This window comes from Zea mays, chromosome 1 (assembly GCF_902167145.1).
Source record: "Zea mays cultivar B73 chromosome 1, Zm-B73-REFERENCE-NAM-5.0, whole genome shotgun sequence".
NCBI lineage: Eukaryota > Viridiplantae > Streptophyta > Magnoliopsida > Poales > Poaceae > Zea > Zea mays.
Window position 1 is genome coordinate 303,515,861 of NC_050096.1, and position 143,867 is coordinate 303,659,727.

At 50.0% G+C, this 143,867-nt stretch overlaps 4 protein-coding genes and 1 non-coding gene across 6 annotated transcripts; 2 read left to right on the forward strand and 3 right to left on the reverse strand.

Moving 5' to 3' along the window:
* Window positions 1-36,578: 36,578 nt before the first annotated feature.
* On the reverse strand, window positions 36,579-39,595 carry LOC100276339 (Transmembrane and coiled-coil domain-containing protein 5B). The gene is given in 8 exon segments (NM_001150149.1): window positions 36,579-36,849; window positions 37,127-37,218; window positions 37,291-37,350; window positions 37,878-37,971; window positions 38,062-38,101; window positions 38,299-38,358; window positions 39,043-39,132; window positions 39,392-39,595. Coding segments are annotated over 8 exon segments (669 nt in total). The 5' UTR covers window positions 39,535-39,595; the 3' UTR covers window positions 36,579-36,759.
* Window positions 39,596-73,467: 33,872 nt separating this feature from the next.
* LOC103645724 (uncharacterized) lies at window positions 73,468-81,935 on the forward strand. Of its 2 annotated transcripts, none has more exons than XM_020547042.3 (10): window positions 73,468-74,055; window positions 74,164-74,284; window positions 74,563-74,648; window positions 78,355-78,757; window positions 78,850-78,950; window positions 79,036-79,102; window positions 79,367-79,594; window positions 80,206-80,652; window positions 80,886-80,958; window positions 81,115-81,935. In XM_020547042.3, exons 1-10 carry the CDS (start codon window positions 73,676-73,678, stop codon window positions 81,357-81,359), a joined length of 2,151 nt encoding a protein of 716 aa, XP_020402631.1. In that variant the 5' UTR covers window positions 73,468-73,675; the 3' UTR covers window positions 81,360-81,935. The 2 variants fall into 2 exon arrangements, with proteins under 2 accessions (XP_020402631.1, XP_020402630.1); XM_020547041.3 differs by having other exon boundaries at window positions 73,477-74,055; window positions 78,352-78,757.
* Window positions 81,936-82,051: 116 nt separating this feature from the next.
* Window positions 82,052-82,123, reverse strand: TRNAQ-UUG (transfer RNA glutamine (anticodon UUG)). The gene has a single exon. It is a non-coding gene; the product is annotated as a tRNA-Gln (tRNA).
* Window positions 82,124-83,232: 1,109 nt separating this feature from the next.
* LOC103644303 (G-type lectin S-receptor-like serine/threonine-protein kinase At1g34300) lies at window positions 83,233-86,932 on the reverse strand. The gene has a single exon (XM_008667509.4). The coding sequence runs from the start codon at window positions 86,168-86,170 to the stop codon at window positions 83,612-83,614; it is 2,559 nt and encodes an 852-aa protein (XP_008665731.1). The 5' UTR covers window positions 86,171-86,932; the 3' UTR covers window positions 83,233-83,611.
* A 41,015-nt stretch (window positions 86,933-127,947) lies between these two features.
* On the forward strand, window positions 127,948-130,408 carry LOC123653338 (ammonium transporter 3). Its single transcript, NM_001398734.1, has 3 exons — window positions 127,948-128,703; window positions 128,795-129,080; window positions 129,733-130,408. Exons 1-3 carry the CDS (start codon window positions 128,047-128,049, stop codon window positions 130,233-130,235), a joined length of 1,446 nt encoding a protein of 481 aa, NP_001385663.1. The 5' UTR covers window positions 127,948-128,046; the 3' UTR covers window positions 130,236-130,408.
* Window positions 130,409-143,867: the final 13,459 nt, after the last annotated feature.

Genomic DNA, 143,867 nt, shown 5'->3' on the forward strand with positions numbered 1-143,867 from the left:
AGGGAATGCAGAGCTTACAGCGAAAAGTCAACGCTGATACCGCCTAAGTAAAAGGCGAAGAAGCTCCAAAGTCGTTCCTAAGGGAATGCAGAGCTTACAGCGAAAAGTCAACGCTGATTCCGCTGAAGTAAAAGGCGAAGAAGCTCCTAAGGGAGGCTTATAGCGAAAAGTCAACGCTGATTCACAAAATATGCGTGTACCTTCGGAATATCACCTTACATAGCATAACATTATCACATCATTTTTTGCATAACATAAGCATCATACATCATACTGCATGTGGCATAAGAAAGAGATATGATACCAATCTTCGGGAAAACGCTTTGAAAAAGGGGCAAATCATGCCAAGTCACAAGGAGAAATAATATTGATCTCTGAAGTATAGCCTTGAAGAATGTTTCTACGAAGCTTCAACACTTTTCAGGATACTTCGGATATTGTTGTGATAAATGGTAATTCTTCTTCACGAAGCATGAAAAGAAGGGAAGATGTTTTTTCGCCAGACTCAAAAACGGTACGTATGTAAAGTTTCATGCATCGTAAAGAATTGAACCATAAAGAAAAATAAAACAAATATATTACATACAGGATTACAAGATATTACACATGTTACATTTAAAATGTTTTTACAATAGCATTTAGTCTTCCCTAAGTACCACTTCTGCAGCTTCGTTCAACAGTCGATCGACAACTTCATCCATAATAGCTTCAGCCATCTTTTTAATCTCATCGTCACCCCTAGGCCGTGCACCCGGAGATACTTCAGTAGGATCTGAGGAAGGACAGGACACGGCTGCATTGCTATTACAAATCGCAAACAAATTTTAAAGCCTAAGATTACAACACGATAAAAACTATTATTTAATACCTAATTGATCTTTGGCCCCTGCGCTCTTTTCAGCAGCCTCAGCTACTTCTCTAGCATCGTGAATACCCTTTTCACTTCTTCGAATAATTTCTCCGGCCATTTCTCGGCCACCATTATCCCAGATATCAGTAAAAAACTTTCCACCAATTATGCTAGCTTCGGCCGAAGGATCTCTTGTATCTTCAAAGGATAAGGCAGCTTCGGACTGTGCTAAAATTTTTACATGTTCGCAGCCCTTCTTCTCTAAGATGGTGGCAATCCCTCTGGCGCCAGAGAAGGCACATATATCTCCTCGGCTATTTAAAATTTCTTCGAAGGCTTCAGCTTCGTGGCCAATCCATTCGATAACACCTTCGGGATTGCCTCTCGAAAAGTTTTCCTCACTTGAGAACGCGCCAACCTTGGCGAAGCTAGCCTTTAATTTCTTAACACAATCTATAGATTTGTTGTAGCATCTCTTTTTGGACGAACGAAGCTCTTCAACAGTCACTTCTAAGTGATCTGCCCATTGATCGCTGAGTTCACGCTTTGTTTCTTCAAGTATGCGTTCTTCCTTGGCTCTGGCCAGTTGTTTCCGAAGGTCTTCAATTTCGCGTTTCTGAATTTCAGCTTGACTTTTAAAAGCAGCTTCGTCTTCCTTTATTTTATTTATCAATGAGTATAATATTTTATCTTTTTCGAGACCTTCGTTCCTCAGTTCAATTACTTCGGAACGAAGGTTGCTCAGGGCTATAGTACATCCTTCGTCCTCAGCATCTTTCTGTGCCCTGAGGGCATTGCTGAGTATCAGGCCCTGCAAAGAGGAATATGTCTGTGTCAATAGGTTTAAACAAACGAAAAAATTTTGAACTCAACAAAAAATACAAGAATTTCATTTGTCGCACCTTTAAGCTGTTGTAAGCTAGGCTGTCAGCCAGATCGTTCTTTGACAGCACCGAAAGTCCGTCTTCTAAAGTTGGGAATCCGAAGCTCCTGCTCATCTCCCGACAGACAGAAATTTCCTTGCTGTCGGGGAGACAATACAAGAAGTCTTCTTCTCCACTGCCATTGAATATTAATGCCCCCTTTGGATATTTCAGTTTTTGGGCATAGTGCTGGGCCTCTTGTTCTTCTTTTTCTGATAGTTTTTTCCCCGAAGCATGACGAACAATATAATCACGAACTTTGGAGGATACTTCGGGGGCAATAACACCGGTTTCTTCAACAAGAGTTGGCTTTGTTATTTTTTCTGTCTCACTTTCCAAGGGTTTTATCTTTGCGGGCTCTGAGGGCCCAGCTTCGGCTTCAGTCTCTTGCTCTGGAGCTTTAGAAACAGAAGTTTCAACTGTTGTTTCAGGAGTGACAGCAGCCTTCTTCGGAGGTGTGCTTGAAGACTTGATCGTTTCCAGTACATCTAGCACATTAGCCATTCTCTTTCTTTTCGGAGTGACGGCTGGCACTTTTTCATTTTTTACTGTCCCAATGATTGCTGCAGGACTCAAAACTTCTGATGTTTTGGAGCCCTCAGTTGCTTCCTTTACCTTTTCCATTTTTTCTGTGGATGGCGCTTCGGTCTTCTCTTTCGTTTCTGGTAACAAAATCTTTGATTGCTCCAATTTTGTCTTTTTTGGCACTTCGGCCGTTTCTGCGACTTCTGGCAGCACAGTTGGCTCGGTTGGTTGTTCAGCTTCGGTGGCCGAAGGAGTTTCTCCGGCAAACTCAGGCACCGAAGCTGGTTCAATATAACGCGGCCGATGCGTAAGAACCTTTATCTTCTTCCTTTTCGGTTCTGGCTCGCTAGGAGCAGCTACAGCTTCTTCTTTAGCAGAGGTTGTGTTTTTTCTCTTCTGCCTTCGGACGGGATAGCAATAGTCAGGGTAGACAAGCCCGATGGCATCAAATACCCGATTCAGCCTTTTCTTTTTTCGGCCTCCGAAGGCTGCTGACATTGCAGTATCTTCGGCCTTCGAATAAGCCCCAAGCAGTTCATCGCTTAAATTTTCAATACTTTTCAACCAGTCATCATCTGGCTCAACGAATTTATCTCTAAATTTAAAAGTGTACTTCAACCTGATAAGCCCACCTTCGTCGGTTTCTTTTACGGTTTCTTGTGGCATTTCCCATTTTTCCGCAAGTGGCCATACCCTGAAGGCAATATGCTCTTGAACTAAGTCTCTTGTTCCAATGAAAGAGCACACTGCGCCGAAGGCCCTCTGGCATTCTTCGGCAGCTTCATTCATTTCAACCTTCGGCCTCCGAAGGCCGAAGCTTTGCCAAATAGGGCGCATGATTATACCCTTGATATCTTCTCGTATTGTCAGATCATTCTTCACATAGAACCATTCTGTCATCCAGTCTCCGGGCCATCTCTTCCGAAAGGTTGGCACGAGGCAGCTTGACCCGGACCGAGAAACAAAACTGTAGCAGCCAAAATTGTTGTGATACTGTTCCTTACCCCAAGGTTTTGTTTCATATGATAATTCATGTATATTGCAGAAGCTTTTTGCGTCAGGTTTCAGACCTTGGCTTCTCACGGCCCATACGAAGATATTTAGCCTTATAATTGCCTCGGGGGTAAGTTGATGGAGATAGACTTCGAATATTTTCAGTACCTCCACAACGAAGCTGCTCAAAGGAAATCGCAGTCCAGCTTTCAAAAAGCTTCGGTACACTACGACCTCATTTTCTTCAGGGTGTGGGCAAGTTTTTTCCCCTTCGTCGGCCCTCACAATGGACAAATCCCGGAAATACCTCCCTCTCATGTTGACAAGATGATTCTCTTTGATAGTTGATTTACCATAAACTGAATGGCTTGGTCGCCATGGACGATCTTCGGAGTCCTCGCCACCACTGTCCACATCATAGCTGTCGCTGTCACCAGTATCTTCGGACAAACCTTCCAGAATCTCCTTGGTAATCTTTTCCGTGTTGGTCTTTGACATCGCTATAAGAAACCCCAAATTTTTCTCTTCGTCGAGGCTCAGCTTCGTCTCAGCAGCAGTCTTCTTATCCTCGGACATCTTCGGAAACACTAAAAAACTGTTTCCAAATCCGAAGCTTCAAAGCTAAAAAAGCTTAGCAAATCACAGTGCACAAGAGCTAAAAATTGAGTGAGCGGGAGTGGTTGGCCAGAGAGCGTGCTAAATGAGTTTGCGGTATGGCCGTATTTATACGCTCGGTGCGTTGAAAATTCAAAGACCCCGCTTGTCAGTGAATGTTGCTATTCTAGCAAAGGGAAGGTGTTTTTTCGGACCTTCGGCGTAAAGCCTTCGTCCAGGTCGCAATCTGAATTCGTTATTATAAACAAATTAATATTGCGAGGGGCTACTGTTGGGGACCTTCGGCATCCGAAGGTCCTCAAAAACAGGATTTAACAGTATTTCTGGAGTACAATGTGTGAACAGGTATCCTCTGACTAAAGTCGGCATTGCTGTAGACCGGAATAATACGAAGGTTGATACAGAGCCGAAGGTGCGAGCAGGAAAGCTTCGGCGTGACAGCAAATAGTGGAACCGACTTAAAGATGAAAAGGCTATTCAGACCTCGATAGACTACTATAGAATTATTATCAAATGTAAAGGGCATGAATGTAATTTTGTAAGGGCTGTGTCCCGTGCCTATAAATAGGTGAACAGTATCCCCGTACTGTTCACGCTGATTTGGCATTCACTTTTTGCGTCACGCTTGTATTGTCATCTTCTCTCGATTGAAGGTACACTTGTAATTCAATAATATTTCTGTTTATGCCTGATAATAATATATAATCGTTCATATTGTCTTTTATATCCTTTACATTATCGCCTTCGTCATCGTTTAATGAGTTTACGAAGGTACGTCCTTCATAACCTTCGTCCGTAAACCATTATATCCTAAGGGAAATAATGCTTCGGAGGACGAAGGACTATAACGATTAACATTTTCTGTGTTGCCTTGTTCTTAACTTTTAGCACTTGAGAACAAGTCTCCAACAGTCGGTGCGGCGATTTAGTCAGGGTTGCTTCTTAGCGAAGGCAAGGCCTCGGGCGAGCCGGAGATGTGTCCGCCGTTGGAGGGGGGCCTCGGGCGAGACAGAAATCCCTCGGGGTCGGCTGCCCTTGTCCGAGGCTAGGCTCGGGCGAGGCATGATCGAGTCGCTCGTATGGACTGATCCCTGACTTATTCGCACTCATCAGGCCTTTGCAGCTTTATGCTGATGGGGGTTACCAGCTGAGAATTAGGAGTCTTGAGGGTACCCCTAATTATGGTCCCCGACAGTAGCCCCCGAGCCTCGAAGGGAGTGTTAGCACTCGCTTGGAGGCTTTCGTCGCACTTTTTTGCAAGGGGACCAGCCTTTCTCGGTTGCATTTTGTTCCGGTGGGTGCGCGCGAGCGCACCCGCCGGGTGTAGCCCACGAGGCCTCGGAGGAGTGATTTCACTCCTTCGAGGTCTTAATGCCTTGCGTAATGCTTCGGCTGGTCTGGTTGTTCCCTCATGCGAACTGGCCGTAGCCTGGGTGTACGGTCGGGGCCCAAGTTCTCGGGCTGGTATGTTGACGCTGTCAACGGTTCGGCCGGAGCCGGGTTTGCGAGAGCAGCCCCCGAGCCTCCGCACAGGGCGAGAGGACGATCAGGGACAGACTCGGCTTTTTTACATACGCCCCTGCGTCGCCTTTCCGCAAGGAGGAGGGGGGGGAAAGCGCCATGTTACCCTCGATGGGCGCCGAACATGGTGTCTCCGGTGAGCTGCAAGCGGGTAATCCGAGTGGACGTCCGTGCCCCGTTCGTTAGGGGTCGGCTAGGGGCCCAGAGGCACGCCCAAAAGTACCTGCGGGTGATCTGCCGGACCCGGTCCCCTGGCGACGGGGTCCGAGGGCTCGATGCCTCCCTCCGATGGGATTCCGTTACAAGATCGCTCCCGCTGGTCTCGGAAATGTCCTAGGGTACCTCGGGAGCACAACCCGAGCCTTGGTTATGTATCGAACGTACCCCTGGTCATCCCTCGCTCGGCGTCTGAGGCGACTGTGAACCCTTCGGGGGCCAGCCTTCGAACCCCTGATCAGTAATGGGCGCGGAGCCCGAGTAGCCTGAGGCGGCCGTGGAACCCTTCGGGGGGCCGGCCTTCGAACCTCTGACCAGTAGTGGGTGTAGGGCCCACGCGATCTGAGGCGGCTGTTGAAACCCTTCGGGGGGCCAGCCTTCGAACCTCTGATCAGTAAGGAGGCTCGGAGCCTGGTTCCTTCACGGGGAAGGATCCTTTTCGGGGTATCCCCCTTTCCCGGTCCCTGTTGCAAGAGATAGAGAAAGAGGAAAAAAGGAAAAGGATACGAATTCGAACGGCGTGGCGTACCTTTTTTGGCGCGGTTATTACGGCGAAGGCGAAGCGTCGTCCGCTTCTCCTGCCAGAAGCGCCGCCTGTCCTGCCGCGGAGTTAATGCGACGGGGCGAGTGGTTGGCGGGGCGGCCGTTGCGCGTGCGCGAGCCGTTCGAGGAACGGCTGTTTTCGCTTCGCGTTTTTTGAATCTCGCATCCGGTCCGGGCGGAACGCTGGAAACGGTCTCGCCTTGGTCTTTATATACCCGGGAGAGGGTCTGGTGACGGTTCTTCGCTCCGCTTCCTGCCTCCTCCTTTAGGTTTTCGCAACCCGAGAGACTTTAGCCAGAGAAGAGGAAACCGCCCTTCCTGCCCCTTGCGCCGCCATCCCTTCCGTTTTGGTGATGGCTGACCGGGTGACCATCATCTCGCCGCGCGATCCATGGTCCTTTTCCATGGTGACGGCGAGCGATCTGGAGGAGCTGGTCGGCGAGGGTTTGCTTCGCCCTCTCACCGATGAGCAGCGACCAGAATGGATTCCTCCCGTGGGCGGAGCCGCTCCATCCCCACCGCCGGGGTACGTCGTGAGCTTCGTCTCCTTCCACGAGCGGGGATTCGGTGTGCCGGCGGGCCGCTTTATGCGGGCGATCCTGTACCACTATGGGGTGGAGTTGCACAACCTCACCCCCAACTCCATCTCGCAGGCCGCTATCTTCGTAGCGGTGTGCGAAGGGTATCTGGGGATCGCCCCCCATTGGAATTTGTGGACCCATCTCTTTTTCGTCGAGCTTTTTGCCTCGCCGACGGGGGAGAGGAAGGTCCGTGCAGCGGTGCGGGCCGGCGGCTGCACCCTCCTGCTGAGGCAGTCGCGGGCGTCGCAGTATATTCCTGCCATCCTCGCATCCTCGAACAAGGGGTGGCAGCGCCGGTGGTTCTACCTCCGGAATGACGGTGAGTTGCTCCCGCCGTTCTCCCAGCGAGTAGTCACCGCCGCCACCGACGCCTGGCGTCACGGGACCCCGCACGAAAGACAGAAGAACCTCGGACCCCTTCTCCAGGCCTTGAAGGCATTGCGGGATGGGGGACTCACCGTTGCGGGAGTGATTGCCGCCATCCACCGTCGGAGGGTGCTTCCCTTGGCGGAGCGACGGCTGTCGCTTTGGGAGATGACCCCGGAGGCTGACTGGGAGGGCTCACGGATGTCCCCTGATCCTCTTCCCTTCGACGCCCTCCAATGGCGGGTGTCGGCTGCGATGGGGAAGCCGGACCCCCACGCCTTCTCCCAGCTTCGGATGCGCCCCGACCAGGGGTGCGTGACTCTGGTGAGTGTTCGCTCCTTCCTTCTTCATACATTGGGTTGCTCCTGGTTCTTACGATCGGGCTTCTTTCCCCCCTTTCTTCAGGAGGTGGGGTGGCACAAGCCTTCCCGGCCACGGGTCCCGGAGGATGCGGTGGACCGAGCAGCGCGGCGGGTCGCCGCGGAGGAGGAGAAGAAGAAGAAGGACGCGGAGAAGGCCCGGGCCCGTGAGCGGAGGCGGGCTCGGGACGCCTTGGAAAAGCGCCGTCGCCAGCAGGAGAGGGAGGGACTCCCGAGGGAGCCGTCGCCGGAGACGCCCGACGACGACGACGATGACGATGATGAGGAGGAGGACGACATGGCCGCCCGTCTCGGCCTCAGCCCCGGCTTGGGGTGTGGCCAGGAGCCGTCGAGCCAGCCCCAGAGCGGGCCGACGCCGTCAGTCCCCGGAGTCGGGGCGTCGGGGTCCCGGCCCGAGGCACGGGGGCAACCCGAGAGGGCACCTGACCCCTCGGCCGGAGGAGCTGAGGCGACTCCGGGGGGCCAGGTCAGGGCGTCTGCTCCCCAAGAGCCGCCGCTCGTACCGGCAGCGCATGGAGGTGACCCTCAAGTCATCGTGACAGTGCCCGGGCAATCTGCTCCCCGGGTGTCCAAAGCAAGGGTGGCGCCGAAGTTGCCGGCGAAGCGGACCTCGGCGGTTGTTCCGGGAGCCGGGATCCAAGAAACTTCCCCCCAGGCGCGGTGGATCATGGCCCGGAGCGGGTAAGTATCTCGGAATGTCTTTGTCTTGGCTTTCCATTCATATGTCTCGGCCGTGATTTTCCTTTTTCCCTCAGCAAGCAAAGCCATGGCCAGACCGACCTGGCACCCCGGAAGGCCCTTAAGACGACGCCGGCCTGTGCGGCCAGCGCCGCTCCGGGCCTTATCGTTCAGCCGACCCTTTCGCAGGGCGTTTCTCCGCACGGGGCTCGGGCGGCACCTGTCGCTGGGGAGCAGGTTCCCGAGGCTGGCTCTTCTGCCGAGGCGGCCATCGTGATAGGGGAGGCGGCTGACGCCGACGTGGTCCCGAGCCCGCCTGTCGTGCCGGCCATGCTGGCGCCTGCCGCTACCGAAGTCGCCGTCGTCCCAGTCGGAGAGCGATCGGTTGCTGCCGGCGTCGAGACGGCTGATGCGTCGGCGCCCAGTGCCTCGGAAGAGGTGGGCGCGGAGGCGCGATCCGTCCAGCCGGGCAGCAGCCTCATCGCTGTGCGGCGGAGCCCCGGGGCCCGGCGCCAGTTGCTCCGGTTTCGGACCCGCGAGGCCTCGGACCCTGTCTTCATTCTTGACGATGAACAGGAGGACCAGTCCTGGGATGAGCTCCGCGAGTGTGCTGAAGCAACGGTGGGGTCGCTCCGGTCGTCGCTGGAGGTTTTCTGCAGGGACGTCCCCAAAATCCTCCAGGTAACGGTTTCAGGCATACCTTTTCTTTTCTGCGAACGAGGCGTTCTTCGTGACGCCCTGTATCCTTCCCCCAGGATCTTACGGATCAGAGCGCCGCCAAGTCGTCGTTCATCCGCCGCGAGGTCGATGTCTGGGGCTCGCTGCGATCCCTGAGGACCTCGCTCGCCGGGGCTACTGCGCGCCTTTCTTAGCAGGGTGCCAAGGTAGCGGACCTCCAGTTGCTCTGCACTGACCTCAGAGCCGAGGCGGCAGCAGCGCGCGCGGAGGCGGCAGCGGCGCGTGCAGAGGCGCAACGGCAGCAGTCGGAGTTCGTCCAGGTCGTCGAGGAGCGGGACCAATCTCGGGGTCGGGCTGCCGAGGCCGAAAGCCGGGCTGAAACCCTCGCAGCCGACTTAGCCGCAGTCCAGGTCGCGGCCTCGGAGCAGCGTGCTCGAGCCGGAGGTACGCCTTGGCCGTCCCTGGTTCTTGTTCTTGTCTGTTTCCTCTGCTCGTGTTTGAGATCTTTCTTCTGGCTGCTCGCAGAGCTCGAGTCCGCCCTTGACGAGTCCGCCAAGGCGCTTGCCGAGGCGCTTGCCGGAGCTGCCGAGCAGAGGGAGGCTGACCTCGCGGCCATGTCCGAGGCCGTCACGGACGTTTATCGGATCCTTGGCTCCGGCGACGTCCCTTCAGGAAGCTCCCCTCAAAGCCGCCTTCAAGCCTTGGGTGATCACGCGCGCGGCAGAGTCCGCGAGGCGCTACACCACGACGTCAGGCGGGCCTTCGCCGTGCTCGCTTCCCACTATGTTGTGGACCTGGAGCGGGTTAGTGAGGGGTATTGTCTTCCTGACGAAGACGAAGCTGCCCTGGCAGAAGTTCAGCGGCTCGACACGGTCGCCGCGGGTCCGAGCATAGTGCTGGCGACCACCTTTGAGGCGGAGATCCTTCCCCCTGCGCCGTCGCCGGAAGCTGAGATGGACCTTACCGAAGGCGGGGACGGAGCTGAAGGCGCGGCTCCTTCCCAAGGCGGCGCCTAACTCTTGTTGGAACAGTTTCTGTTGAATGTGCGTGCGTCTTACTGCGGCCGCTGAGGCCTGAACACTTTGTTTTCGTTGCATGAAGTCGTACTCTTCTTCCTTTTATTTTGCGTGTCCGGCTTAGCCTGTCAATAATAGGGTGGCTTCCCGAGTTGGGTCATTTTTCGTGGCGGGTGATGAGTGAGGTGTCCCTAACCCGGAGGCATAGGAGTTCCTCGGCTCAGTCGGCCTCGCCACTTACATGTACCCACGTTCGCTCCTCGGGGCCCTGCTTCTGACATAGCCGGGAGAACGCAAAAGCCTTTTTTGATCGAAAATTTTGGATGCGGAGAGGTACACCCAATCTTGACGCAGAGGGGTCCCCCTTTTTAGCCCCCGAGGGAGGGTCGGGCTCTGCCGAGGCGAGGCCGACCCTTCCTTGACGACTGAGACTTGTGTGGGAGCGAGGTATACGAACAGCTTGAAAACATCTTAAGGGCAGAAGCAACGTAGCTGTCGGACGTTCCAAGCGTTGTCGTAGACCTCGCCTTGACCGCCGGCCAGCTTGTACGTTCCGGGCTCCAGAACGTTGGCGGTGACAAGCGGCCTTTCCCGGGGGTGCGTGCAGCCCCCGGGTACCCCCAGCAAGGGCTCGAGGTGCTGTGCGATGGTCGGGGTCTTCTCCTGGTTGGCTTCGATGCCCCGTTTGGAGATAATGAACTCCAAGACCATGCCCTGGGGCACCCCGAGGACCCACCTTTCAGGGTTGAGCTTGACGCTTTTCGCTTCCTTTAGCTTGTGGATCTCCTCGCCTATCGTTCTGCGCTTCTCCTCGTCGAATCGGCGCAGAGGCTGCTTGACGGCTCGGGCTCCGGCCCGAATGTCCAGCGAGTGCTCGGCGACATCCCTTGGTATGCCGGGCATGTCCGAGGGGCCCCACGCGAAGACGTCGGCGTTTGCGCGGAGGAAGTCGATGAGCACTGCTTCCTATTTGGGGTCGAGCCCGGAACCGATCCGGATCTGCTTGGAGGCGTCGCCACCGGGGTCGAGGGGGACGGCCTTAACCGTCTCCACTGGCTCGAAGTTGCCGGCATGACGCTTCACGTCTGGCACCTCTTTGGAGAGGCTTTCCAGGTCGGCGATGAGGGCCTCGGACTCGGCGATGGCCTCGGCGTACTCCACGCACTCCACGTCGCATTCGAACGCGTGTTTGTACGTGGGGCCGACGGTGATGACCCCGTTGGGGCCCGGCATCTTGAGCTTCAGGTAGGTGTAGTTGGGGACGGCCATAAACTTCGCGTAGCATGGCCTCCCCAATACCGCGTGGTAGGTTCCTCAGAACCCGACCACCTCGAACGTCAGAGTCTCCCTTCGAAAGTTGGAGGGCGTTCCGAAGCAGACGTGAAGGTCGAGTCGTCCGAGGGGCTGGACGCGCTTCCCGGGAATGATCCCGTGGAAGGGCGCAGCACTTGCTCGGACGGAGGACAGATCGACGCGCAGGAGCCTGAGGGTCTCGGCGTAGATGATGTTGAGGCTGCTGCCCCCGTCCATAAGGACCTTGGTGAGCCTGACGTCGCCGACGATGGGGTCGACGACGAGCGGGTATTTCCCCGGGCTCGGCACATGGTCGGGGTGGTCAGCTTGGTCGAAGGTGATGGGCTTGTCGGACCAGTCTAGGTAGACTGGCGCCGCCACCTTCACCGAGCAGACCTCCCGGCGCTCTTGCTTGCGATGCCGAGCCGAGGCATTCGCCGCATGCCCACAGTAGATCATGAAGCAGTCGCGGACCTCGGGGAACTCTCCTGCTTGGTGATCTTCCTTCTTGTCGTCGTCGCGGGCCCTGCCACCCTCTGCGGGTGGCCCGGCCCTGTGGAAGTGGCGCCGAAGCATGACGCACTCCTCGAGGGTGTGCTTGACGGGCCCCTGATGATAGGGGCACGACTCTTTGAGCATCTTGTCGAAGAGGTTGGCACCTCTGGGGGGCTTCCGAGGGTTCTTGTACTCGGCGGCGGCGACAAGGTCCGCGTCAGCGGCGTCGCGTTTCGCTTGTGACTTCTTCTTGCCTTTCTTCTTGGCGCCGCGCGGAGTAGACGCCTCGGGAGTATCTTCCGATGGGCGGCCCTGGGGCTGCTTGTCCTTTCGGAAGATAGCCTCGACCGCCTCCTGGCCAGAGGCGAACTTGGTGGCGATGTCCATCAGCTCGCTCGCCCTAGTGGGGGTCTTGCGACCCAACTTGCTCACCAGGTCGCGGCAGGTGGTGCCGGCAAGGAACGCGCCGATGACATCCGAGTCGGTGATGTTGGGCAGCTCGGTGCGTTGCTTCGAGAATCGCCGGATGTAGTCCCGGAGAGACTCTCCCGGCTGCTGCCGGCAGCTTCGGAGGTCCCAGGAATTCCCGGGGCGCACGTACGTGCCCTGGAAATTGCCGGCGAAGGCTTGGACCAGGTCATCCCAGTTGGAGATCTGCCCCGGAGGCAGGTGCTCCAACCAGGCGCGAGCGGTGTCGGAGAGGAATAGGGGGAGGTTGCGGATGATGAGGTTGTCGTCGTCTGTTCCACCCAGTTGGCAGGCCAGGTGGTAGTCCGCGAGCCACAGCTCCGGTCTCGTTTCCCCCGAGTACTTTGTGATGGTAGTCGGGGGTCGGAACCGGGTCGGGAACGGCGCCCGTCGGATGGCCCGGCTGAAGGCCTGTGGACCGGGTGGTTCGGGCGAGGGACTCCGATCCTCCCCGCTGTCGTAGCGTCCCCCACTCCTGGGGTGGTAACCTCGGCGCACCCTCTCGTCGAGGTGGGCCCGACGGTCGCGATGATGGCGCTCGTTGCCGAGGTGACCCAGGGCCGCGGGCGCAGTGTTGCGCGTGCGCCCAGTGTAAACCGAGGCTTCCCGCATGAATCGGGAAGTCGCGACATGAGGTTCCGAGGGGTATCCCTGCCTTCGGGAGGCAGAGCTCTCGGCCCATCGGACCGCAGCGCCTTCTAGGAGATTCTTGAGCTCTCCCTGGATTCGCCGACCCTCGGTGGTTGATGGCTCCGGCATCGCGCGGAGAAGCATCGCTGCTGCAGCCAGGTTCTGACCGACCCCACTGGATGCGGGCGGCGGCCTGACCCTGGCGTCATTGGCGATGTGGTGCTGGAAACCCTGGGGCAGGTGACGTATTTCTCCGGCCGGGGGTTGGCCCGCCCATGCCTGCCCGACGTCCCGGCGGATCGGCTCAAGCGCTCCTGTTCCCGCGTCGAGCCTGGCCTACGCCCCGCGGACTTGCTCGAGCTGTGGGTCGTGACCCCCGCCGGAACGGGGACCACAGCTAGCTCCCGCGGGATGTCAGCGCGAGGCACCGGCCTAGGGAGATCACCGTCCTCCGGCATGCCGAGATGATTTCCTTCGGAGGGATCCCCTAACTCGACGTGGAAACATTCGCGACTTGGGCCGCAGTCCTCGTCGTCGAGGCTGCGGCTACCGTCGGAACAGTCGGAGAGGCAGTAGTCACATGCAGTCATGAAGTCCTGCATGGCACTGGGGTTGCCAAATCCAGAGAAATCCCAACAGACGTTGGGGTCATCATCTTCCTCGGACCCAGAGGGCCCGTAGGTCGAGACGTCCGTCAGCCGGTCCCAAGGCGACCGCATGCGAAACCCCAGAGGGGTTGCACTCGCCTCTACGAGAGCGCCCGCCAAAGCAAAGTCGCTAGGCGGGTTGAGGCTGAGTCCAAATGACGGAGGATGGGAATCGGTCGGTACCTTTCGGTCGACGAGCAGCGACATAGTCATGTCGGGGACTGATTGCACCGCCGTCTCAGGTACGAGGGCGACGTCCTGCAAGCTCTCCGCGAGCGCACTGGCGTCGTCCACTTGCTCGGGGTTGGCGTGTCGCGGGGAGATGTCGCTCGCCTTCATCTCAAACGCGGGGTCGACGCCCGACGCGCCTCCCGTTGGGGCGCTGGGGACGTCGACTCGCTCGACAGCCAACGAGGCGCGGCCTCCCGCTTGGCCTTGGTTGCCCCGCCTCCTCCTCCGTTGGCGGGGGAGAGGACGGGGTGAGCTCGAATGTTGTTCTTCCACCACGAGGGGAAGATGTCGTCGATTCCGCCGCCGGCGGGCGGGCTGTCGGCCGCCATTGCCGTTGTCGCGCGGCGGTGGAAGGAGTATCATGTCGTAGCTGCCGTCGAAGGACATGAACTCAAGACTCCCGAAACGGAGCACCGTCCTGGGCCGGAGAGGTTGCTGGAGACTGCCCATCTGGAGCTTGACGGGAAGCTGTTCGTCAACACGCAGCAGGCCCCTACCTGGCGCGCCAACTGTCGGCGTTTCGAGACCGGAGGGTCCCTAAGCCGACGAGTGAAAGTGCCGCGTGCCCCAGCCCAGATGGGTCGAGCGCGTGGGCGAGCGCGAAGGGGGGAAGCGAGGTGGCCGGAGATGGGCGTGAGAGAGGTGGAAATCCCGCGGCCTTCGTGTTCGTCCCGCGCCCAGGTCGGGTGCGCTTGCAGTAGGGGGTTACAAGCGTCCACGCAGGAGAGGGAGCGAGCGGCCCCAAGAGAGCGCCTGTCTCGTCCTCGTCCCCGCGCGGCCAACCCCCTCTAAGAGGGCCCTGGTCCTTCCTTTTATAGGCGTAAGGAGAGGATCCAGGTGTACAATGGGGGTGCAGCAGAGTGCTACGTGTCTAGCGGGGGAGAGCTAGCGCCCTAAGTACATGCCGATGTGGCAGCCGGAGAGATCTTGGCACCCAGCTGGTGTGATGTCGTGGCCGTCGGAGGAGCGGCGGAGCCTGATGGAGGGACAGCTGTCGGAGCGGTTGAGTCCTTGCTGACGTCCTCCTGCTTCCGTAAGAGAGCTGAGAGCCGCCATCGTCACAGAGCATGTGGGGCACCATCATTGCCTATCTGGCGGAGCTAGCCAGATAGGACACCGGTCTTGTTCTCTGCGGCCCGAGTCAGCTCGGGGTAGGGTGATGATGGCGCTTCCTGTTGACGTGGCTGGCCCGCGCCCTAGGCTGGGCGATGTGGAGGCTCCTCCAAAGCCGAGGTCGAGTCTGTCTTCCATGGCCGAGGCCGAGTCCGAGCCCCTGGGTCGGGCGAGGCGGAGGTCGTTCGGCAGAGGCCAGGGCGGAGTCCAAGCCCTGGGGTCGGGCGAAGCGGAGTTCGTCGTCTTCTGGGGCTGAGCCCGAGTCCGAGCCCTGGGTCGGGCGGAGCGGAGTTCGCCGTCTTCCGGGACTTAGCCCGAGTCCGAGCCCTGGGTCGGGCGGAGCGGAGTTCGCCGTCTTCCGGGACTTAGCCCGAGTCCGAGCCCTGGGTCGGGCGGAGCGGAGCTTCCCATGGTGCCTTTGGCAGGGCCTGACTGCCCGTCAGTCTCACTCTGCCAAGTGGCACTGCAGTCGGAGTGACGCAGGCGGCGCTGTCCCTTTGTCAGGCCGGTCAGTGGAGCGGCGAAGTGACGGCGATCACTTCGGCTCTGCCGGGGGGCGCGTGTCAGGATAAAGGTGTCAAGCCACCTTTGCATTAAATGCTCCTGCGATTCGGTCGGTCGGTGCGGCGATTTAGTCAGGGTTGCTTCTTAGCGAAGGCAAGGCCTCGGGCGAGCCGAAGATGTGTCCGCCGTTGGAGGGGGGCCTCGGGCGAGACGGAAATCCCTCGGGGTCGGCTGCCCTTGTCCGAGGCTAGGCTCGGGCGAGGCATGATCGAGTCGCTCGTATGGACTGATCCCTGACTTATTCGCACCCATCAGGCCTTTGCAGCTTTATGCTGATGGGGGTTACCAGCTGAGAATTAGGAGTCTTGAGGGTACCCCTAATTATGGTCCCCGACAGCTGGCGCGCAATTAATGCGCTGCAGGTAGCCGTTGGCGTCGAATTAGCCGTTGCTTCGATGGCACACCGGACAGTCCGGTGTACACCGGACATGTCCGGTGAATTATAGCGGACTAGCCGTTGCGAATTCCCGAAGCTGGCGAGTTCCTGAGGCGCCGTTCGTTGGAGCACCGGACACTGTCCGGTGTTGAATTATAGCGGAGTCGCCTCTGGATTTTTCCGAAGGTGACGAGTTTGAGTTGGAGTCCTCTGGTGCACCGGACACTGTCCGGTGCGCCAGACCAGAGATGCCTTCGGTTGCCCCTTTGCTCTTTTGTTGAACCCAATACTTGGTCTTTTTATTGGCTAAGTGTGAACCTTTGGCACCTATATAGCTTATACACTAGAGCAAACTAGTTAGTCCAATTATTTGTGTTGGGCAATTCAACCACCAAAATTATTTAGGAACTAGGTGTAAGCCTAATTCCCTTTCAATCTCCCCCTTTTTGGTGATTGATGCCAACACAAACCAAAGCAAATATGGAAGTACATAATTGAACTAGCTTGCATAATGTAAGTGCAAAGGTTGCTTGAAATTGAGCCAATATAAATACTTACAAGATATGCATGGATTGTTTTAGGAGCAAATTTAGATTTTCTACCTCTTTTGATAAGAATAAAACATTTGCTACCAAAAACTCTAAAATATGAAATATTGGGCCTTTTACCGGTTAGGAGTTCATACGATGTCTTCTTGAGGATTCGGTGAAGATATAACCGGTTGATGGCGTAGCAAGCGGTGTTGACTGCCTCCGCCCAAAACCGATCCGAAGTCTTGTATTCATCAAGCATGGTTCTTGCCATGTCCAATAGAGTTCTATTCTTCCTTTCCACTACACCATTTTGTTGTGGCGTGTAGGGAGAGGAGAACTCATGCTTGATGCCCTCCTCCTCAAGGAAGCCTTCAATTTGAGAGTTCTTGAACTCCGTCCCGTTGTCGCTTCTAATTTTCTTGATCCTTAAGCCGAACTCATTTTGAGCCCGTCTCAAGAATCCCTTTAAGGTCTCTTGGGTTTGAGATTTTTCCTGCAAAAAGAACACCCAAGTGAAGCGAGAATAATCATCCACTATTACAAGACAATACTTACTCCCGCCGATGCTTATGTAAGCAATCGGGCCGAATAGATCCATGTGGAGTAGCTCAAGCGGCCTGTCGGTCGTCATGATGTTCTTGTGTGGATGATGGGCACCAATTTGCTTTCCTGCTTGGCATGCGCTACAAACCCTGTCTTTCTCAAAATGAACATTGGTTAGTCCTAAAATGTGCTCTCCCTTTAGAAGCTTATGAAGATTCTTCATCCCAACATGGGCTAGTCGGCGGTGCCAGAGCCAACCCATGTTAGTCTTAGCAATTAAGCATGTGTCGAGTTCAGCTCTATCAAAATCTACTAAGTATAGCTGACCCTCTAACACACCCTTAAATGCTATTGAATCATCACTTCTTCTAAAGACAGTAACACCTATAACAGTGAATAGACAGTTGTAACCCATTTTGCATAATTGAGATACAGAAAGCAAATTGTAATCTAATGAATCTACAAGAAAAACATTGGAAATAGAATGGTTAGGTGATATGGCAATTTTACCCAATCCTTTGACCAGACCTTGGTTTCCATCCCCGAATGTGATCGCTCGTTGGGGATCTTGGTTTTTCTCGTAGGAGGAGAACATCTTCTTCTCCCCTGTCATGTGGTTTGTGCACCCGCTATCGATGATCCAACTTGAGCCTCCGGATGCATAAACCTACAAAACAAGTTTAGTTCTTGACTTTAGGTACCCAAACGGTTTTGGGTCCTTTGGCATTAGAAACAAGAACTTTGGGTACCCAAACACAAGTCTTGGAGCCCTTGTGTTTGCCCCCAACAAACTTGGCAACTACCTTGCCGGATTTGTTAGTTAAAACATATGATGCATCAAAGGTTTTGAATGAAATGTCATGATCATTTGATGCATTAGGAATTCTCTTCTTAGGCAACTTAGCACGGGTTGGTTGCCTAGAACTAGATGTCTCACCCTTATACATAAAAGCATGGTTAGGGCCAGAGTGAGACTTCCTAGAGTGAATCCTCCTAATTTTGCTTTCGGGATAACCGGCAGGGTACAAAATGTAACCCTCGTTATCCTGAGGCATGGGAGACTTGCCCTTTACAAAATTAGACAATCTTTTAGGAGGGGCATTAAGTTTGACATTGTCTCCCCTTTGGAAGCCAATGCCATCCTTGATGCCGGGGCGTCTCCCACTATAGAGCATACTTCTAGCAATTTTAATTTTTTCATTTTCTAAGTAATGCTCGGCAATTTTAGCATCTAATTTTGCTATATGATCATTTTGTTGTTTAATTAAAGCCATGTGATCATGTATAACATCAATGTTAACATCTCTACATCTAGTACAAATGGTAGTGTGCTCAACGGTAGATGTAGAGGGTTTGCAAGATTTTAATTCTACAACCTTAGCATGCAATATATCATTCTTAGTTCTAAGGTCAGAAATAGTAGCATTGCAAATATCAAAATCTTTAGCCTTAGCAAGCAATTTTTCATTTTCATTTCTAAGGCTAGCAAGAGAAATGTTCAATTCTTCAATCCTAGCAAGTAAATCATCATCATTATTTCTAGAATTGGTAATTGAAACATTACAAACATGAGAATCAACCTTAGTTAACAAATTACATTTTCATTTCTAAGGTTGTCAATAGTTTCATGGCAAGAACTTAGCTCACTAGAAAGTTTTTCACATTTTTCTACTTCTAGAGCGTAAGCATTTTTGACCTTAACATGCTTCTTATTTTCTTTGATAAGGAAGTCCTCTTGGGTGTCCAAGAGATCATCCTTCTCATGAATAGCACTAATCAATTCATTAAGTTTTTCCTTTTGTTGCATGTTGAGGTTGGCAAAAAGAGTGCGTAAGTTATCTTCCTCATCACTAGCATTTTCATCACTAGAAGACTCATATCTAGTGGAGGATTTAGATTTAACCTTCTTCTTTTTGCCTTTGCCATGAGGCACTTGTGGCCGACGTTAGGGAAGAGAAGCCCTTTGGTGACGGCGATGTTGGCGGCGTCCTCGTCGGAGGAGGAGTCGCTAGAGCTTTCGTCGGAGTCCCACTTCCGACAAACATGGGCATCACCGCCTCTCTTCTTGTAGTATTTCTTCTTCTCCTTTCTTCTCCCCTTCTTGTCGTCGCCCCTGTCACTGTCACTAAATATAGGACATTTTGCAATAAAATGACCGGGCTTACCACATTTGTAGCACACTTTCTTGGAGCGGGGTTTGTAGTCCTTCCCCCTCCTTTGTTTGAGGATTTGGCAGAAGCTCTTGATGACGAGCGCCATTTCCTCATTGTCGAGCTTGGAGGTGTCGATTGGTTGTCTACTTGATGTAGACTCCTCCTTCTTCTCCTCCGTCGCCTTGAATGCGACCGGTTGTGTTTTGGGTGTGGAGGAGGTGCCTTGCTCTATGATTTTCTTTGAGCCTTTAATCATTAGCTCAAAGCTCACAAATTTTCCTATGACTTCCTCGGGAGACATTAGCTTATATCTAGGATCACCTCGAATTAATTGAACTTGTGTAGGGTTAAGAAATACGAGGGATCTAAGAATAACCTTGACCATCTCATGGTCATCCCATTTTTCGCTCCCGAGGTTGCGCACTTGGTTCACCAAGGTCTTCAAGCGGTTGTACATAGCTTGTGGATCCTCCCCTTGGTGAAGCATGAAGCGACCGAGCTCCCCCTCGATCGTTTCCCGCTTGGTGATCTTTGTCACCTCGTCTCCCTCGTGCGCGGTCTTGAGTACGTCCCAAATTTCCTTCGCACTTTTTAACCCTTGCACCTTATTATACTCCTCTCGACTTAGAGAGGCGAGGAGTATAGTAGTGGCTTGGGAGTTAAAGTGGTGGATTTGGGCCACCTCGTCCGAGTCATAGTCTTCATCCCCTACGGATGGTACCTGTACACCAAACTCAACAACATTCCATATACTTTTGTGGAGTGAGGTTAGATGAAATTTCATTAAATCACTCCACCTAGCATAATCTTCACCGTCAAAGGTTGGCGGTTTGCCTAATAGAACGGAAAGTAATGGAGTATGTCTAGAGGTACGAGGATAATGTAAGGGGATCTTACTAAACTTCTTACACTCATGGCGCTTCGAAGTTATGGAGGGTGCGTCGGAGCCGGAGGTAGAAGGTGATGAAGTGTCAGTCTCGTAGTAGACCACCTTACTCATCTTCTTAATTTTGTCGCCACTCTGATGCGACTTGTGGGAAGAAGTCTTCTTTTCCTTCTTCTTCTCCTTCCGTTTTTCTTTGTTGCGGGACTCTCCCGATAGAGCTTTCTCGTTGCTTGTAGTGGGCTTTTCGCCGGTCTCTATCTCCTTCTTGGCGTGATCTCCTGACATTACTTCGAGCGGTTAGGCTCTAATGAAGCACCGGGCTCTGATCCCAATTGATAGTCGCCTAGAGGGGGGTGAATAGGGCGAAACTGAAATTCTCAAAAATAATCACAACTACAAGTCGGGTTAGCGTTAGAAATATAATCGAGTCCGCGAGAGAGGGTGTAAAACAAATCGCAAGCAAATAAGAGGTGTGACACGCGGATTTGTTTTACCGAGGTTCGGTTCTTGCAAACCTACTCCCCGTTGAGGTGGTCACAAAGACCGGGTCTCTTTCAACCCTTTCCCTTTCTCAAACGGTCCCTCGGACCGAGTGAGCTTCTTCTTCTCAATCAAACGGGAACAAAGCTTCCCCGCAAGGGCCACCACACAATTGGTGCCTCTTGCCTTGGTTACAATTGAGTTTTGATCACAAGAACAAGTGAGAAAGAAAAGAAGCAATCCAAGCGCAAGAGCTCAAAAGAACACGGCAAATCTCTCTCGCTAATCACTAAAGCCTTGTGTGAAATTGGAGAGGATTTGATCACTTGGGTGTGTCTAGAATTGAATGCCTAGCTCTTGTAAGTGGTTGAGAAGTGGAAAACTTGGATACAATGAATGGTGGGTGGTTGGGGGTATTTATAGCCCCAACCACCAAACTAGCCGTTTGGTGGGGCTGACTGCCGTATGGTGCACCGGACAGTCCGGTGCACACCGGACATGTCCGGTGCGCCAGCCACGTCACCAAGGCCGTTGGGTTCCGACCGTTGGAGTTCTGACTTCTGGGCCCGCCAGGATGTCCAGTGGCGCACCAGACATATACTGTAGAGTGTCCGGTGCGCCAGTATGGGCGTGCCTGACTTCTGCGCGCGCTGGCGCGCAATTAATGCGCTGCAGGTAGCCGTTGGCGCCGAATTAGCCGTTGCTTCGATGGCACACCGGACAGTCCGGTGTACACCGGACATGTCCGGTGAATTATAGCGGACTAGCCGTTGCGAATTCCCGAAGCTGGTGAGTTCCTGAGGCGCCGTTCATTGGAGCACCGGACACTGTCCGGTGTACACCGGACAGTCCGGTGAATTATAGCGGAGTCGCCTCTGGATTTTTCCGAAGGTGACGAGTTTGAGTTGGAGTCCTCTGGTGCACCGGACAGTCCGGTGCGCCAGACCAGAGATGCCTTAGGTTGCCCCTTTGCTCTTTTGTTGAACCCAATACTTGGTCTTTTTATTGGCTAAGTGTGAACCTTTGGCACCTATATAGCTTATACACTAGAGCAAACTAGTTAGTCCAATTATTTGTGTTGGGCAATTCAACCACCAAAATTATTTAGGAACTAGGTGTAAGCCTAATTCCCTTTCACTATGCGTTTGCACAGTCATAAGCCAAGAGAGAGTAGAGGAGTGCTACTGCAAGTTAGAGCAAGGTCTTTATCGTATAGTTACTTTGTCGGAGAGCTGCCGACGTTTGTGACAACCTCGGTGTTGGTGCCTTTTTAGGGGCGCCAATCACTCAACAAGAACCGGCAGCAGTGCTCTCTGGTCAGGCGCGGACGGTCCGCGGCACAGGGCCAGACGGTCCGCGACCTGGCGCGAGGCTAGGGTTCCCTGTCTGACGACCGGACAGTCCGCGCCCTAGGGCCGGACGGTCCACGACCTGGCGACAGGGTCGTCTTCCTCCTCCTTGCTGGAATCTAGATCTCGTCCCCTGGGGGGAAAAGATCTTAAGGTTCTCTGGGTCGACAGGTCACCCGGGGCGTCCCCAGACGACGTGGAGTCGCCTAGGAATTAAGAGATCAATTCGAGGAAGAGGTCTTGGATGGACAACTAGATCTTGCCCCCCAGGGAGGGGTGAGATCCTAGGGTCGTCTTGGGATCGGTAGGCCACCCAAGACGGATCTAGACGACGTAGAGTCGAATAGGGATGGAGGTGGATATGTGGAAGACTACAACTAGAACTATGCTACATCTACTCCTAGGGCAGGAAAAGTAAATAAGGTAATTGGTTCGATTGGAATATGTTCGGGGGTCCTCAATCGGCCGTACCCCTTTATATTTATAGGGGAGGAGGTCTAGACCTTTTCCTAAGAGATAGCCAACAAACTCCCACATGATTAGATGGATAACCACACACGAGATAAAGATAAACATACGAGTTAATCTAATCTCGGGACACACGGATCGTCCGGGCCCATGGGCCGGACCGTCCGCTCATTTTGGTGTCCAACATATGCCCCCCTGCCTTTTGGTGGAGCTTGGCGAACCAAAAGCATCAGCGAAAACTTAGGAAACAATTGACCTCATGTGGTTTTGTTCCCGAAGTAAGGACTCAGCTCGATGCAAGTCATCGGCTCTTGCGATCAGATAATATAAATACTTGATGGGACTTTAATGCACAGAGGCCGTTTCGGATCGCATCTTCTTCGGCCCTGTCTACCTGATCAACCTGTCAATAGGCAAAAACTTGTGGTGCCCCCCAGCCCAAATAAGCAAACGGATTGGGCCAGTAATACGAATTCATTGCCGTACCACCCCACACATGAGCAGGACAACACATCGGCGATGGATAGAACGGGACGCACCATGCTATCCCTGGAGGAGGATGACAAGGCGATCTTGGTTGTGCTACCCTTTGGGTCCGTTTAGTCGGCTTTTGCTTTCGCACAGGTCGCCCTTTTGACTTCGTTTGTTTTATTGGCCGGTTGTGTGGAACGGCCTTCTTCATATATTTGGCAAGCAACTGACCAAAAGTATGGCCGACTCTACTGAGTCGTCCAGACGTCTTAGTAGTGTTTTGTTTCCTAACACTTGTGTTGGAACGTTGTGGTCCGATGGTCTGAGGTTGCTGCTTCTGACCATCTGCGGACCGTCCGGCCATCATAGCCGGACTGTCCGCGCCTGTCTCGGACTGTTCGGCCTTAGTACCCGGATCGTCCGGCGTACGCAGGACAGGTGACCGTGATCGGGTGTCCGATCGTGCTTGCCCCCCGGTGCCTCCGGTCTTTCTTTTGTCCGGAGCCTTTAAAGTAACCATTCTGCGTGACATATTTGGTGTGCGAGGATTACCAATGACGATATTTTTATTTTTACTTTTATCGGCCGCACAAGGCCGAATTATGGCCTTTTTGCTCGTTGGCTCTAATGTGGTGACAGGAACAGGTGGTCTGTCAATTTTCACCTCTTTTTGAAACCTCAACCGGCCTTCGTTTATAGCCGATTGTATTTGCCGACGGAAGACGACACAATCATTGGTGTTATGGAGAAAGGAGCCATGCCATTTGCAATAAACGCGCCCTTTTAATTGTTCAACCGGAGGAATTACATGTGACAATTTAATATTACCATGTTTAAGCAACTCATCAAATATTTTATCACATTTAGTAATATTAAACGTGAACTTAACTTTTTCCTTTTGTGTCGAGTGCGGGTGAGAGCGAACAGAAGGTTTGGCCTTAGTGGGCCAAACAAGCTCAGGGACATGTGACTTTTTTGGTTCTTGGGGCTTGGGTGGCCGGTTATATTTATGTCGGCCTTCCTCACTAGGCGGATCACAGGTGACTTCTGGTGCTTCGGACGGTCCGACCTGCACAGTCGGACGGTCTGCGGGTGGATCGGACGGTCCGGTACTATCCTCGGACTGTCCGGTCACGTCAGGCAAAACCTGTGACCCTTGTGGTGGGCTCTGTGTAACTCAGGACTGTCCGGCGTAGGGTGCCGGACGGTCTGACGGAGGGTCGGACGGTCCGCTATTGTGTGCGGACGGTCCGGCCGCGCTCAGAGTTGACTCACCATTTAGCGAAGATGGTGGTGACGGTCGTCCTGGATATGAGTCCATCGGCATACCAGAATATGGCTGGGGAAACCCATTTGTTGCCGATGTGTTTGGCGCAATTGTTTTGGCGCCTAATTTATGTGATAAAAAACTAGGCATGTGAGTTTTTCCTAATGCATGTGCCATCCTTTCTATATCCTATGTGATACTTTTAATCCGATTATCAAAAGAAATTTTAATAGATGGAATATCATCGACTGACCTGGCATCACCTATTGTGGGGAGCTGTTGCAGCACGGATGACATGTAATCGGCGTCTATTTCCCTTTCTAGGACGGTCTTCTGGTGGCAATCCACCCTGAAGTGCGAGAGGAACCATTTATCCGCCACCTTGAGCACCTGATCTTTTTGTCGTTGGACCTCCTCGTCTATTTTCTTCATGTCATCTTTTAATCTTTTATGCTCAGCGGCCGATAAATTAGTCAACCTTGTGCTGCTGTTTGGAGAAGCCCTGTTGAGATCTTTAGAATCGGCCATATAAGCCTGATTTTGTAGATCTTCAACCTCGTCCCAGCGGAGTCGCCAAAAGTATGTTGGTGCCTTTTTGGGGGCGCCAATCACTCAACAAGAACCGGCGGCGGTGCTCTCTGGTCAGGCGCGGACGGTCCGTGGCACAGGGCCAGACGGTCCGCGACCTGGCGCGAGGCTAAGGTTCCCTGCCTGACGGCCGGACAGTCCGCGCCCTAGGGCCGGACGGTCCGCGACCTGGCGACAGGGTCGTCTTCCTCCTCCTTGTTGGAATCTAGATCTCGTCCCCTGGGGGGAAAAGATCTTAAGGTGCTCTGGGTCGACAGGTCACTCGGGGCGTCCCCAGACAACGTGGAGTCGCCTAGGAATTAAGAGATCAATTCGAGGAAGAGGTCTTGGATGGATAACTAGATCTTGCCCCCCAGGGAGGGGTGAGATCCTAGGGTCGTCTTGGGATCGGTAGGCCACCCAAGACGGATCTAGACGACGTAGAGTCGAATAGGGATGGAGGTGGATATGTGGAAGACTACAACTAGAACTATGCTACATCTACTCCTAGGGCAGGAAAAGTAAATAAGGTAATTGGTTTGATTGGAATGTGTTCGGGGGTCCTCAATCGGCCGTACCCCTTTATATTTATAGGGGAGGAGGTCTTGACCTTTTCCTAAGAGATAGCCAACAAACTCCCACGTGATTAGATGGATAACCACGCACGAGATAAAGATAAACATCCGAGTTAATCTAATCTCGGGACACGCGGACCGTCCGAGCCCATGGGCCGGACCGTCCGCTCATTTTGGTGTCCAACACTCGGCTTCATGTAACTCTACATCGACTAGTGGGAGCCTCGATCTGCCATCTAGTGACACATCTGTGGAAACGGAGGAAGGAGCTGAAATAGACTCCAAGCAGGGTTGGCTAACTCCAACATGCACTAGGCAAGTATTTCAGGCTTGGCCGAACCACGAAAAAAATTTGTGTCATATGTGCTCTTGTTGTGCTGTTCTTTGTCTCTCTACTTTGATTGTTTTATCATTTACACTTCTATACTTATCTTTGGTATAAGTTATTTTTGAAGTGCATGATATCTTGAGATAGGGACTCTGATTCCACTGTTACCTACTCAAAATGATCTTCATTCTGTTGTGATCTAGTCTTCGAGTAGACTAAGATGTCTAAGTTTTTGAGTTAATTTTTTATTTGCCTATTTACCCCTCCCCTGTAGGCGACATCCAGATCTTGTTCTCGAGCAAAGTGAACTTTCACTTTAGAGTATTGTATCTTCACTAGAGTGGGTAATATAATGTATATTCTCCTTGTTACACATACAACTTGTTTTCCCAAAGTCCTAATTCATGATATCTTCTATCACAAAGGTTTGGGTTGCCACCATGTGCAACTCAAGTGAATCTAAAACCTATCTCCTTTGATGCAGTATCTATGATGTTTTGTTCGGAGATAGATCTTTCGTAAACGGATTTTGACAATTTTTAGCCATGTTTACACTATTGATAGCTATTACTCTTGAGTTTCTCGATTTTCTGATAGACCTCATTCATCTTTTCACATGTCTTGAGGACTTCAAAGTATCCTTTGAACTTGCTACTTTTGGGACAATTGTTTGATTATCACGATTCATAAGGATTGCTAGAATTGGTTTTCCACAAATAGTAAATCCATCAGGAGCTCTTTGCGCCACTCGACCGCAACAATAGTTGTATCTAATATAGTGAGTTCTGCTTTCATAGTTGACTTCGTCAATATGGTATGTTTGGATGACCTCCATGAAACAACAACTCCTCCATGAGTAAATGCATATCCACTAGTTGCATATATCACATCAGCATCAGAAAATCGGCTAGTGCATATCCACTAGTTCATAACGCATTGTACTATTCAAGTGGCATAACTCTCTCGAGCATGCACTAATGATCATATCCTAGATTAGAAAATTCACTTAATTTGCTAACCACAAAGGAGATATCAGGTTGAGTAGCACTAGCTAAGTTGTGAGTGAACCAATTATGTAAGAATACCTCAGTTGGCATGTTCTTAGTTCCTTGTTCTTTCGAAGAATTAAACTAGGACCGTAAGGAACTAGAGAAGGCTCGATGTCCTTATAGTCAAAAGATCTCAAAACCTTTTCAACATAATGGGATTGTAGAAGAGTAATTCCATCCTCATTTTTTATCAGCTTGATGTTTAGAATAACATCATCCTCACCCAAATCTTTCATATCAAAGCTTTAGGATGAAAAGATTTTACCTCATTTATGACATCAATATGTGTCCCAAAAATCATGTCATCAATATATAAGCATATAATCACTCATCTACCTCCACCATAATAGTAGTATACACATTTCTTAGCTTCATTAACAACAAACCTGCATGTGTTAAAGCATTATTAAATTTCTCATGCCAGTTCTTTGATGCTTACTTTAGCCCATACAAAGACTTCAATAATTTACATGCCTTGCCCTCTTGTTTAGTTATTACAAATCCTTCAGACTAATCCATATAGATTTCTCATCTGACTCTACATTGAGGAAAGTTACCTCCAAATTTATTTGATGGACTAGAAGACCATATGAGGCAGTCAATGATAAGAGCACTCGAATTGTATTCATTGTATCAACAAGGGAATAAGTATCAAAATAGTCACCACCTTCTTTCTATGCATACCATTTAGCCACAATTACAAGCATGGCCTTGTACTTCTCAATGGTATCATCAGGCTTAAGCTTCTACTTAAACACCCACTTACATCAAACCAATTTACAACCATATGGATAATCCACAATTTCTTAAGTTTCATTAGCATGATGGAATCCATCTCAATATAAACAACATCTTTCCAACCGTCACTTGCATGTTGTTTAGTGATACATAGTAATTAGTGTAGGTGATTTATGAAGTGCTTAGGCTAGTTAAACCACTGCTTTAGGTATGGGTCTAGTGTTTAGTAAGGTTTGTGTACATCTTACAACTTGGTGCTTGTATACACCATTATTATATTTGGAGGATTTTATAGTCTTGCGAAATCATATCGTTTGTATTTGTGGTGTGTCCGTCATCATATACCATATGGCAGATAACGATAGAAGAGAGGCCAACTCGGGACCTACTTGCATGTGGAAAATGCCTTAGGGCTATCCACAAAGTTATCCGACCAAAAGTTTGGCCCTTGTGAGGAGCTCCAACGAGACTATGAACTTCTCGATACCTTAGAAAAAATATCAATCATCAGCGATAGTTTACATCTCTATCAATCAATTTCCATACTTTTATTTATTACTTACCTAGATTATGTATTTATTTTATTAGTTTACCTTGCTAGGCTAATATAGGATTGAGACCTAGGTTACATAACTATCTTGCTATACAGATTGCAACATATCTAGCAAAATCATAGCTACACATCTTTATATAGATACATTCTTACATAGGTTTTGACTAAATGCATTAGAGGCCTTAGAAGTGATTTTTTTTGAAACAAGCAGACAGGAGTTCTGCCTTATATATTGATAAGGTGAGGAATGCCTTAAGTCAAAAGAGTCAATACAAAGGCGATGTCAAGCACAACAGATACTCTCTAAGCATCCCTTAGCAACTAAAAAAGACTCACAACTAGCAACCCAGCTAAGTTGATGAGGATAAGAGGGTAGCTAATTGCCTAGCCCCGGCTGCAATCCAAGTTGTCGCCTCACACTTAAATTAGAGTTATGATCTGCTGACTGGTCGAAAACCTGCGATCAAAAGTCATCGCATTCCTTTCCCTCCATATTATCCAATTAACAAGGATCAACAATGATCTGAGCCCCTTTCTGCTACACCCGGATAGCATAGCCAAGTTCTCCCACCAACGCATCAACGTGTGAGATAGCTCCCAGCTAGATGGCTTCAGTCTCCTCCCAATCCGTTTAGTGAACCGACATTCCACAAACAGATGCAGACCTGATTCTAGGACACCTTGATAAAGAACACAAGTCGGGGAATGGGGCCAATTTCTGGTAGCTAAATGGTCGGCAGTCCAAATGCGATTTTGAATCGCTAGCCAGCTAAAAAACTTGCACTTTGGGGCGTTCAATTCTTCCAAATGATGAGGTCTAAGTTTGTGCGAACTAAGCCTAAAAATTGCGCCATATATGCTAATTTCACTGTGTATCGATGGTCTGCAGTGAATTTCCAGGTGATGATATCCTCAGCCCTTGGGTCAAGCTGGATCTTTTGAACCTCGGACCAAAGAATAAAAAACTCATGAAGGTGGCGGGTCGTAATTACACTGTCTAGTGCGAGATCTGCGATCCAAGCATTGTCCCTAACCACCCCCGCCAGTGATTTGCCCTTATTTCTTGATATGGAGAATAAACTAGGCGCCAAGTATTTCGTCCTCCTTCCCCCTGCCCAAGCATTGTCCCAAAATGATATCTTGGAGCCATCTCCAATCTTAATATTTGTTGATGCTACAAAGAGTAGACTATCAACATTAGTGCAAGGCGTTTCCAATTTTCCCCAGGCATTATAAGGAGATGTGCAAATTTGCCATAACCACCTTAAGCGCAAGGCATGTACAAAAGCACCCAAATACAGGACCCCAAGCCCCCGAGGGCTTTTGCTCTCGTCACACGCTTCCAATTAACTTTGCATTTTCCTCCAAAGCCTGTTTGAACCCGCCCAAAGGAACTGTCTTCTTTTGGAGTCAAGGAGATTTAGAATTTCCTTGGGCGCGTTAAGGGCGGATAGCAGGTAGATTGCTTGTGAGGTGATCATCGTTTTAACAAGAGTCAAACGGCCCACCACCGAGAAATTCCTCATATTCCAACTACTCAGCTTGCCCAAGGCCTTGTCTACCAAAAACTGAAGGTCCCTTTTCATTAGCCTAGCCGAAGTGAGAGGCAGACCCAGGTATCGGACCAGGAAGGTTGCTCTTTCAGTAGGGAGGACGTCAAGAATGTCGTCAAGGAGTAGTCCCTGGCAACAAATGGGCACAATCGTGGACTTTCGAAAATTGGTCATCAGACAATACAAAATCCTTTGTGAATCAATTTCCTCTTTTTTGGCTTAACAAACAAAGCCGCTTCATTGTCATACAACAAAATCCTGAGGATGGGCGAGTGGTTCCCCAGCTTGCTCAAAGCTCCAGACTCTGCATCTATCTTTAGGATTTTTTGCAACAGGTCGATCGCCAATACAAAACAAAGGGGGAGAGAGGATTGCCCTGCCTGAGGCCTCTGCCATGGCATATAGGAGGATTAGGCACCCCATTAATGGTTACTCTTGAGGATGAAGTATAAAGGATTGTAGCAATCTAGTCAATCCACCTCACAGGAAAGCCTAAGCTGCCGAGTAAGGATATCAAGTAGTCCCATCGCACAGAGTCAAATGCCTTTGCAATGTCCAGCTTGAGGAATAGAGATGTGAGTTGTTACGCTGGAAATGCCTAATCGTGCTTCTCACAGCAAGGAAGTTCTCATGGATGTTCCTTGATTTAATAAAGGCACTTTGAAAAGGCGAGATAATCTCATTCATTCTCGGAGCCAATCGAAGAGCAAGTGTTTTGGTAATAATCTTAATAAAGGAATGAATTAGGCTTATCGGCCTGAAGTCCCCGACTGTTTCTGCCCCATCTTTTTTAGGAATTAGGATGATGCTGGTTGAATTTATTAGATGAAGGTTGCAACAACGAAGGTTGTAGAAAGCATTCACCGCTGCCATGAAATCATATTTTATAGTGGCCCAACAAGATTTGAGGAAAGAACCGGTGAAGCCGTCGGGTCTCGATGCCTTATCGCGAGGTCGAAGATCGATGCTTGCTTTAATTTCATCCTCTGAAAAAGGCGTGTCTAAGCTAGAGAGGTTATGTTGCCTATTAGAGATAATCTCCCAGTTAAGGTCAACATTCCTAGGTGGTGGTTGTTTCATCGCATTCTGGAAGAAGTTTTGGATCTCTGGGCTTTGTCTTCATGAGAGAAGGCCCATCCATTGCCGACCCTTAGTCGTTGAATGCAATTTTTTCGCCTCCTGGAGCTAGCTTTTCGGTGAAAGAATTTGGTGTTGGCATCACCGAATCTAAGGCTTAACATACGAGAATTATGCCTTTTCTGTGCCCTTTCAATAACAGCATAGCCAAGGATACACATCTTCAGTCTGCTTCGGAGACTTGACTCGAAGTCCCACAACCGCCTATTTTCTTGTGCTAGGTCTAGCCTAAGGAGAACTTCCATGGCCATATGCATGAACAACCTAGAATCAGGAACAAGCCTTCCATCCCCTGAGCGCCCGGGCTGTGCTCTGGAGTTTATAATACAACCTATGGAAAGGTTCATGATGTTGGGTCGGCTTCGACCAGGCATGCTCCACCACCTGCTTGAAACCCGGTAAAACCGTCAAAAAATTATCAAATTTGAAGGAGCATGGACGCCTCGGCCTAGCATAATTGGATAGAAGGAGCGGGCAGTGGTCAAAGACTGAAGATGAAAGAGCGTGCAGTCCATAATTGTTGAAAATCTCCTCCCACTCTAGATTGCAAAAGAATCTATCAAGCTTGACCAAAGTGGGGTGTTGCCTCTCATTGCTCCAAGTGAATTTCCTATTTTGCAGAGGAATTTCCTTTAGGTCACAATTATCGAGAGCTTGTCTGAACAACTGCATAAGGTGAGGATTTATTCTAGAATTATTTCTATCACTAGCTTTGTATGTGCAATTGAAATCCCTAAGGACCAGCTAGGGGAAGACAAAGGAGATCTTTGTTCGTTCATCTCTCTAAGGAAGGCATGCTTGCGGCTTCTACAGGTTGGCCCATAGACGAATGTTATGGAGAAGGAGGCTCGACGATCCTTAAGTGCCACACTTGCAGATAAGTGGAACTCCCAAACAGTTACATTAGACGGGTCTAAGACGTCACTATCCCATAGCAAAAGGGTGCCTCCCCGGGTTTCACTATTTCCTTCAGCAGGCTTGAACCTGAAATTGTTGAGTTTTGGCCCTCCTAGAGCATCTGTTGTGAACATATCGATTGTTGATAATTTAGTCTCTTGCAAACAAACAAGGTGGTAGGTGGTGTCTGAGATCAATTCACGCACTGCATCGTGACGTGCCTGCTGATTTAGCCCCCTAACATTCCAAGAGAGGATGCTAAAATCTGACATAATTCATGGATGAACCCCAGACTAATAGCATCACACGAGAAAACAATTGTTAAATTAATAAGGGTCATCATTGCCTTGGAATAGTAGTCTGCAACAAGGCTGGAAACTAGCAGCAGCGCAACATATCTGGAGCTGTTCGCAATTGAAGTTGAAACTAAGATGCAGTACAACATCTCAACCAAAATAAAACCCATAACCAGTAGCTCAGCGCAGCAGATTGCAAAAGGGACTAAAACTGAGTTGCAGTACAACATCGAAACCAAAATACACCCACACCGGCTAGCAAGGAATCAGACAACCACCAGATGTGCTGCAGCATTGCTCCTTGCTTCCGCTTGCAGATTGTCCATCTCATCCTGTGTTTCTTCTATAGCTTCACCTGCAATCCCCATCAGTGCCTTGTCAATGTGTTCAGTGTCCGGCATATGAATGTTGAATAGGGCTTCCAAAGCTGCCCCTGCCTCCTTAGATAATGGTTTCTGGAACCAAGCCTGAAAGTCCTGGAAAGCATTATCAAAATTAGGAGTTCCATCATTCGCCAAGAGGCCAAGCTTGCGACAGAGGTTGCATTGTGTCCGCTGCATGATCGACATATGAGGGCCATTAGCGAGTCTAGCACTACGACGTACCGCGGAGAGATTGAATACATGTCGATGTTTAATGTTCTGAGCTGTTGTTGCAGCAGCCGTGGCCACAGCAGGTGTTTCTGCAGGCATCAATTGAGGCAGCACAGGTGAATCAAGTATTGCAGCAATCGGCCTTACAAAGAGATTGCTGAGGAGAGCGCCCTGCGAGGTGGTTGGTGCCCCACCCTATAGAACAGCAGCTGGTTCGAAGGGAGCACCATCTCTAGAACCTGCTTTAGTAACAGAACTAGGAGAAGACAACAACTTGATGTTTCCCCCAGCCTGCAACACAAGCAACCCAACCTGCCTAGGTAATCATGATGACAGGGAAGCATGGAGCCTATTAAACGCCAGCTTCATAGGGACCAGCCTTGCGCATTCAGGGTTTATCTTCTGCTTGCCTGCCATGTCACCCAGGTCTCCCTCATTAGCCATGGAGTCGGACCAGGCTTGTTCCACAACGTTGAAGCAGCGCCGCCTTTGGTAGACGCAGCCCACACGGAATCTGCCATGGGGAGAAATTGCATCATGCATTCTAGGCGTCGACGGTTCGTCGTTGTTGTCGTCGCGTGAATTTTGGATGGCAGAGCAGCAGCTGTCCAGAGGGAGACTCTCCCGAGCAGGACAACGCGCGGGGGGGGGGGGGGGGGGGGGGTCGTTGATCGTGTACGCCGACCAGCGCCCCGGGGGAGATAGCGCATGCGGCTGCGCCCACGTGTCATCAAGGAGCCCTCACGCAGCTGGTGCGCAAGCCCAGTGTGTGGACGGGAACCCACGTTCTCCACGCCACGCCCTGGGATGCCGACATGGGACGCGTCCGCTGGCATAGCAGCAGCTTGGCGAGGTTGTTGGACATGCCTTACACCTCCAGGCGCGTCGCCGGACATGTACCTCCTGGAAGTGTTGTGTCGATGGTCACGACGCGACCCCGAGCGCTCTCGCTCACAGCCCTTTGGAGCACGCGAGATGCTTCGGAAAAGACGCATGCTCCAACTGACCTCACGTTGTAGGCGACGTCTACGGCGGTCGTTGTCATCGTCGTCTCGGTGATGATCGTTACATCGAGGTGGAGGGTCGTGCATGTCGCGTGGAGCACTCTCGCCATCAACAACTCCAAGCCTCCAGTCGAACGCACGCGTACTTCCTTGATCCTCGTTGCCCGGAAAACCCTCCACAAGGTCAAGGTGGACGATGACCCTGAAGGTTAAGCCACTTTGTCCCGCCGATGGCATGTTGTGGACAGTGATGTTCCTGCCAACAATGGTTAGCCAAGTTACCTTTGGGATGTCTGAAGGGTTCCACGCCCACGCCCAGAGGTTGAGCGTCCTTGTGTCCTCCTTTTGTAGTGATTGAGACTCGACGTAGTCTAGCACGCAGCTCATAGCCACCGCCCGCTTGGCGATGCCCTCGTTCCACGCATGCAAAAGAATGCCTTCGAGGCAGAGACAAACATGGTAGTCAAAGTTGATGCGGTCACCATGAACAGGGAGCTGCCATGGCCTAACTCGAATGTCAATGTTGCCGTAGGTGAATTCGTGTCACGCCACCACCGCGTCACGGTGGTGCTGGTGCTCGAAGGTGATGAAGAAATCCTCTGGGTAATGCTGCACCACCGTGATGTCTTCTTCGCGCATCCCAAACCTGGAGCATAAGGCCCTTCTCACTGTGCTTGTACTTGTCGTCGGTCGAACACCACCTAGCTAGGCCCACGCCGCGTGGGTACTCAGCCTTGCCAGCTCGCTATCCATGTCCCGAGTGGAAGCAACAACAAGTCAACAACAGATGTTTCTTGCGGACTCTCATCTGCATCGCCGGGCTTCGCCATGCTTGCCTAGAGCAGGGTGGGAAATGCAAACTGTCGAGGCAGCGGGACGGAGGAGGGGCTAGAGAGAAAGTAGCAGGAACTCTAGGCTTGTTCGGACACTGCCAGACCTTGTGGCCAACACCACAACTGAGGCACCTCAGCGGATCCCTGCAATCAATGGCCCTGCAATCAATGGCGTAGTGGCCTTTGGCTAAGCAGTGGACACATTTACCTCTCAGACTCACCTATAAATTTTTTCTGATCGGATGAGGGTGAGTTGGGAGCCTGGTTGTTGGGTGACATAAAGGCTCTGTCGAATTGACTCTACCACGTCGCCTTCGATATACCGTAGTCCACCCAATCGCACCATCGTCTTCAATGGATTTGACTTCACATGGTTGCTCCTTGATGCGAAGTTGGCTTGAATGTTGTGGCTGGCAAGAAGTCCCATCGATGTGGTGCAGAGTGAAAGCTCCTTGTGCAGCAGACGCGAGCCTGTGTGGGCGACGAAGCTGTTTCACGAGCAGGGACAGGACAACAAACTAAACTTTCTTGTCGTAGGGAGCCGTCGAAGACCGTCTCCCGGCAGCCGGCTTGAGGCAGGGTCGCGACAAAGGTGGCCAGCCCACGGTGGGGTGGTAGCCAGGGCTCACGGGAGCGCCCGCAAACCTGGTCGAGACAGAGCAAGAGTGATAGCTGAAGGGCTGATCTATCGTTTGATGACGAGGATGGGGGTTATTGGCCGGCGAATCGGTGGGGAGAGACCTGGCGACGGTAGGGGTGGGGCTGGTCACCGCAGGAACAGAGGGAGGTGGCGTGGTGAGGGGGGTCATCACTGCCAATGATTCCTCACGTCCATACTATACTTAAAGCACCAGTTTCAACGGTCGTCACGCGTCATTTTTTACAAATAACCCCTCACAACTATTTCAAGTTAATCTGATGCACGTCTATAGATAGCCAAACGGCGGCCCGGCCCGGCACAGGCCACACGCCCGCGGGCCAAAACTCTGGCCTAGGCACATCATACGGACCTGCTGACTATGTCGGGACAACCCGTTAGTCCATCGGCCCATTTGATTAAATCAGCGTAAAATGTTAAAAAGCGGTGCAGGAGGTGGGGTTCGAACCCATGCCCTGATGTAAGAAGTGCGGGAGACACTGGGTGAAGCTGTCTAACCAGTAGAACATCATGCTCAGATATTTTTAATATTGAATATAAATTGTATATATGTATATACATTTTTTGTAAAATAAAAAAATATAATCGTGTCGAGGCGGGCCAGCACTATGGGCCGAGGCTACAGCCCAAGCACGACATGTCGTTCTTGGCTCTTGCAAGTATTAGGTCGTTTCTGAGACCACATTGGCGCAATGGACTCAATGATGTTTGAGGTTGCTAAATTGGATGGAACAACAATGATTTGTCATACTAACAGTGAAATGAAAGGTTATTAGTAGGTTTTAAACGTTAGTAATTGCTACGAAGTAGCATAATTTATATAGAGCGCATCTAGTTTTTATTGATGCATGACTTTAGCAATCACTCCATATTTTGATCTATCTTTTTTATAAGTTTGAGTTCATGTGACTTATTTTAGAAACTTGAGCTCACAAACTTTCTCTTATTTTATCTCTGTATGGTGGAATTATGTTATTTTATAATCTCTGTTCGTTCAGTCAGTCGTTGTGAACTCTCGTCTAATCGCTCACTTCATTGGTCGTGTTGTACCAAGGCATATTGGATGGAGTAAACAATAACATCAGTTAGTCAAATCAAAAAAAATTATACGAAGAGCGGAGACAATTAATAAAAAATCTTGAAAATTTTTTGGTAGATAGTTTACATGGGTATTGTTGTAAGCCGTCGCAACGCACGGGCAACTGACTAGTAGAAGTAATTTTTAAGTTGTCTAGTTCAGAGGCTGTCTCCAGCAACGTCCTCTATATTCATCCTCTATATCTGTCTTTTACAGTCTCCTCTAAAAGATTTCATCCTCTATATCTCATTTCTCTCCAACAGTCCTCTAAATCACGTCCTCTATACTCAAATATCTATATTAAAGACATTTTTAAATTTTATTTTTTGTACATACGTATTTATCATACTCTCAAATGTATTTTACATATTTTAGTTTTGCTAAACCGGTTATTTAAAGTAGTCAAATGGATAGAGGACCGTTTAGAGAAACTCTATATATAGAGAATCCAGCAGCGTCCTCTAAATTTAGAGGACCGTTTAGAGGACGTTGCTGGAGAGTGTAGAGGATCATTTGATCCTCTATATTTAGGGTAGAGAACCCTTTAGAGGACCTTGTTGGAGCCAGCCTAGTCTCTTCACTCTTCAGTTATGATCGGTACATTTTCATGTGTCTGCTAATATTGTGAATAGTAACATTTAACATGTGCACATATATATCTTCAGAAATCTGCTATAATATTTTTTGATTAAATTAAACATGAAAAGACATAAATTCCTAGCACTTATATGTTTTATTACTGAATATATATTGACAGAAGAGAACTTGGTTTGCAGTGGTCAGTGGCATGAAGAGAGCAGATGTTGACCAAATTGTAAAGCGTCTAAGCATCTTGCCGTAAAATACTAAAATCCACCAACAAGAAAATAACCTGAAACCATTCTCCAGAACATCACAGCTCCAGCCGATGAAAGCTAAACACACTGAGTTGTGCAGTCACAAACTATCAACTCCCTAATCCTTGCCTCCCCTATGAACTGATATCTATTCTCCAATAACATATTATCCACATAGATCTCAAACTAGAAACCATTTGGTGAGAGCATCTTCAGTCATCATCTTGACCAGACTGATCATCAGGGTCACCACTCAGAAATGAGCCAATGGACTTGCGAAGGATGTGGATTGATTTATCATCCTGTGAAACATGAATGCAGAATTAGCGAAATGGTTGTGGTTAGTGAACCATGCAAAGTTTAGTCACGGCAATGATGCATGTTAATTAGTAGTGGGCTTCTTTTATTTTGTTTGTTTATTTATTTTATTTTTTGTCGCTTGATCTGTTACTTGTAATTCCTTTATCATTGGTTTAATATACTCACTGTAGTGGCCTTGGCCCCTCCGGATTCTTCAAAAACAATGATGCACGGTGATGAGATCAGCAATAGGAAAATCATGCAAGCTGTAACATTTACCTGCTTCATCTTCTTCAGAGATTCTTCAGCATTTGCTATCTTCTCTGAAAATGTTTTCTCAAGTTCAGATAGAGTAGCCTTCTCCTTCTTCCCTGTTAAAAGGCAGCATGTCAGAGCTGCAAACTCATAAACACAACTGAAGGAACTAACCATATACTGCTTACTTTGCAGTTCATACTGCACAAGCAATTTCTCTTTATCATCTTCAAACTTTGAGAACAGGTCTGCAGAAAACAGTACACAGATAGATAAATTAAAATGAAGATAACTGGTGACAACTATCTCAGTGAAGAGAAGGCACATCACAGTGCTCTGTGGGTGATGTCACATTAACATATTATATCCCTTTCTAAATCACGAATTATAGGAAACTGAGTATGTGACAGTATAGGTACAGCACAGGCTGCACAGCACTATATGGTTGCATTTACTAGCTGGAAAACTGCTAGCAGATTAAGCATATGTGTACACCAGAGCTTCCTTAGGTGAGCTTGTCTACAGATTTCCTCTGATGATAATTAACAAAAAAAGGCAAACAGCACAGCTCATTTGTGGCCACAGAATATTTCGTCAAGATCTAATCATGTCATACTCAATATGAAATGGTAAACATTCCAGGCCAGCATATGAACAATGAACAAAGGATGGTACCAGGCCTGCTTGAGCATGACATGAACTAGATAAAGATATGTTAGATGATAATAATACAGCATATCAAAATGGGTGTCAGCTTAGCTCTTATCTGGCTTACCTTTGAAATTCTGTATGTGTGCAACTTTATCTTTGCAGAACTTGTCATGTGTTGCTAGAAATTTGGTGTACTCATTCTTCAACAAACTTTCGCACTGCATAACATACAAATGGATCTTCCATTAACCAGAACCAGACCAGAAAGTAACTGGAAGCACATTGAAGCATCAAGTACAATTCCAAACCTCTTTTGAAGTCTTTGACAATGCTTTCAGAAAACTCTGCCTGTGCACGCACATAAAAACAATTGTCAGGGGTACATTCCATTCAGGGTGTTCACAGTACTTATCACCAAGAACCTGTTTAAGTTCTTGGTTTATAGCTACAACTAAAAAGGCACATCAGATTTCACTGCAGGAGCTAATGTATTTCTCTAGTGAAGTCACTGGAAGGCTGGTGGTATGGATTAGTTGTTTGCTCACCTTTCTTTCTCAAGCCTATTCTTGGTGTCCTGTACCATAGTCTGAATCTCTGTTGCCACGCTGAAGGATACCAAAACTTGTCAGTGATGTACTCCAGATAGCTCTTGCAATAAGCATAACATCCAGATAGAAGACATCATGTGGACATCGGAAACGACAGTGGAACAGCAAGGACAGAGCTTACCCAAACCTTGGTCATGAAGATAGAAAAATATATAAGATTCTATCATGCCATTGTTCCTGAACTCCAGTCTCAATCTACTTGCCAGTCACCATATGTGAATTCAGTTCAGTCAGTAATAATGCTCCCTTCAGCATGTGCAGACCAAGGGACAACAAATCCTCTAATTGTGAACCACAACGACAATCAGTGTTTCACTAAAGCACCCAGGTATTGACGAACAACTTGACACACATCATAGGCGCCCAGATAAACTGTGGTTTCAAGCCCAGACATTAAAGTAAACAAAGCAGACACAACACAGCAAGTACCGCCAGCACATTCCTTCCATAGTAGGGTACTACATCAGAAGACAATCAGACGTTTTGTGCAAAATTCTGCAGATCTCAACCAGATGTGCTGCTTGCCATGAACCAAACCACACCAAATTTCCCTCGATTGGAGCAAACAGAACAGTTGCGAGCGCACAAACATTATGTACAGTTACCGAGCAGTCGCGCACATAGTCATTCAGTAAAAGCCAAAATGCTGGGTGGGTGCACGGGAATAGAAAATGCCATCACCTGGAAATGGCCTGCTCGGTCTTCTTCTGGCCGTCCTTGTGGGCCTTGTCCTTGATGTGCTTCAGCAGCGTGACGATCTCCTTCATGTCACTGCCTCCACCAATCACATTGAAGGCACGCCCCAGATCATGAAATGTGTATAGAGGAATCAATCAAACAATCGCACGGAATTCCCCCAAAACTAAATTCAGCGGACATAAACCAAAATTCACGGCGAACGGAGGTGCAGTTACGAACGAAAACCCTCCCTTCGTCGCCCCGATTCGAACCAACAGCCTCGCTCACGGACCGCGGCGAATCGAAAGCAGCGAACACGAAAGGCGTGGGGAGAGAGAAGCAGGCAAGGCACCTGTCGAACTCGTGGTCGGAGTCGTCCATGCCGCCGCGCTCCCGCCGCCTCTTGTCGGAAACGACCGCCTCGGCGGGGTCCTTCGCCGCCGCAGCCCGCTTGCCGCCGCTCGCCTTGGCCTTGGCCTTCGCCGACGACGACATCGCCTCTGGTGCCCGGGCCCGAGAGAGACCGCCTTGCCGCCTCTGGGGATGCTGCGGTCGTGACGCCGTGCTTTGGTTTCGCGGGTTTTTGAAATGGACGGCGAAGGCCGACAAGGGGAGTGGAGGGAGACGTTGGGCCCAGAGAATTTAGGGACTAGCCCAAATCAATGGCGACCCAGGTACTTTTGTTCTATATTTTCTGGGAGTTTCCATTTTTTTATCAAATGTACATTTCCCATCATGACAATATCCAAATAGTTTATCAATAAATAAGTTTTTAAATATCTAAAAAAGTTGAAAGCAAATTTGTTCGTACATCAGGCACTTGTAGAGCTTTGAGGCCAAAAGAGTTATTGCTCCCTCTAACTTTACTTTTTTTCTTATTGCATTCTATACTTAAACTAGGTGAGTGTACGTGTTACAACCGTAACATATAATACTACGATAACTTATATATAAAATATGTGGTATACTGTTATGAGAAAAGGTTTCATAATTTATTTGTGATCCTGGCTATATATAAATTTTGTTATTTTAATCTAGCCATTTCACCACTACATTGGAAACATCAGTATCATGCAGACTTCGATACATGTCATGATCTCATCATTGAACAACACGTCCCATACCTACCGGAATAAGTTTCCTCGTACATCGTCAGTCATCAAGCACGCACCATCATACGCGCTTGCTTAAACAAAAATGCATATGTGTGTTTGCGAAGAGAATTAAAGGCAGGCCGGCACAAAAGCTACCCCGACGGTGGCGAGGATGATGAGCTGGTCATTGTTGTCGGTCCTCCTCTGCGTCACCTCCGACGCCGAGATGATGCCACAGTCCTTGATATAGTAGTCATCGAACGCACGCGACATGGCGAGTACCAATGACTCTTGGTTGTGCTGCCAGACGAAGTGCACCCCTGGCTCATCAGCGAGGTAGTACACCTAGCCGCTGCACCACCGGATGCGCTTCTCCTCTACATACATCATGTTCGAGAACACTCACAACATCAGCAACGGTCGTCGTTCCAGTGCACAAGAATTCATGGCCAGTTAGTAGCGACTTACGTGGCAGGTTGGGCTTTAGGTGGACGATGAGCTAGACGACGTGATGGCGTCGTCGTCGGATGTAGTGCTCAGAACAACCCGAGAGTCGCCGACGTTGGCGACGACCATGAGGTCCCCCTGCTTGATGATGGACAGCGCGGTGCGGTCGCTCTGAACCGCGTACAAGCGGCGGCTGTGCCGGAGCTTGTCGTACACAGCGACGCATGCGACCATGTAGGACTGCTTCCAGAGGTCGAACTGGCGCCAAGCTTCTTCTCATCATCGATGAGCGACGCCAACGCGAGCACCTCCTGCTAGTGGTGTTTGTTCGAGGTTTCCAAGTAAGAAACATGGATTTATTCTTACTATTGGTTCATGAAAATGACTCACAAGTCAGATCTATGGAAAAAATATTACGGAGAATAAATGTCACGCATGCAAAAAACCGAATTTAAGTTGAAAACATTAATCAAACAAAAGAAATTGAATGCAAGACTCTTCTTTAAATACTACTCCCTCCATCCAAAAATATAATTCAAGAATCTCGGTTATACTTATTTACTACTACGCATTGTGTAAGGGTAGCAGTTGAGCTTGAGGAGAGATGTAATAGATATTTTTCCTATCATAAATATAGACATAAACACACATGTGGTGTAACGGTACCTACTACTCGTATTTGTCTGAGGGGTCATGGGTTTGAATCCCCTTGGGGCTATGTTTATTTTTTTAATTTTAGCTAGATGCGGGCTTTACGGGGGAATGGGAATGGACTTTGCGGGGAAAGGGGAATGAGAAAGACAGGACAAGGAATGGGAATGGCAGATCAGGGTATGGTGGCAGAACATGGGAATGGGTTGTGCGGGGAGGGGGAAATAGGAAAGTATTACTCCCTATATCCAAAAATAATATTTATTTTAGCTTTTATTTTTATGTTTATATTCAAATAAACTAGATGCATATATAAAACCCTAACATCAAGTATTGTATGAACCTATTAATTAACTAAAATAAATTTTACTTTACAACGGAGGGAGTATTAATTTGTTTATTGTACCAGTTGGGGGCCTTTCTCTTCTAAAGGTCCTCAAAAATATGACTAACCATATGTTTTCAGCATGATCATGAATAGTTACAGGAAGCTTCGGATTTGAGATGAAGAACTTCTCTTATGACGGAATGAAGGGAGATAAAGAGTGGCGACGAAGCTAAAAGCCAAGGACCTTCGACTTAACATATTGACGAAGCTCAAGCGTGAAGATGACTGAAAGGGGCTAAAGACCTTATAGTCCTCAATAATTCATGTTAGGATTATAGGCAATTACCAGGGTTATAAATGTACTTTTATCCGGGTTGCGTCCTGTGCTTATAAATATATGAACAGTAACACCGTACTGTTCACGCTGGATTGTAATCGCTCTCGCGCCATCCTCGCTCTCCCACCTTTTGGCAAGCCGAAGGTACAATTGTAATATGAATATTGTTAATGCTTATTCATGTTTAATGAAGATAATGATAAATGGATTATTGATGTATAACAATTATTATCTTTATTCCTCTGTATTCTTCTGTATTCATTCACTTTCTTATTTATATTCATATTCATGTTTATATGATAAAATGATGAAGGTGTGTCATTCATGACCTTCTTCTGAAGATCATTATATCCGAGAGGAAATAATGCTTCGAAGGACGAAGGTCTTTAACCATTAACAATTGTGTTGCCTTGTTCTTGATTTATAGCATTTGAGAACAAGTGAACAACATTTGGCGCCCACCGCCGGTGAACTCACTTCCACAACATTTGGCCTTCCACATCCATCTTTGACATGCCACCGAAGAAGGCAACGGTGCCAGGGGCTGCCCTGCAACCACTGGACACAAATCAAGATGCTCTCTCTCTCTCTCTGCGAGAGGCCAAGAACCAAAAGAGAAAGGCCACCAGCCCAACTCTTCAGGAGGAGCAAATTGATGAGGAAATCAGGGACCTAGAGGCCATCCATCAGCAAGTGCAAAGGAAAAAGGAGAAGATGGCCCGACTGGCCAACCTTCAGAAGAAGATTGACGAAGTCACTGAAGAAATGTGTCATCTTACTCAAGATGACCAGTACCGAAGGCCTCAGCACAGGGAGCTTCGTTAGGAGAGCTCATTCAACGAAGATGAATGGTACGATGACTTTCATCATGGTAATTTTACTTTTGATGATGCTTCTCCTGTGGCAGCAGAATTGCATGTTATCTCATGGCCACAATCCTACAAGCCACCCTAGTTGCCCATATATGATGGGCACTCGGATCCAAAGCAATCCTTGATGAGCTACGAGGCAACAATATCCTCGTATGGGGGCAATGTCGCTGTCATGGCAAAGTCCTTCATCATGGCAGTCCGAAGCGTGGCCCAGACATGGTACTCCTCCCTTTGAACAGGAAAAATTACATCATGGAAGAAGCTCAAGGATATGCTAGTAACCGTTTCCAAGGTTTTCAGACGAAGCCAGTTACTGCTCAGGCCTTGTTTCAATGCACGCAAGACCACGATGAGTAGCTTCAGGCGTATGTACGAAGGTTTTTGCGTCTAAGAGCACAAGCGCCCATAGTGCCCAATGAAATTGTTATTGAGGTCATGATCAAGGGACTTCGGCCAGGACCTACAACCCAATATTTTGTCAGGAAGCCTCCACAAACCCTGGAGAAGCTCCTTTAGAAGATGGATGAGTACATCCGTGCCGATAATGATTTTCGCCAAAGAAGGGATGAAGCCTACAGGTTTTCTGAAATGACTAGGGGCTTCGGAGGGAGACTTCATCCCAGGCATGTCCGATCAATTCATAACTCCAATGTTAATGATGAAAGGGCTAGCAATGTTCAGCATAGTCATCACAGTTCTCAGTCTTCGAGCATGCAACAGACTTCTTTCGGACCACCAGCTCCGAGAGGCAGAGGAGGAAGGAGTTTCAATGGAGGAAGGTTCGACAATCAACCCAGAAAGTTATACTACTTTTTTGTGGCGAGGACAAGGGTCACACAACAAGGACATGCCAGGTCACAATTCAGAAGCAAAAGGAAATTGCTGAAGCCAAGGCACGGCAGAGTCAGCCGAAGCAAGTCCTCCACACTGCTTCGTGTTATTCTCCATATATCCCAGAATATGTAGGCAATCAACAACCTACGGCTTCTATTGCTTCGGCAAGCCATTCCCGAACTTCCTGGCCTCAATTGTCACCACCGCCACCGCTGGTCCACAATCAGCAGCTAGAAGGGCGCAATCATACCCAGCAACAGCGTGACCTTCGGGAGGAGTCCGAAGCTCGCACAGTCAATAACATTATGCCTGAATCGAAGTATATTTACTAAAAGAATTACAGTGGCTCGGCCAAGGAATATGTTGATCTAATGTATCTTAACTCTTTCTGCCTTTATATTTTCTTGAAAGAACAACAATACAGTAGGGATTAATTTCCAACTTGATGTAATAATATTGTCGTTACACCATCGAGTGTGAAAAAAATTAAGTTCTGAAGCTACAAAGTCGTTCCTAAGGGAGCGCAGAGTAAGTTCTGAAGCTACAAAGTCGTTCCTAAGGGAGCGCAGAGTAAGTTCTGAAGCTCGAAAGTCGTTCCTAAGTGAATGCAGAGCCAAAATGCCACCTAAGTAAAAGGTGAAGAAGCTCCAAAGTCATTCCTAAGGGGATGCAGAGCTTAAATACCACCTAAATCAAAGGTGAAGAAGCTCCAAAGTCGTTTCAAAGGGAATGCAGAGCTTAGCTCCAAAGTCGTTCCTAAGGGGACGCAGAGCTAAAATACCACCTAAGTAAAAGGTGAAGAGACTCCAAAGTCATTCCTAAGGAAATGCAGAGTCTGAGTGTGTTTTTATGTGGGTGCTCATCTTCAACATAAACATCATACTGCATCATACCATCACATCATTTCGCATAGAATTACATCATACATCATATCGCATCAGCGGTAAAATTGTGGAGAAGAAAAATGATCCTCCGAAAATATTTGAGGGATTATGAAGCAATGTGCTGAAGCACAAAGTATACCTTCGACAGACATAATTTTACACAGCAAGGAAATCTTCGTCAGCAATGTTATTATGCAACAGTCATGGCAAAGTATGAGGTATTCAATCAATAGAGGGGGCAATGTTTCTTTGCGAAGCATGAAAAGAATGGAAGGTGTTTTTTCGCCGAATGCTCAAAAATGGTATGTACACAAATTTCATGCATCACAAAGAAACACATTACATTAATATACATATAAATATTTGATGTTTGACCTATATACAAATATTACATTTTCTAGTATACAAGAATTTAGTCCTCCTTCAGTATCCTTTCGGCGGCTTCATGTAAAAGTTTGTCGACGACTTCATCAACAACTTCGTTAGCAATCTTCATTACATCTAAAGCCTCTTTCATAATTGGATCCGCTTGAGGGTTGTATGGCTCCAGCGGTGGTGAAAGACCAGCTGTAATAAAGAGCATAATAGTAAATTTCGAAGCTATAAACAAACAAACAAAAAAGTTTTTAAAAGGATACCTATAATCATTGCGTGTTCAACAGCTTCTTCAGCTTCCTTTGCCTCCACTCGGGCATCGTGAGTTTCTTTTCACTCTTTTTTAGCTTCATCGGCCATCTCGCGGTCGTCCTTCATCCAAACATCGGAATAGAACTTCCCGCCCATCAAAGTAGCTTTGGTTGAAGATTCCTTTGTATCGACAACAGAGAAGATGGCTTCTGCCTGGGCTACGGCCTTAACATGTTAACAGACGGTTTTCTGCAAAACTGCTGCAACCCCTCGGGCACCGGCGAAGGCATAAAATCCCCACGATCGCTGAGTATTTCTTCAAAAGCTTTGACCTCTTCGCTGATCCATTGAATAACTCCTTCGGGATCGCCTCGGATAAATTTTTGCTCTGATGAGTATGCACCCACCTTTCCAAAGCTATCTTTTAGTTTCTTCGCACAATCCATGGATACTTCGTAGCATTTTTCTTTGATATCCCGAAGTTCTTCAATATTTTTTTGCACCCTTGATGTTTCCATTTCACTTATCTCTTGTTTTGCCTTCGCAACTTCAAAATTTTCATTCATTTCAGCAAGTTTCTTCTTTAAACCTTCAACCTCGGCTTTGTGAGCTTCAGCTTATGCGTTAAGCTGGGCTTCGCTGGTTTTCAGCCTATCCACTAAGGAGTGCGGTATTTTGTCTTTTTCAAGAGCCTCATTCTTAGTGTAATAACTTTTGATCGAAGATTTCCAAGCGCTAGCTAGCAGCTTTAGTCTTCAGCTATCTCCTGGGCCTTTAAAGCCTTGCTCTATTAAGCCCTACAAAAATAAAGGATGAGCACATACTCAAAAGGAAAGAAACTACAAAAATAATCTGATTTCTAACAAGTTAAAGTGTTCCCACCTTCAGACTGTTATAGGCAAGGCTATCTACGAGTTGGTCCTTCGTCATTGCAGACAAATCTAACTCAAGCTTCAGATATCCTACATTGTCTGCCATCTCCCGAGAGACATGAATCTCTTTGTTGTCAGGCAGACAATAAAAGAAGTCATCTTCATCATCCCCACCATACATCAAGGACTCTCGAGGGTACTGCAGATCACTGGTGTAATGTTGTGCTTCGGCAATTTTCTCTTTTGATAATTTTTTCCCTGAAGCATGACACACTATAAATTCCAATTCCTTAGTAGATGCTCCGGGAGCAGGGGATTCAGATTCTTCGGTAGCCCTCTCTTTTTCTAACAGTAACGATGCTTTCGCGACATCTGAAGGTCTTGATTCAGCATCCTTTTCAACAGCCTCCGAAGGTCTTGCTTTGGCGGGAGCCGAGGGCCCAGCCTCAACTACAACCTGCGTCATGCCAGCTTCGACAGATTTCTTTGTATTCTCGCCTTCCACGCTAGGTGCTTTGGCAGAAGCAAGAGTTAACGCCTTTATGGATTCCATAACAGCGTCTAGTACGCTAGCCATTCTTCTTCTATTCGGAGTTACTGAAGCAATTTTTGCTATCTTTGGTAAATCTGTCTCTTGAAACGGACTCGAAACTGCTAATTGTTCAGTCGTTATCTTTGATTTTGGCTTTTCGGCCGACTCCATTCTAGTTTTGGCGGGAGCGGGGTGACTTGACTCAAAAGCGGAAGACCCTTCAGCAGGCCTCGGCTCTTCCGTTATTTCATGTATATATTTAAATACCTCTACCTATAAGATGGGTCCTCTTATTTCACCTCCTCTTCAATAATTCCCTATATTTAGCTCATGATATCCACTATAACTGGGCTATTTGACTTTTCTACATTAGTTTTTGAAGCTTTTAAAAATATTACAATATTTGTAGTACCATAATACACAATGTTATCATATAATTAAATTTAAAAATTAATTTCATAGTTAAAAATACTTATTAACAAAGGGAGAGATTAGAGCTCCCCTTCGCAGCAGGGGCAGATACAGACCCTGAGCCACCCGGTCTGTGACCTGGAGCAGGGCTAGGGTTCCCTGCCTAACGGGCCGGACGGTCTGAGCCTATAGGCCGGACGGTTCGCGCGTGCGCAGGGACGGTGGAGTTTGCCGACGACGCCTGAATCTCGCTCCCGGGAGGGACCACGTCGGGGAGAAGAGATTCTAGGTGTTGTCTAGGGTCAGTAGGCCGACCTAAACACCTCTAATCGACGTAGAGCCAAAGAGAAGCGAAGAATTTGGGGATTAAGAGACTAAACTAGAACTAAACTAGAACTACCCCTAATGCTTAAGATAAAAACGAGAGATAAACTGATTATTGATTCGATTGTTGCGGGTTCAATCGGTCGTAGCCCTTCATCTATATAAAGGGGGGACTGGATCCGCTACAAGTTGTTTCTCGAGCTAATCCCGCGGTTTTAAGTAACAAATCCCGTGAGAAACTCGGAACCCTAACTGACTCTGCGCACGCGCGGATCGTCCGCGTCACCACCGCGGACCGTCCGCGCGGTCGTTTTTGGTGCTCAACATATGCCCCTGCCTTTTGGTGGAGGTTGACGAACCAAAAGCATATGAACTAAGCCTGATGCAACCACCGGCTTTTTCGATCCAATATGGTGATCATTCAATAGAGCCCCGATGCATAAAGGTCGTTTAGGACTGCATCTTTCTCGCCATGACCATTTGATCAATTGATCAAAAGGATTAGAATGGAGGTGCCCCCAGCCTGAATAGTCAAAGGGAGTACGCATGTACCATGGGTTCATCATCGTACCATTCCATATTTGAACAGGACAATACATCGACGATGAGTAGGTGGGTAGGAAGCATCTTGGCATGACAGGATGAACAGACGATGCTTGTTGTGTCGTCTTTCGGGTCGTTTTACTCGGTCGTTTTGTTTTAGTGGGTGACCGGGGTTTCTTTGTTGGCCGATCGCATAGAACGGCCTTCTTGCCAGCATATTTTGCTAGCAATCGATCGAATGTAGGGCCAGCTTTTACCAGCCGACCATATGCGTCATGTTGGCTTTGCCCTTGCGTCTCTTTCCTTGCTTTGTGTGGACGCTGACGCCTCTGGCCATGGGCGGACTGTCTGGCTGAGTCAGCCGAACCGTCTGTCTGAGCACCAGACCGTCCGCACGTAGGTGTCCGACCGTCCGCGATGCTCGGGTCAGGTTGTCGTGCTCGGCTCCTCAATTGAATCTGCCCCCAGTGCCTCTAAACTTGCTAGTCTTCTTGTCTGGAGCTCTTCTTGTGATATATTTGACGTGCGAGGATCTCTAATGACGATGTTTTCGCCTTTGCCTTTATCGGCCACTTCGGGCCGAACCAAGACCTTTTTGCATGTTGGTTCTATGATATTAACAGGAAAAGGCTATGTGTTCACTTGCATCTCATGAAAAGCCAACCAACCCTCAATTATGGTCGATTGTATCTGTCGATGAAAAACACTACAATCATTGGTGGCATGGGAAAAAAATTATGCCACTTACAATAAGCACGTCTCTTTAATTCTTCCATAGGAGGAATAATATGAGTTAGGGCCCCTTTGGTAGGGCTTATTTTTCAGCTTCCGCTCTGGCTCATGCAAAAGTTGTGCCAAACACCTCTTTTTCAAATGGCTTCACCAGTGAAGTGCTTTTCCAAAATGAACTAGAGGGCATGAGCCAAAAAAAGTGGCTCACCCGGCTTCAGCTCACGTCATTTTTGCACAATAGCCCTCCCACCAGTCCAAATTATTTTTTTGGTCCTGCCCTCAATCCCTAGCCACGTACAGGAGAGATCGACCAGTATCTATAAAAAGTAAACTATACAAGGGTCTTTCTGAAAAACAACCTATAAGCCGTTTTGCCAAATGATTTTTCAGAATTGCTTTGGCTCATCTAAAGAAGTGGCTTCACCTCGTGAGCCAGAGCCAAAGCCGTTTTTGGAGAAGCCAGAGCCCTGCCAAAGGGGCCCTTAATTTAATATTGCCATTTTTTAGTAGTTCGTCAAATATCCTATCACATTTGGCAACATTAAAGGTAAATTTAATCTCTTCTTGCTGATTCTTTTGAACCGGTTGTAAGGAAGAACATGCAGAAGATTTGGCCTTTGTTGGCCAAACAAACTCAGCGGTATATACATCTGCGGATTCATCATCTGAATTATCACGCTCTACTAGATGTATAGTACGGGCAACCGATTTTGATGTCTCTTTATATCGGCTTTCACAGGCTAAAGCCCGCTGATGTAGCTGAGCTATTGAAAAGAACTAGGTCCCATCTAATTTGTCTCTTAAGTAGGATAGCAACCCATTAAAAGCCAGCCCGGCTAGCTCTTTGTCCGTGACATGGATCCGAAATCATCGGTTTCTAGTGTCCCGGAACCTCCGGATATAATCGTTAACCGATTCTTCGCGTCCTTGTTGGACTGAAGCTAAATGAAAGTCGCCTAGAGGGGGGGTGAATAGGCGAAACCTGAAATTTATAAACTTAAACACACACTAAGTCTGGGGTTAGCGTTAAAATTAAATCCAAGGTGAAAGATTGTTTCTCTTGCCATGGAAACGTTAAAGAGAGGAAAGAGGCCAAACAAATCAAATGGAAATCAACATAAGTGGACACGGTGATTTGTTTTACCGAGGTTCGGTTCTAAAGAACCTAATCCCTACTGAGGAGGCCACAAAGGCCGGGTCTATTTCAACCCTTTCCCTCTCTCTCAAACGGTCACTTAGACCGAGTGAGCCTTCTCCTTAATCAAACGGGTCACTAAGACCCCGCAAGGACCACCACACACTTAGGTGCCTGTTGCTAGCTTTACAAACACTTATAAATAAGAATGGGAAGAAGAGAAGGCAATCGAAGCGATAAGAGCAACAAAAGAACACAAATGATCCTCTCACAAGCCCTTAAGAACTAGCGTTGATTTTGGGAACTTGGAGTGGATTGATTGCTTTGATTGTGTCTTAGAGTGTTGGACTTTGCTCTTGCAATGAATGAGAACTTCAGAATGCTTGGATGGCTTTGAATGAGGTGGTTGGGGGTATTTATAGCCCCAACCACTTCCTAGCCGTTGGCTGCTTCTGCTGGCGATGAGAGCACCGGACAGTCCGGCGGCGCACCGGACAGACAATGTTCACTGTCTGGTGTGCGCCCCGTCAGCGCGTCCCTTAGGGTTTGGAGCTGTTGACCATTGGAGCCCTTTATCTTTTTGCTGCACCGAACAGTCTGGTGCCATACCAGACAGTCCGGTGACCTCTGACTTCTGTGCTCTGACTTCTGCGCGGCACTGTTTGCCACTATACACTTTTGCAGTCGACCGTTGGCTCGCAGGGAGCCGTTGCTCCGTTGGCTCACCGGACAGTCCGGTGAATTATAGCGGAGCGGGTCGGGTGAATTCCCGAGAGTGGTTGGTTTGCTTGTGCGAGTGCTTGGGGCACCGGACACTGTCCGGTGCGCCAAAGGCAGCACACTCTAAGTCCTTTTGCTGCAATTTTGTTTGTATCCCCAACTCATTTTCTTTCTTGATTTGTGTTGAACCTTATGCACCTGAGATAAATGATATCTAGACAAACTAGTTAGTCCACATGGTTTGTGTTGGATGTCAACCACCAAAATCGATTTTAGGAAATGATTAAGTCCATTTCTCTTTCAATCTCCCCCTTTTTGGTGATTGATGCCAACACTAACCAAAGCAAATATGAATTGTAGAATTGTAACTAGTTTGCAATTGAGATTGATGTACATAGGTTACTTAGAATTAAACCAATGAAAGGCTTTATACATATGAATGGTTTGCTTTTCTCTTATTTAACATTTTGGACCACATTTGCACCACTTGTTTGTTTTTGCAAATCTTTTTGAAAAAATCTTTTCAAAAATCTTTTGCAAATAGTCAAAGGTATTGGAATATGATTGTAAGAAGCATTTTTAAGATTTGAAATTCCTCCCCCTGTTTCAAATGTTTTTCCTTTGACTAAATAAAAGCTCCCCCTAAATGAATTCTCCCCTTAGCTTTCAAGAGGGTTTTTGAAATAGATACCAAGTGATATTATATCAATTGAAATTTTTCATACTAACTTGATATTTTGAAACTGAATAAGATACCAATTGAAAATTGACTTAAAATACCAATTGAAAATTCATTTTGAGGCTAACTCAAATACCAATTGAAATAAACATTTTTTAAAAAATTTTGAAATGGTGATGCGGTCCTTTTGCTTTGGGCTTAATACTTTCTCCCCTTTGGCATTAATCACCAAAAATGGAGAACTTGAGAGACCTTTACAATTGTCCTAATAATTTCTCCTCATTGGTAAAAGAAATATGAGTGAAGAGTTATACCAATAGGGAGTTACATGAGTAACGACAAAGGGTAATGATACCATCAGAGTTGGAGTGGAAGCCTTGTCTTTGCCGAATACTCTAAAACACATTAGTCTTAGCCTTGGCACAAGAAGAATAAGAAATATGTATTTGTACCAAATGAAAAAGAGAAATGATCAAAGGTATATAAATTAGCGATGTGTGTAGTGTTTCAATCAAAGTTCCGAGAATCTAAGATGTTTAGCTCATTCCTAAGCTTGCTAAAGGTCTTTTCATCTAGGGGCTTGGTAAAGATATCGGCTAGTTGGTTGTGGATGCTAACATAAGCAATTTCGATACCCCCTTTTGTTGGTGATCTCTCAAAAAGTGATACCGGATGTCTATGTGCTTAGTGCGACTGTGTTCAACAGGATTATCCGCCATGCGGATTGCACTCTCATTATCACATAGGAGATGGACTTGCTCAATTTGTAGCCATAATGCCTAAGTGTTTGCCTCATCCAAAGTAATTGCGCACAATAATGACATGTGGCAATATACTCGGCTTCGGCGGTGGAAAGAGCTACTGAATTTTGTTTCTTTGAAGTCTAAGACACCAGAGATCTTCCTAGAAACTAACAAGTCCCTGATGTGCACTTTCTATCAATTTTACATCCGACATAATCGGCATCGAAATACCCAATTAAATCAAAGGTAGATCCCTTGGGGTACCAAAGCCCAAACTTAGGAGTGTAGACTAAATACCTCATGATTCTTTTCACGGCCCTAAGGTGAACTTCCTTAGGATTTGCCTAGAACCTTGCACACATGCATATAGAAAGCATAATATCCAGTTGAGATGCACATAAGTAGAGTAAAGAACCTATGAGACCGGTATACCTTTTGATCTACGGATTTACCTCCCGTGTCGAGGTTGAGATGCACATTGGTTCCCATGGGTGTCTTGATGGGTTTGCCATTTTTCATTCCAAACTTCTTATGTATGTCTTGAATGTACTTAGTTTGGCTGATGAAGGTGCCCTCTTGGAGTTGCTTGATTTGAAATCCAAGGAAATACTTCAACTCCCCCATCATAGACATCTCAAATTTTTGTATCATAATCCTACTAAACTCTTCACAAGATGACTTGTTAGTAGACCCCAAATATAATATTATTAACATAAATTTGGCATATAAACAAATCTTTTGCAATTGTGTTAGTGAAGAGAGTAGGATCGGCCTTTCCAACTTTGAAGCCATTAGTGATAAGGAAGTCTCTTAGGCATTCATACCATGCTCTTGGGGCTTGCTTGAGCCCATAGAGCGTCTTTGAGAGCTTGTAGACATGGTTAGGGTACTCACTATCATCAAAGCCGGGAGGTTGCTCAACATAGACCTCTTCCTTGATAGGTCCATTGAGGAAGGCACTTTTTACATCCATTTGATAAAGCTTAAAGCCATGGTAAGTAGCATAGGCAAGTAATATACAAATTGACTCAAGTCTAGCTATGGGTGCATAAGTTTCATCGAAATCCAAACCTTCGACTTGTGAATAACCTTTTACAACAAGTCGGGCTTTGTTCCTAGTCACCACACCATGCTCGTCTTGCTTGTTGTGGAATACCCACTTGGTACCTACAACATTTTGGTTAGGACGTGGAACTAAATGTCATACCTCATTCTTCGTGAAGTTGTTGAGCTCCTCTTGCATTGCCACCACCCAATCCGGATCTCTTAGTGCATCCTCTATCCTGTATGGAGTAATGTTCACAAAAATGTGCAACTCCAGATCTAGTAGTTACCCCATTGTGAATGTCACCAAGTATGGAGTTGACGGCGTGATCTCTTTGAATTGCTTGGTGGACTCTTGTGCGTGGTGGTCTTTGATCCCGAATCTCTTGTTCATCTTCCTTATCTTCTTTATCATTATCTCCCCCTTGATCAATGTCCTCCTCTTGAGGTGGCTCATTGTCTTGATCTTCATCATCTTCTTCTTGAGCCTGATCCTCATCTTGGGTTGGTGGAGATGCTTGATTGGAAGATGATGGTTGATCTTGTGCTTGTGTGGGCTCCTCGGATTCTTTTGGACATACGTCACCAATGGACATGTTCCTTAGCGCAATGCACGAAGCCTCTTCATCATCTAATTCATCAAGGTCAACTTACTCCACTTGGGAGCCATTAGTCTCATCAAACACAATGTCACAAGAAACTTCAACTAGTCTAGTGGATTTGTTGAAGACTCTATATGCCCTTGTGTTTGAGTCATAGCCTAGTAAAAAGCCTTCTACTGCTTTAGGAGCAAATTTAGAACTTCTACCTCTCTTAATAAGAATAAAGCATTTGCTCCCAAAGACTCTAAAATAAGAAACAATGGGCTTTTTACCAGTAAGGAGTTCATACGATGTTTTCTTGAGGATTAGGTGAAGATATAACCGGTTGATGGAGTAGCAAGCAGTGTTAACCGCCTCAGCCCAAAACCGGTCCGGTGTCTTGTACTCATCAAGCATGGTTCTTGCCATGTACAAAAGAGTTCTATTATTCCTCTCCACTACACCATTTTGTTGAGGTGTGTAGGGAGAAGAGAACTCATGCTTGATGCCCTCCTCCTCAAGAAATCCTTTAATTTAAGAGTTGTTGAACTTTGTCCATTATCGCTTCTAATCTTTTTGATCCTTAGTCCGAACTCATTTTGAGCCCGTCTTAAGAATCTCTTTAAGGTCTCTTGGGTTTGAGATTTTTCCTGCAAAAAGAATACCCAAGTGAAGCGAGAATAATCATCCACAATAACTAGACAGTACTTACTCCCTGAAAGGGAAATGGACTCCACCATTTCCTATAATCGATTTTGATGGTTGATGTCCAACCCAAACCACGTGGACTAACTAGTTTGTCTAGATATCACTTATCTCAGGTGCATAAGGTTCAACACAAACCAAGAAAGAAATTCAGTTTGGGACTCAATCAAAAACTGGAGCAACACATAGAGTGTGTTGATTTTTGGCGCACCAGACATTGTCCGGTGCACCAGGCCGGGCAGCCAGCGAACCAGCCACTCTCGGGTTTCTTCCAGGCGTGCTCCACTATAATTCACCGGACTGTCCGTTGTGCCACCGAACTGTCCGGTGGGCCAGCGGAGAACCGACTCCCTGCGCGCCAACGGTCGACTGCTCAGATGAACAGTGATGAACAGTGTCGCGACAAAAGTCAGAGCGCAGAAGTCAAAGGTCACCGGACTGTCCGGTGCAGCAAAAAAAAATAAATGACTCCAATGGTCAACAGCTCCAAACCCTAACGGACGCGCTGACGTGGCGCGCACCGGACAGTGAACAGTGACTGTCCGGTGCGCCACCGGACTGTCCGGTGCGCCCATCGCCAGCAAAGTTTGCCAACGGCTAGGAAGTGGTTGGGGGCTATAGATACCCCCAACCACCTCATTCAAAGCCATCCAAGCATTCTGAGTTTCTCATTCATTGTAAGAGCAAAGTCCAACACTCCAATACACAATCAAAGCAATCAATCCACTCAAAGTCCCCAAAATCAATGCTAGTGCTTAAGGGTTTGCGAGAGGATCATTTGTGTTCTTTTGTTGCTCTTGTCGCTTGGATTGCCTTCTCTTCTTCCTCATTCTTTTTATAAGTGCTTGTAAAGCTAAGCAAGAGACACCAAGTGTGTGGTGGTCCTTGCTGGGTCTTAGTGACCCGTTTGATTAAGGAGAAGGCTCACTCGGTCTAAGTGATCGTTTGAGAGAGAGGGAAAGGGTTGAAATAGACCCGACCTTTGTAGCCTCCTCAATGGGGATTAGGTTCTTTGGAACCGAACCTCGGTAAAACAAATCATCGTGTCCACTTGTGTCTATTTCCATTTGATTTCTTTGCCCTCTTTCCTCTCTCTAAAGTTTTATTGCCAATATTGATTTGAGTTTGCTCCCAAACGTTATCCGCATCATTTGAGCAACTCGTGGCAAGAGAAATATTCTTTCGCCTCAGATTTAATTCTAACACTAACCCCCGGCCTTAGTGTGTGTTTAAGTTTGTAAATTTCAGGTTTCGCCTATTCACCCCCCCTCTAGGCGACTTTCAATTGGTATCTGAGCCAGTGCTTCATTAAGAGTCTAACCAACTAGAAGTGATGTCTGGAGATCACGCCAAGAGGGAGATCGTGACCGACGACAAGCCCACGGGTTCGGGGAAGACTCTCTCAAGAGAGTCTGGCAACAAGTATAAGGAGGAATCCTCTTCATCCATCAAGTCACATCGGAGGGGTGACAAGAAGAAGAAGATGGATAAGGTGGTCTACTACAAGACCGACTCTTCAACACCCTCCGTATATGTCACCGAGTCATCCACTACTTCTAAGGGCCATGAGCGCAATAAGTATAGTAAGATGCCCCTATGCTATCCCTGTATTTCAAAGCGCGCTCCATTACTTTTCGTACCCCTAGGCAACCCACCATATTTTGATGGTGAAGATTATTGCATGTGGAGTGATAAAATGAGGCACCACCTAACCTCACTCCACGAAAATATTTGGGATATTGTTGAGTTTGGACGCAGGCACCTCAAGTGGGGGACAAGGACTACGACTCGGATGAGGCCGCCCAAATTAGGCACTTCTATACTCCTCGCCTCTTTATGTCGAGAGGAGTATAACAAGGTGTACGGGTTAAAGAACTCCAAAGAAATTTGGGATGTCCTCAAAACACGCATGGAGGGGACGGGGTGACCAAGATCACCAAGCGGGAGACGATCGAGGGAGAGCTCGGTCGATTCATCCTCAACAAAGGAGAAGAGCCGCAAGCCATGTACAACCGGCTTAAGACGATGGTAAACCAAGTACGCAACCTCAGGAGCACCAAATGGGATGACCATGAAATGGTCAAGGTTATTCTAAGATCCCTTGTCTTTCGTAACCCTACTCAAGTTCAATTAATTCGTGGGGATCCTAGATATAAGCATATGTCTCCCGAGGAGGCAATTGGCAAGTTTGTGAGCATTGAACTTATGATCAAAGACTCCAAACACATTGTCAACTTGGAGCAAGGCGCCACCTCTACACCTGAGGCGCAACCCATTGCATTCAAAGCAACGGAAGAAAAGAAGTAGGAGTTTACACCAAGTAGGCTTCCAATCGACGCCTTCAAGCTCGACAACGAGGAGATGACGCTTATCATTGAAAGGGAAATGTGACCTTGGGCAATTTCAATAATGTTTTGGTGATTAAGTGCCCAACATGGTTAATTAAGTTCTTATGTGCCAAGTAAAGTGAGAAGTGCAAATCAAAGAAAAAGGTATGTTTCTAGACTTAGTACATTGTTTTGAGTACTAATGTGTTTTGTCTAAGTGCTAGAAACAGTGAGAAAAGAATTGGAAAAAGAGTTCGCTATGTGCAGCAAACTCCAGCTCGGCTTGGCACACCGGACTGTCCGGTGGTGCACCAGACAGTGTCCGGTACGCCAGGCTGGTTTCCGGTGAAAGTGCTGCTCTCAGGAATCGACGGCGGCGTACGGCTAAAAATCACCGGACTGTCCGGTGGTGCACCGGACTGTCCGATGAGCCAACGGTCGCCAGCGCCAACGGTCGGCCGCGCAATCTTCGCGCAACACGTGGACTGCTCCAACGGTCAGCTGGTGCACCGGACTGTGTCCGGTGCGCCAATCATCCCAGAGGAGCAACGGTCGTATATGCCAAATTTTGAAGGAGATCACGCACCAGACAGTCTACAGGACCTGTCCGGTGGCGCACCGGACTGTCCGGTGTGCCACTCGACAGAAGACAAGGATGGCCTTCCAAGTTTGCCTCCAACGGCACCTAGCTGCCTTGGGGCTATAAAAGTGGACCCTAGGCACATGGAGGAGCTACCCAATCATTCATTAAGTATTCTAAGGCATCCAGTCTCTGCTTCCGCGCATTCGCTTTGTTGTGTTAGAGAATTGAGCTCCATTCGAGTCGCGAACTCCCTGTGTTGTCATTTGAGCTCGAGTCTTCACTTGTGTGCGTGGGTGTGCTGCGTATTTGAGTCTTGCGTGTGTTGCTTCTCCCAACCTTACTATGTGCCTTCATTGTGATTCTTGTTGTAAGGGCGAGAGACTCCAAGTTGTGGAGATTCCTCGCAAACGGGAAAATACTCTAAGGAAAATATTGTGGTATTCAAGTTGATCATCGGATCACTTGAAAGGGGTTGAGTGCAACCCTCGTCCATTGGGACGCCACAACATGGAAGTAGGCAAGTGTTACTTGGTCGAACCACGGGATAAAAATCATGTGTCTTGTGTTGATCTCACTGTGATTGTTTGTGTTCACAAGAACTCGCTTCAAGCTACTTAGCCGTACTAACACTCATAACTAAGTTTTGTGGCTATTAGTGTTTGATTTTTACAGGATCACCTATTCACCCCCCCTCTAGGTGCTCTCAATTGGTATCAAAGTCGTACTCTTCATCTAAGGGACTAACCGCCTGAAGAAATGGATCCTAAGGGAAAGGGGATGGTGGTCAACGACAAGGAGAAGGAGTCCATCTTCAACGAGCCAAGAGATGACAAGCCCACTGACTCAGGCTCGAGTCACAAGAAGAAGGACGGGAAGAAGAAGAGGCACATCAAGAAGATCATCTACTACGACAGCGATGCATCTTCTTCTTCACCAAGAGACAACGACTCTTCGTCAAAAAAGAGAACGGTTAATCAAAACTACTCTTTTGACTATTCTCGCATGCCATACATTCGAATGCACATTTACTTTCTATTCCTCTAGAAAAACCTCCACAATTTGATGGAGAGGACTACTCATTTTGGAGTCATAAAATGTGTAGTCATCTATTTTCTCTCCATCCTAGCATTTGGGAAATAGTGAAAAATGGAATGCATTTCGATAGTACGGATAACCCTGTGATTATTAATGAGCAAATTCATAAGAATGCACAAGCTACTACTGTGTTGTTAGCATCTCTTTGCAGGGACGAGTATAATAAAGTAAGTGGCTTGGACAATGCCAAGCAAATCTGGGACACCCTCAAGATCTCACATGAGGGAAATGATGCTACAATGATTACCAAAATGGAACTGGTGGAAGGCGAGCTAGGGAGATTCGCCATGATCAGGGGAGAAGAGCCAACACAAACCTACAACAGGCTCAAGACCCTGTTCAACAAGATTAGAAGCTATGGAAGCATAAGATGGACGAACCACGACGTCGTCCGACTCAAGCTCAGGTCCTTTACAGTTATTGACCCCCATCTTGTGTATCTTATCCGTGAAAATCCCAGGTACACAAAGATGACACCCGAGGAGATACTCGGAAAATTTGTAAGCGGGCGCATGATGGTTAAGGAGGCAAGGTATGTAGATGACGCCTTAAACGGCCCTCTGCCCGTCTACGAGCCGCAGCCCATTGCGCTCAAGGCAACTAGCAGCAAGGAGGCACTACCAAGCAAGGTACCTCAAGTGGAGGCTGATGGCCTCAACGAAGATGAGATGGCGCTTATCATCAAGCGCTTCAAGACCGCACTTAAAGGACGCAAGGAGTACCCCCAACAAGAACAAAACAAAGAGAAAGCGCTCTTGTTTCAAATGCGGTAAGACTGGTCACTTTATTGCAAATTGTCCCGATAATGATAGTGACCAGGGACAAGAAAAGAGCGGGAAGAAGGAGAAAAAGAAGAGCTACAGGAAGGCAAAGGGCGAGGCACACCTTGGAAAGGAATGGGACTCACACTGCTCCTCTTCCGACTCCGACGACGAAGGACTCGCTGCCTCGGCCTTCAACAAGTCTTCTCTCTTCCCCAATGAATGCCATACATGTCTTATGGCCAAGGAAAAGAAGGTACATGTTCGAGATACCCCTAAGTACACTACTTCTAGCGATGATGATTCTTCCGATGATGAAGTAGATTACTCTAGTTTATTTAAAGGTTTAGATAGAGCTAAAATAGAAAAAAATTAATGAATTAATTGATGCGCTAAATGAAAAGGATAGATTGTTAGGAAAACAAGAGGATATTTTATATGAGGAACGTGACAAATTTGTTAGTGTGCAAAAATCCCTTGCCTTAGAAATTAAGAGAAATGAAATGTTATCCTCTGAATTGTCTGTTTGCCATGAATCGGTCTCTAGTTTAAAAAGCTTAAATGATGAACTAAATGCTAAGCTAGAGGAAGTCAACAATACTAGTTCATGTGTAGAACATGTTGTTATATGTAATAGATGTAAGGATTTTGATGTTGATGCTTGTGATGAACACCTTATTTCTATTACCAAGTTAAAGGACGAGGTGGCAAGTCTTAATGCTCAACTTAAGACTTGCAAAATTAATTTTGATAAATTAAAATTTGCTAGGGATGCCTACACCGTTGGTAGACACCCCTCAATTAAGGATGGGCTTGGTTTTCGAAAGGAAGCCAAGAACTTAACAAGCCAAAGGGCTCCCATTCCCAACAAGGAGAAAGGGAAGACTCCTATGGTTAGTAATCCTCAAAGGAACCATGCCTTTATTTATGATAGGAAAATTGCTAATCGTGCTCATTATAATAGGAGTTATGATCATGATGCTTTTAATTTACATGCTATGTCTGCCTCTAGTTCTACTTTTGTTCATGGTAGAAGTAGGCCTAGGAGAAATCATGTTGTGCATCATGTGCCTAGGAAAATGTGCAATGAATCTACTACTATTTTCCATGCTTGCAACACTTCTTTTGTTCTTTCATGTAAGAATGCAAAAGTAGTGGCTAGGAAATTGGGATCCAAATGCAAGGAAGACAAAACTTGCATATGGGTTCCAAAAACTATTGTGACTAACCTTGTAGGACCCAACAAGAGTTGGGTACCTAAAACCCAAGCTTAAACTCCTTGTAGGTTTATGCATCCGGGGGCTCTAGCTGGATAATCGACAGCGGATGCACAAACCACATGACGGGGGAGAAGAAGATGTTCACCTCCTACGTCAAGAACAAGGATTCCCAGGATACGATTATTTTTGGAGATGGGAACCAAGGCAAGGTCAAAGGTTTGGTAAAGATAGCCATCACCAACGAGCACTCCATATCGAATGTATTTCTAGTAGACTCGCTTGGTTACAACCTCCTGTCTGTAAGTCAATTGTGTCACATGGGTTACAATTGTCTTTTTACAAATATTGATGTATCTGTCTTTAGGAGTGATGGTTCATTAGCTTTTAAGGGTGTATTAGACGACAAACTCTACTTAGTTGATTTTTTGAAAGAGGAGGCCGATCTAGATGCATGCTTAATAGCTAAGACTAGTATGGGCTGGCTGTGGCATCGCCGTCTAGCACATGTTGGGATGAAGAACCTTCATAAACTTCTAAAGAGAGAACATGTGTTAGGACTAACCAATGTTTGTTTTGAGAAAGATAGACCTTGTGCAGCATGTCAGGCAGGGAAACAGGTGGGAAGCACTCATCACAACAAGAATGTGATGACAACATCAAGACCACTGGAGCTTCTTCACATGGACCTCTTCGGACCCGTTGCCTACCTTAGCATTGGGGGAAGTAAGTATGGTCTTGTAATTGTTGATGATTTTCCTCGCTTCACTTGGGTGTTCTTTTTTCAGGATAAATCAGAAACCCAAGGGACCTTAAAGCGCTTTCTAAGGAGGGCTCAAAATGAATTTGAGCACAAGGTGAAAAAGATAAGAAGCGACAACGGGTCCGAGTTCAAGAATCTGCAAGTGGAGGAGTATCTTGAGGAGGAAGGCGTCAAGCATGAGTTCTCCGCTCCCTACACACCACAGCAAAACGGTGTAGTAGAGAGGAAGAATAGGACGCTTATCGACATGGCGAGAACGATGCTTGGAGAGTTCAAGACGCCCGAGCGGTTTTGGTCGGAAGCCGTGAACACAACTCGCCACGCCATAAATCGGCTCTATCTGCATCGCCTTCTCAAGAAGACCTCCTACGAACTCCTTACCGGTAACAAACCCAACGTTTCTTACTTTCGTGTATTTGGGAGCAAGTGTTACATTCTGGTGAAGAAAGGTAGACATTCTAAATTTGCTCCCAAAGCAGTAGAAGGGTTTTTACTAGGGTATGACTCAAATACAAAGGCGTATAGAGTTTTCAACAAATCATCGGGTTTGGTTGAAGTCTCTAGCGACGTTGTATTTGATGAGACTAATGGCTCTCCAAGAGAGCAAGTTGATCTTGATGACATAGATGAAGGTGATGTTCCTACGGCCGCAATGCGCATGATGGCGATCGGTGATGTGCGACCACAAAAACATCAAGAGCAAGATCAGCCATCTTCCTCCATAATGGTGCAGCCTCCAACTCAAGACGGCGAACTGGTACCTCAAGAAGAGGGACATGATCAAGGGGGAGCACAGGAAGAACAAGTGATGGAGGAAGAAGCACCAAGTGCCCCTCCAACTCAAATCCGAGCAATGATCCAACGACATCACCCCGTTGACCAGATTCTGGGTGACATAAGCAAGGGAGTAACTACTCGCTCAAGATTAGCTAAATTTTGTGAGCATTATTTGTTTGTCTCTTCTATTGAGCCTTTCAGGGTATAAGAGGCCTTGCATGATCCGGATTTGGTGTTGGTCATGCAGGAAGAGCTCAACAACTTCAAGAGAAATGAAGTTTGGAGCGTGGTGCCACATCCCAAGCAAAATGTTGTGGGAACCAAGTGGGTGTTCCACAACAAGCAAGACAAGCATGGGGTGGTGACAAGAAACAAGGTTCGACTTGTGGCAAAAGGTTATGCCCAAGTCGTAGGTTTGGATTTCGAGGAGACTTTTGCTCCTGTGGCTAGGCTAGAGTCTATTCGATATTTATTAGCCTATGCCGCTCACCACTCTTTCAGGCTATTTCAAATGGATGTGAAGAGCGCTTTCCTCAATGGGCCAATAAAGGAGGAGGTATACGTGGAACAACCCCCTGGCTTTGAGGATGACAGGTACCCCGACCATGTGTTCAAGCTCTCTAAGGCGCTCTATGGACTTAAGCAAGCCCTAAGAGCATGGTATGAATGCCTTAGAGATTTCTTAATTGCTGATGCCTTCAAGGTTGGGAAAGCCGATCCCACTCTTTTTACAAAGACTTGTGATGGTGATCTTTTTGTGTGCCAAATTTATGTCGATGACATAATATTTGGTTCTACTAATCAAAAGTCTTGTGAGGAGTTTAGCAGGGTGATGACACAAAAGTTCGAGATGTCGATGATGGGCGAGTTGACCTACTTCCTTGGGTTCCAAGTGAAGCAACTCAAGGACGGCACCTTCATCTCCCAAACGAAGTACACGTAAGATCTTCTCAAGCGGTTTGGGATGAAGGACGCCAAGCCCGCGAAGACACCAATGGGAACCGACGGGCATGTCGACCTCAACAAAGGAGGTAAGTCCATTGATCAAAAGGCATACCGGTCTATGATAGGGTCATTACTTTATTTATTTGCTAGTAGACCAGACATTATGCTAAGCGTATGCATGTGTGCTAGATATCAATCTGACCCCAAGGAATGTCACCTTGTGGCCGTTAAGTGAATTCTTAGATATTTAGTTTCTACGCCTTGCTTCGGGATTTGGTATCCAAAGGGGTCTACCTTTGACTTGATTGGATACTCAGACTCCGATTATGTTGGGTGCAAGGTTGATAGGAAGAGCACATCAGGGACGTGCCAGTTTCTAAGAAGGTCCCTGGTGTCCTGGAGTTCAAAGAAACAAACATCTGTTACCCTATCCACCGCTGAGGCCGAGTATGTTGCCGCAGGACAGTGTTGCGCGCAACTACTTTGGATGAGGCAAACCCTCTAGGACTTTGGCTACAATCTGAGCAAAGTCCCACTCCTATGTGACAATGAGAGTGCTATCTGCATGACGGATAATCCTGTTGAACCCAGTCGCACTAAGCACATAGACATCCGACAACACTTCCTGAGAGTCCACCAGCAAAAGGGAGATATCAAGGTGTACCATATTAGCACCGAGAACCAGCTAGCCGATATCTTTACCAAGCCGTTGGATGAGAAAACCTTTTGTAGGTTGCGTAGTGAGCTAAATGTCTTAGATTCGCGTAACTTGGATTGATCTATAACATACATGTGTTCTATGCCTTTGATCATGTTACTTTATGCATTTACTACATGTGTTATCTATTTGTGGTGCTCAAGTTGTACATGACCTCCCCGGACCTCACAAGTCCCTAGGCAAATGGTGCACATATTTAGGGGGAGATGTGCTACAACTTGACCCTTTGAGACTAACCTTTATGGTTGAGTATACTTCATGTAGTCTCAAAAATGCATTGAAAGGGAAAGGTGAACTTGGACATTGCAAAGACTTCCACTGCACTCCTGTATTAGTGTACTCACCTCCAAGTTCATACTTATGCTCTCATTGCCTTTTTGCTCTTAATTGACATTTTTGTGAGGAAATGGGGTTAAAGGGCCAAGAATGATCATGTTTTGGTGCTTAATGCCAAAGGGGGATAAATTAAGGCCAAAGCAAATGGATCAGCTACCACTTGTGAATTTTGAAAACCACTTGTGAATTTTGAAAACAATAGAGTTATAACTTTTGATTTGTCCAAAATACTCTTATTGCAAAAATTGGTCTCTTGTGGGGGAGATTTTTTTATTATGGGAAAAGGGGAGTTTTTGGTACTTGATCAATTTTTCCATTGGAATATCTCTTGATTTGCCCAAACAAGTGTGTTTGACTTAGAGATAGGAAAATGAATTTGATTTGCAAAAACAAACCAAGTGGTGGCAAAGAATGATCCAAATATGTCAAATCTTGTGCAAAAACAATTTGGTCCTCAATTGCATTGATGTTGCACTTCTTTTGGTTGCTTTTGCATGTGTTAGCATAAATCACCAAAAAGGGGGAGATTGAAAGGGAAATGTGCCCTTGGGCAATTTCAATAATGTTTTGGTGATTAAGTGCCCAACATGGTTAATTAAGTTCTTATGTGCCAAGTAAAGTGAGAAGTGCAAATCAAAGAAAAAGGTACGTTTCTAGACTTAGTACATTGTTTTGAGTACTAATGTGTTTTGTCTAAGTGCTAGAAACAGTGAGAAAAGAATTGGAAAAAGAGTTGGCTATGTGCAGCAAACTCCAGCTCGGGTTGGCACACCGGACAGTGTCCGGTGCGCCAGGCTGGTTTGCGGTGAAAGTGCTGCTCTCGGGAATCGACGACGGCGTACGGCTAAAAATCAATGGACTGTCCGGTGGTGCACCGGACTGTCCGGTGAGCCAACGGTCGGCCGCGCAATCTTTGCGCAACACGTGGACTGCTCCAACGGTCAGCTGGTGCACCGGACTGTCTGGTGTGCACCGAACAGTGTCCGGTGCGCCAATCAGCCTAGAGGAGCAACGATCAAATATGCCAAATTTGGAAGGAGATCGCGCACCGGACAGTCTACAGGACCTGTCCGGTGGCGCACCGGACTGTCCGGTGCGCCACTCGATAGAAGGCAAGGATGGCCTTCCAAGTTTGCCTCCAATGGCTCCTAGCTGCCTTGGGGCTATAAAAGGGACCCCTAGGCGCATGGAGGAGCTACCCAAGCATTCACTAAGTATTCTAAGGCATCCAGACTCTGCTCCCGCGCATTCACTTTGTTGTGTTAGAGAATTGAGCTCCATTCGAGTCGCGAACTCCTTGTGTTGTCATTTGAGCTCGAGTCTTTACTTGTGTGCGTGGGTGTGCTGCGTATTTGAGTCTTGCGTGTGTTGCTTCTCCCAACCTTACTTTGTGCCTTCATTGTGATTCTTGTTGTAAGGGCGAGAGACTCCAAGTTGTGGAGATTCCTCGCAAATGGGAAAATACTCTAAGGAAAATACCGTGGTATTCAAGTTGATCATCGGATCACTTGAAAGGGGTTGAGTGCAACCCTCGTCCATTGGGACGCCACAACGTGGAAGTAGGCAAGTGTTACTTGGCGGAACCACGAGATAAAAATCGTGTGTCTTTTGTTGATCTCACTGTGATTGTTTGTGTTCACAAGAACTCGCTTCAAGCTACTTAGCCGTACTAACACTCATAACTAAGTTTTGTGGCTATTAGTGTTTGATTTTTACAGGATCACCTATTCACCCCCCCTCTAGGTGCTCTCAATCATCAAGAGCTTTCGCCAAATCCTCAAGCAAAGGAGGGGGAAGGACTACAAGCCCCACTCCAAAAGGGTGTGCTACCGGTGTGGTAAGTCCGGTCACTTTATCGCTAAATGTCCATATCCTAGTGAAAGTGACAGGGACGAAGACAAGAAGGGGAAGAAGAAGGAGAAGAAGAGATACTACAAGAAGAAGGGCGGCGAGGCGCATATGGGGCGCGAATGGGACTTCGATGAGAGCTCCACCGACTCCTCCTCCGACGAGGATGCCGCCAACATCGCTGTCAACAAGAGCCTCCTCTTCCCCAATGTCGGCCACAAGTGTCTAATGGCTAAGGACGACAAGAAGAAGAAGGTATACTCTAGAGCCACCCCTAAATATACTACATCCGAAGATGAGGGTAGCTCTAGTGATAATGAGGATGCTTTAATTTCTCTTTTTGCCAACCTTAACATGGACCAAAAGAAAAAATTAAATGAATTAATATAGACCATTAACGAGAAGGATGATCTCTTGGAATGCCAAGAGGACTAGCTCGTTAAGGAAAACAAAAAATTGTTAAGTTGAAAAATGCTTATGCTCTAGAAGTAGAAAAATGTGAAAACTTAGCTAAGGAGCTTAGCATGTGCAATGATTCAATTTCTAGTCTTAGAATTGAGAATGATAATTTAAATGCTAAGATTGAGGAATTGAGTGTTTTCAAAGCATCTACATCTACTGTTCAACATGTTGCTATTTGTACTTGATGTAGGGACATTAATGTTGAAGCTATTGATGATCACCTTGCCATGATTAAACAAAAAAATGATCACATAGCTACATTAAATGCTAAAATTGTCGAGCATAAGCTAGAAAATGAAAAGTTTAAATTTGCTAGAAGCATGCTCTATAATGGGAGACGCCCTGGCATTAAGGATGGGACCGGTTTCCAACAAGGGAACCAAAACAACACAAAACTTAATGCCCCTAAGAAATTGTCTACCTTTGTAAAGGGCAAGACTCCCATGGTTCAGGATAGAGAGGGCTATATTTTATATCCTGCAAACTACCCTGAGCACAAAACTAGGAAAATTCATGCTAGGAAACCTCATTCTGTCCCTCATCATGCATTTATGTATAAAAATGAGCCTTCTAATTCTAGGCATACCACTCATATCAATATACCTAAGAAGAAAATTCCTAATGCATCAAATGAGCATAACATTTCATTTAGAACTTTTGATGCTCCTTATGTGCTAACTAACAAATTAGGCAAAATAGTTGCCAAATATGTTGGGGGCAAACACAAGAGTCCAAAGACTTATGTTTGGGTACCCAAGGTGCTTGTTTCTAATGTGAAAGGACCCAAGACCGTTTGGGTACCTAAGAACAAGGCCTAAATCTATTTTGTAGGTTTATGCATCTGGTGGATCAAGTTGGATAATCGATAGCGGGTGCACAAACCACATGATAGGGGAGAAAAGGATGTTCTCCTCGTATGAGAAAAATGAAGATCCTCAAAGAGCTATCACATTCGGAGATGGAAATCAAGGATTGGTCAAAGGTTTGGGTAAAATTGCTATATCCCCTAACCATTCCATTTCTAATGTTTTTCTCGTAGATTCTTTAGATTACAACTTGCTTTCTGTTTCTCAATTACGCAAAATGGGCTACAACTGTCTATTTACTGACGTAGGTGTTACTGTCTTTAGAAGAAGTGATGATTCAATAACATTTAAGGGAGTACTAGATGGTTAGCTATACTTAGTTGATTTTAATGATAACAAAGTTGAACTAGACACTTGCTTAATTGCTAAGACTAACATGGGTTGGCTCTAGCATCGCCGACTTGCCCATGTTGGGATGAAGAATCTCCACAAACTTCTAAAGGGAGAACACATTTTAGGACTAACCAATGTTCATTTTGAGAAAGACAAGATTTGTAGCGCATGCCAAGCAGGGAAGCAAATTGGAGTCCATCATCCACACAAGAACATCATGACAACGAACAGGCTGCTTGAGCTACTCCACATGGACCTTTCGGCCCGATCGCTTATATAAGCATCGGCGGGAGTAAGTACTGTCTAGTTATTGTGAATGATTATTCTCGCTTCACTTGGGTATTCTTTTTGCAGGAAAAATCTCAAACCCAAGAGACCTTAAAGAGATTCTTAAGATGGGCCCAAAATGAGTTCGGATTGAGAATCAAAAAGATTAGAAGCGATAATGGAACGGAGTTCAAGAATTCACAAATTGAAGGATTTCTTGAGGAAGAGGGGATCAAGCATGAGTTCTCCTCTCCCTACACACCTCAACAAAATGGTGTAGTGGAGAGGAAGAATAGAACTCTACTGGATATGTCAAGGACCATGCTTGATGAGTACAAGACACCGGATCAATTTTGGGCGGAGGCGGTTAACACCGTCTGCTACTCCATCAACCGGTTATATCTTCACCGAATCCTCAAGAAGACATCATATGAACTCCTCACTGGTAAAAAGCCCAATGTTTCTTATTTTACAGTCTTTGGGAGCAAAAGCTTTATTCTTATTAAGAGAGATAGAAGTTCTAATTTTGCTCCTAAAGCAGTAGAAGGCTTTTTACTAGGTTATGAATCAAACACAAGGGCATATAGAGTCTTCAACAAGTCCACTAGATTAGTTGAAGTTTCTTGTGACATTGTGTTTGATGAGACTAATGGCTCCCAAGTGGAGCAAGTTGATTTTGATGAACTAGATGATGAAGAGGCTCCGTGTGTCGCACTAAGGAACATGTCTATTGGGGATGTGTGTCCTAAGGAATCCAAAGAGCCTCCACAAGCACAAGATCAACCATCATCTTTCATGCAAGCATCTCCACCAACTCAAGATGAAGACGAGGCTCATGAAGAAGAGGATGAAGATCAAGACAATGAGCCATCTCAAGAGGAGGACATTGATCAAGGGGGAGATGACAATCAAGACAAGAAAGATGAACAAGAGATTCAGGATCAAAGACCACCACACCCAAGAGTCCACCAAGCAATTCAAAGAGATCACCCCGTCAACTCCATTCTTGGTGATATTCACAAGGGGGTAACCACTAGATCTCAAGTTGCACATTTTTGTGAACATTACTCTTCTTCTCCCCCTTCTTGTTTTTGTCCCTGTCACTTTCACTATAATATGGACATTTAGCTATAAAGTGACCGGACCTACCACACCGGTAACACACCCTTTTGGAGCGGGGTTTGTAGTCCTTCCCCCTCCTTTGCTTGAGGATTTGACGGAAGCTCTTAATGATAAGAGCCATCTCCTCGTTGTCGAGCTTGGAGGCGTCGATAGGAAGCCTACTTGGTGTAGACTCCTCTTTCTTTTCTTCCGTCACTTTAAATGCAACGGGTTGCACCTCGGGTGTAGAGGTGGCGCCTTGCTCCAAGTTGACAATATGTTTGGAGTCTTTGATCATTAGCTCAAAGCTCACAAACTTGCCAATCACCTCCTCGGGAGACATCTGTTTATATCTAGGATCCCCACGTATTAATTGCACTTGAGTAGGATTACAAAAAATGAAGGATCTTAGAATAACCTTGACCATTTCATGGTCATCCCATTTGGTGATCCCGAGGTTGCGCACTTGGTTGACCATCGTCTTGAGCCGGTTGTACATGGCTTGCGGCTCTTCTCCTTTGTTGAGGACGAATCGATCGAGTTCTCCCTCGATCGTCTCCCGCTTGGTGATCTTGGTCACCTCGTCCCCTTCGTGCGCCGTTTTGAAGACGTCCCAAATTTCTTTGGCATTCTTTAACCCTTGCACCTTGTTATAGTCCTCTCGACATAAAGAGGCGATGAGTATAGAAGTTGCTTGGGAGTTAAAGTGCCTAATTTGGGCGGCCTCGTCCGAGTCATTGTCCTCGTCCCCCACCTGTGGTGCCTGCGCTCCAGACTCAACAATGTCCCATATGATTTCGTGGAGTGAGGTTAGATGATGCCTCATTTTATCACTCCACATACAATAATCTTCACCATCAAAATATGGTGGTTTGCCTAAAGGAATGGAAAGTCGCGCTTGGAAGTACATGGGATAGTGTAGGGGCATCTTACTATACTTCTTGTGCCCATGGCGCTTAGAAGTAGTGGAAGACTCCATGCCGGAAGTAGAGGGTGTTGAAGAGTCGGTCTCGTAGTAGACCACCTTCTTCATCTTCTTTTTCTTCTTGTCACCCCTCCTATGTGACTTGATGGAGGAAGAGGATTCCTCCTTGTACTTGTTGCCGGACTCCCTTGAGAGAGTCTTCCCCGAGCCCGTGGGCTTGTCGCCGGTCACGATCTCCCTCTTGGCATGATCTCCAGACATCACTTCGAGTTTGTTAGACTCTTAATGAAGCACTGGCTCTGACACCAATTGAAAGTCGTCTAGAGGGGGGTGAATAGGCGAAACCTGAAATTTATAAACTTAAACACACAATAAGGCCGGGGTTAGCGTTAGAATTAAATCCGAGGTGAAAAATTGTTTCTCTTGCCACGAGTTGCTCAAATGATGCGGATAACGTTTGGGAGCAAACTCAAATCAATATTGGCAAGGAAACATTAAAGAGAGGAAAGAGGGCAAACAAATTAAATGAAAATCAACACAAGTGGACACAGTGATTTGTTTTACCGAGGTTCGGTTCCAAAGAACCTAATCCCCGTTGAGGAGGCCACAACGGCCGGGTCTATTTCAACCCTTTCCCTCTCTCTCTCAAACGGTCACCTAGACCGAGTGTGCCTTCTCCTTAATCAAACGGGTCACTAAGACCCCGCAAGGACCACCACACACTTAGGTGTCTCTTGCTAGCTTTACAAACACTTAGAAATAAGAATGGGAAGAAGAGAAGGCAATCCAAGCGAGAAGAGCAACAAAAGAACACAAGTGATCCTCTCACAAGCCCATAAGCACTAGCGTTGATTTTGGGAACTTGGAATGGATTGATTGCTTTGATTGTGTCTTGGAGTGTTGGACTTTGCTCTTGCAATGAGTGAGAACTTCAGAATGCTTGGATGGCTTTGAATGAGGTGGTTGGGGGTATTTATAGCCCCCAACCACTTCCTAGTCGTTGGCTGTTTCTGCTGGCGATGGGCGCACCGGACAGTCCGGCGGTGCATCGGACAGTCACTGTTCACTGTCCGGTGCACGCCACGTCAGCATGTCCGTTAGGGTTTGGAGCTGTTTACCATTGGAGCCCTTTGTCTTTTTGCTGCACCGGACAGTCCGGTGACCTCTGACTTCTGCGCTCTGACTTCTACGCGGCTGTTTGCCACTGTACACTTTTACAGTCGACCATTGGCTCGCAGGGAGCCGTTGCTCCGTTGGCTCACCGGACAGTCCGGTGAATTATAGTGGAGCGGGTCGGGTGAATTCCCGAGAGTGGCTGGTTTGCTTGCGCGAGCGCTTAGGGCACCGGACACTGTCTGGTGCGCCAAAGGTAGCACACTCGAAGTCCTTTTGCTCCAATTTTGTTTGTGTCCCCAACTGATTTTCTTTCTTGGTTTGTGTTGAACCTTATGCACCTGAGATAAATGATATCTAGACAAACTAGTTAGTCCACATGGTTTGTGTTGGATGTCAACCACCAAAATCGATTATAGGAAATGATTAAGTCCATTTCCCTTTCACTAAATCAGCCAGCCCTAATTCATATCCCTCGGAAAAGAAATGCTCATGAAATTTACTCTCTAGATTATTCCAGGAATTAATGGAATTAGGAGACAGGGTGGCGTACCATGCAAAAGCGGTACCAGTAAGGGATAAAGAAAATAAACGAACACAAAATGCTTCCCCATCGGCCAATTCGCCTAGGTGTGCTAGGAATTGGCCTATATGTTCGTGTGTGCTTCTCCCATTTCACCAGAAAATTTAGAAATCTCTGGTATCCTTGCCCCTTGTGGATATGGGATAATGTCAAACTGGTGATCATATGGCTTCTGATATGATTGCCCCACTATAGCTACACTAACTCCGAGCCTATCTCGAAATAGTTCAACCATCTCTTCCCTAATTTTCTCCATCGCGCCCGGTGGCAAACCACCGGACCCTAGGCTGTGGGGTTCATTTGGTCGGGCATTGTTATGCCGACCATCTTGCCGTGACCGATCGATAATGTTGATTGGCCTGTGATCGTATGGCGTGCTGTGGTTTAAATATGTAGGGGGCGGAACGTACTGCTGTTGTGGTGTGTAATAATTTGGTGCGTAGTGCGCGACAGTAGGTTCTGCATATGTGTATCCGGTCTGTACGGTGGTACATCCGAACTGGCATGTTGTGTTCGCTATTATTGGGGCGCCACGCGGTAGCCCTGGTGCGGTCCTGGACTGTCCGAGCAAAAGCCCAGACAGTTTGACCATGTCCAGGGGCGCCGATCTGCCAAGAAGTGATGGAGGTGGTGGTATTTGCTCTGGATATGAGTTCATCGACATTACCATATAATGGTTGGGACTGCGAATCCCCATTTGTCACCGATGTATTAGATATAGATATGTTGTTACTAGTTTCATATGATGGAAAACTAGGAGCAACAGACTTCTCCAATATACGCGTTAATTTTCTAATTGATTCTTATAACCCTCTAATTTGTTGTTTCATTTGATTCTGCTGCTGATCTACATATTGTTTAGTAGATTGGATATCGTCGGGTTTACTTACGTTGGGGACTTGAAGCGGAGATAGAAGATATGCGAAGTCGGTCTCTCCATGTTTGACAACTTTCTGGTGACGATCCACTGTGTATTATGATAAGAATTTCTCCTTCGCTTGACGCATGTAGTCCTTGTATTGCTGTTGCTCATCGGCCGTCAGACTTTCAAGAGCCGGTTTCAGGATATTGTCTGTAGAGATATCGGTGTGATCTTTAGAACCGACCATTTGAGGGTCTGAATTTTAGTAGATCTAGACACCTTTTCCCAGCGGAGTCGCCAAAAAGTGTGTTGACGCCGATTTGGGCACCAATTATTGCGTTGAGAACCGACGGCGGTGCTCTTTGCACATGCGCGGATGGTCCGCGACCAGGGGCCGGACGGTCCACGACCTGAAGCAGGGCTAGGGTTCCCTGCCTGACGGGCCGGACGGTTCGCGCGTGCGCAGGGACGACGGAGTTCGTCGACGGCGCCTGAATCTCGCTCCCGGGAGGGACCTCGTCGGGAAGGAGAGATTCTAGGTGTTGTCTAGGGTCAGCAGACCGACCTAGACACCTCTAATCGACGTAGAGCCGAAGAGAAGCAAAGAATTTGGGGATTGAGAGGCTAAACTAGAATTAAACTAGAACTACTCCTAATGACTAAGGTAAAAACGAGAGATAAATTGATTATTGATTCGATTGTTGGGGGTTCAATCGGCCGTAACCCTTCTTCTATATAAAGGGGAAGACTGGATCCGCTACAAGCTGTTTCCCGAGCTAATCCCGCGGTTTTAGGTAACAAATCCCGTGAGAAACTCAAACCCTAACTGACTCTGCGCACGCGCGGACCGTCCACGCCACTACCGTGGACCGTCCGTCCGGACCGCGGACCGTCCGGCCTCAGGGCTGGACCGTCCGCGCGGTCGTTTCTGGTGCTCAACAGGTGGAATCGGAGTGATGTGGCTGGATAGTGCGATATAGGGGTAAAATTTTAGAGGAGAGCGTTGTAGATAGTCTAATGTGAGGGCATTTTGAAGAAGAACATAAATGGTTTGAAACTGACAAAGAAACTATACCGAGTGTTTTTTAGGAGTTATTGCAAGTAGAGACTACGATCGGATTTCCTCGCCATTCGACTTGGCTGGGCCTCCGGATTTGGTCGGTTTTATGTTGGCAACTGGACGACCCAGCCCGATGTCCGCCCAGTGGGCTTGGTCGAGGCTGTACATTAGCAGGTACCGGAGGCGCAGGACGGGCCACGTCGACCTGCTGCCCGCTCACCACACAGGGAGGCCGGGACCGCACCGCCACTGATATGTCGACCCCACAGAAGATTCATCAAACCATAACGATACCGAAACGGAGGACCCGTCCCCACGCGCCACGAGTGGCTAGTGGCTACGGTGCCATCTCGCCTTCGCGCCACACATCCCCCACTCGCCTCTCACCGACCCAGCAGAAACTATCGCTCGTCGCCGTCGACCAAAGCCATGCCACCGACATGTGGGACAGTGCTGCAGGTCCCACTCGGCAGGGACGCCGGCGGTTCTTGGAGACAGCGAGAGCGACCGACCGCGCGCGCCTCCTCCTCCTCCTTCCTCGCCAGGCACGGCACGACTCCCAGTGGCCAAGTACACTCACCCGCTCGCGCGCGTGAGCGATGAAAGCTCTCGCCTCGCCCGCCGCCTCCTTCCTCCCGGGTATCCCGAGCCCTAGCCATCTCGCGCGCGCGCTTCCCCGATCCGCGGCGGCCGCGCTCTCGCGGCCCCCTTCCGGGCGCTCCATCGCCGCCGCGGCCGCGGCCGCCACAGGGGACCACTGGGGCGCCGACCACCAGCACTACCACGGAGGACGCGCGGGCGCGTCGGAGGCCGGGCCTACCGCGTCGGCGCGCGGCGTCAAGTGCGACGTGGACGTGGTGTCGTGGCGGGAGCGGCGGGTGCTCGCGTCCGTGCCTGTGGCCGCCGACGTCGACACGCTGTGGCAGGTCATCACCGACTACGAGCGCCTCGCTGACTTCATCCCCAACCTCGTCCAGAGGTCCGCATTTTCTCGTCTCCCATCTGTCGCTTCGCAACCGTGATTGCTCTCACGGGTGCCTTCTGAAGGTGTCTGATTGGGGTGGTTTTGCTCGTGCTTCGCTTGCAGTGTGACGATTCCGTGTCCGCATGAAGGGCGGATATGGCTGGAGCAGAGAGGCCTGCAGCGCGCGTTGTACTGGCACATTGAGGCGCGCGTCGTGTTGGATCTCCAGGAAATCCCTGACTCCGTATGTGCTGTCGCAGATTGAACTTCCATTAACTGCTAGGGTGTGAATATTCATGTCGACCAGTCCATGAGGGTGTGAATGCAACATTTGCGTTTTGTCAGCGTGTGTTCTTCTTCTTGCTGTGTAGCTGCTGTGCTATTGTGTCTCTCCGACGTATTTCTTAGTTGCATGAGTTATATTTAGCAAATCTAAAAAACGATGATGGATCTCCTCCATTTTCTGTTCTATATTAAGTTATATTGCCTTACATGATTACTCGTTCATGGTTATTCTTTCAGATTAATGGGCGAGAACTCCATTTCTCGATGGTAGATGGTGACTTCAAGAAGTTTGAAGGAAAATGGTCCATAAGATCTGGTCCTAGGTATGCATCTGATGATCATTTTTCTTTTCTCAGGATAAGTGGGATGGGAGGTAAATCAATGAAGACATAAGTACATGTATCTATATACTAGTATACTACTGTTGACGCCTTTTTGGGGCGCCAATCACTCAAAAGAACCGGCGGCGGTGCTCTCTGGTCAGACGCGGACGGTCCGCGACCTGGTGCAGGAGCTAGGATCCCCTGCCTGACGGCCGGACGGTCTGCGCCCTAGGGCCGGACGGTCCGCGCGTGCGCAGGGGCGGCGGAAGATCGCCGGCGGCGCCTGGATCTCGCTCCCGGGAGGGACCCCGTCGTGGAGGAGAGATCCTAGGAGTTGTCTAGGCTCGGGCAGACCGACCTAGACTCCTCTAATCGACGTAGAGTCGAGGAGAGGCAGAGAATTTGGGGATTGGAATACTAAACTAGGGCTAAACTAGAACTAGACTAGAACTACTCCTAATTGTGCTGGAAATAAATGCGAGATAGAAGTGGTATTGGTTCGATTGGAATGTGTTCGGGGGTTCTCAATCGGCCGTACCCCTTTATATTTATAGGGGAGGAGATCTGGACCTTTTCCTAAGAGATAGCCAACAAACTCCCACGTGATTAGATGGATAACCACGCACGAGATAAGGATAAACACCCGAGTTAATTTAATCTCGGGACACGCGGACCGTCCGGGCCCATGGGTCGGACCGTCCGCTCATTTTGGTGTCCAACATATGCCCCCCTGCCTTTTGGTGGAGCTTGGCGAACCAAAAGCATCAGCGAAAACTTCGGAAACAATTGACCTCATGAGGTTTTGTTCCCGAAGTAAGGACTCAGCTCGATGCAAGTCATCGGCTCTTGCGATCAGATAATATAAATACTTGATGGGACTTTAATGCACAGAGGCCGTTTCGGATCGCATCCTCTTCGGCCATGTCTACCTGATGAACCTGTCAATAGGCAAAAACTTGTGGTGCCCCCCAGCCCAAATAAGCAAACGGATTGGGCCAGTAATACGAATTCATCGCCGTACCACCCCACACATGAGCAGGACAACACATCGGCGATGGATAGAACGGGACGCACCATGCTATCCCTAGAGGAGGATGACAAGGCGATCTTGGTTGTGCTACCCTTTGGGTCCGTTTAGTCGGCTTTTGCTTTCGCACAGGTCGCCCTTTTGACTTCGTTTGTTTTATTGGCCGGTTGTGTGGAACGGCCTTCTTCATATATTTGGCAAGCAACTGACCAAAAGTAGGGCCGACTCTACTGAGTCGTCCAGACGTCTTAGTAGTGTTTTGTTTCCTAACACTTGTGTTGGAACGTTGTGGTCCGATGGTCTGAGGTTGCTGCTTCTGACCATCTGCGGACCGTCCGGCCATCATAGCCGGACTGTCCGCGCCTGTCTCGGACTGTTCGGCCTTAGTACCCGGATCGTCCGACGTACGCGGGACAGGTGACCGTGATCGGGTGTCCGATCGTGCTTGCCCCCCGGTGCCTCCGGACTTTCTTTTGTCCGGAGCCTTCAGAGTAACCATTCTGCGTGACATATTTGGTGTGCGAGGATCACCAATGACGACATTTTTATTTTTACTTTTATCGGCCGCACAAGGCCGAATTATGGCCTTTTTGCTCGTTGGCTCTAATGTGGTGACAGAAACAGTTGGCCTGTCAATTTTCACCTCTTTTTGAAACCTCAACCGGCCTTCGTTTATAGCCGATTGTATTTGCCGACGGGAGACGGCACAATCATTGGTGTTATGGAGAAAAGAGCCATGCCATTTGCAATAAACACGCCCTTTTAATTGTTCAACCGGAGGAATTACATGTGACAATTTAATATTACCATGTTTAAGCAACTCATCAAATATTTTATCACATTTAGTAATATTAAATGTGAACTTAACCTTTTCCTTTTGTGTCGAGTGCGGGTGAGAGCGAACAGAAGGTTTGGCCTTAGTCGGCCAAACAAGCTCAGGGACGTGTGACTTTTTTTGTTCTTGGGGCTTGGGTGGCCGGTTATATTTATGCCGGCCTTCCGCACTAGGTGGATCACAGGTGACTTCTGGTGCTCCGGACGGTCCGACCTGCGCAGTCGGACGGTCTGTGGATGGATCGGATGGTCCGGTACTATCCTCGGACTGTCCGGTCACGTCAGGCAACACCTGTGACCCTTGTGGTGGGCTCTGTGTAACTCCGGACTGTCCGGCGTAGGGTGCCGGACGGTCTGACGGAGGGCCGGACGGTCCGCTATTGTGTGCGGACGGTCCGGCCGCGCTCAGAGTTGACTCACCATTTAGCGAAGATGGTGGTGACGGTCGTCCTGGATATGAGTCCATCGGCATACCAGAGTATGGCTGGGGAAACCCATTTGTTGCCGATGTGTTTGGCGCAATTGTTTTGGCGCCTAATTTATGTGATAAAAAACTAGGCATGTGAGTTTTTCCTAATGCATGTGCCATCCTTTCTATATCCTCTGTGATACTTTTAATCTGATTATCAAAAGAAATTTTAATAGATGGAATATCATCGACTGACCTGACATCACCTATTGTGGGGAGCTGTTGCAGCACAGATGACATGTAATCGGCGTCTATTTCCCTTTCTTGGACGGTCTTCTGGTGGCAATCCACCCTGAAGTGCGAGAGGAACCATTTATCCGCCACCTTGAGCACCTGATCTTTTTGTCGTTGGACCTCCTCGTCTATTTTCTTCATGTCATCTTTTAATCTTTTATGCTCAGCGGCCGATAAATTAGTCAGCCTTGTGCTGCTGTTTGGAGAAGCCCTGTTGAGATCTTTAGAATCGGCCATATAAGCCTGATTTTGTAGATCTTCAACCTCGTTCCCCAGCGGAGTCGCCAAAAAGTATGTTGACGCCTTTTTGGGGCGCCAATCACTCAAAAGAACCGGCGGCGGTGCTCTCTGGTCAGGCGCGGATGGTCCGCGGCACAAGGCCGGACGGTCCGCGACCTGGCGCGAGGCGGCGGTGCTCTCTGGTCAGACGCGGACGGTCCGCGACCTGGTGCAGGAGCTAGGATCCCCTGCCTGACGTTCGGACGGTCCGCGCCCTAGGGCCGGACGGTCCGCGCGTGCGCAGGGGCGGCGGAAGATCGCCGGCGGCGCCTGGATCTCGCTCCCGGGAGGGACCCCGTTGGGGAGGAGAGATCCTAGGAGTTGTCTAGGCTCGGGCAGACCGACCTAGACTCCTCTAATCGACGTAGAGTCGAGGAGAGGCAGAGAATTTGGGGATTGGAATACTAAACTAGGGCTAAACTAGAACTAGACTAGAACTACTCCTAATTGTGCTGGAAATAAATACGAGATAGAAGTGGTATTGGTTCGATTGGAATGTGTTCGGGGGTTCTCAATCGGCTGTACCCCTTTATATTTATAGGGGAGGAGGTCTGGACCTTTTCCTAAGAGATAGCCAACAAACTCCCACGTGATTAGATGGATAACCACGCACGAGATAAGGATAAACACCCGAGTTAATTTAATCTCGGGACACGCGGACCGTTCGGGCCCATGGGCCGGACCGTCCGCTCATTTTGGTGTCCAACAACTACCTTATTTGTTGCTTTTGTTTTGATGAACATCCAGCCTTAATTTTATCTTTGCATCCCCGTGACCGTGATGCCCCAGACTAATGCTCTCCAACTTGCGAGCGAAAAAAGAGATTGTCTAATATGCCCTATCTTGCTTTTGTCCGCTAGCAGGTCCTCTAGTGCAGTTTTGCTGTATGAAGTTAATGTGATACCAAGATTTAACTTCCCGGCTATATTTCTTGAAAGGATTATAAGGTCAGATCTTCCTGTAAATCTTCGTGCCTTGGCTTGTAGAGCTGAAAAGATTTATCTGGAAAATCAAGGATGTGGTTCAAGAAAATTTTTTGTTGAGGACTTGAAGCCATCATATACTTCTCAGCTTAATAACTTCCATAGTACGACAGTTGAGACTTCTAAGTTTAAACAAGCACCTCCCAGGTCTGGTGTTAGCAGTGTGCTTCCTTCACCTTCTTCTGAATTGATTAGCAAATGGGGTGTATATGGAAACATATGCAGAATTGATAAGCCTTGTGTGGTAGATGAGATCCATCTTCGAAGATTTGATGGCATGTTGGTAATTTACTGAACTTCATTACTGTTGTATTCTTATCCATGAGGTGAAAGGCACTAAAGTTTGGCTTATTCTGTGATACGATCTGCGTGAAGGAACATGAGGGGGCTCATAGGTGTGTTTTTGCTAGTATCACTGTGAAAGCACCGGTTCGAGAGGTATGGAATGTTCTCACAGCATATGAGAATTTGCCTGAGTAAGTAGTTCTGTCTTTCTACAATATTTTGAGTTCACGTTCTTATTTTATTACAGTTATGATCTAACAAAAAAACATTTGGTAGATTCGTACCAAACCTGGCTATCAGTAGGATTGTTCTTCGTGATAATAACAAGGTTCGGATAATGCAGGTAAGAATATGTGGCTCTCTTCCGTCATATTTTGTGGTTAACTGTTTTGACTAGAACATATGAAATAGGCCTGGCTTCATTTGTTTTTTGTTTTTACTACACAGCAAAAAGTCCTCAAATCATACACAGTTTTTTCTTGTCTCCTGGTTTTGGTTCACTCAATTGTTTTCATTGTGCCCATCTGAAAGAAAGTTCTGTAAATTCAATCTGATAGTCTTTATTTCTTTTTCAAGTATTATATCTTTTTTCAAATCGTTTTTCTAGGAGGGTTGCAAAGGCCTGCTTTATATGGTCCTTCACGCCCGTGTTGTTATGGATCTTCGCGAAAAACATGAGCAAGAGATCAGCTTTGAACAAGTCGAGGGTGATTTTTACACATTTAAAGGGAAATGGCGCTTAGAACAACTTGGGGATCAGCACACCCTGTTGAAGTACATGGTTGAAACTAAGATGCATAGGGACACCTTTCTCTCTGAATCTATCCTTGAAGAGGTATAACCATATATGTTTTTTTTTCATATAATGTTTCACTTGTCAGGTTAAGATGGTTAAAGTAGGTTTTTATGTGCACACTGTATTCTGTTCTGGTTATACAAGCGCTTTGCATGATAATGGGTATCTTTTTTTAAAGAAAATGATGATTATATGCTTCATGCCTTCTAAAATGGTACTCCCTCTGTATTAGATATATTGCTTTTATTATGTATGTAGACATAGTATATATCTAAATGCATAGTAAAAGCTATGTATCTAGAACATACAAAACATCTTATAGTTTAGAATGGAGAGAGTATAAGCTTACTATAGTTAAATTCTTGTATTTGGTTGTTTTAAAACAGCATTTTTTTACAAGTCATACTGTATCTTCAACTCTTCACAAATTCCAGGTGACTACATTCCGTAGCAGTTAGGACACCAATTTTTTTCATCATGGTTTCTGACATTTTTTACTTGAATTTTACAATAAACTGTTTCTTTCGTGCTCACTATCGGATTAATTTTATCTGGTGCTTTGATGATTATTTCAGCTGAATGCTTTGATAAAGTTTAATGTCTTTAGAGATAGTAAAGCAGACTGTTCATTTTTCATGAATCTGTTACAGGTCATATATGAAGATCTTCCATCAAACTTGTGTGCAATCCGTGATTATATTGAAAAGGCTGGAGCCAAGAGTAGCAATTCCACAGGTCATTCTAATGTGCCCACAGATCCAGATCCAGATGTTGATCATGATGAAAGCAGGCAATCTGAGCAAACGTGTGTGTCTTGCTCATCCAGTACCATGAAGCAGAGACCAAAAGTCCCAGGATTGCAAAAGGACATCGAGGTCCTAAAATCAGAGCTTGATAATTTCATTGCAGAGTATGGTCAGTATGGTTTCATGCCTAAGAGAAAGCATCTCCGGTCTCATGGAAGAGTGGATATTGAGAAGGCTATAACAAGAATGGGTGGGTTCCGGAAGATTGCCAGCATAATGAACCTTTCTCTTTCTTACAAAAATCGAAAACCAAGAGGCTATTGGGATAATCTGGAGAACTTGCAAGAAGAGGTAATCCTAGTATATCTGTGCTTATCAAATATCTATCCTAGCACAAGAATACTTGGTATAACCAAGTTTTGTAATCTTTGAATGATTTTGCACCATATATTGTCAATAGAGTTAAAACTTGTCCCCTTAGATTTCTAGCATGAATGAAAGCTAGCTAGCACTCTGTCCATTGAATGTTATTTTAACTTTATTTTCAACTTCTGACATCGGGGCGTCTGATCCCAATTTTACAGATCAGCCGGTTCCAGAAAATTTGGGGGTTGGATCCTTCTTATATGCCCAGTAGAAAATCTTTTGAGAGGGCAGGTAATATATTTATCCCATTGTCGGAAAATGAAAAATAGTATTGTACACTGTCATGCTAGTTGTTTATCCATTTAGCACAGTTGTCTTTAGCTGTATATCGTTGTCACGAAGTTACCTTATCTGGCTTTTGAAATGATTTTCATGCTCTGTTGGTAGGTCGTTATGACATTGCTCGGGCATTGGAAAAATGGGGTGGGGTGCAGGAGGTTTCACGCCTTCTTTCTCTTGAACTAAGATATCCTAGAAGACAAGCAGACCCGGACGATGAGAGACAGTCTGAATCCCCGTCTGGGATGATGAAGAAGCACGGAGTGAAACCTGATGAAGGCAATGTTTCCCCAAATGCGCAGAAATGGCTCCTGAAGCTGAAGGACTTGGATGTCAATTGGGTGGAATACTAGGTTTAGCTTTGGAAAAAGATATGGTCTCTCATCATGAACTCAGCTCTTTCCTTTCTTCGGAGGTGTTCTGGATGCATTCCGACAAAGACGCCGCAGATTGTGTACAGAACAGCGCGGTGCACGGGCCAACCCCATTCTGAAGGCGAGCTACCAGCAGGCAACATGTTTTCTTGCCAGTAATCACGACTCTTGGCTACTACTGCGTATCTAGAACTGCTGACAATACTACTCAGCTTCTTTTGCGGTCAAACCGATCCATGGTTTTGACAAAGTCAGGCCATAAAATGCAGAAAAGGGTGTCGATTTCGTGCGCCTGTTCAAAGCTGTTTTGAGTCAGCCACGCCTTTGAAAAATCTGAGGTGTTCACAGGTTGGTCGCCTACTTTGTTATTACTGGTGATATAAGTTGACCTGGTCCTTTTGAAAGAGAAGGTTTACCCGTCTAGTAATAGTTTCAGTCGGCACGTTTGCATTACATTGGTCTCGATCAGGAGGCACAGCTACATACTTTACGTCTTTACCTATTGCTGCTTCAATTCTTCATGGGATGAATGAAACCGACCTGACCTATGTGTTACCTATGGCACGAATATGGATGGCTATTGTTAGCTTAGAGGGATGGATAAGAAACAAGACGATTAGAATAAAATAACAAGAATATGGATTTTTATTGAAGTCAAAAAAAAAAAGGAAAGGTCTCACCGGGATTCGAACCCAGGTCGCCAGATTCAAAGTCTGGAGTGCTAACCACTACACTATGAAACCATTTGTGTCATTTTTTAGGTTATGCTAATATATAAAGGCAGATGAAATCACCAAAAGCGACCCAATTTTTTTCTCCTAGTGTGCTCACTTTTAAATACACGCACAGCGGGCCTTTTCGGTTCCTCCTCGTGGCTAGAGCTGCCCCTCCATAGACGTCGTTCCAATCAGATCGTACCTTGAATTGGGCTCGATCTAAAACATAAGCATGTGTTTGGTTTCGAAACGACGTGGTTTTGGTCAGAGCTAACCTATTTTTTTGGGTTGGGTTGGACTCGTTCTTTATTTGGTCTCAGTGACAAATTGAATCTAGTTTCTTGTTTGATTACATGGTTAAAATGGGTTGGAGCTGCACCTCTTGTTTGTTTCGTGATAATGGATGAATGAATGATGAACTGAATATGATCACCTTCTTGATCATATTACCATACTCATGATGATATCTTCAATTCAATAAAATGACAGCATTCGAAATAAATGAAACTGGTATTATTTTAATATTTGAGAAATCCATAAGCAAAAGATATATATAAATTAAAGCCATTATTAACCAAGTCATAATTTTTTAGTGATGATGTCTCACTGTTACATTTCAGTTATAATTTAAGGAATATCCCAATAACATTAAAATGCATTTCAGTGAATTTGTAACATTTGTGATGACTAGCAGACTTGTCTAGCCGATGACGAGCACTAACCTTATCGTTGCAAACCGCATCAACCCACTAACCAAATACACACTAACAACATATAAGGGGATAAACGAGACCCAGCACGGATGGCTTTGTTTAATTAATGTGTTGCAACCTTGCAGCTGCCGCCTGGCTGCCATTGCAGGGATGGCGGCTTCGCGCAAAGATGTAGCAGGCCTTTGTCTCACGACGGATGCATCATGCATGGCTTCATCCATGGGATGGGCCCCTCGCATTGAACCGCATTTTAGAAGCTGACGGAGATGCTTCGCTGAAAGATCCTGCCCGTGTTCCAGAACAGAGAAGAATTCCAGCAGTGTGGTGAGTGGTGACCGACCCGTGCGATGCGACCGACCGACGAGAAACACAGGAGACTCGCAGCAGTTCTTCTCTAGAAAAAAACAAAACAAAGAGAAAAAGTGAGACCTCCAACAGTATGCGGTAGCTCAGTATTATGAAATTATGATGCAATTACATATCGCCTGTGTGAGCTGCCGGGGGAACAAAACAAACAAACCACTAGCCTGCAAATCCATGCTACAGTTTGTCGTCTCGTTTCGGTGATTTTGTACAGATTGCAATGCCCAATACCAAACTCGGTCCAATTTTGATGCTTACAATTACATATTGCCAACCAGAATGTTAGGAGCAAATTCAGCGTAGCCCTACCGTAATCGCTCTACAATCTGTAGTAAACCTGGAATGGACGACAGAAGCAGGCATTCTGCCTGAGTGCGTGTATCCAGATGATGATCTCTGCCATGGATGGATGAGGATGACGATGACGCAGACGCACATTTTACATCGTCATGTACGGCTGCGGCGACAGCAGCTGCCGCGTCACCCGGTCACGGTTCCTAGCCGACTCGGAGCGTCCCAACGCCATCTCCTGCTCTAGGTTCGGCGACGTCGAGGGCGCGACCGGGGGCGCCGCCGACGAGGCGACTGTCGAGACCATGCTGGAGTTGCCGCCGCTGGCCGTGGTGGTGCTAAAAAAGCTGTCCGACGACTTCGGGGGCGGAGGCCTCTCGAGCTCCATAACCCCATCCAGCATCTGCACCACCTTCCCCATGGACGGGCGCTGCCCCGGCTGCTCCTGGATGCACCAGAAGCTCACCTGCAGCGCGCGCTCCACCTGCGCCATGTCGAGGTCCTCTGCGGGGAGCCTCCTGTCGATGATGCCGGCGAGGTTGCCCCTCTCGTACTCCTCGTACGCCCACACCGAGAACTTCTTCCCGCGCGTCTCCTCCGACACGTCGAAGTTGCGTCGCCCGCTGACGGTCTCCAGCAGCACCATCCCGTAGCTGTACACGTCGGACTTGGCCGTTATGGGCAGGTTGGCGAGCCACTCCGGCGCCAGGTAGCCCCTGGTGCCGCGCACGCTGGTGAGCGTCCGGTGGCGGTGGTCCTTGGGGTTGACCAGCTTGGCCAGCCCGAAGTCGGAGACCTTGGCGTTGAAGTGCTCGTCCAGGAGGATGTTCTCGGGCTTGATGTCGCAGTGCACGATGCAGTCGCGGCACTCCTCGTGCAGGTACGTGATGCCGCGCGCCGTGCCCACGGCCACGGCGAACCGCGTCGGCCACGGCATCTTCCCGCCCGGCGGCGCGTCGCCGAACAGGAACGCGTCCAGCGATCCGTTCTTCATGAACTCGTACACCAGCAGCCGGTGCCGGCCCTCGGAGCAGAAGCCGATGAGGCGGACCAGGTTGAGGTGGTGGGTGCTGCTGATGGTGGCCACCTCCATCCGGAACTGCTTCTCCCCCTGCTCGATCCCTTCCAGCTGCTTCACCGCCACCACCGTCCGGTTCGCCAGCACGCCGCGGTACACCGCGCCGAACCCGCCGGCGCCCAGCTTCTCCTTGAACCCCTTGGTGGAGCGCTGCAGCTCGCGGTACGAGAACTGCACGGGCGCGCCCGACGCGTACTCCAGCAGCGCGTACTGCGCCGACGCCGGGCCGTACTTGGGGCTGTGCCGGCACAGGAACCACCAGAGCGCCCACTCGCAGAGCACCAGCGCGGACACCACACCCAGGACCACGACCGCCACGACCCAGGCGCGGAAGCCGGAGCCGCCGGCCGAGGGCGCCGCCGCGCTGCCCGGGGCCGGGTTGGGCAGCGGCGGGGAGCAGACCTTGACGAAAGACGTGCTGGGCAGCGCGGCCGACTGGTAGCCGCTGACGAAGCTGGACACCTTGAGGAAGCAGAGGCCCGAGCCGTCGGAGAGCGCTGTGGACGCGACGCAGGAGCCGCCGGAGAGGCAGTTGAGGCGGCAGGCGGTGATGCCGACGAAGAACTGCTCCGTGGTGATCTCCGGCGGGTAGGTGAGGAACTGCGTGTTGTCGAGCTCGAGCATGGTGGAGTTGCCGGGGCAGCTGGCGAGCTCGAGCTTGCGCGTGCAGCCGGCGCGCGGCTTGGAAGGGTCGGAGAGCTGGAAGTTGAGCGACGGGCAGCCGCAGACCGGCGACGTGCCGTTGTAGCTGCACACGCCCATGCTGCCGCAGTAGCCGAACACCTGGCACTGGTCCGCCACGGCCGACCACTCCTCCGTGGCGGCGTTGCTGCCCCGGGCGGCGCTGTAGGCGCGGAAGTTGCCGTCCGCGTCGAGGCGCACGAAGCGCATCATGTCCCCGCTCTCGCCGTAGTTGCTGCTGTAGGCGACGACGGCGGGGGAGGTGAGGGTGCCGTCGGTGAGGGAGACGATGCCGTTGGTCTGCATCGTGAGCGTGGGCGCGGTGAGCGTCTTGTTCCCCGTGAAGGAGGTGTTGTAGCCCCTGTTGAAGTAGGTGACGGTGGAGCCGGCGCCGGTCCAGCGGAGCGTGAGGTTGCCCGTGGCCCTGTCGACGGAGAAGGCGTAGGACCCGGAGGTGAGGTTCATGCCCGAGGTGAAGTTCTGCGACATGACCACCGTGTCCGTGGGGTGGTCGAACGACTGCCACAGCGCGGCGCCGGTCTTGTCCTTGAGCACGAGGTTGCCGGTCTCCTGGACGGCCGCGGCGGACACGTTCTGGCCCCCCGTGTTGGAGGACCAGAGCACGGCCCCGGATCCGTTGACGAGCTGGAGGTCGCCGTTGGACGAGAGGCGGAACGAGCTCCCCGAGTCAACGGCGGCGCCGTTGCCCGCGGACCAGACGGGCACGCCGCCGGCGTAGGTGATGGCGGCGACGAAGAGCGACGGGGAGGACGCGGACGCCGTGAAGCCGAGCGAGAAGGTGCTGTTGGGCGACGTCCACGTCGCCGAGTTGCCCGGCGAGAGGGTCGACCCCAGCGGCATGTCCGCGCCGCGGGACAGCAGCGGGAGGAGGAAGAGGCAGCAGCCGAGGGCCGCAAGGCCCCCGGAGCTTCGCCGCAAAGGGCGCATCTTTTTGCCTTCCCGGCGGTTCGGGGGCGGCCGCCTCCTCTGGTCCCTTCAACCCTTTATTTTTCTCCGATGGCGATGGGCGATGGCCGATGGCAGACGCAGAGGCAGCTGGCTAGCAGATCAAACCTAAGCTCCCCGCTCTCACATGTGGCATGGCGTCTTCTCTTGTCCTCTGCGATTGGTAAGGTTATTTCGCAATGGAGCGCGTGGATCTGGTATTGGCACGAGGAGGAAGGACTAGGTGGGAGCGGGGGGAATTGGATTGGACCGCCCGGGCTGGTAGTGGTAGTGGTAGAACAGAACAGCGGAGGAGAGCGAGACCTGGACCGGGAGAGGCAGAAGCAGAAGCAAGTTGTACTAGACTAGAAGTGAGGCTCCTCTCCTCCCCATAGATGGATGATGCATGGAGCTTGGGAAAAAAGTCCAAGCGTAGAAACAACGGAGGAACGGCACTATTGTCGGGTCAAAATGTGAAATCAAACCGCTCGTTGTCGACAGCGTTGGCAGGCCATGCTTTCTCAATTTTTACTACTCGGGATGGCTCATTTTATGGTTGACTTGACTGCGGCAGCTTCCAACGAGCTCAGGCTCAGGAGGAAGAGGAAGAACTTTCCAGTTTTCATCTTCTGACGAAAATTCCTCAGGACAGGAGACGATAATGCTCTCTGTTCCGGACCAGGTATGTCATGCCGCGTGGTACGGTCCAAACCGGAAATACGTGCACATGTGAAGTTGGTGTATATATTATACATATGTTAATTAAATCACCATTGGCCATCTTAATTTAATGTCTCCAGATACATTTTGCAATGAACACATTCCACCGTTCACTACTTTGGCTGTGTTTGGAGAGTGTTCCTGTAAAACATACACAGAGCAATTATAGACATTAGGTCTGAGATAAATACGATTTAATATAAGATGTGCACTTCTCGTAGCGGCACGGCGATGGTAGTAGTGCTGTAGGCGTATCATGAATGGAGCGAGCAATCGCCGCCGTCCAAGGCAGGCATCAACGGTCCTGATGATGGGAATGGGGTGGATGGTGCCTTGGTGTGGGTGGGCTTGACTTGACCGGGTTCTAGGGCAGGCTGGATGGGTGCGTGTGTGGTGGGTGGGTGGGTGAGTCTACGGGTCAACATGGACGGCTTAAAATAGATTGATTGATTGATAGACGCTCATCCTCATCTGATGCCTTGCTTGGTTTTTTTTCTTTTCTTTTCTTTTTCCTGCTCACATTATTAGAGCTCAGCACTTCCTTTTTGTATTCGCTGCATTGCACGCCGCTATTGTTTTTCTGCTTGCAGGTTGACTTGGAGCAGCAGTTGGGTTCACATGTCGATACCCCTGACGTTAATTAATTAATTGTTAGAATAATCACGAGATCCATGACGGGTTGATGGGCTTGCGTGCATTTGGATGGACGTTGGAAAACAACATCAGTTTTATAGTTATTCTTTCACTTTATTTTGTAAATATTTGGGTGTTTTTACAACCACGGAGTTTAACATTCGCTTCTTGGAAGTTGCTCCCCACGCACATTAGTCTAGATAATCGAAAAAAAAATTACCTAGTTTTTACTCCGTACTATAGGCTACAGCCGCTCATGCATTACAATTCAGGGGAACAAAAACTTGTCATCACTCTCTCTCTCTCTCTCACACACACACACACCATTGAACCAAAACACACAGAAATCTAACTACACATCTATAAATAGATCCCCATCCATGCTGCTGGCAATCTACATCACCAACACCTCACGTCCATGTTGTGTCATACATTTTTTTATTTGCTCTTGATCGTCTCTTTTTCATTGAAGTTGAGCCCAAAAACATAGCCAATATGTAGCGCAGAATACCACTTGCATAAAAATTTACATTGAAGCATTATCTAAGACCATACCATCTCTACTCAACCAAATTGCCCAGCATACACAACTGAAACCGCTAAAAAATCAACCCTCTCATTTTTTTTCAACCAAATCACTGAGCCAAGAACTAATTTGAACCAAACTTTGCATAATAACAATTCAATTACAAAGAAAGAAGAGATGTCCAATAGTTTTTTTACTAAAAAAAGAACAATTTACATTATTCTTCCAATTACACATTACAAGGCCATCCTTAGTAAACGTAACTCCAAGACAAAAGTACCACATGAAGATCTTGATCTTCATCTGCATTTTAATCTTCCATATGTTCTTATTCATGACTACAATGCTACTATCCAACAAGTTATTGTACATAGGACTGGGCATTCGGTTAATCGAAGTTTTTCGATTTGATTTTTGGTTTTTTTGAAGTTCAGTTTTTTTATAATGCCAACCGAAATTATGTATAGAAAAAAAGACTGGACATCGGCTTAACCACACCGTTCGATTCGGTTTTCGATTTAGCGAAAAAACCGAGCTTTAAAAACAAGTAAACTTCCATGCAATAAACGAACAAATATTGCAACATATGCAACTACCACTCGAAGTCTCAACCACTCGCTCCACAAGACCTCACTTGCAGTGAACTGGGCAGTAGGGATAAAAACGGACGAACACGGACGAAAAAACTCCTCTCCTGTTTTCGTATCTGTATTTCATCATCGAAAATGGGATCAAGACCGGAATAGTCGGGAATAGAAACGGGAGAGGGATAGATGGAATTGCGAAAACAAACGAAAACGGAAATACTAACAAAAACTCATAATTTAATACAAACAGAAATGATATTGATGTTTGACTAGCGATTGAATAGCATGACAATAAAATAAAACAAATAGATACAGAGAGGCAACATTCTTTTATTGTTTGGTTACTAATGGTGTACATTTAGCTACATCTGACGTTGTTTAAGACTTTAGACCACTTGTCATTGAAAAGAGCCGATGGTTATAATGTCAACTTGTGCTATAATTTGTCACCTAAAGACACGGGTCTTTAGTTTATATACTAATACATATTAGACCTGTCCCATATTTATCAAATACAAAATAAATACAGGTTCAATCCGGATAAAAACGGAATCCCACAAAAATGGACGAAATAAACCCTATCTCGTTTCCGTCCTGTTTCCATATTTTTCCGAAAATACGAAAATAATCATGTCAAATGTAGAAAGTGGTACGAGTAGGGGGACGGGATTTTATCCGTCCGTTTTTAACAGGCAACGTGCTGGCTTTTGATGTTTCAACTAGGCGGTAGCCGACCAACTCATCAAGTCAACAACTGGGCCTAAGCGGGACCACAGGAGCTGGAACCCGTGTGGAGGTGAGCTCGTGACTGTGATTCAGCTTCACCGCATGAACTCTGGGTAGTGGGGTGGTATGATTAGGGCTCAAAACGAGACGAGCTAAGCTTGGCTCAACCATTTCACGAGTTGAGGAGACAAGCTCGAGGCTCAATCATTTCATAGAGCAGAGGCTCAATCATTTCATAGAGCAGAGACACAACTTCTGTTCTAGTAGATAAATTACAACGTCAATAGAAAAATGTTAATAAGTACCTTGCCCTGCCTCTAAAATCAGCGACGAAAACTAAATCGAGAGACCAACAGTCCATAATATGTGTATCAAATAACCAGCTTGAGTCCGAAAGATAGAGAAAATAAGGTTACCAGAATATCCAACTAACTCTAATAACAAAGATTGTACAGAAATTACCTTCAAATGATTAACAACCATTTTGAGATTATTTTTATATCATGAAACTGGAACATGTTATCACTCGCCGGTTCTTCCTACCATGGCTGCATCATTTGCTCTAAAGAAAATAGTGGTTGCAAGAGAGGATGTTAAACCATCCTACAAGGCATATGACGATTTGTCGCATATCAATATGTATGACGACACACTAACTTTACACCAATATATGCACAAGTACCACGTTGCTGCTAGGCTGGATGGAACTATCTTACCAACGAAAAGATGTGATGTACTAAGAAAAGAGCCCATCTTGTGTTGTATCCACCATAGCCTCCAACAACTACATCAACTTGACACAGAAAAAAACGGATATTATGTACATCAGTAAGGAAAACTAAGAAAGAAAATGACAAAAATCCACCTAAACATTAGGGGTGAGGTTTCCGTTAGAATCACGTTTAGGGTTTAGGGTTCTTCTCACGTAATTACTCTCTCACCTCTCTGTAATGGGTCAGGCCTAGTTAACTCAAGCCTATTAATACAACACTCATCCCTAAGACAGGGTTAGGCCCACATTGTATAGAGATAGGTTTATTTTTTCTCACCCACATCCCTCCCAGCCATCGGGCCCCAGACGCTGTACATGGCATGATATTTCTATAAACTACGTGACAAAACTCTTCGCTGAAGCTTCTGAGTCGACGAAAGCGATGCTTTGGAACCAAATTTTTGTGTTCCTGCTGAAAACCATTGCACGTCGTCGCTAGATGGTTGTGCTGTTTCTATTCAACGTGGAAGCCCCCCCCCCCCCCCCCCCCCCACGCACGACGTCAGATCTGTTGCGGCGGCGGCTAGTGGACGCCACGCCGCGCATGACGACGAGTGGCGCTCCAGCCCCCGTACTCCGGCGGTTCGAATCTCGGTCGCAGCTCATGCCCCTCCCTCCTCTTTTTGTCACTGTAGTGAGGCGAATCTTGCTCGTTTGTGTCAGCCCGGTAACGATGGCAGCGTAAGCGGACGAGGGACAATTGTGCCCCTGCTGTTGCTCCTGAGGTACCTACCACTACCAGATGTGTCGAGGTTCCCCTTCCCGCCTCCTCTGCCTTGGATGCGTTCACATAATTTGTGTGAAAATTTGTGTTATGGAAAACATTATATGTACTAGTATCATTGTACGACATGATTGTAACCTTCTATTGCTTTGGGGTAATTGTCTTTCACTCAAATTATGGGTTTCTATTTGCGTCAGTATGGTTTATGTGATTTTGGGCATCAAATTATTTGTGAATATATTATTATCCATTTTTCAACATGAGTTGAATAAAATACAGATAAAAGCTACCAGATTTTTTTATTTTTTTAACTAGGTCGGGAAATTCGGTAAAAACAGTGAAATTCGGTGAGAAAATGTGAAATTCAAACTTTCAATCTGAAAACACAAACCATTCGAGAAATGTGAAATTCAGTTATTTCCGGTTTTTGGAAACAGACGCAATTCGGGCAATTCGGGTCAAAACGGGATGGGTAATGGTGAGCCCTACACAGAGGGGTATGCATGTAATTACAACAGGACTAGCCCCCAAAACCCTAACGAGGTTCTAACACTTTAGATTAGAGAATTGGATAAATACTGTCGGGGACCATAATTAGGGGTACCCTCAAGACGCCTAATTCTCAGCTGGTAACCCCCATCAGCATAAAGCTGCAAAGGCCTGATGGGCACGATTAAGTCAGGGATCAGTCCACACGAGTGACTCGATCGCGCTTCACCCGAGCCTAGCCTCGGCCGAAGGCAGGCGACCTCGAGAGACTTCCGTCTCGCCCGAGGCCCCCCTTTTTATGGCGGACACATCACCGGCTTGCCCAAGGCCTTGGCTTCGCTCAGAAGCAACCTTGACTAAATCACCACACCGACTGACCAAATTGCAGGGGCATTTAACGCAAAGGTGGCCTGACACCTCTATCCTGACACGCGCCCCCGGCAGAACCGAGGTGACCGCCGTCACTCCACCGCTCCACTGGCCAGTCTGACAGAAGGACAGCGCCGCCTGCGCCACTCCGACTGCAGTGCCACTCGACAGAGTGAGTCTGACAGGCAATTAGGCCTTGCCAAAGGCGCCACGGCGAACTCCGCTCCGCCCGACCCCAGGGCTCGGACTCGGGCTAAGACCCGGAAGACGGCGAACTCCGCTCCGCCCGACCCCAGGGCTCGGACTCGGGCTAAGACCCGGAAGACGGCGAACTCCGCTCCGCCCGACCCCAGGGCTCGGACTCGGGCTAAGACCCGGAAGACGGCGAACTCCGCTCCGCCCGACCCCAGGGCTCGGACTCGGGCTAAGACCCGGAAGACGGCGAACTCCGCTCCGCCCGACCCCAGGGCTCGGACTCGGGCTAAGACCCGGAAGACGGCGAACTCCGCTCCGCCCGACCCCAGGGCTCGGACTCAGGCTAAGACCCGGAAGACGACGAAACTCCGCCTCGCCCGACCCCAGGGCTCGGACTCCGCCCTGGCCTCGGCCGGACGACTTCCGCCTCGCCCGACCCCCTGGCTCGGGCTCGGCCACGGCAACTGAAGGCAAGACTCAACCTCGGCTTCGGAGGAAACCCCACGTCGCCCTGCCTAGAGCACAGACCGCCACGTCAACAGGAAACGTCATCATCGCCCTACCCCGAATCGACTCGGGTCACGGAGAACAAGACCGACGTCTCGTCCGGCCAGCTCCGCCAGAGGGGCAATGATGGCGCTCCACGAGCTCTATGACGACGGCGGCCCCCAGCTCTCTTACGGCAGCAGGACAACGTCAGCAGGGACTCGACCGCTCCAACAGCTGTCCCTCCATCAGGCTCCGCCGCACCACCGATAGCCACGACATCACGCCAGCAGGATGCCCAGATCTCTCCGGCTGCCACATCGGCATGTACCTAGGGCACTAGCTCTCCCTCCGCTAGACACGTAGCACTCTGCTACATCCCCATTGTACACCTGGGTCCTCTCCTTACGACTATAAAAGGAAGGACCAGGGCCTTCTCAGAGAAGGTTGGCCGCGCGGGACCGAGGACGGGACAGGCGCTCTCTTGGGGCCGCTCGCTTCCCTCACCCGCGTGGACGCTTGTAACCCCCCTACTGCAAGCGCACCTGACCTGGGCGCGGGACGAACACGAAGGCCGCGGGACTTCCACCTCTCTCACGCTCGGCTCCGGCCGCCTCGCCTCTCCCCCCTCCGCGCTCGCCCACGCGCTCGACCCATCTGGGCTGGGGCACGCAGCACACTCACTCGTCGGCTTAGGGACCCCCCTGTCTCGAAACGCCGACAGTTGGCGCGCCAGGTAGGGGTCTGCTGCGTGCTGACGAATAGCTCCCCGTCAAGCTCCAGATGGGCAGTCTCCAGCAACCTCTCCGGCCCGGGACGGTGCTTCGTTTCGGGGCTCTCGAGTTCATGTCCTTCGACGGCAGCTACGACATGATACTTCTTCCACCGCCGTGCGACCACGACAATGGCGGCCGACAACCCGCCCGCCGGCGGCGGAATCGACGACGTCTTCCCCGCATGGTGGAAGAGCTATATTCGGGCTCGCTCCGTTCCCTCCCCCGCCAACGGAGGAGGAGGCGGGGCCGTCAAGGCCAGACGGGAGGCCACGCTTCGCCGGCCGTCGAGCGAATCGACGCCCCCGACGCCCCGACGGAAGGCACGCCGGACATCGACCTCGCGTTCAAGACGGAGGCAAGCGCCGTCCCCCCGCGGCACGATGACCCCGAGCAAGAAGACGACGCCGGCGCGCTCGCGGAAAGCCTGCAGGACGTCGCCCTCGAACCAGAGATGACGGCGCAACCAGTCCCCGATGTGACTACGTCGCTCCTCGTCGACCAAAAGGTAACGACTAACTCCCATCTTGCGTCATTTCGACTCGGCCTCCACCCGCCAAACGACCTCGATTTGGCGGGCGCTCTCATTGAGGCGAGTGCAACCCCACTGAGGTTCTGTATGCGATCGCCTTGGGACCGACTGACGGACGTCTCGACCTACGGGCCCTCTGGGTCCGAGGAAGATGACGATCCCAGCATCGGTTGGGATTTCTCCGGACTTGGCAACCCCAGTGCCGTGCGGGACTTCATGGCCGCATGTGACTACTGTCTGTCCGACTGTTCCGATGCAAGCCGCAGCCTTGGCGACGAGAGCTGCGGCCCAAGCCGCGAATGTTTCCACATCGAGCTAGGGAATCCCACCGAAGGCAACCATCTTGGCATGCCGGAGGATGGTGATCTCCCTAGGCCGGTGCCTCGCGCCGACATCCCACAGGAGCTAGCTGTGGTCCCCGCTCCGGCGGGGGGTTACGACCCACAACTCGAGCGAGTCCGCGAGGCGCAGGCCAGGCTCAACGAGGGAACAGGAGCACTTGAGCCGATCCGTCGGGACGTCGGACAGGCATGGGTGGGCCAACCCCTGGCCGGAGAAATACGTCATCTGCCCCAAGGTCTCCAGCACCGCGTCGCCAACGACGTCAGGATCAGGCCGCCGCCCGCATCCAGCGGGGTCGGTCAGAACCTGGCAACCGCAGCAATGCTCATCCGCGCGATGCCGGAGCCGTCAACCACCGAGGGTCGGCGGATCCAGGGAGAACTCAAGAATCTCCTGGAAGGCGCCGCGGCCCGGCGGGCCGAGAGCACTGCATCCCGAAGGCAAGGATATCCCTCGGAACCTCATGCCGCGACTTCCCGATTCATGCGGGAAGCCTCGGTCTACACCGGGCGCACGCGCAACACCGCGCCTGCGACCCCGGGCCACCTCGGCAACGAGCACCATCGACGCGACCGTCGGGCTCACCTCGACGAAAGGGTGCGCCGAGGCTATCACCCCAGGCGTGGGGGACGTTACGACAGCGGGGAGGATCGGAGTCCTTCGCCCGAACCACCCGGTCCGCAGGCTTTCAGTCGGGCCATCCGACGGGCGCCATTCCCGACCCGGTTCCGACCCCCGACTACTATCGTAAAGTACTCGGGGAAACGAGACCGGAGCTGTGGCTCGCGGACTACCGCCTTGCCTGCCAACTGGGTGGAACGGACGACGACAACCTCATCATCCGCAACCTCCCCCTGTTCCTCTCCGACACTGCCCGTGCCTGGTTGGAGCACCTGCCTCCGGGGCAGATTTCCAACTGGGGCGACTTGGTCCAAGCCTTCGCTGGCAATTTCCAGGGCACATACGTGCGCCCCGGGAATTCCTGGGACCTTCGAAGCTGCTGGCAACAGCCGGGGGAGTCGCTCCGGGACTACATCCGGCGATTCTCGAAGCAGCGCACCGAGCTGCCCAACATCACCGACTCGGATGTCATCGGCGCGTTCCTCGCCGGCACCACTTGCCGCGACCTGGTGAGCAAGCTGGGTCGCAAAACCCCCACCAGGGCGAGCGAGCTGATGGACATCGCCACCAAGTTCGCCTCCGGCCAGGAGGCGGTCGAGGCTATCTTCCGAAAGGACAAGCAGCCCCAGGGCCGCCCGTCGGAAGAAGCTCCCGAGACGTCTGCTCCGCGCGGCGCCAAGAAGAAAGGCAAGAAGAAGTCGCAATCGAAACGCGACGCCGCAGACGCGGACCTTGTCGCCGCCGCCGAGTATAAGAACCCTCGGAAGCCCCCCGGAGGTGCAAACCTCTTCGACAAGATGCTCAAGGAGCTGTGCCCCTACCATCAGGGGCCCGTCAAGCACACCCTCGAGGAGTGCGTTATGCTTCGGCGTCATTTCCACAGGGCCGGACCACCCGCCGAGGGTGGCAGGGCCCACGACGACAACAAGAACGAAGAACACCCAGCAGGGGGGTTCCCCGAGGTCCGCGACTGCTTCATGATCTATGGAGGGCATGCGGCGAACACCTCGGCTCGGCACCGCAAGCAAGAGCGCCGGGAGGTCTGCTCGGTGAAGGTGGCGGCGCCAGTCTACCTAGGCTGGTCCGACAAGCCCATCACTTTCGACCGAGCCGACCACCCCGACCATGTGCCGAGCCCGGGGAAATACCCGCTCGTCGTCGACCCCGTTGTCGGCGATGTCAGGCTCACCAAGGTCCTGATGGACGGGGGCAGCTGCCTCAACATCATCTACACCGAGACCCTCAAGCTCCTGCGCGTCGATCCGTCCACCGTCCGAGCAGGCGCTGCGCCCTTCCACGGGATCATCCCTGGGAAGCGCGTCCAGCCCCTCGGGCGACTCGACCTCCCAGTCTGCTTCGGGACACCCTCCAACTTCCGAAGGGAGACCCTGACGTTCGAAGTGGTCGGGTTCCGAGGAACCTACCACGCCGTGTTAGGGAGGCCATGCTACGCGAAGTTCATGGCCGTCCCCAACTACACCTACCTGAAGCTCAAGATGCCGGGCCCCAACGGGGTCATCACCGTCGGCCCCACGTACAAACACGCGTTCGAATGCGACGTGGAGTGCGTGGAGTACGCCGAGGCCCTCGCCGAGTCCGAGGCCCTCATCGCCGACCCGGAGAACCTCTCCAAGGAGGTCCCAGACGTGAAGCGCCATGCCGGCAGCTTCGAGCCAGCGGAGACGGTCAAGGCCGTCCCCCTCGGCCCCAGTGGCGACACCACCGAGCAGATCCGGATCGGTCCCGGGCTCGACCCCAAATAGGAAGCAGTGCTCGTCGACTTCCTCCGCGCAAAACGCCGACGTCTTTGCGTGGAGTCCCTCGGACACGCCCGGCATACCGAGGGATGCCACCGAACACTCGCTGGATATTTGGGCCGGGGCCCGACTCGTCAGGCAGCCTCTGCGCCTTGATCATCAAGGAAGGGTCGGCCTCGCCATAGCGGGGCCCGACCCTCCCTCGGGGGCTAAAAAGGGGGAACCCCTCTGCGTCGAGATCGAACCCCTCGGCGTCGAGATCTTTTTAATCAAAAAAAAAGAGGGGGAGCCTCTTGCGTCCTCCCAGCTACGTTCTCCTGGCTATGTTAGAAGCCGGGTCTCGAGGAGCGAACGCGGGTTCATGAAAATGGCAAGGCCGATTGAGCCGAGGAACTCCCGTACCTCCGGGTTAGGGATACCTCACTCATCACCTGCCGCGGAGAATGGCCCAACTCGAGAAGCCACTCTATTATCGACGAGCTAGGACGAACACGCAGACGGAAAGAGAGGAGAGTACGACTCCATGCAAGAAAGACAAAAGTGTTCAGGCCTCAGCGGCCGTGGTAAGACACACGTTCAACAAGAAACTGTTCAAACGAGAATCAGGTGCCGCCTTGGGAAGGAGCCGTGCCTTCAACTACACCCCCGCCATCGGTGAGATCCATCTCGGCCTCCGGTGACGTCGCAGGAGGAAGGACCTCCGCCTCAAAGGTGGTCGCCAGCACCGCGCTTGGGCCAGCGGCAACCGCGTCAAGCCGCTGCACCTCCGCCAAAGCAGCATCGTCTTCGTCAGGAAGGCAGTACCCCTCACTAACCCGCTCCAGATCCACAACGTAGTGAGAGGCGAGCACGGCGAAGGCCCGCCTAACGCCGTGGTGTAGCGCTTCGCGGACTCTGCCGCGGGCGTGACCACTCAAGGCCCGAAGGCGACTCTGAGGGGAGCTTCCTGAAGGGACGTCATCAGAGCCGAGGGCACGGTAAAAGTCCGAGACGGCCTCGGACATGACCGCGAGGTCCGCCTCCCTCTGCTCAGCGGCTCCGGCAAGCGCCTCAGCAAGCGCCTTGGCAGACTCATCAAGGGCGGACTCAAGCTCTGCAAATAGCCAGGAGAGATACCTCAAGTACAAGCAAGGGAAACGGACAAGAAAAAGAACTAGGGAGGACCGAGACGTACTCCCGGCTCGGGCACGATGCTCCGAGGCTGCGACTTGGGTTGCAGCTAAGTCGGCCGCAAGGGTCTCGGCTCGGCTTTCGGCCTCGGCAGCCCGGTCTTGAAGCCGGTTCCATTCCTCGACGACCCGGACGAGCTCCGATCGCTGCTGTTGCGCCTCCGCACGCGCCGCTGCCGCCTCGGCTCTCAGGTCGGCGCATAACAGCTGGAGATCCGCCACCTTGGCATCTTGCTGAGAAAGGCGCGTGGTAGCCCCGGCAAGCGAAGACCTCAGGGATCGCAGTGAGCCCCAGACATCAACCTCACGGCGGATGAATGACGACTTAGCGGCGCTCCGGTCCGTCAGATCCTGGGAAAAGGAAACAGGGTGTCACAGCGAGTATCATACAGAAGGAAGAAAGGGATGCCCGAAACCGCTACCTGGAGGATTTTGGGGACGTCTCTGCAGAAGACCTCCAGCGACGCCCGGAGCGACCCCATCGTCGTCTCTGCGCACTCGCGGAGCTCACCCCAGGACTGGTCCTCCTGCTCATCATCAAGAACGAAGACGGGGTCCGAGGCCTCGCGGGTCCGGAATCGGAGCAACGGGCGCCGGGCCTCGAGGCTCCGCCGCACGGCGATGAGGCTGTCGCCCGGCGGGACAGGTTGCGCGACCGCGCCCACCTCTTCTGAGGTCTTGGGCACCGACGCATCAGTCATCCCGGCACTGGCGGCGGCTGGGCACCCTTCGACAAGGACGGCGGCAGCCTCGACGGTGGCGGGCGCCGGCATGACCGGCCCGACAGGCGAGCTCAGAGCCGTGTGGGCGTCAGCCGCCTCCTCAACCACGATCGCCGCTCCGGCTGAAGAGCCGGCCTCGGGAGCCCGCTCCTCCGAGATTAGCGACGCCCGAACCCCCGATGTCGGGGTGCCCCGCGAGAGGGTCGGCTGAGTGGCGCTGGCCGCACAGCTCGGCGCCGTCTTGAGGGCCTTCCGGGGTGCCAGGTCGGTCTGGCCGTGACTTCGCTTGCTGGATAGAAAAGGAAGGGGATCACAACCAAAACATACGAATGGAAGGCCAAGACGAAGACATTCCGAGGTACTCACCCACTCCGGGCCATGATCCACCGCGCCTGGGGAGAGCCTTCTTGGATCCCAGCTCTCGAAACGACCACCGAGGTCCGCTTCGCCGGCGCTTGGGGCGCCTGGGAAACAGGTTCCTCGGGCACGGCAGCGACGACCTGAGGGTCACTCCCGGCCACCCCCAGCACAAGCGGCGGCCTCTGGGGAACAGACGCCATGGTCTGGACCCCCGGAACTACTTCAGCTCCTCCGGCGGAGGGGTCAGGTGGCCTCTCGGTTCGCCCCCGCGCCTCGGGTCGGGAGCCCGACGCCCCGACTTCGGGGGCTGACGGAGTCGGTTCGCTCGGGGGCTGGACCGACGGCTCTGGGCCACACCCCAGGCCGAGGCTGAGGCCAAGACGGGCGGCCACATCATCATCATCATCATCATCGTCGTCGTCATCGTCGTCGGGCGTCTCCGGCGACGGCTTCCTCGGGAGTCCGTCCCTCTCCTGCTGGCGGCGGCGCTTCTCTAAGGCGTCCCGAGCCCGCCTCCGCTCGCGGGCCCGGGCCTTCTCCGCGTCCTTCTTTTTCTTCTTCTCCTCCGCGGCAACCCGCCGCGCTGCACGGTCCACCGCGTCCTCCGGAACCCGTGGCAGGGAGGGTTTGTGACACCCCACATCCTAAAAGGAGGGGAGAAAGGAACCCGATCATAAGGACCTGGAGCAACCAGACATACGAAGAAAGGAGGAGCGGACGCTCACCAAAGTCACGCACCCCTGATCGGGGCGCATCCGAAGCTGGGAGTATGCGTGGGGGTCCGGCTTCCCCATCGCGGCCGACACCCGCCATTGGAGGGCGTCGGAAGAAAGAGGATCCGGGGACATCCGTGAGCCCTCCCAGTCGGCTCCCGGGGTCATCTCCCAGAGCGACAGTCGCCGCTCCGCCAATGGGAGCACCCTCCGACGGTGAATGGCGGCGATCACTCCCGCAGCAGTAAGTCCCCCCTCCCGCAACTCCTTCAGGGCCTGGAGAAGGGGCTCGAGATTTTTTTGCCTCTCGTGCGGGGTCCCATGGCGCCAGGCGTCGGTGGCAGCTGTAACTACTCGCTGGGAAAACGGTGGGAGCAACTCACCGTCGTTCTGGAGGTAGAAACCACCGGCGCTGCCACCCCTTGTTCGAAGACGCGAGGATGGCAGGAATGTACTGCAACGCCCGCGACTGCCTCAACAAGAATGCAGCCGCCGGCCCGCTACCCTCAAGAGCCTAATTCTCAGCTGGTAACCCCCATCAGCATAAAGCTGCAAAGGCCTGATGGGCACGATTAAGTCAGGGATCAGTCCACACGAGTGACTCGATCGCGCTTCACCCGAGCCTAGCCTCGGCCGAAGGCAGCCGACCTCGAGAGATTCCGTCTCGCCCGAGGCCCCCCTTTTTATGGCGGACACATCACCGGCTTGCCCAAGGCCTTGGCTTCGCTCAGAAGCAACCTTGACTAAATCACCACACCGACTGACCAAATTGCAGGGGCATTTAACGCAAAGGTGGCCTGACACCTCTATCCTGACACGCGCCCCCGGCAGAACCGAGGTGACCGCCGTCACTCCACCGCTCCACTGGCCAGTCTGACAGAAGGACAGCGCCGCCTGCGCCACTCCGACTGCAGTGCCACTCGACAGAGTGAGTCTGACAGGCAATTAGGCCTTGCCAAAGGCGCCACGGCGAACTCCGCTCCGCCCGACCCCAGGGCTCGGACTCGGGCTAAGACCCGGAAGACGGCGAACTCCGCTCCGCCCGACCCCAGGGCTCGGACTCGGGCTAAGACCCGGAAGACGGCGAACTCCGCTCCGCCCGACCCCAGGGCTCGGACTCGGGCTAAGACCCGGAAGACGGCGAACTCCGCTCCGCCCGACCCCAGGGCTCGGACTCGGGCTAAGACCCGGAAGACGGCGAACTCCGCTCCGCCCGACCCCAGGGCTCGGACTCGGGCTAAGACCCGGAAGACGGCGAACTCCGCTCCGCCCGACCCCAGGGCTCGGACTCAGGCTAAGACCCGGAAGACGACGAAACTCCGCCTCGCCCGACCCCAGGGCTCGGACTCCGCCCTGGCCTCGGCCGGACGACTTCCGCCTCGCCCGACCCCCTGGCTCGGGCTCGGCCACGGCAACTGAAGGCAAGACTCAACCTCGGCTTCGGAGGAAACCCCACGTCGCCCTGCCTAGAGCACAGACCGCCACGTCAACAGGAAACGTCATCATCGCCCTACCCCGAATCGACTCGGGTCACGGAGAACAAGATCGGCGTCTCGTCCGGCCAGCTCCGCCAGAGGGGCAATGATGGCGCTCCACGAGCTCTATGACGACGGCGGCCCCCAGCTCTCTTACGGCAGCAGGACAACGTCAGCAGGGACTCGACCGCTCCAACAGCTGTCCCTCCATCAGGCTCCGCCGCACCACCGATAGCCACGACATCACGCCAGCAGGATGCCCAGATCTCTCCGGCTGCCACATCGGCATGTACCTAGGGCACTAGCTCTCCCTCCGCTAGACACGTAGCACTCTGCTACATCCCCATTGTACACCTGGGTCCTCTCCTTACGACTATAAAAGGAAGGACCAGGGCCTTCTCAGAGAAGGTTGGCCGCGCGGGACCGAGGACGGGACAGGCGCTCTCTTGGGGCCGCTCGCTTCCCTCACCCGCGTGGACGCTTGTAACCCCCCTACTGCAAGCGCACCTGACCTGGGCGCGGGACGAACACGAAGGCCGCGGGACTTCCACCTCTCTCACGCTCGGCTCCGGCCGCCTCGCCTCTCCCCCCTCCGCGCTCGCCCACGCGCTCGACCCATCTGGGCTGGGGCACGCAGCACACTCACTCGTCGGCTTAGGGACCCCCCTGTCTCGAAACGCCGACAGTTGGCGCGCCAGGTAGGGGCCTGCTGCGTGCTGACGAATAGCTCCCCGTCAAGCTCCAGATGGGCAGTCTCCAGCAACCTCTCCGGCCCGGGATGGTGCTTCGTTTCGGGGCTCTCGAGTTCATGTCCTTCGACGGCAGCTACGACATGATACTTCTTCCACCGCCGTGCGACCACGACAATGGCGGCCGACAACCCGCCCGCCGGCGGCGGAATCGACGACGTCTTCCCCGCATGGTGGAAGAGCTATATTCGGGCTCGCTCCGTTCTCTCCCCCGCCAACGGAGGAGGAGGCGGGGCCGTCAAGGCCAGACGGGAGGCCACGCTTCGCCGGCCGTCGAGCGAATCGACGCCCCCGACGCCCCGACGGAAGGCACGCCGGACATCGACCTCGCGTTCAAGACGGAGGCAAGCGCCGTCCCCCCGCGGCACGATGACCCCGAGCAAGAAGACGACGCCGGCGCGCTCGCGGAAAGCCTGCAGGACGTCGCCCTCGAACCAGAGATGACGGCGCAACCAGTCCCCGATGTGACTACGTCGCTCCTCGTCGACCAAAAGGTAACGACTAACTCCCATCTTGCGTCATTTCGACTCGGCCTCCACCCGCCAAACGACCTCGATTTGGCGGGCGCTCTCATTGAGGCGAGTGCAACCCCACTGAGGTTCTGTATGCGATCGCCTTGGGACCGACTGACGGACGTCTCGACCTACGGGCCCTCTGGGTCCGAGGAAGATGACGATCCCAGCATCGGTTGGGATTTCTCCGGACTTGGCAACCCCAGTGCCGTGCGGGACTTCATGGCCGCATGTGACTACTGTCTGTCCGACTGTTCCGATGCAAGCCGCAGCCTTGGCGACGAGAGCTGCGGCCCAAGCCGCGAATGTTTCCACATCGAGCTAGGGAATCCCACTGAAGGCAACCATCTTGGCATGCCGGAGGATGGTGATCTCCCTAGGCCGGTGCCTCGCGCCGACATCCCACGGGAGCTAGCTGTGGTCCCCGCTCCGGCGGGGGGTTACGACCCACAACTCGAGCGAGTCCGCGAGGCGCAGGCCAGGCTCAACGAGGGAACAGGAGCACTTGAGCCGATCCGTCGGGACGTCGGACAGGCATGGGTGGGCCAACCCCTGGCCGGAGAAATACGTCATCTGCCCCAAGGTCTCCAGCACCGCGTCGCCAACGACGTCAGGATCAGGCCGCCGCCCGCATCCAGCGGGGTCGGTCAGAACCTGGCAACCGCAGCAATGCTCATCCGCGCGATGCCGGAGCCGTCAACCACCAAGGGTCGGCGGATCCAGGGAGAACTCAAGAATCTCCTGGAAGGCGCCACGGCCGGGCGGGCCGAGAGCACTGCATCCCGAAGGCAAGGATATCCCTCGGAACCTCATGCCGCGACTTCCCGATTCATGCGGGAAGCCTCGGTCTACACCGGGCGCACGCGCAACACCGCGCCTGCAACCCCGGGCCACCTCGGCAACGAGCACCATCGACGCGACCGTCGGGCTCACCTCGACGAAAGGGTGCGCCGAGGCTATCACCCCAGGCGTGGGGGACGTTACGACAGCGGGGAGGATCGGAGTCCTTCGCCCGAACCACCCGGTCCACAGGCTTTCAGTCGGGCCATCCGACGGGCGCCATTCCCGACCCGGTTCCGACCCCCGACTACTATCGTAAAGTACTCGGGGGAAACGAGACCGGAGCTGTGGCTCGCGGACTACCGCCTTGCCTGCCAACTCGGTGGAACGGACGACGACAACCTCATCATCCGCAACCTCCCCCTGTTCCTCTCCGACACTGCCCGTGCCTGGTTGGAGCACCTGCCTCCGGGGCAGATTTCCAACTGGGGCGACTTGGTCCAAGCCTTCGCTGGCAATTTCCAGGGCACATACGTGCGCCCCGGGAATTCCTGGGACCTTCGAAGCTGCCGGCAACAGCCGGGGGAGTCGCTCCGGGACTACATCTGGCGATTCTCGAAGCAGCGCACCGAGCTGCCCAACATCACCGACTCGGATGTCATCGGCGCGTTCCTCGCCGGCACCACTTGCCGCGACCTGGTGAGCAAGCTGGGTCGCAAAACCCCCACCAGGGCGAGCGAGCTGATGGACATCGCCACCAAGTTCGCCTCCGGCCAGGAGGCGGTCGAGGCTATCTTCCGAAAGGACAAGCAGCCCCAGGGCCGCCCGTCGGAAGAAGCTCCCAAGACGTCTGCTCCGCGCGGCGCCAAGAAGAAAGGCAAGAAGAAGTCGCAATCGAAACGCGACGCCGCAGACGCGGACCTTGTCGCCGCCGCCGAGTATAAGAACCCTCGGAAGCCCCCCGGAGGTGCAAACCTCTTCGACAAGATGCTCAAGGAGCCGTGCCCCTACCATCAGGGGCCCGTCAAGCACACCCTCGAGGAGTGCGTTATGCTTCGGCGTCATTTCCACAGGGCCGGGCCACCCGCCGAGGGTGGCAGGGCCCACGACGACAACAAGAACGAAGAACACCCAGCAGGGGGGTTCCCCGAGGTCCGCGACTGCTTCATGATCTATGGAGGGCATGCGGCGAACACCTCGGCTCGGCACCGCAAGCAAGAGCGCCGGGAGGTCTGCTCGGTGAAGGTGGCGGCGCCAGTCTACCTAGGCTGGTCCGACAAGCCCATCACTTTCGACCGAGCCGACCACCCCGACCATGTGCCGAGCCCGGGGAAATACCCGCTCGTCGTCGACCCCGTTGTCGGCGATGTCAGGCTCACCAAGGTCCTGATGGACGGGGGCAGCTGCCTCAACATCATCTACGCCGAGACCCTCAAGCTCCTGCGCGTCGATCCGTCCACCGTCCGAGCAGGCGCTGCGCCCTTCCACGGGATCATCCCTGGGAAGCGCGTCCAGCCCCTCGGGCGACTCGACCTCCCAGTCTGCTTCGGGACACCCTCCAACTTTCGAAGGGAGACCCTGACGTTCGAAGTGGTCGGGTTCCGAGGAACCTACCACGCCGTGTTAGGGAGGCCATGCTACGCGAAGTTCATGGCCGTCCCCAACTACACCTACCTGAAGCTCAAGATGCCGGGCCCCAACGGGGTCATCACCGTCGGCCCCACGTACAAACACGCGTTCGAATGCGACGTGGAGTGCGTGGAGTACGCCGAGGCCCTCGCCGAGTCCGAGGCCCTCATCGCCGACCCGGAGAACCTCTCCAAGGAGGTCCCAGACGTGAAGCGCCATGCCGGCAGCTTCGAGCCAGCGGAGACGGTCAAGGCCGTCCCCCTCGGCCCTAGTGGCGACACCACCGAGCAGATCCGGATCGGTCCCGGGCTCGACCCCAAATAGGAAGCAGTGCTCGTCGACTTCCTCCGCGCAAAACGCCGACGTCTTTGCGTGGAGTCCCTCGGACACGCCCGGCATACCGAGGGATGCCACCGAACACTCGCTGGATATTTGGGCCGGGGCCCGACTCGTCAGGCAGCCTCTGCGCCTTGATCATCAAGGAAGGGTCGGCCTCGCCATAGCGGGGCCCGACCCTCCCTCGGGGGCTAAAAAGGGGGGAACCCCTCTGCGTCGAGATCGAACCCCTCGGCGTCGAGATCTTTTTAATCAAAAAAAAAGAGGGGGAGCCTCTTGCGTCCTCCCAGCTACGTTCTCCTGGCTATGTTAGAAGCCGGGTCTCGAGGAGCGAACGCGGGTTCATGAAAATGGCAAGGCCGATTGAGCCGAGGAACTCCCGTACCTCCGGGTTAGGGATACCTCACTCATCACCTGCCGCGGAGAATGGCCCAACTCGAGAAGCCACTCTATTATCGACGAGCTAGGACGAACACGCAGACGGAAAGAGAGGAGAGTACGACTCCATGCAAGAAAGACAAAAGTGTTCAGGCCTCAGCGGCCGTGGTAAGACACACGTTCAACAAGAAACTGTTCAAACGAGAATCAGGTGCCGCCTTGGGAAGGAGCCGCGCCTTCAACTACACCCCCGCCATCGGTGAGATCCATCTCGGCCTCCGGTGACGTCGCAGGAGGAAGGACCTCCGCCTCAAAGGTGGTCGCCAGCACCGCGCTTGGGCCAGCGGCAACCGCGTCAAGCCGCTGCACCTCCGCCAAAGCAGCATCGTCTTCGTCAGGAAGGCAGTACCCCTCACTAACCCGCTCCAGATCCACAACGTAGTGAGAGGCGAGCACGGCGAAGGCCCGCCTGACGCCGTGGTGTAGCGCTTCGCGGACTCTGCCGCGGGCGTGACCACTCAAGGCCCGAAGGCGACTCTGAGGGGAGCTTCCTGAAGGGACGTCATCAGAGCCGAGGGCACGGTAAAAGTCCGAGACGGCCTCGGACATGACCGCGAGGTCCGCCTCCCTCTGCTCAGCGGCTCCGGCAAGCGCCTCAGCAAGCGCCTTGGCGGACTCATCAAGGGCGGACTCAAGCTCTGCAAATAGCCAGGAGAGATACCTCAAGTACAAGCAAGGGAAACGGACAAGAAAAAGAACTAGGGAGGACCGAGACGTACTCCCGGCTCGGGCACGATGCTCCGAGGCCGCGACTTGGGTTGCAGCTAAGTCGGCCGCAAGGGTCTCGGCTCGGCTTTCGGCCTCGGCAGCCCGGTCTTGAAGCCGGTTCCATTCCTCGACGACCCGGACGAGCTCCGATCGCTGCTGTTGCGCCTCCGCACGCGCCGCTGCCGCCTCGGCTCTCAGGTCGGCGCATAACAGCTGGAGATCCGCCACCTTGGCATCTTGCTGAGAAAGGCGCGTGGTAGCCCCGGCAAGCGAAGACCTCAGGGATCGCAGTGAGCCCTAGACATCAACCTCACGGCGGATGAATGACGACTTAGCGGCGCTCCGGTCCGTCAGATCCTGGGATAAGGAAACAGGGTGTCACAGCGAGTATCATACAGAAGGAAGAAAGGGATGCCCGAAACCGCTACCTGGAGGATTTTGGGGACGTCTCTGCAGAAGACCTCCAGCAACGCCCGGAGCGACCCCATCGTCGTCTCTGCGCACTCGCGGAGCTCACCCCAGGACTGGTCCTCCTGCTCATCATCAAGAACGAAGACGGGGTCCGAGGCCTCGCGGGTCCGGAATCGGAGCAACGGGCGTCGGGCCTCGAGGCTCCGCCGCACGGCGATGAGGCTGTCGCCCGGCGGGACAGGTTGCGCGACCGCGCCCACCTCTTCTGAGGTCTTGGGCACCGACGCATCAGTCATCCCGGCACTGGCGGCGGCTGGGCACCCTTCGACAAGGACGGCAGCAGCCTCGACGGTGGCGGGCGCCGGCATGACCGGCCCGACAGGCGAGCTCAGAGCCGTGTGGGCGTCAGCCGCCTCCTCAACCACGATCGCCGCTCCGGCTGAAGAGCCGGCCTCGGGAGCCCGCTCCTCCGAGATTAGCGACGCCCGAACCCCCGATGTCGGGGTGCCCCGCGAGAGGGTCGGCTGAGTGGCGCTGGCCGCACAGCTCGACGCCGTCTTGAGGGCCTTCCGGGGTGCCAGGTCGGTCTGGCCGTGACTTCGCTTGCTGGATAGAAAAGGAAGGGGATCACAACCAAAACATACGAATGGAAGGCCAAGACGAAGACATTCCGAGGTACTCACCCACTCCGGGCCATGATCCACCGTGTCTGGGGAGAGCCTTCTTGGATCCCAGCTCTCGAAACGACCACCGAGGTCCGCTTCGCCGGCGCTTGGGGCGCCTGGGAAACAGGTTCCTCGGGCACGGCAGCGACGACCTGAGGGTCACTCCCGGCCACCCCCAGCACAAGCGGCGGCCTCTGGGGAACAGACGCCTTGGTCTGGACCCCCGGAACTACTTCAGCTCCTCCGGCGGAGGGGTCAGGTGGCCTCTCAGTTCGCCCCCGCGCCTCGGGTCGGGAGCCCGACGCCCCGACTTCGGGGGCTAACGGAGTCGGTTCGCTCGGGGGCTGGACCGACGGCTCTGGGCCACACCCCAGGCCGAGGCTGAGGCCAAGACGGGCGGCCACATCATCATCATCATCATCGTCGTCGTCGTCATCGTCGTCGGGCGTCTCCGGCGACGGCTCCCTCGGGAGTCCGTCCCTCTCCTGCTGGCGGCGGCGCTTCTCTAAGGCGTCCCGAGCCCGCCTCCGCTCGCGGGCCCGGGCCTTCTCCGCGTCCTTCTTTTTCTTCTTCTCCTCCGCGGCAACCCGCCGCGCTGCACGGTCCACCGCGTCCTCCGGAACCCGTGGCAGGGAGGGTTTGTGACACCCCACATCCTAAAAGGAGGGGAGAAAGGAACCCGATCATAAGGACCTGGAGCAACCAGACATACGAAGAAAGGAGGAGCGGACGCTCACCAAAGTCACGCACCCCTGATCGGGGCGCATCCGAAGCTGGGAGTATGCGTGGGGGTCCGGCTTCCCCATCGCGGCCGACACCCGCCATTGGAGGGCGTCGGAAGAAAGAGGATCCGGGGACATCCGTGAGCCCTCCCAGTCGGCTCCCGGGGTCATCTCCCAGAGCGACAGCCGCCGCTCCGCCAATGGGAGCACCCTCCGACGGTGAATGGCGGCGATCACTCCCGCAGCAGTAAGTCCCCCCTCCCGCAACTCCTTCAGGGCCTGGAGAAGGGGCTCGAGATTTTTTTGCCTCTCGTGCGGGGTCCCGTGGCGCCAGGCGTCGGTGGCAGCTGTAACTACTCGCTGGGAAAACGGTGGGAGCAACTCACCGTCGTTCCGGAGGTAGAACCACCGGCGCTGCCACCCCTTGTTCGAAGACGCGAGGATGGCAGGAATGTACTGCAACGCCCGCGACTGCCTCAACAAGAGAATGCAGCCGCCGGCCCGCACCGCTGCGCGGATCCTCCTCTCCCCCGTCGATAAGGCGAAAGGCTCGGCGAAGAAGAAGTAAGTCCACAAATCCCAATGGGGAGCAATCCCCAAGTACCCTTCGCATAGCGCTACGAAAATAGCGGCCTGCGAGATGGAGTTGGGGGAGAGGTTGTGCAACTCCACCCCGTAGTGGAACAAGATGGCCCACATAAAGCGGCCCGCCGGCGCACCAAATCCCCGCTCATGGAAGGAGACGAAGCTCACAACATACCCCGGCGGTGGGGACGGAGCGGCTCCGCCCACGGGAGGAATCCACTCTCGCCGCTGCTTGTCGGTGAGGGGGCGGAGCAGACCTTCGCCGACCAGCTCCTCCAGATCGCTCGCCGTCACCGTGGAGAAGGGCCACGGATCGCGCGGGGGGATTATGGTCACTCGGTCCGCCATCACCAAAGATGGAGAAGACGGCGGCGCGGGGGGCAGGGAAGGCGGTTTCCCTCTCCTCCGGCTAAAGTTTCCCGGGTGGCGAAAACCTGAAGGGAAAAGAAGGGAGCAGAGTGAAGAACCGTCACCGGGCCCCCTCTCGAGTATATGAAGGCCAGGGCGAAACCGTTTCCAGCACGCCGCCTGGGCCGGATACAGGATTCGAAAAACACGAAGCGGCACAGCCGTTCCTCGAAACGGCTCGCACACGCGTAGCGGCCGCCCCGCCAACCACTCGCCCCGTCGCATTAACTCCGCGGCGGGACACGCGGCGCTTCTGGCCGAAGGAGCGCGCGACGCTTCACCTTCGCCTTAATAACCGCGTCAGAAAAGGTACGCCACGTCGTCTGATTTCGTATCCTTTTCCGTTTTCCTCTTTCTCTATCTCTTGCAACAGGGACCGGGGAAGGGGGATACCCCGAGAGGGATCCTTCTCCGCGAAGGAACCGGGCTCCGCGCCCCCCATTACTGATCAGGGGTTCGAAGGCTGGCCCCCCGAGGGTTCAACAGCCGCCTCAGATCGCGTGGGCCCGACACCCACTACTGGTCAGGGGTTCGAAGGCCGGCCCTCCGAAGGGCTCCACGGCCGCCTCAGGCTACTCGGGCTCCGCGCCCATTACTGATCAGGGGTTCGAAGGCTGGCCCCCGAAGGGTTCACAGTCGCCTCAGACACCGAGCGAGGGATGACCAGGGGTACGTTCGATACATAACCGAGGCTCGGGCTGCGCTCCCGAGGTACCCTAGGACATATCCGAGACCAGCGGGAACGATCTTGTAACGGAATCCCATCGGAGGGAGGCATCGAGCCCTCGGACCCCGTCGCCAGGGGACCGGGTCTGGCAAGTCACCCGCAGGTACTTTTGGGCGTGCCTCTGGGCCCCTAGCCGACCCCCAACGAACGGGGCACGGACGTCCACTCGGATTACCCGCTTGCAGCTCACCGGAGACACCATGTTCGGTGCCCATCGAGGGTAACATGGCGCACTCCCCCCCCTCCTTGCGGAAAGGCGACGTAGGGGCGTATGTAAAAAGCCGAGTCTGTCCCTGATCGTCCTCTCGCCCTGTGCAGAGGCTCGGGGGCTGCTCTCGCAAAAACCGGCTCCGGCCAAATCGTTGACAGCGTCAACATACCAGCCCGAGAGCTTGGGCCCCGACCGTGCACCCGGGCTACGGCCAGTTCGCATGAGGGAACGACCAGACCAGCCGAAGCGTTAAGCGAAGTATTAAGACCTCGAAGGAGTGTAACCACTCCTCCGAGGCCTCGGGGGCTACACCCGGCGGGTGCGCTCGCGCGCACCCACCGGAACGAAATGCAACCGAGAAAGGCTGGTCCCCTTGCAAAAAAGTGCGACAAAAGCCTCCAAGCGAGTGCTAACACTCCCTTCGAGGCTCGGGGGCTACTGTCGGGGACCATAATTAGGGGTACCCTCAAGACGCCTAATTCTCAGCTGGTAACCCCCATCAGCATAAAGCTGCAAAGGCCTGATGGGCACGATTAAGTCAGGGATCAGTCCACACGAGTGACTCGATCGCGCTTCACCCGAGCCTAGCCTCGGCCGAAGGCAGCCGACCTCGAGAGACTTCCGTCTCGCCCGAGGCCCCCCTTTTTATGGCGGACACATCACCGGCTTGCCCAAGGCCTTGGCTTCGCTCAGAAGCAACCTTGACTAAATCACCACACCGACTGACCAAATTGCAGGGGTGTCGGGGACCATAATTAGGGGTACCCTCAAGACGCCTAATTCTCAGCTGGTAACCCCCATCAGCATAAAGCTGCAAAGGCCTGATGGGCACGATTAAGTCAGGGATCAGTCCACACGAGTGACTCGATCGCGCTTCACCCGAGCCTAGCCTCGGCCGAAGGCAGCCAACCTCGAGAGACTTCCGTCTCGCCCGAGGCCCCCCTTTTTATGGCGGACACATCACCGGCTTGCCCAAGGCCTTGGCTTCGCTCAGAAGCAACCTTGACTAAATCACCACACCGACTGACCAAATTGCAGGGGCATTTAACGCAAAGGTGGCCTGACACCTCTATCCTGACACGCGCCCCCGGCAGAACCGAGGTGACCGCCGTCACTCCACCGCTCCACTGGCCAGTCTGACAGAAGGACAGCGCCGCCTGCGCCACTCCGACTGCAGTGCCACTCGACAGAGTGAGTCTGACAGGCAATTAGGCCTTGCCAAAGGCGCCACGGCGAACTCCGCTCCGCCCGACCCCAGGGCTCGGACTCGGGCTAAGACCCGGAAGACGGCGAACTCCGCTCCGCCCGACCCCAGGGCTCGGACTCGGGCTAAGACCCGGAAGACGGCGAACTCCGCTCCGCCCGACCCCAGGGCTCGGACTCGGGCTAAGACCCGGAAGACGGCGAACTCCGCTCCGCCCGACCCCAGGGCTCGGACTCGGGCTAAGACCCGGAAGACGGCGAACTCCGCTCCGCCCGACCCCAGGGCTCGGACTCGGGCTAAGACCCGGAAGACGGCGAACTCCGCTCCGCCCGACCCCAGGGCTCGGACTCAGGCTAAGACCCGGAAGACGACGAAACTCCGCCTCGCCCGACCCCAGGGCTCGGACTCCGCCCTGGCCTCGGCCGGACGACTTCCGCCTCGCCCGACCCCCTGGCTCGGGCTCGGCCACGGCAACTGAAGGCAAGACTCAACCTCGGCTTCGGAGGAAACCCCACGTCGCCCTGCCTAGAGCACAGACCGCCACGTCAACAGGAAACGTCATCATCGCCCTACCCCGAATCGACTCGGGTCACGGAGAACAAGATCGGCGTCTCGTCCGGCCAGCTCCGCCAGAGGGGCAATGATGGCGCTCCACGAGCTCTATGACGACGGCGGCCCCCAGCTCTCTTACGGCAGCAGGACAACGTCAGCAGGGACTCGACCGCTCCAACAGCTGTCCCTCCATCAGGCTCCGCCGCACCACCGATAGCCACGACATCACGCCAGCAGGATGCCCAGATCTCTCCGGCTGCCACATCGGCATGTACCTAGGGCACTAGCTCTCCCTCCGCTAGACACGTAGCACTCTGCTACATCCCCATTGTACACCTGGGTCCTCTCCTTACGACTATAAAAGGAAGGACCAGGGCCTTCTCAGAGAAGGTTGGCCGCGCGGGACCGAGGACGGGACAGGCGCTCTCTTGGGGCCGCTCGCTTCCCTCACCCGCGTGGACGCTTGTAACCCCCCTACTGCAAGCGCACCTGACCTGGGCGCGGGACGAACACGAAGGCCGCGGGACTTCCACCTCTCTCACGCTCGGCTCCGGCCGCCTCGCCTCTCCCCCCTCCGCGCTCGCCCACGCGCTCGACCCATCTGGGCTGGGGCACGCAGCACACTCACTCGTCGGCTTAGGGACCCCCCCTGTCTCGAAACGCCGACAAGGGGCATTTAACGCAAAGGTGGCCTGACACCTCTATCCTGACACGCGCCCCCGGCAGAACCGAGGTGACCGCCGTCACTCCACCGCTCCACTGGCCAGTCTGACAGAAGGACAGCGCCGCCTGCGCCACTCCGACTGCAGTGCCACTCGACAGAGTGAGTCTGACAGGCAATTAGGCCTTGCCAAAGGCGCCACGGCGAACTCCGCTCCGCCCGACCCCAGGGCTCGGACTCGGGCTAAGACCCGGAAGACGGCGAACTCCGCTCCGCCCGACCCCAGGGCTCGGACTCGGGCTAAGACCCGGAAGACGGCGAACTCCGCTCCGCCCGACCCCAGGGCTCGGACTCGGGCTAAGACCCGGAAGACGGCGAACTCCGCTCCGCCCGACCCCAGGGCTCGGACTCGGGCTAAGACCCGGAAGACGGCGAACTCCGCTCCGCCCGACCCCAGGGCTCGGACTCGGGCTAAGACCCGGAAGACGGCGAACTCCGCTCCGCCCGACCCCAGGGCTCGGACTCAGGCTAAGACCCGGAAGACGACGAAACTCCGCCTCGCCCGACCCCAGGGCTCGGACTCCGCCCTGGCCTCGGCCGGACGACTTCCGCCTCGCCCGACCCCCTGGCTCGGGCTCGGCCACGGCAACTGAAGGCAAGACTCAACCTCGGCTTCGGAGGAAACCCCACGTCGCCCTGCCTAGAGCACAGACCGCCACGTCAACAGGAAACGTCATCATCGCCCTACTGTAATATCCACTTTGTAATTGGTTAGAAATAATATCGATAGAGAAACAATTTCTCTTTATGTGGGTTGACCTTTATGCATCATGCTGGTTTTCATGTTTGTGTGCATCTTGTGACGATATAAAAATCATATGAAAAGAAATATATTAATACCCAAAGGGGAATTTAAGATTTAAAAAGGGAATTCTAGAAACTTGAGAAAAGAGAAAACAACATTAAACAAATGAGGTAAAATAAAATGTATAAATAAGAATATATTTATGTACTAAAAAAATTGAATTTTGATACACTTTGATCATCAAGGAATCTCAAAACAAATTTAAATTCAAATGTGAATTCTAAAAAAAAAGGGGAAAAGAAATCAGGAAAAAGGAAAGGAAAAGAAGTCTGTTGGGCTGGATTCACCTGCGCTCGGCCCAAACCACCTCCCACCTCATTACCGCACGGCCCGGCTCCACTCTGCGGCGCCGCCATGTGGGGCCCCCTGGTCAGTCGCTTGGCGCGTTTTCTCGACTAGCATGTCACCGCCAGGTGGGCCCGCCATGTCATCCCCGACCTCCGGTAAAATCGCGCTGCGCCGCAGCGGAACTCCGATTTTGTCGCGCGCGTTCAAGATCGGGCGGGGGTTTCCGGGTCCACGACATCTATATCTATGCCCGTCCTCCCTGGAGTCGCTAATCGCCCTGTCGTTCACGCGAAGGCGTCTCCATCCGCGCCGCCACAACCGCAGACAAAGCTATCCGCGCTGCCACCATCAATCCTCGCCCCATTGACGCACTGCCCCGGGGTTAGAGCCCTGCACCTCGCGTAGTCGTGTGGAGTGTGTGCGCGGAGCCAATTGAGCTTGGAGCGTCGTCCTAACTCAAGACGTCGCCGCCAGTGTCCCCTTTTCCGCCGTGGTGCGTGGTCACGGCCTCCGACATCGAGTCTTCAGGTAATAAGCAGTTCCGATAGTCCGTTTTCGCGTATGGATCGCGTAAGACCAATTAGAAGTTTGATCGAAGCCCCTGTTCGCTGATTGGCCGCACTCCGGCGAGGCTCCGCCGTGCGCTGGGCGCCGCCGTGTTCTGCTTGAGCCGGGGAAGGAAGACCTTATGCGCGCCGTTGGATGTGTGTCGGACGGCTAGGATTTGGTAGATGATAGAGTTCGGTCAGAACCAATATCCACCGTTAGATCCTGTGTGGACGACCGCGATTAGTTCTGCGCATACCCCTTCGTTTCATTAAAACTGTGCCGTCGATTTTAGATCCAGTGGTCATGTATGCGTACCGGTTCGGGGATCTAATCTCGCGCGTTCACCCTTGATCGCACGGCCGTGATCGCAAGATACCCTTTCGGCTAGCGTATTATGCAAAAGAAACCCTCTGTTATTTTAGTATCAACCCGCCGTCCATAGCCACTATACCCTGTGTCTTAGGAAACTTACACCGAGAGCCCCCTGTGCTTTCAAGGAAATGAGGCCCAGTCCAGAACATAATAAAATCAGAGAAATTAATTTATAAAAGGATTTTTAATAGAAAATAATTGCTAGAACTTCAATAATTCATAGAAAATTCATACTAACTCCAAATTAATCCATTCCAGTTCCTAAAATTTTGTAATTCTGTTGTCTATCACTTAGAGCCTCTGTTTTATCATGAAAACAGTAAGAAAATTAATCCCACACTTAATCCTATTTTAAACACATAAAACCTTTGAAAATCCATAACTTAAAATCTATAACTCCAAAAATTATGATTCCTGTTCCTAGAATTTTATTTTAATATGTAGAATATCTCTGTGTATTTTGTTTATATGTTTGGTGTAATGTTAATTTCTCTATATACACTGTGCTTGTTTGTATTGTGGCGAGTAGAAGAACCCGTTGCTGAGGATCCTGGTGAGCAGCAGGTTGAAGTAGCTGAGCAGGAGCTCATTGAAGGCAAGTTGTGCCCTTGACCACTTTTTACCCAATAATGTTCTTTAATATCACTTATCCATGCATAGGTTAATTTTGATGGGACCCAATAGGTCACCCTAGATTGTTTATCTCATTACCTTGTTTACCCCTGAATCACTTGGGTAGTTTGCTATTGCTTTATATGGTTTTGGGATAATCATTTATTACCTCTATGTTCCAATTCTTGTTGTTATTCTGTTTATGTTCATGTTGTTATCATTAATGTTAATTGGAACATAGAGCTTAACTTGAGAACCACGTGCCACCACAAGGGTTTAATGGGACGCCCTTGGCTGATTAACTAGGAAAGCTAGTGGAAGACTACCTTACCCGAAAGGGGCAAGGGCAGTAGGGGAGAGGTCAGTGCGGGGAGGTCCCTGGTTGATTTTGCTGCGATGGCGGTCAGCCAGGAACCCTGTACTGGATCTTCCCATAAACTGTAGCGGGTTTTCGGAAGCTAGTGGAACTTTGTAAAGGCCTCGTAGTGTTGCCCTGCCGCGCTTCCTAGGTAGAGGTGTATGGGATTCATGACCCCTTGGCAGATGGGTAACATGACTTGTGGGTAAAGGGTACAACCTCTGCAGAGTGTAAAACTGGTATACTAGCCGAGCTCACGGTCATGAGCAGCTCAGGACTCTCTGATGTTTAAATTATGAAACTTAAATTCAATTTTGTCATTTGCATTGCATGGGTTTATTATTAATTTTGTTCTATTACTTCATTTAAGGTTTGGTATTTACTTACACTTAGTAACTGCTAATAAAATTTTGACCAACTACTTAAAAGCAATGCTCAGCTTTAACCCCTATCATTGATCAGCCTTACACTTCACATGAGCTCCCACCTTTGGTGAGTTCATGTCACATTATTCCCCACAACTTGTTGAGCGATGATCATGTGTGAGCTCACCCTTGCTGTCTCACCCCCCCCCACAGGAGATGATCAGGTGGTTCAGGAGGAGCCGCCTAACACTGAGGAGTTCGATCTGATCTAGGTGGCGTTTCCCAGTCGACATTGGCGCCAACGATCCTTAGTTCGTGTTATAATTATCTTTTATTTTTGTAAGTCTTCCGCTATGTAATAAATACTCTGATGTTTTATGACATTTATCTCTATACACTCTGTTATTATATATGTTGTCTTCTTGGCGCATGTATGAGATGCACCCGGCTTTGTCCTTTAAAACCGGGTGTTACAGAAGTGGTATCAGAGGAAATGTTGACTGTAGGACGAAACCTAGATAGAAATGGACAAAACCCTTACCTACTTATCTTACTCTGATTCATTCTATACTTACCTTATCTTGATCCTGTCTCACCTTCTACTGTTCTACTCTGATCATTCTTACCTTTTCTACTCCAAGACACGATGGATTTCACACCTTGGAATCCCTACCCCTATGACATTTTTAAGAGATAGGAAGCCTAAGACAAAATTAAAACTATTTTCTCTATTAAAAATGTTGGTTGATTGTTCTGATGATCAATGCCTGATTTGCTTCTTTGATTGATTGAAATAGTATAGATGGACATCTTAGCATGTACCACTATAAGGTATTGTATTAGCTTTAGTAGGTGACACACTAATCTACTTAGCTAATAAATCCCCCAAATAAACATGATTGTAATTACTGCCTTGGCTACTATTTTCTTACCATAAGTATCTAACTCAGATGGTCAATACCAGGCGGGGTGGTGGAATTGACTTGCCTCCTAACCAACACACTCGAAGACAACCTCAGCCACAGCCTGCAGAGATGAATCCTCCCAATCCTCCACCAGGCGGGGTTGACCCACTGGTTGCTGCTCAGATGGCAGTGATGCAGCAAATGGCAGATACTATGGCCGATATGCGTGCTCAGATGCAACAAGAACGCCAGGAGATGCGTCAAGAAAGAGAGGATATACGCCAGGAGTTGCGCCAGGAGCGAGATGAGATACGCCAGGAAAGGAGGGCGCAACAACAGCAGCTGCAACAGCAAATGCAACAACAACAGCAACAAGTGCCACTGCCTCCTCCACCACCACCAGTTCCACCCCGTGATAAGCATCGGGAGTTCATGAGTCATAAGCCACCTACATTCGCTAGCTCACCAGATCCACTTGACGCGGATGATTGGCTGAAGTCCGTTGAGAAGATGCTGAATATTGCACAATGCACTGATCGGGAGAAGGTTTTATATGCTTCTGGACGTCTGATTGGTCCTGCTGCTGACTGGTGGGACTCTTATACTGCTGCCCATGATGCTGCGGACACTATTACTTGGGCAGAGTTCAGTACGCAGTTCAGGAACTACCATATTCCAGCTGGGATGATAAAGATCAAGAAGAAGGAATTTCTATCGCTGAAGCAAGGGGGTATGTCAGTCAGCGAGTACCGCGACAAGTTTATTCAGTTATCCAGATATGCCCCTGAAGAAGTTGCTGAAGACGAGAGGAAGCAGGAGCATTTCATTGAAGGACTTAATGGACCCTTGCAGTATGCTCTAGTGGCACACACATTTCCATCATTTCAGAGACTGTTGGATAAGGCACTTGCTATTGAACACAAGCGTGTTCAGCTGGGAGATTTGAAGAGAAAGGCAATATCTCAAGCACAAGGAAGCAGCATTGTTCGTCCTCGCTATAGCTTACCACAGGGTACACCGACTCGACCCGGAGGACCACGCCCAGTTCAGCAGTCACCACTGAGGACACCCCCTCGACAGGCTACCCCTACTGGCACCCCGACGAAGTTTTCAGGACAGAGTCCGGGCACTCAATGTTTCAAGTGTGGGAAGATTGGTCATTATGCAAATGTCTGCCCACAGAGGATTGCTACTACACCAGTTCAGAACAGGCAGCAAACACCAGGTTCTAGCAAGGGATATTCTATTGCCAAGGTTAATCAAGTCAGCGTTGATGCTACTCCGGATGGAGGGGACCTCGTAATTGGTATGTTTTATGTTAATGCAATTCCTGCAACAATATTATTTGATTCTGGTGCTACACATTCATTCATGTCTGCTAGATATGCCAACGCAAATGAAATACCACTGCTAAATATGAGAAAACCCATGATAGTAATTACACCTAAAGGGCCTATTGAGGCGAATCAAATGACACGTAGATTGACATTAACCATTATGGGTAGAGAATTTGGAGCCACTGCTATAATATTGGAGTCAAGCGGTATAGATTTGATCCTTGGTATGTCATGGCTAAGAAAGGCAAAGGCCGTTATAGCATGTGGTAGAGGTACCGTAGAACTCACTACCACTAAAGGAGAAAGGTTTCAAGTTAATATTGCAGTAACCTCCTCATCCATGCGTGCAATGTTCTTTATACCTGAGGAGTTTGTTGGTAACAACATACGGGTGGTTAGAGATTTTCCGGATGTCTTTCCAGAGGAGTTACCAGGAATGCCACCTGATAGAGAAGTTGAGTTTGTTATTGATCTCTTACCTGGAACTGCCCCTATTTCTAAACGGCCATATAGGATGTCCGTAGAGGAATTGAAGGAACTCAAGAAGCAGTTAACTGAGTTACAAGATGCTGGGTACATTCGTCCGAGTTCCTCACCTTGGGGAGCACCGGTCTTGTTTGTACAGAAGAAGGATGGATCGCAGCGGATGTGTGTGGATTATAGATCTCTTAATGATGTTACAGTGAAGAACAAGTATCTGTTGCCCCGTATTGAGGATTTATTTGATCAGATGCGAGGTGCTAGAGTATTCTCGAAGATTGATCTCCGCTCCGGTTACCATCAGATGAGGATTAGACCATCGGATATTCCTAAGACAGCTTTCTCGACGAGATATGGATTATATGAGTTTACTGTTATGTCATTTGGATTAACCAATGCACCAGCTTATTTTATGAACTTGATAAACAAGGTGTTTATGGAGTATTTGGACAGATTCGTCGTGGTATTCATCGACGATATTCTTATTTATTCTCAGAGTGATAGTGATCACGAGGAACATCTGAGGATGGTGCTACAGAAGCTACGAGATAATCAACTATATGCCAAGTTCAGCAAGTGCGAGTTTTGGATTGGCGAGGTGCCATTTCTTGGTCATATTATTTCTAATGGAGGAATAGCAGTGGATCCTGCTAAAGTTAAGGAGATAATGGAGTGGAGAGTACCCACTACAGTTACCGAGATTCGGAGTTTCTTGGGATTAGCAGGCTATTATCGGAGATTTATTGAAGGATTTTCTAAGATTGCTAAACCGATGACTTCACTTTTGGAGAAAGGAAGAGAATTTAAGTGGGACGAGAAGTGCCAAGACAGCTTTGATCTATTGAAGAAGAGGTTGATGTCGCCACCAGTATTGGTTATGCCAGACCTACAGAAAGGATTTGATATCTATTGCGATGCATGTGGCCAAGGCTTAGGATGTGTGCTCATGCAAGAAGGACATGTGATCGCTTATGCTTCTCGTCAGTTACGCAAGCATGAATTGAACTACCCTACTCATGACTTGGAATTGGCAGCCGTTGTGCATGCGCTTAAGATTTGGAGACACTACATCATGGGAACTAAGTGCCAAGTATACACGGACCATAAGAGCTTGAAGTATATATTCACCCAGAAGGATCTCAACCTTAGGCAACGCCGTTGGTTGGAGCTTATTAAGGATTATGATTTGGAGATTCACTATCACCCGGGCAAGGCAAACTTGGTTGCAGATGCCTTGAGTCGCAAGGAGCATGTTCATTCAGCTGTTGTTGCCCAGCTACCCGATGAGATTGTTGAGGACTTCAGAAGACTTAACCTGGGGATAGTTGCTCATACTGAGGGAGTTACTATTGAGGTGGAACCTACTCTGGAACAAGAGATCCGCAAAGGACAAATTGGTGATGCTAAGATACAAGAGATTAAGGATCTGATTACTGAAGGTCGAGTTCCGGAGTTCACGGAAGATGAGCAAGGCACTATATGGTTCAAGGACAGGATGTGTGTTCCTGACATTAAAAGCCTTCGAGAGACTATATTGAAAGAGGCCCATGACTCGGATTACTCTATTCATCCTGGTAGTACCAAGATGTACCAGGATTTGAAGCGAAAGTATTGGTGGTATGGATTGAAAAGAGATGTAGCTGCACATGTGGCTATGTGCGATGTATGTCAAAGAGTTAAGGCTGAACACCAGAGGCCAGCTGGACTACTGCATCCACTGAAGATACCCGAATGGAAATGGGAAGAGATTGGTATGGATTTTATTACTGGATTGCCTCGCACCCAGAAAGGATATGATGCTATATGGGTGATTGTGGATAGATTGACTAAAGTGGCTCACTTTATTCCTGTCAAGACTACTTATAAAGGTTCTCAGCTAGCAGAGTTATATATGGCTCGAATTGTGTGTTTACATGGAGTACCAAAGAAGATCGTGTCTGATCGAGGTTCGCAGTTTACCTCAAGATTTTGGAGAAGTTTTCATGAGAACATGAGTACAAAGTTGAATTTTAGTACAGCTTATCACCCTCAGACTGATGGACAGACTGAAAGGACTAATCAAGTATTGGAAGATATGTTGAGAGCATGTGCCCTTCAGCATGGAGGAAGTTGGGATAAGAGTCTACCTTATGCTGAGTTTTCGTATAATAATAGTTACCAGGCCAGTCTGAAGATGTCACCTTTTGAAGCTTTATATGGGAGGAAGTGCAGGACTCCTTTGTATTGGGATCAGACTGGAGAGAGACAGTTCTTTGGGCCTGAATTGATTCAAGAAGCAGAAGAACAAGTCCGTATAATTCGAGAGAATTTGAGAGTGGCTCAAACCAGGCAAAAGAGTTATGCTGATAATAGAAGAAGGCCACTGGAATTTGAAGAAGGAGATTATGTGTACCTCAAGGTGTCACCACTGCGTGGAATGAGGAGATTCAAAGTTAAGGGCAAATTGTCTCCTCGCTATATTGGACCATTCTTGATCTTTAGGAGAGTTGGAGAGATGGCCTACCAACTTGAGTTACCTGCTAGTCTATCAGATGTGCATAATGTGTTCCACGTGTCTCAACTTAAGAAGTGTCTCCGTGTTCCCGAGGAACAGTTACCCATGGAAGAGCTCAGTGTTCAAGGTGATTTGACTTACACGGAGTACCCGATTAAGATTTTGGATACTTTGACTCGAGTTACGAGGAATAAGGTGATAACGATGTGCAAAGTCCAATGGAGCCACCACGGTGAAGATGAAGCAACTTGGGAAAGAGAAGAAGAGCTTCGCATCGATTTTCCCCACCTTTTCTCTAGTTCTTCTTAAATCTCGAGGACGAGATTATTTTTAAGGGGGGTAGGATTTGTAATATCCACTTTGTAATTGGTTAGAAATAATATCGATAGAGAAACAATTTCTCTTTATGTGGGTTGACCTTTATGCATCATGCTGGTTTTCATGTTTGTGTGCATCTTGTGACGATATAAAAATCATATGAAAAGAAATATATTAATACCCAAAGGGGAATTTAAGATTTAAAAAGGGAATTCTAGAAACTTGAGAAAAGAGAAAACAACATTAAACAAATGAGGTAAAATAAAATGTATAAATAAGAATATATTTATGTACTAAAAAAATTGAATTTTGATACACTTTGATCATCAAGGAATCTCAAAACAAATTTAAATTCAAATGTGAATTCTAAAAAAAAGGGGAAAAGAAATCAGGAAAAAGGAAAGGAAAAGAAGTCTGTTGGGCTGGATTCACCTGCGCTCGGCCCAAACCACCTCCCACCTCATTACCGCACGGCCCGGCTCCACTCTGCGGCGCCGCCATGTGGGGCCCCCTGGTCAGTCGCTTGGCGCGTTTTCTCGACTAGCATGTCACCGCCAGGTGGGCCCGCCATGTCATCCCCGACCTCCGGTAAAATCGCGCTGCGCCGCAGCGGAACTCCGATTTTGTCGCGCGCGTTCAAGATCGGGCGGGGGTTTCCGGGTCCACGGCATCTATATCTATGCCCGTCCTCCCTGGAGTCGCTAATCGCCCTGTCGTTCACGCGAAGGCGTCTCCATCCGCGCCGCCACAACCGCAGACAAAGCTATCCGCGCTGCCACCATCAATCCTCGCCCCATTGACGCACTGCCCCGGGGTTAGAGCCCTGCACCTCGCGTAGTCGTGTGGAGTGTGTGCGCGGAGCCAATTGAGCTTGGAGCGTCGTCCTGACTCAAGACGTCGCCGCCAGTGTCCCCTTTTCCGCCGTGGTGCGTGGTCACGGCCTCCGACATCGAGTCTTCAGGTAATAAGCAGTTCCGATAGTCCGTTTTCGCGTATGGATCGCGTAAGACCAATTAGAAGTTTGATCGAAGCCCCTGTTCGCTGATTGGCCGCACTCCGGCGAGGCTCCGCCGTGCGCTGGGCGCCGCCGTGTTCTGCGTGAGCCGGGGAAGGAAGACCTTATGCGCGCCGTTGGATGTGTGTCGGACGGCTAGGATTTGGTAGATGATAGAGTTCGGTCAGAACCAATATCCACCGTTAGATCCTGTGTGGACGACCGCGATTAGTTCTGCGCATACCCCTTCGTTTCATTAAAACTGTGCCGTCGATTTTAGATCCAGTGGTCATGTATGCGTACCGGTTCGGGGATCTAATCTCGCGCGTTCACCCTTGATCGCACGGCCGTGATCGCAAGATACCCTTTCGGCTAGCGTATTATGCAAAAGAAACCCTCTGTTATTTTAGTATCAACCCGCCGTCCATAGCCACTATACCCTGTGTCTTAGGAAACTTACACCGAGAGCCCCCTGTGCTTTCAAGGAAATGAGGCCCAGTCCAGAACATAATAAAATCAGAGAAATTAATTTATAAAAGGATTTTTAATAGAAAATAATTGCTAGAACTTCAATAATTCATAGAAAATTCATACTAACTCCAAATTAATCCATTCCAGTTCCTAAAATTTTGTAATTCTGTTGTCTATCACTTAGAGCCTCTGTTTTATCATGAAAACAGTAAGAAAATTAATCCCACACTTAATCCTATTTTAAACACATAAAACCTTTGAAAATCCATAACTTAAAATCTATAACTCCAAAAATTATGATTCCTGTTCCTAGAATTTTATTTTAATATGTAGAATATCTCTATGTATTTTGTTTATATGTTTGGTGTAATGTTAATTTCTCTATATACACTGTGCTTGTTTGTATTGTGGCGAGTAGAAGAACCCGTTGCTGAGGATCCTGGTGAGCAGCAGGTTGAAGTAGCTGAGCAGGAGCTCATTGAAGGCAAGTTGTGCCCTTGACCACTTTTTACCCAATAATGTTCTTTAATATCACTTATCCATGCATAGGTTAATTTTGATGGGACCCAATAGGTCACCCTAGATTGTTTATCTCATTACCTTGTTTACCCCTGAATCACTTGGGTAGTTTGCTATTGCTTTATATGGTTTTGGGATAATCATTTATTACCTCTATGTTCCAATTCTTGTTGTTATTCTGTTTATGTTCATGTTGTTATCATTAATGTTAATTGGAACATAGAGCTTAACTTGAGAACCACGTGCCACCACAAGGGTTTAATGGGACGCCCTTGGCTGATTAACTAGGAAAGCTAGTGGAAGACTACCTTACCCGAAAGGGGCAAGGGCAGTAGGGGAGAGGTCAGTGTGGGGAGGTCCCTGGTTGATTTTGCTGCGATGGCGGTCAGCCAGGAACCCTGTACTGGATCTTCCCATAAACTGTAGCGGGTTTTCGGAAGCTAGTGGAACTTTGTAAAGGCCTCGTAGTGTTGCCCTGTCGCGCTTCCTAGGTAGAGGTGTATGGGATTCATGACCCCTTGGCAGATGGGTAACATGACTTGTGGGTAAAGGGTACAACCTCTGCAGAGTGTAAAACTGGTATACTAGCCGAGCTCACGGTCATGAGCAGCTCAGGACTCTCTGATGTTTAAATTATGAAACTTAAATTCAATTTTGTCATTTGCATTGCATGGGTTTATTATTAATTTTGTTCTATTACTTCATTTAAGGTTTGGTATTTACTTACACTTAGTAACTGCTAATAAAATTTTGACCAACTACTTAAAAGCAATGCTCAGCTTTAACCCCTATCATTGATCAGCCTTACACTTCACATGAGCTCCCACCTTTGGTGAGTTCATGTCACATTATTCCCCACAACTTGTTGAGCGATGATCATGTGTGAGCTCACCCTTGCTGTCTCACCCCCCCCCCCACAGGAGATGATCAGGTGGTTCAGGAGGAGCCGCCTAACACTGAGGAGTTCGATCTGATCTAGGTGGCGTTTCCCAGTCGACATTGGCGCCAACGATCCTTAGTTCGTGTTATAATTATCTTTTATTTTTGTAAGTCTTCCGCTATGTAATAAATACTCTGATGTTTTATGACATTTATCTCTATACACTCTGTTATTATATATGTTGTCTTCTTGGCGCATGTATGAGATGCACCCGGCTTTGTCCTTTAAAACCGGGTGTTACACCTACCCCGAATCGACTCGGGTCACGGAGAACAAGACCGGCGTCTCGTCCGGCCAGCTCCGCCAGAGGGGCAATGATGGCGCTCCACGAGCTCTATGACGACGGCGGCCCCCAGCTCTCTTACGGCAGCAGGACAACGTCAGCAGGGACTCGACCGCTCCAACAGCTGTCCCTCCATCAGGCTCCGCCGCACCACCGATAGCCACGACATCACGCCAGCAGGATGCCCAGATCTCTCCGGCTGCCACATCGGCATGTACCTAGGGCACTAGCTCTCCCTCCGCTAGACACGTAGCACTCTGCTACATCCCCATTGTACACCTGGGTCCTCTCCTTACGACTATAAAAGGAAGGACCAGGGCCTTCTCAGAGAAGGTTGGCCGCGCGGGACCGAGGACGGGACAGGCGCTCTCTTGGGGCCGCTCGCTTCCCTCACCCGCGTGGACGCTTGTAACCCCCCTACTGCAAGCGCACCTGACCTGGGCGCGGGACGAACACGAAGGCCGCGGGACTTCCACCTCTCTCACGCTCGGCTCCGGCCGCCTCGCCTCTCCCCCCTCCGCGCTCGCCCACGCGCTCGACCCATCTGGGCTGGGGCACGCAGCACACTCACTCGTCGGCTTAGGGACCCCCCTGTCTCGAAACGCCGACAAATACTTCATCTAAAATTCGTTTTAGATTTTTAGTTGATTTATATAATAATTAATGTATGTGTTTTGCATATGTGTCTGGATTCATTAGAATCTCTTTAATTGTATATATAAAAACTAAGAGCTAAAGCTAATACTAATTTGTGATAGAGCGAGTATAAAATGATCTCAAGCTGGCGAGTGGCATAGCCCACAACCAGCCCAATGTCTTTCATGCAGCTAGGCTGTCTTCTTTAAACGGCCCAGTTATACCTTACAGTATTGGACCGTGTGCTAGTCTGCGGGAAACGGAATGAAAACTGAAAAGAGCGCTCAGCACATCACCCCGTCCCCTTTAATTGCCGCATAATTCTGAAAAAAAAAAGAACAGTTTGTCCCTTTAATAGAAGAGACTAAAATTTAAAGTGAGAACAGCACGAGACTGAACAAAACAAAAACCACATGCGACGAGCAACTAGATGATCTCTGTTGCGTTACGTTTTTGGATTGTCCGAGTTGTGTAATAATCTTAAATTAATCTCGCTGAATATTCGTCACCTGAACGGAGGCTGTCGCCAGCTGTGAGGAGTCGAGGTCCATCATCAGCTAGACAGCAACTGCAGTTCTATAATGTAACGTTGAGCGAGGTGCATGCATGTATCGATTAATTAAATTTTAGAAACTTAACGTAGCGAAGAAAGGGGAGCAATGCACGTACTGACGACAGGGTTAGGATCGCGTGAGAATGGAATCAAATCTGAAAGCTGTAAGCCATAGCCTGGACGATTTTTTAAATATCTAGTACTCTCTCTCTCCTGTACGCGGTTGACTTGTTTTGAAAACTTTAAACACTTGTCTTATTTAAAATATTTATTCGTAAATGTAAAATTTGAAATCACGTTTAAACAACATTAAGTGATAAAAAACTCATAACAAAATAAATTATAATTTGTAATTTTTTAATAAAATAAGTGATCAAAGTTTTTTTTAAAAAATCAACAATATCATAATGTTATATATTTAAGAACGGAGATAATAATAATATCGAACAGCTAGCACGCAGGAAAAAAGAAAAGTCGTCTGTGCTGCTGCGATTGGATGGGAGAGGAAGAGAATATACTATAGTTGAATTGAAGATTCAGAGCGTACGTACGGTGGGTGTGTGAGCACGTAAGCCGATTACGACCTGCCAAAGCCAGAGCCAGGTGAATCGAATCTGACTCTGCGCAAGCACCTCCGATTAATAGCTGGGCTTGCGTATGTCAGCTCGTATTCGTATAGTTTACAACTACGTCATAAACATGGGTGATCTTTTCTATAAGATTTTAAACTTAAATTGGTTTGATCAGAGAAGAACTGCTCTTTTTTCAAACCGTAGCAAAACTAGATACGGAGCCCTGTCGGTTAAGCGCTATACACCGTTTGACTTTGTACTTCACAGATCAGTCAGTGAGCTAGTTGGACAAGCAGGACAATATATAAATTCGAATGCAAGAATCAACGATCTTATTAGCTTGTCGGCGCCGCACCTTGGGCGTGGTATACGTCATTTGAAATGCAAACGTGAGTAGCTAGTAGCTACTGTGGCGTCACAAAAAAAAACTTGAGGCATCTCTCCTAACCCCTCCGGCGCCGTTTTCGTTGAGGTTATTATTGTAGCTATCATGCACTGTCACGCTTGCGTCACTACTACGTATGTGAATTCTACTACTGAATCTTTGGAACCAATACTTACGACAGAAAATGGGTATATACTATGTAATATGAAACTATATTACACGACAGACATTTTATTTTATTTTTGTGTGTGAAACTTGCATCAATTTTAATTTGACTAACCTTTAAGATATATCGTTATTGGAGAGTGTACAGTACATTATTAGCCATATTCGGAGTAAAATAATCTAAGAAGAAAATGCTCTCTTCTCATATGGTATACTGTAGTGCGCGGTACCGGCAGAATCCCCGTTTATATAGAGCACTAAATTAAAGCATGCTTGGAAGTACGAGTACGCATGACCAGAATGGCGCATCTACCAATCGGCTCATTACACCATGGCAAGCTGCAAATAAAAAATAATATATAATAGAGAGGAAATCAAACTCTATTGATCGGATAGAGAGACGCCAGCCACCAGCAGTCCAGTTGATGGTAAGCTTCCTTTAATTTGCAGACACATATGACGGGAACATTTTTGGTGTAAACAAATCCTTCCGTACAACCGTGTCAATTTTTAATCTGAGCCACATGATGATGATTTAAAGGGACGCGCGAGAGTGGATAATTTCGCAATTAACCGTCCGCTCCTAATCACACTTTTGCAAATCTCTCCTCTCACCCCGCGCTCGCTCTCTCGGATCAACATCATGTGACCCAGATTAGAAGTTTTCACGGTTGCACAGAAGGGTTGGTTTGCACCAGCAGATATGTTCTCCACATGAGACCCAGAGTGAAAAAAAATCACTAAAACATTAACTACCCTAAAAACAACAGATCTATTAATGAATTAGATAGACTTTAGCTAGAGATTAATAAATCCTATTACCTCATTAACTCTTCAACACCTCCAATAACTGCTAATATATGGGGCCTAAATTTTCACTGGCAGCGTTAGTACACGTACACTTACTTTTAGGTAAACGTCTAGCCGAGGTAGAAAAGCAGTAATCACACAGAAAAGTGTGAAAAGATGGCCATGGTCATGGACCTACAGTACGCCACACACCCGACAGCGACAGGCAACGAACTCCAAAACATGTTTATTACCGACACAAAGGTCCAAAAGATGTCAAAGGTTTGCACCGCTAGATTTACCCGGAGAAGTTTCTCCGGACTCCGGGCCCCGCAAAGTTATTTTTTTTCTGGCTTTAGATTTTTTTAGTTATTATTTTTTTCAAGAAAAGAGAGGAATTTATTATGGACGTAGTAAAAGTATTCGCTAGAGATAGAGATTATTAGAGGTAGTCGCAGTGTTGCACGCTGGCCACTAACTTCACCTCACCGCACTCTATATAGCTGCCAAGCTTGACCGCAGCTTACCCAGCCCAATAAGCAGCGAGAGAGGGTCGTCGAGGTCGTCGTCTCTAGCTAGCTGCTAAGAGAGAGAGAGAGAGAGAGGTATACGTAGGACCGCCGGCAACTAGCTAACTAACATGTCGTCGTCGTCCGGGACGACGATGCCGCTGGCGTACCAGACGTCGGCGTCGTCTCCCGAGTGGCTGAACAAGGGCGACAACGCGTGGCAGCTGACGGCGGCGACGCTGGTGGGGCTGCAGAGCTTCCCGGGTCTGGTGGTCCTGTACGGCGGCGTGGTGAAGAAGAAGTGGGCCGTGAACTCGGCCTTCATGGCGCTGTACGCGTTCGCGGCGGTGTGGATCTGCTGGGTGACCTGGGCCTACAACATGTCCTTCGGCGACAGGCTGCTGCCGCTGTGGGGCAAGGCGCGGCCGGCGCTGAGCCAGGGCGGGCTGGTGGGGCAGGCCGGCCTCCCCGCCACGGCGCACCACTTCGCCAGCGGCGCCCTGGAGACCCCGGCCGCGGAGCCGCTGTACCCGATGGCCACGGTGGTGTACTTCCAGTGCGTGTTCGCGGCCATCACCCTGGTGCTGGTCGCCGGGTCGCTGCTGGGCCGGATGAGCTTCGCCGCGTGGATGCTGTTCGTGCCGCTCTGGCTCACCTTCTCCTACACCGTCGGCGCCTTCTCCGTATGGGGCGGCGGGTTCCTCTTCCAGTGGGGCGTCATCGACTACTGCGGCGGCTACGTCATCCACCTCTCCGCTGGCTTCGCCGGGTTCACGGCAGCCTACTGGGTCAGTCGATCGATCGACCGATCATCTGCTAATAATGCATGCGTGCAGCGCGCAGTGTTCATCAGTGAACTGAACTCGTATATGCCTGCAGGTGGGGCCCCGGGCGCAGAAGGACAGGGAGAGGTTCCCGCCGAACAACATCCTGTTCACGCTCACCGGCGCGGGCCTGCTGTGGATGGGGTGGGCCGGCTTCAACGGCGGCGGGCCGTACGCCGCCAACGTGGTGGCGTCCATGTCGGTGCTCAACACCAACATCTGCACCGCCATGAGCCTCCTCGTCTGGACCTGCCTCGACGTCGTCTTCTTCAAGAAGCCCTCCGTCGTGGGCGCCGTCCAGGGCATGATCACCGGACTCGTCTGCATCACGCCCGCCGCAGGTCACCATGCATGCATCATGCGTCGTTTCTCTCGTTTCCTTGTCAAAAAATTTCACCTCCTCGATCAATCGCCCGCCCGGTTGGTGTACCTCCTCTCCGTACATGTGCGATGAACGCAACCGCGTGCTCGCTCTCTAGCTGGCTAGATTCTCTTATTAGGGTACGGTGGTGGACTAGTATGCAAACTACGGCGCTGAATGGTTGACTTTGAATTCAAAATACAAATGGTTCTCTGGTTGCCATCACAGTTCCGTCAGAAATCAGGAATCTCTTGTGTGCCAGCTACTTTGTCCTAGCTACAGTACCTTCTTAAGTTGCCTTCTAGAAGTCAGTTAACTAAAGTCAATTTTTTGTCTCCGTTTTTACCTTTCATTTGCACACAAAGTGCTTGTGGACAAAGGTACAATTAATTATGACACTGGACGCACACGTACGTTCACACTTCACTGTCTGCTGTACTGTCGATCAATCGGCATTATATATATAGTATCACATACAATAATCACGCATAATTTGTGTAGTAATATTATTAATTATTAATGGGGATTTTCCTGGTCTAGTTGATCTTCCCTGCCTGCCGACGATCTACCATGCATGCATGCAGAATGATCTGACGACGGCACGGTATGCATCCATCAATCCATGCATGCAGGGCTGGTGCAGGGGTGGGCGGCCATGGTGATGGGCGTGCTGGCCGGCAGCGTGCCGTGGTACACGATGATGATCCTGCACAAGCGGTCCCGGCTGCTGAAGCACGTGGACGACACGCTGGGCGTCATCCACACGCACGGCGTGGCGGGGCTCCTGGGCGGCCTGCTCACGGGGCTCCTCGCCGACCCCACCCTGTGCGCGCTCTTCCTGCCGGTCACCAACTCCAAGGGCGCCTTCTACGGCGACGGCGCGCAGCTCGGCAAGCAGCTGGCGGGCGCGCTCTTCATCATCGGATGGAACGTGGCCGTCACCTCCATCATCTGCGTCGCCATCAACGCCGTCGTCCCGCTGCGCATGACCCAGGACAAGCTCGAGGTCGGCGACGACGCCGTCCATGGCGAGGAGGCGTACGCGCTCTGGGGAGACGGCGAGCTCTACGACGTCACCGACCACGGGCCACGCGCCGCCGCCGCCGTCGCGCCCATGTCCACGCCCCCGAATTGAAATAGCTGCGAGAACCTCCTGTGCGTCCATCCATCCATCCATCCATCCATCCATCCATCCATCGCGTGTTGATAACCACCGTTCATTGTGAAAAATACCAAGTGCACGAGCTAGCTAGCTAGTAGGCCTTGCTGTTCCTCCTCTTCTTAATCCAACATCGCATGTACTGTACATTGCTGTGTATGTGAACGTCGCATGTAGTGTGCATTGCCGTCGCATGAAAAAGACGGCATACCGAAGAATCAGTCAACAAAAGCTTCCTTGTTTCCTCGTCCTTGTGCAGTTTTGCACTAGTTTTGGATTGTTACCGAGAATCAGGATAGTTATGATAACAGTAATGGGATATATGCAGATCTGTTCCTATTGATGAGCTGGTTTTTTAAGGCTTTGCTCAGAGAAAGGACGGAAGTTAATGGCGCCGGGTATGGTGTAATAGGAGTCCCGTATAGTTCCTCACCCTTGTCATCCTCGAGTGCATCTAGTGTTAGAGCGCCGCCGCGATCGTTTCATAACAGCTTAGACAATTAAATTTATGTGTGTGTTCTGGATCTGGATGTTGTGTTCGATGGGTCTAAGATTTATATTGGTTGGGACAGAACGTCTCTACATCTAGTCTTCGACGTCTCGTCCTACCGGAATCTTGTTGCTTAATATTCGTAGTAAGGATTACAAGCAGTGGCGGACGCAGGACAAAATTTCAGGTGGAGCGATAACGTAGGAGACAAATCAATATACTATACCATTTGATAAAAATAGTTCTATGATAATAACATGGAGATTAAGTAATAATATGAGTAGTGTTCTAGAATAACATGAATACCGAAACTTTATTTTGGCCACCCTAAAGGAGATTTGGAGAGAACAAATGGGTGAACCGGCGGGGACTGGACGTTAGGGCAAAGCGAGCGCATCAGCACGTCGGTGTGGAGAGTCAGCGACTCCACCGCAAAATGACGACGGTGAGGCGACAATAGGCGTGGGATAGCGAGTGCAGGCGACGATGCGACGGTAGATGGCGACGACGAGGCAAAAGGCGGTGACAGCAAGCGACAGCCATTGCCGCGTTGCGACGGGACCCTTATGAGATAGCGAGGGCAGGTGGTGTTGTGATGCCAAGGTAGAATCCCACTAATATCCTATCCATCCGCCGGTGTGGATTAGAAGGCAAAGTAGTTGTACTGGTGCAGGATCCCGACGTGACAACAAGCACCACGATTCGGGTGGGGAGTGGGCTGAGTAGCGAAGCACCGAGAAAAAGTTAGATCAAAGTCTAGTCTTCATTAAATTTAGTCCAACCTACTATATAAAAATTTATTTATTTCATTATATATCTAAGTCCATGTATATGAGTTTATAAAAATCAAGGTGGGGCTGTGGCCCCCATTGCCCACCCCCTGCGTTCGCCACTGATTACAAGCAGACGAGAGATGGAGGGGTTCCCAAGTCTTTTGTGAGTAGCGGGTTCTAAAGGATTATGTATTTTGTGTTCACTACATAGCTAAGCCATGAGTGTCATGTGTCTCGTTCGCCTTGGCCTCCCCCGGGATCGCGACCGACCCTCTCCCTTTTATAGACCAAGGAGGGGTGGTTACAACTGGCTTCTCGTGGAAGGAGTTTACTGTGTTGGGGTAGAATGAAATGTTTACCCTTGTGTGGGGGACAGATATCCCCCGGGTCCACTAGAAGGATGAAAGACCTCACGAAAGGCCCAAGGGCCCAATGGATCGTAAGGTCACTCCTTCATGGGCCTGGGGAGGAACAGTCAGTAAAACAGATCGACATAAGGCTGGATTGGTGCAAGCCCGGACAGCCCTACAGCGTTGAGCAAGCGATCACAACAAAGATCCGGCTTTCCCGCGCTGGAGCCCCATGCAACGGAACCAGGCGAGTATAAGTCGGCAGAACCATAGGAAGATAGACTCAAACAGTTCACTATCTTTTAGGTACACATTGTTATCATATCCACATGTATTGCCCACGGTCGAATATATAAGGCCTAGGGGGCACCCCTTCAGATCGATCGATCCCTTCACTCAGCCATCCACCTCAATTCTCTACGTTCTCGTCTTAGGGAACTACCTTGTAACCCATTACACAAAGCATACTCACCAGGACGTAGGGTGTTACGCATCTCTAAGCGGCCCGAACCTATAAACACTGTCCATCGTCTCTCGTGCATCTGGCACGAACCATTTTGCTACAGTCGGCGACACCGTCCTACTCCTAAAAACACCTAGAGGGGCAACCCCGGGTGTGCGGTCGGACCCAAAACACCGACAGCTGGCGCGCCAGGCAGGGGGTGTGTCGACGATCCAAGCTAGCTCAATGGCCGTCACCTTCTACAGCAAGATCACCCTCCGTCCTGGATCCGTGTTCTGCTTTGGAACAATCTCATCCATAGCAGATGAAGAGGGAACTCTACACCGTATTGCAGATCCACCGAAAAAGAAGTCTCCTCCAACAAACTCCGAAAATACCGGAGAAGTGCAACCTCCAGCTCTCCGAAAAAAGATCGCCTTCAGAAAGTCAGGGGCCGAGGGCCCGCTGACCCGGAGAACTCCACTGTCTACTTCCCCAACGAAAGAATGGACACAGGTCGCAAGGAAGAAAGAGGCCGGGAGAAAACAAGCTGTTCTTTCCGTTCCTCCACCCTCAAAGGAGAACGGAAAAAAGATCGTCACGACCGCCGTACCATTCTACCCCGACGTCCTCTTCATCGGGAGAGTGGAGTCACCCCTCGTCTCCGACGACGAGCCGACCGCGCCCGGAGAAGAACCACCTCAGCGGGAATCCCGCCGACGGAGAAACCGGCGCCGAAACATTCGGCGACACCACGAGGCCGGAGAACGGGATCCGGAGCAACCTGTTTCGTGGGACGAGGTCTCGGAGATAGGAGAAACTCCGGAGGAACGCGTCTTCAGAGAACGAAGGAACTCCCGACGACGTGATCGCCGCCGGGCTCAGGAACAAGCCGAGCAAGATGCAAGGCAACACCGGGAGAATCCACTCTTTGGGCGCAACCTGAATCCCGACTTCGCCCGAGCCATGAACACGCCGAGTGAAGTCGGAGGAGTACTAGCTCGGATAGCTGATGGACTCCCTCGGACTCCTGACGCCGAGGGCTATCGACGACTGTTCACTCAGGCGGCTAACCATCTTCTACCGCTCGCTCACCCGCCGAATGATCTACGACACGCTATCAACAGCCGTCGGGACGCGCGAAGCTCCATCAACGCCTCGCGTGAACGACGGCATGAGAACGAGATCCGCCGCCGGGAGGAGTACGACAGGGATCACAACATCCCAGCTCGGAGCCAGGCCACCAGAATTGAGTCGGCAACGACCTCAACTGGCGGTACTACCTGGGGACGGTCGAGGAACCACAACAACTACTCCCCTCCCCGAGACAGACATCATCCCCGACGACAGGAAGACACGTGTGGAGTGTCTGCTCTTACTCCACGCTTTAGGACCATTCAATGGCCCCCTAACTTCAAGGTATCCAATGTTGACAAATATGAACCTAAGCAGGACCCAGGGGGCTGGCTAGCCGTCTACACCACCGCTGCCCGGGCCGCCGGGGCGTCCGAGGACGTGATGACCGCGTACTTACCCATTGTCCTCGGGCAAGACGCGCTGCAATGGCTGCGACATCTACCCCGACACTGCATCGATGACTGGGGCGATTTCAGTCGACGCTTCACCGCCAATTTTCAGTCCCTCTCCGACAAACCGGCGCAACCATGGGACCTCAAATCCATCAAGCGCCAGGGGGACGAAACTCTCTGGTCATACCTCAAAAGGTTCTAGACCATGAGAAATGGTATCCCTGAGGTCACGGAGGCGGCCGTGATCGAGGACTTCTACAGAGGATCCAATGACTCGGCTTTCGTCCGAGCCATATTACAGAAGGCGCCGACTACCTCCGAGGAGCTGTTTCGGGAAGCCGACCTCTACATCACCGCCGACGAGCGAGCCCAGGACCTCATCGGAGGAGTGAAGCCCGCACCGGCGGCACCACGACGCGACGCGAACCAGCAACCCGACAAACGCTGGGAGAAGAGACCTCGCGAAGAAGTACACGCCGCCGGACCACCAGCCTCTCGCGCCCAGGGAGGACCTCGCGGAGGCGAGTGCATGCTGGACGACATCCTCGACGCCCAGTGCCCGTACCACAAGGACATGTGCCACACTCTTCGGAACTGTCGGGACTTCAAGCACTCCGTCGGGCACGGCCGACCCTTCCAACCTCTACCTCCTCCGCCGAGGGGAGGGCCAGAAGAACCACGACAACCCCAACAGCAGGAGGAGGGAGGAGGAGGAGCTTTCCCGCGCGTTGACAGGGAGGTCAACATCATCTTCGGCAGACATGGATCGCAAGAGAATAGAAGACAACAAAAGCTCAACGATCGCCAGATATTGGTGGCGACCACCGGTCCTCCCGCCCCATATCGGTGGTCGGAGCACCCGATCACTTTCACTCGGGCGGATCAATGGCTCAACTTCGACCACCCAGGCAAATACCCGCTCCTCGTTGATCCGGTGATCCGAGAGAGCAGGGTGAAGAAGGTGTTAGTGGACGGGGGGAGCAGCATCAACGTCACCTTCCCCCGGACACTCCAAGGCTTGGGAGTTCACCTCAAAGAGCTCCACGAGTCCGACACTCCTTTCTTCGGCATCATGCCGACTAAAGGAGAATACCCGCTGGGCCACATCTACATGCCCGTCACCTTCGGAACTCCGGAGAACTACAGAACCGAGTTCCTGAGGTTCGAAGTGGCCAACTTCGACTGCGGGTACAACGCCATCATCGGGAGGCCGAGATTGGCAAAATTCATGGCCATTCCGCATTACACGTACATGATACTGAAGATGCCAGGACCACAAGGGATCATAACTGTGCGCGCTGACTTCCAAGGCGCCGCAGAGTGTTTCCGAGTGGCCATCCAAGCAGCCCTCACCACCAAACCGTCGGCGACTTCTTCGACGCAGGCGAACTCTAAGCCTGAGGAAGACTTTACAGCACCGGCGAACGAAGCTCAAGCCGCGACCTCTATGCGACCGACTAAAGAAACTAAAAGAATCAACCTGGGGTTCGCTGATGAACGCAAGACTGCCATCATCAGCTCTAGCCTGGATGACAAATAGGAAGACGCGCTCGTCCAGTTTCTGCAAGATAACCGAGACGTATTCGCATGGCAACCTGCGGATATGCCGGGAGTCCCAAGAGAACTGGTCGAGCACAAACTGAAGGTCTATCCCCAGGCAAGGCCGATCCGACAAAAACTACGTCGTTTCACGCCCGACAAGAGAGAGGTCATTCGCGCCGAGCTAGCTCGCTTGGTCACGGCTAGATTTATTAGAGAGGTGTTACACCCCGAGTGGTTAGCCAACCCTGTTCTTGTACTCAAAAAGAATAAAGTGGATTGGCGCATGTGCGTCGACTACTAATCTCAACAAGCATTGTCCAAAGGATCCCTTCGGGCTCCTAAGGATAAATCAGGTGGTAGACTCCACTGCTGGATGTTCTGTGCTATCTTTCCTGGATTGCTACTCCGGATACCATCAGATTAGCTTGGCGAAGGAAGACGAGGAAAAACATCGTTCATCACTCCGTTTGGTGCTTTCTGTTACAGCTCCATGCCGTTTGGCCCAAAAAACGTTGGAGCGACTTATCAGAGAGCCATTCAAATATGCTTAGTCGATCACTGGGGCAAGTGTGTGGAAGCCTACGTAGATGATGTGGTAATCAAAATGGAGAACTCGGAAAACTTCATTGAAGACTTACAGCTGGTTTTCAACAGTCTACGGCGGTACCGATGGAAGCTTAATCCCGAAAAATGTGTTTTTGGGGTACCAGCAGGAAAGTTACTCGGATTTATTGTCAGTCACCGGGGAATTGAGGCTAATCCGGATAAAATTGAAGCTATCATGAAAATGGAAGCACCACGATCACAAAAGAAGGTTCAGCGACTTACTGGATGTATGGCAGCTCTGAGCAGATTTATATCCAGGCTGGGAGAAAAAGGTTTACCATTTTACAAGCTACTCAAGAAAGTGGATAAGTTTCAGTGGGCCTCAGAAGCACAGGAAGCTCTAGATGCACTGAAAAAATTCTTGACAACACCACCAGTACTGAAGCCGCCACGGCGAGCCACGTCAACTCAACCAGCTGAAGATCTGCTGTTGTATATCTCTTGCACGACTCACGTGGTAAGCACCGCGTTGGTAGTCGAGCGAGCAGAAGAAGGACATGCCTACCCAGTGCAACATCTTGTTTACTTCATCAGTGAAGTTCTGGGTCCCTCGAAGAAAAAGTATCCTCAAGTTCAGAAGCTATTATATGCAGTACTTCTAACTGCCCGCAAGCTACGTCACTACTTTGACGACCACAAAGTCATAGTAGTCACTGGTTTTCCAATTGGGGATATTCTTCACAACAAGGAAGCCATTTGTCGGCGTTTCGAGACCAGAGGGTCCCTAGGCCGACGAGTGAATGTCGCCGCGTGCCCCAGCCCAGATGGGTCGGCGCGAGGCCGAGCGCGAAGGGGGGAGAAAGGTGGCCGGAGATGGGCAAGAGAGAGGGGTGGAAATCCCGTGGCCTTCGTGTTCGTCCCGCGCCCAGGTCGGGTGCGCTTGCAGTAGGGGGTTACAAGCGTCCACGCGGGTGAGGGAGCGAGCGGCCTTACGCAAGCGCCTGTCTCGTCCTCGTCACCGCGCGGCCAACCCTCTGTAAGAGGGTGAAAGTTCCCTTTGCCCGGGAACAGGATCTGGATGTCGCCTAGAGGGGGGGGTGAATAGGCGAATAAAAATTTATCACTTTAAAACTTTAGTTCTTACTCTACTCAAAAACCAGATCGCAGTGGAATGAAAGATCCTTCGAGTAGGTTGCAGCGGAATAGAAGATCTTGTCTCAAAATGCCCTGCACTTCAAATATAACTTGTACCACAGATAAGTGTTGAAGTGCAGATATAAAAAGTGAGTAAGACAGAGAGTCAGCACACAATACAGAGCGAAGCACACAGACGCAGGAATTTATCCCGAGGTTCGGCCAAGCCTGAAATGCTTGCCTAGTCCTCGTTGGAGTTAGCCACACCTGGGCTTGGAGTCTATTTCAACTCCTTCCTCCGTTTGCTCAGATCTGTCAGTATGACAGATAGAGCCTTCCACTATGTTGAGTTGGGTTACAACAAAGCCACGGCTGCTTACAATCTTCTTGACAGCACTCCGGCGGAGTAACAATGCGCTCAAGACTTTGCTCTAGCTCTTTGCAGCACCTCTCCACTCTCTAAAGGCTTATAACTTTGCCTTCACACAAACTAGAGAGATTTACACAAGAGGGAGAGAGAGAATCGATCCGAGTGATGTATACAATTGTTGGCTGCACTTGTGTTGTTGTTTGAGGCACCTAGGGGTCCCTTTTATAGCCCCAAATGGCCTAGGAGCCGTTAGAGCTTCATTTGGAAGCTCCCAGCCTTCCCTGGTTGCGGGTGCACCGGACTGTCCAGTGGCGCACCGGACAGTGAACAGTAACGGATCTGATTGACAGTTTCCTTCTCTAGAACAGCTAGCCGTTGGTGCACCGGACAGGTTACTATTCACTGTCCTGTGCACCGGACAGGTCACTATTCACTGTCCTGTGCACCGGACACAGCTACTATTCATTGTCCTGTGCACCGGACGCTGCGACTATTCACTGGCCTGTGCACCGGACAGAGTTACTATTCACTGTCCTGTGCACCGGACAACTACTATTCACTGTCCTGTGCACCAGCCAACAGCACACTAAGTGCTTTTTCCTCCGTTCTTTCTCCGTTTGACTTCAACTTTTGGGAGGATTTTCCTGAGACTTAAACAAACACATTTAGAGTATAATCCAATTGATTTAGTCCTAGAAACTTACATCTTTCTTGTTCTTCTCCTAGCTTTTCTGTTTCTCCTCCAGCAGAGCTCAGAATGGTACTTTCTCTACAGAAAGAGTTAGAGAGCAAACCAAAGCACCAAACTTGTAGTAAGAGGTGTATGCAAAATGGTTGAACACTCAAACCTTACATACTTAACCTTTTTCATCGTTTTACCCAATTTGGCTTGTTTGAGGTCGATGTTGGACTCTAAACCATCAAGTCAACTTGACTTGATCTAGATTGACATATCTGAGCCCCAACCCCCGTTCACTTCTCGAGCTTGATCTTGAGCCTTATGACTTACACCACATAATTGTAGATGTTACCTCATTGGTTGTAAGTCATGTTCTTATGTAGTGATCCTTGATGCACCATAACTCTTCTTAACTCGATCAACCTTGACTTTGCAAGTCTTCTTCTTCACCCCTGTTTTTGGGTTCCTGGTCTCCTTGACCTTCTCCCGTGCACTCGGTACCTCGAACCTCTTCTTGCCTCCATCCTTGGCTTGATCGATTGTCTCTGAGTTACGCACACCGAGTCTCACTTAAGCAATGTCCATCTTACTCGTGATGTCCATTATCTATAGATAATCCAGTCTTTGGACCATCACACTTGTTCACTTGTGTTGAACCCTGTTAGCTTTGCATTAAGCACCTATTCAACACTTAGCACACTTGTTAGTCCTTTAATTGGGTTGTCATCCAAACCACCAAAACCCAGAAGAGAGCTTTCAATCTCCCCCTTTTTGGTGATTGATGGCAACACAATTAAAGCTTACACAACAATAAGATTTAAAGCACAAATTTTGCATTCTAAGTTTATAGAATGCTCCCCCTAAATATGTGCTTACATTAAAGTCTTAACTTTGGCCTTAAATGCCAACATGCACATACTTAGGCTAATTCGAAGCATTGCTACACCTTAGCACCTGTGGGATGCATTGTGTGAAGAATCAAACTGTGATGCGTATAACACACAAATGCACAGAATCAGAGTTAAACACCAATTAAATAAATATACCATAGGAATATCAACCTACCACTATTCACCATTAAGATACCGATTTTAAAGCGCCAGAACCACATGAATATCTATCACAGGATAAACACAGTAGATACCAATCGATTCATATCAACGGAGGCACTAATTTTGCATTATCACCATATAATACAACAAGAAGCATATGATAAGTATTATCAACAAACTAACATATTTTTCTTTAAGATCAAAGGAACTCAAGGAAACCCCTTTGAGTCCTTTAGCACACAAAAAAAATAATCTTCACCCTTAAGATAAGCTTTCCTCTCAGGTCGAGGTTTTAGCACACAAAAAAATAATCTTCACCCTTAAGATAAGCTTTCCTCTCAGGTCGAGGTAAGCTTTAATGCACAAATTCTCCCCCTTTGACATCAAACACCAAAACCATATTCAAGCAAGAACATAGGATGATGTTAAGGGACAACAGGGTATTAAGCAGGGAAAATGCAACACACTAATATTACTCCCCCTTGCACATTAAACATATGCAACACAAGCATTGGAGAAAAATTAAGGTACAAATACGCAAAAAGGTCAATACCTCCTTTTGTACCTTTACCATGTTATGGTGTACTTTCCATCTAAGTAGGTGGAGTTCCTTTTGTCATCAATTCAAGATTTCCATCTTGAAAGTTTTATCTCTAGGGAGCTCCTTTACACTTATGTCTGATCCTTTATCCTGACCTTTTCTTGTTGCTAAGATACAAAACTTAGAACAAGTTATAGTATTGTGGCACAAGATGAAGCTTCTATTCTAGTGATTACCAAAAGATACCAATTGAAGCACACTACCAAGGCTACCAATTGAAAAATCATCACTGTCATAGCTCCATGATATTTAAAGATAAGCATCTAGGATCACCAACTATTATAGAGCACGAGCAACCTTTAAATACGTAATTACTCACAACTTTAGATACCAATTACTCGACTTGTGGAGGTACCCAAGTCCTGATCGCTCCATTTCTTGCTCATCTTCCCTTTTCCACCTTGAGACTATATAGGATCACTCAAAAAACAGTTAGTCTCAAAAGACACAAGTTATGTGTGCTCCCCCTAAAGTTGTGCATCAAGTATTTGAATGACTTGCACCTTGCACATTCTAGCATCCTCAGAAGTAAAGGGGAAACATACCTTGGTCTAGGCATAATATATCAATTACATCACAAAAAGATACCAATTGAATAGATGAGATAATACAACTTATGACTAGTGGAAACAATGCATGCCTCATGATATATAACATTTAAAAACACCAAGGCACACTTCACACATGATGATCATTGCAACACATATACCAATTGAAAAACGACAAGATCATGCATATAAAGCACAATGTCTAAGCACACCATGATTAAGAAGTATTTTCTTAGGTACACCAAAGGAAACAACATTTTAAAGCATAAAGCACCTAAGCCAAGATACTACCAATTGAAAGGCAAGAACATAGCTATGATCACAATCAACGGAACTTCAAGATATTCAATGAAATTGCATAGTTCCATTCTCCATACCTTTGCCTTTTACCTGAATGCCATGAGATTCATTCTTTTAGGTAGTGTGTAGTGAGAGCACCTGTTGTCACCAATTTAGGGCTCCTTTTGCTCATGCACCTCATAGCTCGAGAGGGTGCATTAGAGACACAATCATGGATTTCTTGTTTTGGTATACACAGAGTACCAAGACAAAGTAATCATGTGAACATGGACTAAACAAAACTATCATGCTTGCACATAGGTTAATCATTAAAAAACACATAGCATGACTTACAAAAAGATACATGTTTATCCACATACACCAAGAGAGTTAATCATGGTGGATATATCAAATGAAAAGCTACCCATTGAATGATTCAAGAGATATACCCTATAAAGCACACAGTTACGATTAAGCAAGCATGATTATGATCTTGGAAATCATGGATCATTAATTGAAAGATATTCAACACAAGCAATCTCAAAAGCATAACTACTCCAAGGATAGGTATAGCACGACAATCCAACTTAAAAGCAATGCTGATTAGAAATAATGCACTTAAGATACACGGGTACCGTCCTTTGGAGAGCAAGTTGCAGATTCTCATCAAAGTCCTTCGCTTGATTCACCAATAATGATCAAGGACATCTACAACTTATTTAACTCGAGATGAACATGGGATTAGTATTGCACAATAATTCAACCTTGGGTCAATAAATAGACATTAAAATTGATAGCTTAAGCATAGAGTTTGAATTAACCATCTTAAGCTCTCCCAGGGTCTCCAGTCCATCTCGAGGCACCTGCATGGTCTAGTTGGCACGGTTTGGTACCCATCTCGAGATGGGTCCATAACGTTCATCTAAAAGGGCCTTTGGTACCCAAATAGCAGTTGCGCTAGTTCTAGGTGATCTCATTACTGATCTAGCACAAGTGTATGATTTGGGTCTCCTAAGCGAATAAGATTGAGATAAATTTACTTGTTTAGGAACCCTACCCTTCTTACATACCTTAGGTAGATGACCATGCTCACCACACATGTAGCAGAAGCGTCGCTCAACCTGACTTGACACTTGTTGTTTGTCTTTTTGCTTAGTGAGGGTCATCTTGGAGGGTGCACGTCTTTGATTCTTCATGAGCGGACATGAAGTGATCATATGGTCCTTATCGTTGCATCCAAAGCATCTCCTCATTCCTTCATCCTTGTCTTTGTGTGGACAAGACGCAATGAAGTGACCTAATTCCTTGCACTTGAAGTACCTCCTTTTTCCTCTTCCCTTTTTGCTCTTGGATGACATAGAGAGATGATCAGTGCAAACAACATGACTAATTGAATTTTTACCTTTTTCCTTGTTCATGTTGATTTCTTCATTTATTGCTTTAGGAACATCCTTCTTATGGAGTTTAACACTTGCTGCGGTTTCTCCCGTCTCAAGCTTCTTCACCACGCGTCCGTGGATATCTTGAGGAGGTTGAGCAATGCGTCTTCTCCTTAGTTGCTTTGCTTTCTTGTTCCTTTCTTTTGATCCTGCAGCTTGATGCTCATTCAAAAATTTGCTTTCTTTTGAGCAACAGGGGTTAACACATAGTGATATATTATCTAAATGTGCACATGTGCAAGAATGAGGTTCACATGAATTTAAGTTTGAAATTACAACCTCATGAGCAACATTAAGCATGATATGGTCATCAACTAATTCATTATGAGAATAAGATAGCATATCATATTTTTCACTTAGAGCAAGTTTTTCTAAATTTATCATTTCTACTTGACTCTTAAGCATAGAATTCTCAGTTTTAAGTTGAGCAACATCAGATAATACATCATGATTATTTCTTTGCTCAAATAAAATAGATTCATACCGTTGGACCAAATTATCATGAGAGCACTTTAGCTCCTCATGTTCTTTGGTCATCTTATCCAGGCTGTCGTTGGTTTTGATGAGAGTCTCCTCTAGCCTGAGAAGCGTCTCGCCTTGTTCCTTGTTCCTCCTCAACAACTTAACCAAGAGCACTTTGTCTTCTTTGTTGAGATTGGTGTAGAACCGGCGAATATCCTCTTCTTCCACATCACCGGTCTCATTTTCCCTGTCATTATTATTAGTGGAAGCAATACAGGAAAATGTACCTTGTGGTGATGAAGACTCATCCTCGCTATCATCCTCATATTCCTCCTCATCATCGCTTTCGTCTCCACTATCATTGTTAGCAATAAGACATTTATAATTAGTGGAAGACAAACCTGTCGGTGAGGTGGATTCATCGTTTGGTTGCCATCATTTTTCTTCTCCCTTTGAAAGGTTAGTACCACAAGCAACATAGGGAGTAGAAGTAGTACAATTGGACTCAGAATATTTTATTTTAATTCTAGTCCATAGATCATTAGCATCAACAAATAAATCACTATCACTACTCATGATGGCAAAATAAGCACCTCTAGAAAGAGAGTCAACTAAGATGTTGCAAGCATGGTGATTAAGAGATAGACATCTTAGTTCAGTATTAGAAGGGTTTTTACTAATATTAGAGGGAAAAATACTTCTACTAAAGATCTGTCTCAAATCAGGATCAATATGCATGAAAGCATTATAAATAGAGACAGACCAAGATTTATAATTAGAACCATCGCCTAAAAGAAGTTCTAGAGTTACCTCTTGTGACGACATCGTCATCTCCGGACGGCTAAGCCCACACTGGAGAGGCCTAGCTCTGATACCAATTGAAAGTTCCCTTTGCCCGGGAACAAGATCTGGATGTCGCCTAGAGGGGGGGTGAATAGGCGAATAAAAAATTATCACTTTAAAACTTTAGTTCTTACTCTACTCAAAAACCAGATCGCAGTGGAATGAAAGATCCTTCGAGTAGGTTGCAGCGGAATAGAAGATCCTGTCTCAAAATGCCCTGCACTTCAAATATAACTTGTACCACAGATAAGTGTTGAAGTGCAGATATAAAAAGTGAGTAAGACAGAGAGTCAGCACACAATACAGAGCGAAGCACACAGACGCAGGAATTTATCCCGAGGTTCGGCCAAGCCTGAAATGCTTGCCTAGTCCTCGTTGGAGTTAGCCACACCTGGGCTTGGAGTCTATTTCAACTCCTTCCTCCGTTTGCTCAGATCTGTCAGTATGACAGATAGAGCCTTCCACTATGTTGAGTTGGGTTACAACAAAGCCGCGGCTGCTTACAATCTTCTTGACAGCACTCCGGCGG

Excerpts from the sequence above, each read along its gene's own strand:
- LOC103645724 (XM_020547041.3), top strand. The coding sequence starts at position 73,676 with ATGAAAGCTCTCGCCTCGCCCGCCGCCTCCTTCCTCCCGGGTATCCCG. Across the intron at positions 74,285-74,562 it reads TCCAGGAAATCCCTGACTCC|ATTAATGGGCGAGAACTCCA; the intron begins GTATGTGCTGTC and ends TTATTCTTTCAG. Across the intron at positions 79,103-79,366 it reads ACAAGGTTCGGATAATGCAG|GAGGGTTGCAAAGGCCTGCT; the intron begins GTAAGAATATGT and ends TCGTTTTTCTAG.
- LOC103644303 (XM_008667509.4), bottom strand. The coding sequence starts at position 86,170 with ATGCGCCCTTTGCGGCGAAGCTCCGGGGGCCTTGCGGCCCTCGGCTGC.
- LOC123653338 (NM_001398734.1), top strand. The coding sequence starts at position 128,047 with ATGTCGTCGTCGTCCGGGACGACGATGCCGCTGGCGTACCAGACGTCG. Across the intron at positions 128,704-128,794 it reads GGTTCACGGCAGCCTACTGG|GTGGGGCCCCGGGCGCAGAA; the intron begins GTCAGTCGATCG and ends ATATGCCTGCAG. Across the intron at positions 129,081-129,732 it reads CTGCATCACGCCCGCCGCAG|GGCTGGTGCAGGGGTGGGCG; the intron begins GTCACCATGCAT and ends CCATGCATGCAG.